Genomic DNA, 139,005 nt, shown 5'->3' with positions numbered 1-139,005 from the left:
ATAGCAGGCTGGCCTTAAACTTGCTATGTAGCTGGGAATGACCTTGAGCTTCTGATTCTCCTGCCTCTACCTTCCAAGTGCTAGGGTTACAAATATGTACCACCATACATACCCAGTTTATGGAAAGCTAGGTCTCCTACATGTTAGGAAAGTACCCACTAAGCTACATATATCTCCTGCCCAGGCTATACATACTTTCTTGAAGTTAAGAATTCTCTTTATTAGAAGATGCTTAGGATGTGAAACTGTTGGTATATAAAGCAGACATTAGGGCCCATAGCCAAAGCAAGGACACAAATGCAAATCAATAGGAAAAGAAACCCAGGATTCAGAAAAGAAGCTCTTCTGATGGTCTAATGAGCATATGGAAAGGTAGCTGACTTGTCAGTTGTCAGGGAAGTCAAAAGATAAGCTGAACCCCAGTACAGTCACAAGTCTAGACAACTTTAAAAGCAAAGGCAGTGGCAGTGGGATGTTGAGATCACTGGCTCTGACCTCCACTCCTGCTGTGGCACCTGGACCCAATAAATGCTTGGTTTTGTTTTGTTAAAAAGAAAAACAAAGACTGTGGGATGACAGCAAAGATGCAGAGCAGCTGGGATACGTGAGAATGTGGACTGATACCCTGATGCCTCCGGAACCCCAGTTACCAGCAGTTCTGCTCATAGTAGCCACAAACTGGACCGCACACATGTCCACCAACAAGACCGGGACGAGACATGGGAGGATGCAGGAAACATGCATGTGTGCATACATACTTACACAGCTTAAGTATCCAGAGTTTCTTCTCCTGTATTGTGACTTTGCATTCTTCCTGTTTTAAAGTTAAAAGTTCCAGGATAGGTATTTTGAGCTTGTTTGGAGGGTGGGGGTCGGGTCAGAATTTTTTTTCTATTACAGATGAAACAGGGTCAAAGATGTTAGATGACTTGCCAAGTCGCAGAGCTTAGTCTGTGGTGGAATACAGACACAAACTGTCCTAAACAGGTTGATTTACATCTCCTTGCTGGACTGGCAAAAGCATGAGAGATCTTGGGTTTCCACCACCCTAGGGAATGAGAATCTCTAACTCCCAGTGGTCTCAGCACAGTCGTTCAAAACCTTACTCCTCTCACATTACAGGTGCAGGCAAGGGCGAGTAAATGGAGACCTTTAGGTCTCCCATGTGTGCTAGGTTCAAACTCAGGGCCTCAGAAGTGCTAGCTAGGGGAGTGCTCTGCCACTGAACCTCCACATCCACCCTCTGTGTGCAAAAGTCATCTCTCCTCTGGGAAGCCCTGGATCCCTGTCTGTCTCTAGCGCTTGTCTCTCTCTGCTTTGCTTAAATTGCCCCGGCATCACCAACTTAGGTGAACTAGGTGGTATGCATTAAATGAAACTACCCCAGTGGGTCAAAAAAAAAATGTTAAGAACAAGTCATCCCGTATTTAAATGTTCCCACCACCAGAATGTCAGCCCTGGGAGGGTGCAGGTGCTGTGCTTTCCTGTTGCACAGCACTGCCTGGCATATAGTACTGTCATCGATTAATCAGTAAGAAGTTGAGGAAACGTGATCCTTTTCCCCTAGCTCTCAAGTCCACACCCAGGACCAAGGAGGGGCGCCTTCCCCGCGGAGGCTAGGCAGGGTGGGGCTCACCGCTCCCCACTTGCCGGCCTCGCCCCTCTTGTGCGCGTTAATGAGATTAGCAATTAAAAGGCGGGCGGGCGAGTGACTGCCAGAGACCAGGCCCTAAAGAGGAGCGAGCAAGCGCGGGACATGGAGAAGGAACGGCCTCAGTGGGGCAATCCGCTGCAGTTCGTGTTTGCCTGTATCTCCTATGCTGTGGGTTTGGGCAACGTGTGGCGCTTCCCCTATCTGTGCCAGATGTACGGCGGAGGTGAGTGTGGACCCGCGGGGCACGGAGGGTGACAGGACGCTGAGTGGCAGTGGCGCTCGGTCCTGCGAGCCTCAGCTCGAGGTGGCATTCTGTCCCTAGCAACACAGCTCAGCAAAGTGTTTGGTCCTGTGCCCTCCAAGGGCGGGTGGTCCCTAAGACTGAGAATGCCGCGGCACGGGGACTTTCGCCCGAAGAAACTGACCCTCGCGGTCCTGAGTCCGAACTGTGGTCCCGTGGAAGGATAGGTGCGTCACCCCTCCACAGAGGTGTAAAAATGAGGAGTAAATTGTTTAACAGGAACTTGCCAATCAACTTGCAGATCCGAAATTTAAGTTCCCCGACCGCAAGTTGAAAGATAACATCAAAAATGATCCTGAGCAATTTCTTTTACTTTGTTTCTTAATTTAAAAAAAAAAAAAAAAAAAAAAAAAAAAAAAAAAAAAAAAAAGGTGATCGGTTTGTAGATGTGAAGACTTAGTCTGGGCTTGGAATCAGGAGGGAAAGCAAATAATTCCATGCCTGGAGAATTTGTTTCTTGGTTGTGCTGTTTTCTTTTTATAAGTGTTTCCTCTGACCTAGTAGGGGAGAAACTCGGGTGAGGGGTAGGACAAACATTTCACTTGGCCCTGGCTTAGCAGGAAAAAGCGAGAACTCTGGGACTCGTACCTTCCGAAGTCCAAGTACCATTCTGGGTCAGTATGGCATGAAGGAAGTTAGTCTCAGCATAAAAACCTCCCTCTTCAATTCTATCTTCTGAAACCTCATCTAAAGGAAAAAGCGACATACAGAGGTAGAAAATAACATGGCCACCATCTTTTAATAAGATCAAAATGTTAAAAACTTTCTAAGCCCTTCGGGAAAAACAAATGGTTTTATAAGAAATGGAACATCCACACAATGGTGCCCTTGGCTACCACAAAGGTAAAGTTTTAATAAAAACTTTATTATTAAGATAAAACTATTAAGGTTTTATCATATGATAAGTAGAGGGAGGTGAAGTAAGATTCAAAACTGTTTAACATTTGTAAGTAATTGTGCTTAAAACCATGCAGAGAAAAGAGAAGGAAAAATATTTTTAAACTGTCATCAATAGTTCTGAGTGGTTCTTGTTTACCTAACAGCATGTTTGTATATATTCGGGAGGAGAGATCTAAAAGTGTGTGTGTGTGTGTCTGTGTGTGTGTGTGTGTGTGTGTGTGTAGAAACAGAGCTAATCAGCACATTATTTCTCGATATCAGGACAGTGGAAAAAATACTAAATTAGTGTATTACAAAATTTAACCTGTTTAAGAAAATCTAACCTCCCCCCCCCCCCGTCACTCTAGCTATAGCAAAATCAATTCAACAAAAGGTTAATCTATAGATTTTTTTTTAAGAGGCATTTTTAATTCTTAACTTATTTTAATGTGAAGTGTTCAAGTGTGCCATATGTAGAGGGCATACGCTGTCACCTGCTTCTAATGCTTCGTAACTAGCTTTAGAAAGAATTACTTGTCAGAGGCAGATTTTCCACACCTTTGTGTGCTAGTACATCGCCTCAATACCTTTATCCTGTGACCATAGCTCCCAACTACCAGGCCAGGTGAACCTCACTGTCACATGACAGCTTAATCCCTTGTTTATAATGCACAACCACCTGAGCAGCCTCAGGTGGCACAGTCAGGCTGAATATGTACGAGGAGACCTTCAAGATAACTGGTAGAAGAAACCAAAGGAAATCTTGGGCTTGGTACAGTTGTTTAGCTGGACAGACAGGACCTGAGGGTAGAATAAATGAGAGGGGGACTTGCAGTTAGATGGATAGCAAATGTGCCCAAAACAAAAACCAAACTGTTTCTCCTGGCACAGTAGACATGTGACCATCTCTTAGTTGGCATTTCCACTTATTTCTATGCCGTTCATCGATAGCCCAGTTCCTAAGCTCTTTCCTGCCTCAACTACCCTTAGGTTAGATCTCCACCTACCCACTAGGTAGCTCCTTCCCTCCTGTGCCAACTTGGAGAACTTCCACGCTCCCCTCCCCTGCTGGTCTTTCTGACTCTCCTTACCTGTGAAGTCAAGTGAGCACTTGGTCACAAACACTGGGAGCTTCAGAATTTTTCTCTCTGAAGAAAAATTGAGTGTAAGGATCTGCACTCAGGAAGCAGATACAAGATCCTTAGAGCAAACTGGGTAGGGTAGCCCGGCTCATCTACAAACTCTAAGTTCAATTAAGAGGCCTTACTTACTCTGGTAAATAAAATGGAGACTGAAGAAGTAAGACATCCACTATCAACTTCAGACTTCCACTAATGTGTGTGTGTGTGTGTGTGTAGGCAGGCACACACACACAGTCAACAATGAGGGATGCTGGTAGCACCTCTGCCCACTCTGGATCCATAGTTGTCAATTGACAACAAGTTATTAATATCACCCCAAGCCCAGGTGATCTGAACTCATTCTTAGCTTCCACTGAGCTACAAGAGAAAAACTGTAGATTCCCTGAGCAGTGGTTCTTGACCTGTGGGTTGAAACCCCTTTAACAAGCCTTTATCTCCAAACATATTTATATTATGATTCATAACAGTAGCAGAATTAGAGTTATGAAGTAGCAATGAGAATAATTTTATGGTTGGGGGTCTCCACAACAAGAGAAAATGCAGGAAGGTTGAGAACCTCTGCCCTAGAGTCTGGAGGATACAGATGGAATCAAGTACGTCAACAAGGAGCTTGTTGATAAACTGCCAAAATACCTCACAGAATCAAACAGATTAGGATCCTTTCTGAGGGGCTCTGTTGTGACAAAGTAGGTCAGTTCTGAAGATTATGTCCCAGGGGTCACCCTTCCCTGAACAGTTCCCACCCCCCAAACCCTGCACCAAAGACAAAACACAAAACCAAAATGGATGGTAAGGAATTTTACAAAAATCCCCTTTTCAAAAAAAAAGTCAGCAGACCAAAGTCTAAGGTGTTAATTCCTTCTGGGATGCAAATGTGCTGAGTATCAATGTGAGAAAACATACATCTACCAGAAGCTTATATAAATGTGTGTGTGTGTATGTGTGTGTGTGAGTGTATGTGTGTGTGTGTGTGTGTGTGTGTGTGTGTATTTATACCATCCTGGTATAAACATTCCCACGGTAGCTGGCTCCAGAAGGCCACTCCCCTCCCCCTGGGTGCAAGCCTGGAAAGAGACGAGGACTCCTAGCTGCTCTGGGAGGGCCTGTATACCAGTGTATACCATGTCTCAAACCCGCATCCAGCCTGGGCATGGTGCATTACCAAAGTTTCCAGTGATGGACGGGGAATTACCCTATAGTGTTCACTTAGGGTGTGTGCATGCATATTCAGGCTGTGTCTTGTGCTGTTTCTACAGTTCAGTGGAACAAGACCAAAGTGTCAGAGGCATTAAGCCTCTAGTTTATATAATTTCCAAACTGAGCTTCCAGGTGCTAAGCCCTAAGCTGTGGTCTGGGCCTGAGAGGATCCTCGACTGCTCTTCTCCAGTGTCTCCAGCATCAGTCCTGGTGAGAAGCTACTGCACTGGGCTTCTGGCATGTCAGCCAATCACGCTGTAGAGCATTTTCTACAGATGTTCAAGTCAGTCTTCACAGCACTACTAGGGTTGGTCCTGTTTGTTACAGATGGAAAACATGCCTAGAGGAGCATAGGTAACCTCAGGAGGAGTAATGACACCTGTTTCAAAATGGGACTCTTTCTATAGGACTCTGTGGCTTCTGTATAAAGGCAAGACTTCCTCTTGTGGAACTCAGTCAGAGCTTCAGATAGACATTGGAGGGAGTCTAGCCAAGAGTTTGGGTATCTTCTGGGTTCTCCTTTAAGGGTTCCATATCCCCTTTGTTCATATACCCAGCCTCTTCCCTTTTCTGCTCTTCTCTGAGTACACACCACATTGTCTATTCACCTCCTCATTCTCTCCTGGAAACCTCCCTCTCCCCAAATCAAAAGTTCCCATGCAGCCCTCCTAGGCACCTAGGCTAGGCCGCCCCTCCTCTGTGGTGATAGGTCTCACCTCTGGTGGATAAATGAAAAGGTTGGAGTCTATGTGTTCACTTTCATGATTGAAGCACTAGTAACTATAAAAAGTACACATGCACATGTTCCCAGTGTCCTGCCTGAAGAGGTCTTTATTGGTCTAGATTTGACCCTAGAGAGTTTTCAAACTTCTCTGTGTGGTTCTTTGCAGCTTTTAATCACTAATGTATATTTTGTTCTAAGCAGTGAGGGTCATTCCATAAACATTTATTGAGTATCAGCCACAAGGTAGGACTTACATTATGGGGGAGCTAGCACAGATGAAGGCTACACAGGATCGAATGTATAAGCATCCCATGCACAGAGCAGGTGGAGCCGTTTACTGAAAAGACTGATATCTATGGGAGAGTCTAGGAAGCCTGTAACAATGACATTAAGTACATCAGATAGTTAAGGGTGAAATACTCCAAGCAGAGTAAACTGAAAAAGGCACAGAGAGCACACATTTTAGGGGAATGACCAGAAACTGTGGGTGACTGTGATACATGAAGCAGAGATGAAGGCAGGTGAGAGGAGGTGAAGTAGTAGCCAGTGTGTCCTCAAGAGCCCTGGGTCACAAGCTGAAGATCTTTACCTCTTATTCTTTCGGGCAAGGCCAGAGCTAATCGAGAGAGAGAGGTGTGGTCATCACTATGAAACCCAGCAGAATGGTGGCCAGGGGTATACTAGGTAGTGGGGGAAAGGAGGGTGCTACTGGGAGCTATGGAGAAAGGACTTGAAGAGAAAGTCTGGGTGCTTTAGATCCAGGTGGTCAAGGAGAATAAGGAGGATTTCAGTTTTCCTCACCAATGCTTTTGATTCCACCCCAGTGGGAACTTCTAGAATAAAGTGAGAGGGGTGAATAGAGGAAGGAGGCATAGGATGGGGTCCTGCACTGAGCGGAACAGTGGATCACAGAAAGCTGCAGGGTCATCTAGGACCTGCTTCTTAGATGAAGAAAGGGCATGACTCAAGAAGGAAGTAAGCTTAATGGACACTTGCACACTTGCTCTGATTTTTGTAGAGGACAAAGTTATGGAAATTGGGGAACCACATTTTATATGTCATTTGATGCTTTGCTTTTAAAAATGGCCTATCCTAAGGGGCCAACAAAATGGCTCAGTGAATAAAGGCTCATGTTTCTAAACATGATGACTTGAGTTCAGTTTTTGGAACCACATGAAAGAGAGAACCAGCTCCTGAACATTGTCCTCTGACCTTTGCATTTGACCTCTATACTCATGCTTTGGCATATATGAGTACACTCCATCTCCTTCCCACCCTCCCGCCCCACCCCACCTCTCTCTTCCCCCCCCCCCCCCGCCATCTCTCACAACACTAGCTAGGCAGGATGAATAAACAGCACTCAGCTGAGGTAGAGAAAATTTGAGTTCAAGACCAATCTATGATATGTAGAGATCCTGTCTCAGAGGGAAAAAAAATAGGAGGAGGAAGAAGGAACCAAATAATAAAGGGAGGGGGGACTATCGTAATAATTTTCAAAGCCATGTTATATTTTTTTTAAAAAAATAGCTCAAAAGCACTATAGGCCCAATAGCTCTGGAGCACTTCATTTAAAGAGGCAACAACACATTTAACCATTTTCCAGTTGCAGAACCTAATTGCTTTAAAGTTTGAAAGTTTTATTATTGAGTAAATAATCTTTTAGTGGAAGAAAAGTGGATCTGTTTATAATCATTATCAGACTATTTTGCTATTATTTTAAATGTTTTATGCTATCTTCCTGTTTGTTGCATTTTGATCTCTTATAAAATATATTTGTTTTCTCTCTCAAATGATTACAAGTTTTTAATTCAAATTTTACTCTATTAATAATTAATTCAAATTTTGGAAGAAAGCTCTATCTCCTCCATCAGTATATCAAAAAGGAAATGTTCTCTTTGATATCATTAAGGGAGTTGAAATTTTTAACACATTGGTATTCCATTTTATGTTGTTATAACTGACTAACACCAAGTGAGTAATTTGTAAAAGAATAGCTGTGTGTTTAGCTTAGAATTGAACTCTGGTCCTCTGCAAGAGCAGCAAGTGCTCGTAACCACAGAGTCATATCTCTGACCCATCTACCTTATTTTTTGAGACGAGCTTACTGAACCTGGAGCTCACCAAGTCTGTGAGACTTGCTGGCCAGCAAGCCCCAAGGATTCCACGTGTCCCCAGTGCGGGGATGGAAGGCGCTGGAAGGCACGCTCAGCCTTCTGTGGGTGTTGGGCATCAACACTCAGATCTTCATTTCTAGGACAAGTGTTTTATTGGCTGAATGATCTCCTCGCCCTCTCGTTGTCCTTTTTATTCAGTCCAGAACACTAGCCCACACTTAAGGTAGATATTCCCCTTTTAAATTTTGGATTTCTCTAGAAACATCCTCACTGACACGTGCAGAGGTGTGCTCTTACAATGATTCTAAATCTAGTCAAGTTAACACTGGAGATTAACCGGCTTAACCAGTGTGGTGGGGCAGCGTGCTGTATTGTAACATGACAACCTTCTGTGTTCTAAACAAAGCAGCTCTGCCTAGAAAAACCTGCTTTTATTTCAAAGCCACTCCATCTATATTCCATTAATTCATTACTGTCAGCCCCATGACCCAATCATCTCTCATAGTCCCACATATCAGAACTTGAGCTTCCAACGTGTGGCATACTTGAGCAACACATTCAAGCCACAGTGTACTTTTGCTTCTTGCTTCTTTCCTTACTCCATTCTACTTAGCACACTTTAAAAACGTAATCTGGGACTTCATATATATATATATATATATATATATATATATATATATATATATATCAATGATTTTACTATTAATATCATGTTTCTGAGGCTGGAGAGATAGCTCAGCAGTTAAGAGCACTGACTGTTCTTCTGTAAGTCCTGAGTTCAATTCCCAGCAACCACATAATAGCTCACAGCCATGTATAATGGAAATCTTCTGATGTGCATGAAGAAATGTCCTCTTCTGACGTGCATGAAGACAGCTACAGTATACTCATAAAAATCTTTAAAAACATGTTTCCCTATTCATGAATTCCTTTTCTTTTATATTATTTTTCCAATGAAATCAGCATTATTATTATTTTTATTACTATTATTATTGTCTCTCTTTTGAGGCAGTTTTTTGTGTAGCCCTAGCTGTCCTGGAACTCACTTTGTAGACCAGGCTGGCCTTGAATTTGAAGAACTTCTCCTGCCTCTGCCTCCTAAAAGCTGGGATTAATGGCATTTGCCACTACTGCCAGGCCAATCATATTGTTTTTAGACGTCAGTGTTTTACTTATTTATTTATTACTGATTACTTATTTTAGAACATGATTCCACAATTGAGGTTTTTCTTCAGATCCCATGCTGTGTCAACAAGTGATCCTTTCAGGAACAGAAAATAAAGGACTCAAAGTCTGAGACTATCTTTCCTTTAAGAACTATTGATGGGTTTGTAATCTCTTTTGCTCAAAATTTGTTTTTCTATTGTTTTCAGATGTTTGATTCTGTGAAGGAGAATCCTGCAGCTATTTTTATGAATTCTTAGCTATCCTAGGCACTTAAAATATCAGAAATAAATGTGATGTTCTGTAATCTCCGTCCCACTATCAGTAATTGTCTTAGAAATGTTATTTATGCACATGTTTCAGCTGTTGTGTGTGTAATGTTCTCTTTCCCTAAGTTCTAGGCAGAGTAAGGGCTCAAGCTTGTTGGCCATACCTTGTCTGTTCTTACAATGTCTATCTCTTGACTTCTTTTCTATGAGTTTCTTAATTATTTTGACTGTACTCTTCTTATTGTTCCCACTGGGCTTTAAATCCAACCACCATACTTTTTATCTCTTTTATTTTATTTTATTTTTGAAACAGGGTTTCTCTGTATAGCCCTGGACATCTTAGAGCTCACTCTGTAGAACAGGCTGGCCTTGAACTCACAGAGAACCATCAGCCTCTGCTTTCTGAATGCTGGAGCTGAAGGCATTTGCCACCCTTAGTCGGCTACTGTTTTATCTTTATGAAACATGTTTTCTTCTGTACTGTTCTTTATCATTGCCTGATAATACCCAATAAACATAAATCCTGTCTGTTTTCTTATCTTTCTCATAGCAAGTCTATTTCAGAGGATGACATTTGTTCTAACACATGCTGACTTTTGTGTTGATGTACAGTGTTTTATCATAAGTTCCAAAGGTCCCTCTGACTGCCTATCTTCATGGATAGACTTTTTGTGTCTGATCCAGTGCACACACAGGTAAAGTTAAAGGAGGTTAAAATAGTTCTGTGTGGATTTTTAGGCTGTTTATTTTGTTTGTATAGAGATCAGAGGTCACCTTTTGAGACTCAGTTCTCTCTTTCCACCATGTGTGTCTGAGAACTCAAACTCAGGCTTGGTTGCAAGGACTTTCAACTACTAAGCCATCTTACTGGCCCCTATAAATTTTTTAGATGCTCTGTCATTAGCAATATGAGTAACTTTCAAGACATTCCCACTATTTTCCTCCAGTAATATCTTTATTATACGCCCTTCTAAATAGAGCCTTTATCACCAATAATCTATTGAAGACCTGACCCTTGACAGACCCTTTGATAAGAGCTAAAGGACAGTGGTGATCCAGAGAGAGTCTACCTCTTTGTCCTCAGTGGGTGGCTTAGAAGTCTGGGAATAATATAATGACAGTTGCCTTAAGAGAAGGCACTGTGAGACTGAAGATGAAGACCCAAATTTAGTATTTGAAGAGGTGATCGGGGAAAACATGATATGTGTGAAGGGTCCAGTAAGACCTGAAAGATACTAACCTGTAGTCACCAGGTACTCCCTAGGCTCTAGCTTCTTGGTTTCATACAGACCTAAGTAAGGGGCAAAAGTTTCCTCAATAGTAAGGAGACAGGTAGCAAGAGAGAATGGTACCTACTGCATTTCACGTAACTCATTGCTTTAAAAGTAAGTGTTGCAGAGTAGGAAGTAAAGGGAAAAACCTCTAAGGAAACCAGATGTACAGAAAATGGAGATGGGAGACAGAGGTGAAAGTATTCAGGGCTCTGAGTCAGGGAGCAATGACCACAGAGGGAAAGAGGTCCTCAGAGACCAAGGAGGGAGCATAGATTGTATCTCAAGTGTAAGAAGCAAGAAAAGAGGGTTTAACCAGGAAAGAGATTGAGGAATAAAGTACTAGAGTCTTTGACAAAACCATGGAGACACCTGTAAGCTGGGAGCCAAAAGACCAGTGTGGAGATATAGTGCTGCACAATCCAATACTGGTAAATATCTATTGGCAGTTTCCAGGGAAGTAAGAAATGAGAATCATGTCAACCCCTCCAAGCTATCCTGTTAGCTAACACAGAAGTACAGGTGGCAGGGATGCTGAGGAGATATGCTCATATGTGCTCCAGGTATCTGTTGTGCATGACAAGTTGCTTGGAAACTAGAGACTATAGGAGAGGCAGAGGGATTATAAAATATAACTAATGCACCAACCACTGTTTTATGTAAGAATTATTGGTTTGTGTTAAATGACCACACAAAAGAATGTGTACTAGCTAACTGTTCGCAATGAAATTCTCCAAGTCTATATTAATATACAGTGCATTTCTCTCATCCCATTGTTGTATGAATGTGCACTTTGCTAGTGAGTTCTAGTTTTTTAATATCTCCTGATGAGGCCATTTGCCACTTAACAGATACCATTCTGCTAACGTGTTAGAAACTTGATTCCCACTCAGTAGTGTTTAGAGGTAGGATATTTCAACGTGATTGGGTTATTACGGTTCTGGCCTGCAGAACAGATTGCAGTACTCACAGAAGTGAAGTTTGTTGTAAAATTTGAGTTCATATCTCACTGTTGCCCCCGCTGCACTTGTTTTCACTAAGAAAGTATTTGCTCAGAGCCCAGCACTGTGCTCTGCTCTGGTGCTTCTTCTAGAGCTAAGAGCCAGTGTCATTTCCATTCTTGATAAAAGACCCAATCTCATGTATTCTGACATGGAACTGAGTACACTACAGTGTGTTGTTTAGTGGAATGTCTGTCAGATTTGAGATTCCTCTGTAAATGCCTCATATAACACTTTCTCAGGGAGGGGGGATTTTATATATTCTCTCCAAGTCTGAAGTTGGTCTTTTGTTATTTTAAGTGTTGTTTAAGGGGGTGTGGAATGTAATGTAGTTAAATTTAACATCATTGCCTTCTAGACATTGTGCGGTTCCTTTTGCATTTACAACATCTTTGCCTCACCTGAAGTTTTAAAGATTTCTCCTATTCTTTAAATTTAAGCTCTAGATAATAAACACAGGTCTGTGATCCATTTTTGTATTTTTGTATAAAATTTGTAATATGGATTCTACTTCATTTATCTGTACCTGAATTTTCAATTGTTTTAATGTCTTTATCAAAAAAATTACAGAGCTCATTTGCCTGAAATGTGTTGTTGGGAGAGAGATGGAAACGATTGCTGGACAGTGTGAAAAGAGCCCTTATTCCTGGGAACTTGGCATCAGGCCTTGGATTTCCATCTGACCCCAAACAGTAGTTAAATAAGTCCTGTCACAGAGACAAGCTGACCATGGGACTCACTAGGCCTGCTGTGGTTACTGTTTGACATTCTGGGGGAAAAATGAGATTAGTTTATAACCTCTGAGACTTGGACTATTACTCCATAAAGTTTGTGGGAACATAGCCTTTACTAAAATGGACAAATAGATTGATGGGTAGACAGGTCAAAGGATATAAGGAAAAAAAGGAGATGGATGGATGCATAAATGGATGGGTGGATGGACAGACAGATGGAGAAATAAATGGATGATGGATAAATGAACCAATGGGCAGGTGAATGGATGGACCGATGTGCAACGGAAGATATTATAGAAGGATGGGTGTGTGGAAGGAGGAAGACACATGGGCAGATGAATGGAGGTTCAGTGGAAAGGTCTGAGGGAAGATGGAGTAGAGAGAGGACTGGATGGGGAAAGTCAGGTGATAGCATTGCACAGAGGTGGGGGCAGGGTAAAGCCCATCTGTCCACACTGACCTTGATGCTCCTGTCCACAGGGAGTTTCCTGGTCCCCTACATCATCATGCTCATTGTGGAGGGGATGCCACTCTTGTACCTGGAACTGGCCGTGGGGCAGCGCATGCGACAGGGCAGCATTGGTGCCTGGAGGACCATCAGCCCCTACCTCAGTGGTGTCGGTATGTGGGGTATTTTTCAGTTCCCGACAGATTCGTGTTCCTGGCATCACAGGTGTGCAGGTTGCTGTCCATGAGCAGGACCTGTGCCTGGGTGGACTGACGGCTCAGAGAGGGCTGGCATGGAACTTGGGCAGAGAGGGCCCTGGACTCTGACCCTCAAATAGGGAAACTCCCACCTGAGGGCATCTCCTCTCTGGACCTCAGCTTGAGCTTCTGTGAATGTTTGGACAAAGCTTCCTGACATAGAGACATTCATTCACTCCCAGCCACCAACCATCTGGGAATGTAAACAACTGTCCCCTGCTTAATGTGTGCCTGGTACTGATGTGGCATGCAAATGTGTGAGCCCATTTCATCTTCATCACACCATGTAGGGGCTTTGAGGCCCCATAAGCGATGCGTGTGTACTGAGGCCAAGGCACCTAAGTGTGCCAGGTATGCATCCTTCCAGAATGATCTTCAGTACCCTGACACCTCCAGGATGTGTCTCTCCTGCTTTGTAAAAGTCTAGGAACCAGGACCATCAACAGCCGTACACATTCTGTGAGACTTTATGCCCCAGAAAGGGCAGCCGTCAGGAAGGCTAATGGTTCAGGAATGGAGAGAGGTCAATTTGATATGACCTGGTGCAGCTTTCAAGAAAGCATGCCATGGACATTAGGAGTCATCTTCAAACTGCCTCCTCATTGTGAAGAGCTATGAAGACCAGCACAGAGTGTGCTGAGATAGTAAAGTTTGTTCTATGTTTGCAAAGCAATGGAGGCTGTCTGGCTTCTTGGACACTAACCTCCACCTTCTGGCCAGAACTCCCAGTGGGGTGGATAGAGCTGCTTTTGATATTGGTATAGTTCAGCAAACCCAAGGTCAACAACTCTGTCCAGGTTACATATGGGATGGCAAAGACTAGGGATGATACATACTCCTGAGAGCCAGTGTGAGTCTACTTTATAGTAACCTGACAGCAAACTCTCCCTTTGTTCACAGTGCCTCTGTGGGACTCTCATAGGTTAGACCAGGCTGGAGAGCAGGGCGTGTCCTATCCACATCTCACGCCACATGAATGGGCTGGGTGCAGTGACTCAACCTCCAAATGGAGCAGCTATCATATTAGGCATGTGGGTGGCATTTCATAGCTCTATTAGGTTGCTTTTGACAAGCTCTGAGCTTCAGTTTATTCTTTGAAACAAGGACAACGTTGTTGTGAGTACTAAAGGCACACAAAGTACTGAGCCTAGGACCTGACACATGTTAAAAAACTGTCACTAGTCTTTCATCTCAGATGACCAGAGGTTAGGGGGAATAACCCCAGGTTAGGTGTGATATCAGGTCTAATGAAACCTGAAGGAAAAGTGATCCTCTCTTGGGATATCACCAGAGTTCTGTCATTCAAGTGCTACTGGGAAGTCACAGACATCTGATCTTTGGCTTGGCCCTCTGCTTGCTCACAGGTGTTGCCAGTGTGGTGGTGTCCTTTTTCCTCTCCATGTACTACAATGTCATCAATGCCTGGGGCTTCTGGTACCTCTTCCACTCCTTCCAGGTGAGCTCTGTCCAGAGCAGAATGAACAGGGCAGAGATTCAGGGCCAGGAGAGGGTGGGGGAAGTCACACAGCTGGAGCTAAGTGGGGACATGAGAACCTGGATCCACTACTTGTCACAATGTAAGGACATGCTATGCAGCTGTGTGTATGCACACAGTTCTCCAGAGCAGCTCCACAGCTTTCACTGGAATATCTGCAGGAAGTGTCCTGAAAACCTTACAAACCATCTCAGACTCAGGAGAGAATCTGTGGCAAGGACTTATGGGGATGACGCCACCATTCCAGTGAGTCTGAAATGGTTACTCATCCCCCTGTCCTGTCCCCACCTCATCCCTCACTGCCTTCTTCCTTTCTTCCTTCCTTTATTGTTCTTGTTTTGTTTTGTTTCGTTTTTGTATCTTGCTTCTGGGTTGTTGTTTTGGTTTTTTTTTTTTTTTTTTTTTTTTTTTTTTTTTTTTTTTTTTTTGAGATGGGGTTTCCTCTGTGGAGCACTGGCTGTCCTGGAACTTGCTCTGTAGACCAGGCTAGCCTTGAACTCACAGAGATCTGCCTGCCTCTGCTTCCCAAGTGCTGCAATTAAAGGTGTGTACCGCCACTGCCTGACCTGTATTTTCAATGACAAACATTTTAAACAGTGCATTATCCAAATTCTTATCACTGAATCTCTGGAACAGCTAGGAATTGTGGGAAATAACTAGAAGACCAACAGCTCCACACTGAAAACTGACCTTTCCACTCCACCATTCACGTTCTGTTCTCCCCATCATCAACCTTCTTGCTCTCAGAGACTCTAATTCCACTGCCCCCACTCTTCTTCTAGCATCTGCCTCCATCTCAGCCTTTTCCCAGATGGAAAAAGAAGAGAAGGATCTAGAAAATACCACTTTACTATCTATATGCATTCCATACATCACAGGTTGGTGGACTTCCCCTTATCCACACCCCAATGAACTCTCTTCCAAGGGCACAGAATAATGACACAGCAGATCTTCACTTAGAGTTGCTATGTGCCAGGCATATCCTCGGTACACATAAATCTACTCTCTCATGCCCATCACAGCCGAGAGGTTTTGTCCAGTCCTATAAGCTCCTAGGTACTTTATAGGACTTGGCTTCATGGGAGGGAGATTCTTTTCAGCAAGTGCCTCCAGCCATGCAGATGTAGGGACACTATCTTTCCCTGATGCAGATAAGGGAAGAGAACTGTGAGTTTCTCAGGTGTTCCACTGAATTGGTTCTCACATAACCTAGAGCTTCTTCCTGAAGCACGTACATTTAAAACCTGATATTCAGCTCATCTCAAATCAAAGATCTCAGAGATCTTGGGTACAGCCAAGGTATCCTCAGATTTGCAGCCAAATATGTGAAACAGAATGTGTTAGAGTGTCCTCAGCAGGGCACTGAGAATGGACCACATGTTCTGTGTGCTTGGCAAGGCAACCAAGCTTTAACGTGATTTGGCTGCTGGTTCTCACCAGTGTCTCCTTCCTGTGACCTCTTCATCCAAATGAACTCACCATTCTAAGAGTCTCGTCCAAGTTCAATTTTTTTGCTTCTTTTAAAAATGTATCTTCTTTTCTGTGTATGGATGCTTTGTCTGTCTGTGTGTATGTGTACCACATGCATGTCTGGAGCCTGCAGAGGCCAGAAGAGGGTGTTAAATCCCCTGGGACTGAAGGTACAGATGGTTGTGAGATATCATGTAGGTGCTGAGACTCTAACCTGGGTCCTCTGGAAGAGCAGCCAGTACTCTTAACTAGTGAGTCACCTCTCCAGCCTACAGCTGGTTTTAAACAGGGTCAAAAGGTAGCCACAAGGAGCCTGAATGTCTAGACCAGGAAACCTTTGCTCCACCAGACTAGCACATATATACAAAGCAAAGTATAAAGCTTGCTATCAAAGCCATTTCCTAGCATCCTACCCAGACCTTGACTTTCCCCTTACCTCTCTGTTGGTTCTCACTTCATTCCAAAGGATCCCCTGCCATGGTCTGTCTGCCCACTGAATAGTAACCACACAGGCTACGATGAGGAGTGTGAGAAGGCTTCGCCGACACAGTACTTCTGGTACAGGAAGACACTCAACATCTCGCCATCCATCCAGGACAATGGAGGAGTGCAGTGGGAGCCAGCGCTGTGCCTCACCCTGGCCTGGCTGATGGTATATCTCTGCATCCTGAGAGGCACCGCATCTACTGGCAAGGTGGTCTGGGCATTTCTATGTGCTGGCTCTGAGTGGGTGGATGAATAGCAGTGGTCAGTGCTGGGGGTTGTCTCTTGCATCCAGAAGTAGAGGCTTACTGGATCAGAAAGCACATTCTTCCACTAGACAACAGAAGTAGTTGAAGTTGTAACACTGAATCTGAAGTGAGAGGCCCCAGACAGCTTTCAAATTCAGCTATGCCAGGGCATTTTGTGGAGATCTTTAAACATCTGACAATTCAGTCCCCCACCCCCACCCTGCCTCAAATGCCAAAACTATTATCATAGGGAGAGACTTCAGCATAGGCAGTTTCCATTGAGTTTATTGTGTGGTTGGATGAGAGGTCCCATCTCAAAGTGTCTCCTTATGTAGGCCAGGCAGGCCTGAAATTACTATATAGCCCAAAAGTCTTCATTTATAGTAAATCCCCTGCCTCAGCCTTCTAAGTGTTGGGCAGACCAGGAATGTACCACAATGCCTGGCTTAGGCCTTTTATCTGCCTAAGACCTCTCTTCCTGTTGGATGTCCAGGTTTCCATTCCACCTAAGGCTAACACGTCTGCTGTGTTTCCATCTCCTCTACCTGTCTCAAGCTGGACTGGATGCTCTGCATTTCAGCTACCCTATAAAGCCAATCCATAGTAGGACACATGCCTGTGCTGCCTTATTCTCACAGTAGCCCTTCAGATGATACCCCCAAAAGAGACAGGTCAAGTGATATCCCAAGGTCACAGCCAGGGACAGCAGAATCAAGACAGAGCCCAGATTTACTCCAAGGATTTTCCTATCATATTGGTGATGCCCTATGACTGTTCCCTTCATGTCTTTTCTGACTTAGTAACTTCCAATTTTCCTCTTCTGAGAAACCCACAAGTCCCTAGTACTCACTCCTCACCACATTAGCTGCCTTCTTCAACGCTGGCCTGTACTTCATGACTCATCAAACTTAGAACAACCTATGCCATTCAGATATTGCATGGCAGCACTGGTGTTGCACCTGATATGACATTGTACATTGGTTACTAAGTCCGCTGGTGGCCAGCTTCTTAAAGCACTTGCCCCACAGCTGAGCTTGAGAATCAAGGATTCCAGGTGCTCTTTCCCAACTGAGCTCAGCCTTTGCAGTAACTGCTCTGTCTCAACCTAGACCAAGTACTATCCAAAAAATCTAAGGATGATGTCTGTATCCTTAAAGGTAAAAGCAGACCTTTCCTGTCCAGGCCTCTTATAATTGTGAGATTCAGCAGTCCTTGGACATGATGTCATCAGTCTTCACCATTTATTTCCTCTGCCTATGCTGTGACCCTCGGCCTGACAGAAATGCCCTGCCAGCCCCATGTATAGGGAGGGCACTGGGCTTCTTAAAGATGCTGCCTTTTCCTTCTCCATTAAAATATCCCTTATTCTCCTCTGAATTTTTAGTTATCGGTCAGAAGTTATTTCTCTTGATAGGTTAGGCTGGATCACATGTCCAGCCATCCTTCCCACCAGGGAGCAAAGGGAGCCATTTTAGTGAGGACTCCAGAAAGTCTCTAAGAAATGTGGTCCATTGGGTTGGGGAGGAGAATTCCAAGCTTTCCATGAGTGTCCTCTAAGTGCTCAGTAGTGTGGACCTGGGCCAGGCCTCCCCATGCCTGAGTTTGTGTCACACGAGGCCAGAGGACCCTTATCATTTGCATCTCTATCTGGTTTGATTATTAAGTACTTTGGTATGTTTACTAGTCCCCTAAATGTATAAGAAGCCATGATAAACATACATTCTGCTTGGAATCCCTCTGACAATCTTAGAAATTCTTGAAATATGGTGCCATGCCAAGGAGGATGGGAAACTGAGCATAATTCAAGCACATCGAGGCATGGGTCACCAGCTGTGTTGATAGGTTCAGTCTAAAAGAACAAAATTTCCCATTCAGGCAAGTCAGACATGTCTGAAAGCTTTCTTTGAGGCCTTTTAAAAGTCAACGTGACTCCAAGTCTGAGATGACCCTGCCAAAGCAACCAAGCATGCATTCTTAGATTATGATACGTGTCAGTAAGGAGAGAAGATTGGCTTAAGAAGTATCTTATAAAGATGCCACAACATCCCATCCGTACTATATATTGCATTATTGTGGGGACTTTGTTCCAATCTCTGCTTTCCACCTATGGGGACGACTGGCCAGGTCTCTCTCAGGTCCTATTCTGGAAAGCTAGCTTTGCTCCAAGCCACTGAATTAATTTCCCTTTTAGGGGCAACATAGAGTTTGTAAGTGACTGGTCTTCCTGCTTTTCTTAGGACTCCAGAAAGCTCACAGCCAAATTTGGCTCAAATACTGTGCAGAGAGACTCACATATGTTGTGCAGCCTCCTTCAACCCCCTTTTTAGAGACAGAGAGGCTGAAGGAATGTGGAAAGAAGAGCCTGGGTACCTGTTGCCTCTAGTCCACTGAAGGAGTCAGTTCATGGTGGTAACAGATGTGGTCAATCATGTCCCACACTTCCTTTCTCCTGACCACACTCAGAACCTGTATTCTAACCAGGATCATGTTACCTGGAGCTGTTATGCTACATCAGCTGTGGATACAGCCTAACCACGAAAAATAAGGTGTTTGTGAGGACGGTTGTCTGCCCTGCCATTCCCAATGCTCCAGCAGTTTGAATCTGTTTCTAAATGCTCACAGGTGGTCTACTTCACTGCATCGATGCCGTACTGTGTTCTGATTATCTACTTGGTCCGTGGCCTTACACTCCATGGAGCCACCAATGGCCTAATGTACATGTTCACACCCAAGGTAGGAGCTGCAGGGAGGGAAATTTTTCCTTCCTGGGATTCCTGGGAAAAAAGAGAAAGTGGGAAAGATCAGTAATCAGCAGGGCCTGTGTGAGTCCATGGCTGGGCCAAAGGCTATGGATATCCTGTGTGCCCAGACTTCCTCCTCAGCTACACGTTCTGGAAAGTAAATCCTCTGTCCTTCTCCTCCTGCTACCCTCACTGCCTGTGCCTTCATTCAGGTCTCACCCATAACACTGTACAAACTCTCCACTGAGCTAGGGACCAACTATCACTCCATTCATATCCCTTATCTGTTCCCATATTTTCTTAGACGCTTTTTCTCTAGGTTGCTGTGATCCCACTTTAACTCTAGTGAGAATTCATGAGTTGGAGTGCTATTGCATTTGGAGTAGGGCACATTCTTTGTTTAACGAATCTTATGGCAGGAAACAGATGGTTGTGGCAGCTTTCAAAATAAACACCCTTGTTCCATATGCCTTAAGTGTCAGTGCTGGAGTCACCTCAGACTGTACTCCACATCCAGGTTACATCACCTACATTTCTGTGCATGGACAAGTGCAGTGCCTGGCTGGTGAAACAGAGATTCCATGCCTTTTGCACTATTAGGCCATATAGTACTTAATCATATTCTCCATGGGCAGGGTCTCATAGTGCATATAACAGGAAGATTGTTGAGTAAGTAGTTTACCTGCCAGAGAATACACTGGAGACAGTTGGGACAGACTGGACCCTAGCCCCAGGCCATCTTGACTGCCTGTGTGTTAAAAATAATTTCTTCTCCATCTCTGAGCCTCCCTCTTCTGCGAGGGAGAGTTTGGGAATAGAGCCCAGGATTCCTCAGCCCTATCCCTACTGGCCTTCTAGATGGAACAGCTAGCCAACCCCAAGGCCTGGATCAATGCAGCCACGCAGATCTTCTTCTCACTGGGCTTGGGTTTTGGCAGCCTGATCGCTTTTGCCAGCTACAATGAACCCTCCAACAACTGCCAGAAGCATGCTGTCATTGTGTCCATCATCAACAGCTCCACCTCCATATTTGCCAGCATTGTCACCTTCTCCATCTATGGCTTCAAGGCCACCTTCAACTATGAAAACTGCTTAAACAAGTGAGTCTAAGCTGTGCCTCAGAACTGCGGGCCTCAAGTGGGAAGGCAAGGATCTAAAGCTCTGAGCTGAAAGGGTGACCGGGAAGGGCTAGGTTTCCAAAGGTCAGGGGGTAGACAAAAGACACCAACCACTGTTGGGGGCGACAATGTGAGACGAGGTTCTCCCTTTTCAGTTACCAATGGCTGCCTTCTACCAGCACCAGAAACTGTGGGACCATAAAGGGAATAGGCAGTTTAAGGTGGTCATTGCACTGAGCAGAAAAGAATATTCAGCAAACAGTACTGGTGTCTTCAGTCCCATTTTCCATCTCAGGTGTTACCAAGATCTCTCTGGCCAAGTCTCTGAGTCTACACAGTTTACTGTCTGTGGCTTCCCTCAAACAGAGGACCATCTTTCAGATGTTAAGATATTCAGTAGAGTGGTTACTGACCATAAGTAGCTATCTCTACAGTAAACTGAAATTAGTGGTACGCAGTATACATGAAAATAATTTAATTTGCACAGTGATATGAAATTAAGTTTAATAATTCTAATACATGTGTAGTAATGTATGCCTTTAAGGCAGAGACAAGTGGATCTTTGAGTGTTAAACCAGCCTGGTCAACATAACAAGTTCCAGGTCAGCAAAGTCTGCATTGTGAGACCCTGTCTGAAAATAAATATATTTAAGTCATTATAACTTTATTTCTAAACAGTTCCTCAATGGTATAAGCACATCAAGTGCTGTAACTACCAATGGTTACTAATCTGGTTGTGGAGCATAGAACACTTCCATAGTCCCACCCAATTCTACCAGATACCTCTTATCCAGATGTTAAACAGCCCTGTGGGGAGGTAGTTTCTGTCCTTATCTCTGCTCAGATATGAGACTTCCACACCGGCATTCAGAGTTGCTCTTCCTATCAGAGTGTCACTGGAGGCCCCCTTCTCACTGGGCAGGAGGAATGAGTGTTACCTGTGGGGCAGTCCTGTACCCACATTCCTCTCAGGTTTTGGAGCCAGTGGCCTCTTAGTCATGGAGGTCACAATGGTGGTCTGCTCTGCAGGGTGATTCTGCTGCTGACGAATTCTTTTGACCTTGAAGATGGCTTTCTGACCACTAGCAACCTGGAGGAGGTGAAGGACTACCTGGCTTCTACTTACCCAAACAAGTACAGTGAAGTGTTCCCACACATTAGAAACTGCAGCTTGGAATCAGAGCTGGACACGGTAAGAGCCTGGGAAGGGTGGGAACTGCCCCTCTCTACACAGTTCATAAGGACCTGCAAGAGCCTCCACACAGTTCATGAAGACAGGAACCAGGATTGTTTCCCTGACTCAGTGAGAGCAGAGACCGGACTCCTCGTGCTTTCCCAGGTGCTACTTGGGATTGTTCTTGTTGGACAGCTCTCCTGGAATCTGTGTTTTTTCCTCCTTTCCTTCATCTCTTTTGAAGTTCCAAAAACTCAAAAAAGGCAGAGGGGATAAGGTAACACACTGTCTTAGTTGGAGTTACTATAATGAAACACCATGACCAAAGCAACTTGGGAGGAGAGGTTTGATTGGCTTATACTTCCCTATTGCTGTTCATCTTCAAAGCAGGCCAGTACAGGAATTGAAACAGGGTAGAAACCTAGAAGCAGAAGCTGATGCGGAGGCCATGGAGGGTGCTGATTGGTATTTCGGTGCTGACTGGCTTGCTCATCATGGCTTGCTCAGCCTGCTTTTTTATTGAGCCCAAGATCACTAGTCAAGGGATGGCAGTACCCACAATTACTGAGCCCTATCCCAGCAATTGCTGATTACGAAAATGTCCTACAGCTAGATCTCATAGGGGCATTTTCTCAACTGAGATTTTCTCCTTTCAGATGACTCTAGCTTGTGTCAAGATGATGTAAAACTCTCCAGCACACAAGCATAAATATTTCCATTTCTCAATGAACACTGCAGAGCTTTTGCCATTTAATATGTAGCTATAATGACAAGATTTCATTCTTTTTGTGGTTAAATAGTATTCCTCTATGGATATATACCACATGTTCTCTGTGTGTTTACTCTTCCATGGTTATTTCATATCCTGGACTTTGTAGAAAGGAATGTTGCAATAAGATGCACTACATGGCTACCCTTCCAGAGTACCCTGGTTCAATTCCAGCATCCACCTGGTAGCTCACAACTGTCTATACCTCTAGTTACAGGGAATCTGACACCCTCACACAGACATACATGTGAGCAAAATGCCAGTGCACATAAAAATAAAAAGAAATTAGCAAACAAAATTTTAAACAATGAGAATACGGCTGTCTTCTTGACACATTCTTTTTTCATTTCCTCTGGAATAATATGCAATAATATCTAATTAATTTAGATTTTAATGTGTTTTTTAATGGCGTTTCCTTGAAGGTTACTAATACTGCACTTTTTTGTTCAGACATTTACTGACCATCTGTGTTGGTTTCAAATTTTTTAGATTTATTCATTTTAATTGATATGTATGAGCATTTTACTTGCATGCATGTATGTATTTGTACTACTGTGTGTGACTGGTACTTGAAAAGGTAAGGAGAGCAACAGATCCCCTGAAAATGGAGTTACCAATGGTTGTGAGCTGCCATGTGGTTGCTGAGAACCAAACCAGGTCCTGGAATAACCAGGTGCTGTTAACTGTTGAGCCGTTATCTCTGCAGCCCTTCTTAAAGAAACATCTATGTGTGGAATTTATTTGCTATTTTTTTAAGCTGGACTCTTTGCTATTAAGTTGTTTGAGCTAAGGAAATGAGAGATATTGACAATAAAATATGAAATGCTAATGAAAGAAGCTGAAGATGATAAGGAGGAAAAAATACTCTATCCTTATGGAGTAGAAGATGTCTCAGCTAATTTTCTGTGAAGAGACACTATGACCAAGGCAACTTCTTAAAGAAATCGTTTAATAGACAGCTTGCTTACAGTTTCTAAAGTGAGTCCCTGGCCATAATGGTAGGGAAGTATGGCAGCAAACAGGCAGGCAAGGGTGTGCTGGAGCAGTAGCTGAGAGTTTACATCTGATCCTCAAGCAGGAGGCAGAGGGAGGGAGACAGAGATGGTGATGGACATAGAGATGGGGAGAGAGACAGAGAGAGAGAGAGAGAGACAGAGAGTGGGGAGGGAGGGAGGGAGGGAGGGAGGGAGGGAGAGAGGATAGGAGAGGAGCAAGCATGGGCTTCTGAAACCTCAAAGCCTACTCCTCTTCACTTACTGCCTTATAACAAGACCACACTTCCTACTCCTAAAACAGTTCTATCAGCTGTGGACCAAGCATTCAAATGTATGAGGCTATGGGGAGAATTCTCATTCAAAACACCAAAGAAAAGGGGATAATCATTATTTAAGTGTCTATACTATCCAAAGCACTTTGCAGATTCAATGTAGTCCTTACCAATAATCTTCATAGAAACAGAAAAAAGTATCCTAAAATCTACATAAAACTATAGGAAGCCCAAAATAGCCAGAGCAACTCTGAGTAAAAAAGGACAAGACTGAAGGCATAATAATACCTGGTTTTAAGACAGTCTACAAAACTGTCTGGTATTGGCATGACAAAGACAAACAAAAAGAACATAATAGAAAACCCAGAACATCACGTATTTGTGACTTGTGTGATTTCTGTCAAAGATGTCAAGAGAAGACACTGAAGAAAGGATGGTCTTCTCTGTAATGGGTGCTAGATCCTTATCTCTCATACTGTGCAAAAGTCGGATGGCTCAGTCATAAGAGCACTGACTGCTCTTCCAGAGATCCTGAGTTCAATTCCCAGCAACCACATGGTGGTTCACAACCATCTGTGATGGGATCTGGTGCCCTCTACTGGTGTGTCTGAAGACAGTGACAGTGCACTCATATACATAAAATAATCTTAAAAAAAAAACAAAAGACCATGAAAAGACTACGAGGAAACGAGGGACAAGGGAAACACTTGAAGACACTGGTTTGTGTAAGAATGTTATGGGATAAGACCCCAAAGTACTAGCACCAGAAGCAAAAACAAGGCGGATTATATTGAAGACAGCACTTTCTATATAACAAGAAAATCATGAATAGCTTGAAGAAAATATTTGGAAACACACACACACACACACACACACACAGAGAGAGAGGGAGAGGGAGGGAGAGGGAGAGGGAGAGGGAGAGGGAGAGAGAGAGAGAGAGAGAGAGAGAGAGAGAGAGAGAGAGAGAGAGAGAGAGGAAGAGGAGGAGGAGGAGGAGGAAAGACTTAAGTAATACTGTTAGCAGTTGCAGATGGCTGTAAGTATTCCAGGAAGATAATGTCTCCCATTCCATACAAATACAAATATATGTGTGTGTGTGTGTGTGTGTGTGTGTGTGTGTGTGTGTGTGTGTGTATGAAAAAAACAGCTTTTGTTCATTCCCTGCTAATAGCAGGTGAGCATTTTTCTAAATTTCACTCTAAAAGCATAAATCTTGTTTACACATTTATCTGTGATGCTGATTTGTTAGTTCATGAATTTACTTTTATAGTGTGGGGATCAAACCCAGGATCTTGCATCTGCTAAGCTATCTGTATTATTCCCCTTGTTGGCTGGAAAGTTTCACTGGAGAGAAAATTCCTGTAGGGAATATTTATTAAAATTGTATTGATTTTATACTGCAATTTGGGAAGAATGTCTTTTGAATTGTGTGGTGAAGTTTTCTTGTTTTTCGTTTTTGTTTTGGAGCTTGTTTTTTATTTACTTTTAACTCTGACAGTAATAGTATTTTTATAGTTAACATACAAAAACAGATTTCATTTTGACATTTCAATACATATATATCATTGCTTCTTACTGCTGTTCACCCCCTCTCTTCTTCCTCCTCCTCTTCTCTTTGTTCCTCCTCTTGTGTAGAATGGGAGGATAAAGTATATGTTGGAGGTGTGAGAAATAATAACGGAAATACTATGAAATGAAGAAAGAAAAATCACAAAACCCTGTGAAGCAAGATGAAGACTCAAACAAAACCAACAGTAAAACACAGAAGTAATACTTAAAAGTACATATGAAATAATGTAGAGTAGAAAATAGTATGTCAGGGGTGACTAATAGCCATCACCATTCCCTCCGAAGACCCAGGTTCAGTTCCCAGCACCTAAATGGCAGCCCATAAGCATCCATAACTCCAGTTCCTGGAGATCTGAACTTCATGGTCCCAGGCACACACATGGCACACATACACTCACACGTGGAGAAACACACTGATAGACATTTTAAAAAATGTCATCAGCAAGTGTATCTTTCCTCGGGGATGAGTGTGATTTCTACCAAGCCCTGGAGTGTAGTTTGTAGCTGACTCTGCAGGGGAGATAGGTGTGGGGAGGCTGTTACTCAGAACAGGTTAGACTGGATTATGGTCTGGATCAGTTTCTCAGCTCAAGAGGTTGACACAGTGCGTCCTAGGCCCTGGGGAGCTGGGAGAGGATGCCAGCTGATTTTCTGCCCACAGTCCAGTTCCGCCTCTGAATCTGAGTCCGCTTCAGTTCAGTCCTTGTGTTCTTTGTAGTTGTCAGGGTCATTGCTTGCCAAATGGATGGAGGAGATGGGATCTCTAGCATTTAAAGATTGGATGTGAATCTTCTGTTCTGGCAGAGGGCTGTCTTTGAGGAATGGCTCCATTTATTGTCCCAGCTGAGAGAAGGCTCAGCTAAAGCAAACAAATCTCCAAAGTTTTTTGTTTGTTTGAGGTTTGTTGATTCAGTTCTGTTCCCATTACTTTCTCTTCCATTTGTGGCCCCAGAGCAAGCCTTCCCATTCTTCTCATTCTTCTGGTCAGTCCTCTGAGTTCCAGTATGTCATTTCTTTTGTAAGTCTAACATTCAGTATTTTTAGATTTTTTTTTCCTCTCTGTTGTTGACTGTGGCCTTTTCTTCAGATCAGCTCATGGGATACAGAAGAGTGCTGTCTCTGTTCCCCCATCTTCAGTTATTTGGATTGGGTTTTGATTTAGTAGCACTTTCTCTTACATATTCCTGTCAGCTAATTTTCCTCATGAATGAATGTCTTGGTATATCTTCTGTTACATTCCTTTTGTTAATAGTGTTTTTCTCCTATTCCCTTCATTGTTTATGTTGGCTGCAAAAGAAACATAAAAATTCTGTATGTTAATCTTGTACCTAAAAACCTTGATAATTTCCCAATCAATTCACACATCTACAGACTGCTTCTGTTTTCTTTATAAACTCCTATTACTTGCAGGTACAATTTTGCACATTTCTTTTTAATATTTGTATCTTAGCCCTTTTAATTGTTATTTCACTATTATTGTTGTTTTTAATAGAGTTTCAAGCACAATTATTTTCCTGTACTTTGAGCACAATAAAATTCAGTTAAATAAACACTTTGATCAGTTCTTAGATTTAATATAAAGACTTTGACTGCTTCTAGAGAATACCTTCAGGATAGGGGTAGAGTTTCAGTGACACTGGTTTATCAGTAAGGTTGGGGAGTAATTGGTTTGGTTGGTTTGTTTCCTGGGTATACCATTCTAAATCAGTTCATGGAGAGACACAACACTTTCTTCCTATTGCTTGTTGTTCTAGTTAGGATTAAAATTGCTTTAATAAAACATCATAAGCCAAAGCAAGTAGAGGTGGAAAGGGGTTAATTTGGCTTAAACTTCCATATTGCTGTTCATCGTTGAAGGAAGTCAAACAAGGTAGAAGCTAGAAGCAGAAGCTGATACATAAGCCATGTGCTGCTTACTGGCTAGTTCTTCATGGTTTGCTGAGCCTAGTTTGTTATAGAACACAGAACCATCAGGCCAGGAATGGCTCCACCCATAATGGGTTACTACCCACCTATTGATAATTTAAAAAATGCCCCACAGCTGGATGTTATGGAGGCATTTTCTCAACTGAGGTTCCCTCCTTGCAGATAACTCTAGCTTGTTTCAAGTTGACATAAAACTAGCCAGATAGTTGTTCAGCCCAGCTCCCTGCCTACAGAGCCTATAGCCTGACCCTCCCATCTGCATAGGTCATACACCAACCAATGCCAGGGACCAGCCCTGGTGTGGGGTTTCTTCTTTCTTGTCAGTTCTTCTTGAGGCAGCAGAAGGGGAAGAGCGTTGGTGGAGGGTAAGACTTGGTCTTATGAGATATTTAGGGTTGCTGTATAATAAAAGTTTACTAAGTCTAAGTTACTGTGCTACTGTAGCTGAGCTGCCTTCTATGATCTTCTGAGGCCAGAGACTGCAGTCTCTGGCACTTAGCACCTCTTCCTAAAACAGCAAGAGATTAAGTAAATAGACTGTACTATCTCAACTGACACTGCTGGGCTCTAACTTTTAGTCTACTAGTAGGAGTTACAGGAAGAGAAAAGGACACTTAAAGAAGTGATTATAATGTTTATTACTAAGCAGTAAAAGTGTCCTATGAAAGCTATCTAAAGTGGAAAAATTCTAAGTGGGGAAAGGAAAAAGAGGTTCCTAAAGGAAAAAGTTCTTCTAAGGGAAAAAAATGGATGGAGTGGAGTGGAATGGAATAGAAATAGGAAATGGAAAGGGACACTGAATAGGATAAAATTGCCTCCTTTTCTTTGTCCTCAGTACTTATACATCTTTCAGAACACATGATCACATGTTACAAATTTCATCACAAGTTCATACAAAAAAACAAATCAAATTGAAATAGAAGTTTACAACAGAGAATGTTTACATGCATATCCATTAGGAGTGATTATCTGTCTAAACATCCATCACCTTTCTCAGCTCCACAGGTTTAAACTAAAGGTTTAAAACCATAACTAAGTTATTAGTGAAGTTCTGTATAGATAAACCTAGTCAATATTTTATTCTCTGTCCTAGCAACTATAATAAATAATTGGTTCCCTTTCTGTGACCTTTGGTTAATTGTTTTACAACCCCTTGGAATATGCTCTGAGTAGGAGAAAGTCTGGTTACTCTCTAAGAGTAATTAACTGGTGTCACTTGGGAGACTCTCATTGCAGTTTTGGCTATCAGAAATGACTTAATGGCAGTCTCACTATAAAAGAGCTTTAATAATCAGTTGTAAGTTTAGGAATTCTTATAGGATTGTCATTAAAATGTCATTTATATGTCTATATAGCATTACTACAAGACCATACACCTTCATAGATCTGCTCTAAAGGGGTGTGCTATTACTTAATGATTGTTATATATGTATAATAATAACAGGAAGAGCATATTAATAGCAGGGATCTTTCCTAAAATGAATCCCTTACAGCCTTGCTGAATAAGGGTGAACCAGTCGCAGACTATATAATAATCCAAGGCGGCCATCTCAGGATGATCACCTGCTGGTTATTAGCTTGTTCCGTTATGGCTCCCGACACACCAAGACCCTCAAACCCAGGCTTCCAAGATCCATAACTCATTTGAACACCTGTGATGCCCATTCCGAGCTTTGGCACTCTGTTGCCCCTTTTGGTTCTAGTGCTTAATTTTTCCTCACTTATGTTTGAGTTCAGCTCTGTGTCCAAGAATAATACAATTACTAATTTTTTAGACTGACTTTCCTGATCCTTCCATTCTCTCTCTATTATTTTGTTTCCTTTCCAAAATATTCTCTACTGTTTGAAATACGTACTTTTATGTCTTCTTCCTGAAATGTTTAACTTAACACAGCTTAATGTTAATATCTTCCCTTTCAAACAATGCAAGAATTTTTAGAACACTTTCTCTTTTCTTTCCTATTTTTGCTTTTTTTAAAGACGGAGGAATGATATTAAAATCTTGCACATCCTGCCCTTGTCTGCTGAGTGCTGGGATTAAAGATATATACATGGTTTCTCTCTCCTGTTTTAAATATGATTGCTATACTGTTCAGTCCTTTTAAACTCACAGCTTCCAAACACTGAACACTTCAGGTGTACAGGCCCTAGGTTAGTTCCTAGCCACAGGGGTGAATGGAGACAACACACAAAGGGACACACTCACATACACCATTTCATTTGTTCAACACTCTTCCTTGAATTCCATCTATCTTTGGAAGAGAGGAGTTAGCCTTAAAATACCTTATTGAAGGGCAGAAGAAATGGCACTGTAGTTGGAAATGTTTGGTGTTCAAGTAGACCGGAGTTTAGTTCCCAACACTCATATTGTCGAATAGTTTAAAGGTACCTTGTAACTTCAGCTCCAGAGAATCTGATGTTTTCTTCTGGCCCTGTGGGTACCAGCAAACACATATCACACACACACACACACACACACACACACACACACACACACACACACACACAAACAAATTAATTAGTTAATTAATTAAATCTTCTTTAAAAATACTGACCCATTTGGCAGATTTAAGAATGGTAAACTTTAGGCTGGAGAGATGGCTCACTGACTGCTCTTCCAGAAGTCCTGTGTTCAAATCCCAGCAACCACATGATGGCTCACAATCATCTGTAATGAGATCTGATGCCCTCTTCTGGTCTGTCTGACAGCTACAGTGTACTTATATATAATAAATAAATCTTTAGGGGAAAAAAAAGAATGGTAAACTTTATTAGATTTTGCTTCCATATTAACACATTTATTTGGCCTCATTTCTTTTTCTGTCTTTCTGTCTGCATTTTTATCTGTTTGTTGTTTGTTTGTTTGTTTGTTTGTTTTGAAACAGGTTTCTCTGTGTAGCTCTGGCTGTCCTGGAACTCATTCTGTAGGCCAAGCTGGCCTCTAACTCAGAGATTTACCTCCCTCTGCCTCCTGAGTGCTGGCATTAAAGATGTGCACCACCACTGACCAACAGACCTATTATTATCATGGTATTATAATTACAACTATTATTATTATTTTATGTGTATTTTGTCTACATGTATGTACATGGACCATGTGCATACCCAGTGCCCATGGAGGTCAGAAGAGGGTGTCAGATTCCTGGAACTAGAATTACAAACATTTGTAAGCCATCATGTCGGTACAGAAAATTGAACTTAGGTCCTTTGGAAGAGCAGCTAATGCTTCTAACCAACAAGCCACCTCTCTAGACCATAGCCCTGTTTCTTAAAGAACGATTCCCCAGAGTAGAGTCTTTCGGGTTAACAGTTATTTTTTCTTAACACTTTAATATTTGATTTATAATTTTGGTTTAAACTGTTGATGCGTGTGGTGGTTTAAATATGTTTGGTTCAGGAACTGGAACTATTAGGAGGTATGACCTTGCTGGAGGAATTATGTCACTGTATGGGTAGGCTTTGGGAAACCTTCCTTCTAGCTGCCTGGAATCCAGTCTTCTGTTTGTCTTTGGAACAAGACAGAACTCTCAGCTCCTCCAGCGCCATGCCTGCCTGGATGCTGCCATGCTTCCTGCCATGATGATAATGGACTGAACCTCTGAAATTAAGCTAGTGCCAATTAAATGTCCTTGATAAGATTTGCCTTGGTCATAGTGTCTCTTTACAGCAATGGAAACTCTAAGAAAATTATAAATTTTTCTTTTATTATTTTAAATCAATTACTTGTGTATACGTGTGTATGCTTATGTATGTGTGCATGAATGCATATGTGTTATTACTTGTATGTGTGTGATTTCATGTGTGCTTGTGTATGCATGCATGTCTGTGATTACATGTGTGTGTGTGTGTGTGTGTGTGTGTGCACGCATGTATGTGCATGTTCGCCGCAGCATTTGTGGGGAGACAAAAGGACCCTTTTGTGGAGTCTCCTTCTGTCTTTACATGGGTTCCAGATACTAAGTATGAGTCACCAGGCCAGCACTACAAGTACCTGTACTGGCTGAACTGTCTTGTCTGCCTTTTATTTTTGTAAGTGAATGTTCTTTCTCTGACTTCACTAAATATGTCTCTTGATTTTGGCATTTTTGGTGAATTTAGTGCAGATGCGCATTACTAGGCCTGGGCTTAAGGTTGAACCTGCAGGATTTATGAATCCATGTTTCTTCTCAGTTTTGCCAAGTTCACATGTGTTATTTAACTGTTGCCTCTATTTCCGTTTTTTCTCCTTGAAGATTTTCATTTAGATCTATGTTAATATTTTCTTTCCTATTCCAAAAGTCTCATAACTTTGCTAATGCATGTTCTAATCTCCATATCACTGTTTTATTTGTATGATTGGTTGGTTGGCTGGTTTTCTCTCTGCTTCATTCTAGGTTGTTAAAAGGTAACCTATGGTGGTTTAATATGACTGCCACCCATAAGTTCATATGTTTAAATAAAATGCTTGGTCCCCAGTTGGTGGAACTACATGGGAAGGATTAAAAGTTGTGGCCTTGATTGAAGAGATGTGTCATTGGGGCTGGGTTTTGAGATTTCAAAAGCCAGGGCCATTCCCAATTAGCCTTCACTGTTCTCTACTTGAGATATTGGATGTAAGGTCTTAGCTGCTGCTTCAGCACTAGGCCTGCTGCCTGCTATCTGCTGCCATGCCCTACCCCCATGATGATCATAGACTCTAACCCTCTGCATCCATGAGCCCCAAATTAAACACTTTCTTTTTATAAGTTGCCTTGGTCATGGTGTTTTGTTATGACAACAGAGAAGTAAGTAAAACAAAAGTTGGTACTAAGAAGTAGGCTGTTGCTGTGACAGACCTAATCATGCTGGTTTTGGAAGAAAATGGAAGAAATTGAAACATTGGATTAGGAAGCTGTTGAATACTGTAAGCCAGTAAATGAACCATTCTTATAGGAGCTTGGAGGACAGTAGTGCTGAGCTCAATGTGAATTATAGATGCTCCGTTCAAGAAGTTTCACCAGAGAGAAACAATATTACCAACAGTGTTAGACCGCTTGATATTTTGGCAGAGAATGTTGATGTTTTCAGCCCTTATTCTAAAAAATCTTCCTGGAATTAAGTTGAAACTTTTTTGGCAGAGGAGATTTAAAGACACCTAATATTAACTCTGTTGCATGGCTATTAGTAATCATTCTTACGTAGGGCTACAATGAAAAAATAACAAGCAGGGCAAAAATAAATCCAGAGGAGGAGAAAGAGCGCCATGAAACTTAATGTCTGTACTAAAAGAGATAAGGAGAGAGCTGAGAGCTGAGGTAAAATGGAATAAAGGGAGGGTTGCCCTCAGAGCAAGACTCCACCCACAGCTAATCTTTCTATTTAGAAAATGCCTAGGAAATTTTCCGCTGCTAAAAAGCTGCAACAGGGGAAAATGTTATGCAAATGTAATTCAAAAAGGGTAACAGGTTCCAACTCAAGTGGCTGAACTTGGCAGCATTGGCCAGGTAGTTCTGGCTTTAGAGTCCTGGGGGATACAGGAGTAAAGGAATTGTGGAATCTTCCTCTGCAGTTTAAGAAAAGCCTCTGAGGCCAGGTGTATGGCAGGGGAGTCCCAGAGAAGCCATACATGAAGTTGTGAACATGAAGCCTGGATTGTGTTGGAGACCCCAAGATGTTGGAGATGCCAGAATCCTGTGGGATACCTGCCAAGGAGAGCTGCAATAGAGAGTGGGAGCAAACCAAGAAAGAGAGGTTCATGTTGCAGTCAGCAAACTGGAAGGGAGGAGCCATCTGAGCCTTTCGACTGATATAGAGCTACAGGATTTGGAGTTTGCCCTGCTGGGTTTTGTCTTGCTTTGGTCCAGTAATTTTTTCACCCTGTTCCCATTCCTTCCTTTTGGAATGGTAATGTATATTCTGTGTCAATGTATATTGAAAGTATGTAATTTACTTTTACAAGGAGTTACAATTAAGAAATCATCTTGAGTCTCAGAAGAGAGTTTGGACTTTAAAATAGTGTTCAGACCATGAAAGACTATGGGGAGTTTTAGAATCAGACTGAAGGCATTTCACATTGTGATATGGCCACAATCCTATAACAACTAAGTAGTTGGCTGTGGTTGGTGGTTTGAATAAAAATGCTCCCCACCCCCTGTAAGCTCATATATTTGACCTCTTGGTCCCCAGTTGGTAGAACACTATGGGAAAAATTAAGAGGTGTAGCCTCATTGGAGGAGGTATATGTGGGAGTGGGGCTTTGAGGTAGATCCTTCTGCCTCTTGTAAAAAGAGATATAAGCTCTCAGCGACCACTCCAACACTATGGTTGCCTGCCTGCTACCATACTCCCTCCATGATGGTCATGAACTCTAATCATCTACAAAATGAGCCCCAAATTAAACACTTTCTTTTATGTTGTTTAGGTCATGCATTTTGGCACAATAACTGAAAAGTAAGATAGAATCTAAAGGCGAGTCATTTTTACAGATCTTATTTGGCTTGATTCTGTAATTAGAAAGATACTAGGCAAAAAAGTTTGAGATATTCTACCCATTCATGTACAGGCTATACATGTAGCAAAAAGAAAGAATGAAGGAAGGAAGAAAGAAAAAGAAAGGAAATGATATAGAAGATGGAAGTGGGTGGGCTGGAAAGATGGCTCAGCAGTTAAGAGCATTGGATGCTCTTGCAGAGGACCCAGGTTCAATTCCCAGCACTATGCAGCAGTTCACATCTGTCTGCAAAACACCAATGCACATAAAGAAAAAGTGTAAGTGAAGCATAGAGATGGCTCAGTTGGTTAAAACTTATATTTGCCTTATTTGATCCTTGTTTTAAGCAGTTGGCTGCATATGGTTTGCCAAAGCTGGGCTGTTGTGTTTGTCTGAGATTCAGCAGCTTGTTATAAAGATTAAAGTCCATAACACATCAACTTAGGTTACAGTTCACTATGTAGAAAGACATCATTAGTCCAAGCTTAGTGTGTCTTTAGATCAAACTATATTATACTGAAGAGAATTTACCCTGAGATATACCTCCTTGTTTACAAATAGTCTCTTTAGACACATCTAATCTGGTATTAACTTTATAGTAATCCTTTAAACCAATAGTTATGTTTATTATTGAGGACACTATCTTTTCAAAGCTAATTATTTATTCTAATTGTTGTTTATCACATGGTGCTTCAGTGGTAACCATAGGCATAGAAGATAAGACCACCCCCAGCAGGGAGTATTTTAACACTGACATTGTTTAGAATTGATGGCTTCTGGTGATAATAGTGAAATCATTGCTTTCTAATAAATCAATATTCATTTTAAGTTTTCCACAAGTGTTAACATATTCTTGTCTGTTCCTAAAGCTAACTATTCCCAATATGTTTATGCCATTGAGTTTACCTATATTTTTCTATAGTCAATACAGAATTTTTGTGGCTGTAATCAAATATCTGACAAGAAGAAACTAACAGGGGTGAGGGGTTATTCTGCTTCTTGGAGTGAGAGGGTTCAGTCTATCATGGTAGAGAAGGTTGCAGAGTTCATGACCATGGCTACATGAAGCCAAGACTCTTAAACATAGATGAACCAGGAAGCAAAGAACAGAAGGCTATAAAACCTCAATAATAATATATTTATATTATATATCATATCAATAAAAATGATGTCAAACTTACCCAATAACGTACTTTCTCCAGTGACAGTACAACCCCTAAATGATACAAACATCTCAACCAGGGGTAGTGGTGCACACCTTTTAGCCCAGCGCTTGGGAGGCAGAGGCAAGAGGATCTCTGTGAGTTTGAAGCCAGCCTGGTATACAAAGCTCGTTTCAGAATTACCAAAATGGGTTACACACAGAAATCCTATCTAGAAGAAAAAAAAGACAAAAAGTTAGATACATCTGCAAAAGTACAACAGTTGGAGACATACCGATTAAAAACATTCAGACTTTGACATTCCACCATTCCCCCCCCCCTTGACTCAGGTGTGTAACCAGTGTCTTTTAATTACTCCCAGGCTGTCCAGGGCACAGGCCTGGCCTTCATCGTCTACACGGAGGCCATTAAAAACATGGAAGTGTCCCAGCTCTGGTCAGTGCTCTACTTCTTCATGCTGCTGATGCTGGGTATAGGAAGCATGCTTGGAAACACAGCGGCGATCCTCACCCCTCTGACTGACAGCAAGGTCATCTCCAGCTACCTGCCCAAGGAGGCCATTTCAGGTCAGGACACAATGCTGAGGAGGCAGGGCATGGGTGGGCAGGAAATGCAAGACAATCAGTAGAGGGGTTTCCTCAAGAGCCTTGTGCTTCTAAGCCAGCTCCAGAAGTAGGCTCTAGGAATCTGTGTTCCTGGACTGTGTCCTACTCAGCCCTGGGAGATGAAATAGGAACTCACCACAGCTCAGGGAAGTGAAGTGGTCAGTCAGCCCACCTTTGGGAAAAGGCTAACTCCAGCTTGCACTCAGGTCTCCAGGCTTTGAGAGCCTGTATCTGTTCTTGTTTTAATGGAAGGATAACAGTCATCAACTGCCCATTTCCTAAGGTGAGTGTATGACCTGTTCCCAGACCAGGAGGAGCTCCTTCCACATACTCTCAAGGCAATAAGCCCCCAGTCAGACCACCCTGTTCTGACTCCTAAATGCTTGTGTTTGCCTCTGCTCTTGAAAACCATTAAAAAAGATACTGTAGACCTGGTGTCGACACTCAAAACCTGTTCATGAACTGCACTGTTCAATTGTTAACCCCTGATCCTGTCTGATACATCATTGTAAGAGCACATATCACTTCTTCATGCATTTTGACTGTGAGGTTTTGAGTAAAGGAACTAGCCTTTCCCATGATGGCTACCCATTAACCTCCCTATCATGATACCCAACCACGGTCAAGAGGACTCTCTGGCCTGACCCCTCTGCCTCTGATGATTCTGTAACTTCATCTCCAAGATGGGTAAAACAAGGCTCCATCCAATCTTCATGTTCTGACCACTCACTGAAAGCTACACCCTCTTGACTCAGAACCTCCTGCCACCTGGCATCCTTCCTGAGACCGGGTCTCTGCAGCCTTGTTGTATATACACTGCCCCCATCCCTTTTTCCATGAGTTGACATCCCTGCAGAGCAGGTCCTATACCTCATGTGGGTGAACCTACCCTTTAAAGTACACCTAGGGACCTGTGGGATGAGAGTAGGAAGACTCACAGAGATGAGCAGTGATCTTGTCTTCCAGGTCTGGTGTGCCTCATCAACTGTGCTGTTGGTATGGTGTTCACCATGGAGGCTGGGAACTACTGGTTTGACATATTCAATGACTATGCAGCCACACTGTCTCTGCTGCTCATTGTGCTGGTGGAGACCATAGCTGTGTGCTATGTGTATGGGCTGAAGAGGTAAGGAGACCCAGATATGGGGTAGCTAGCTGCAGGGCCACACTCATAAGAAAATCATTCTTTCTCAGCAGGCATACCCACTGTGGATACCAGACCTGTCAGTTTGCTCTTTGCCCTCAGATCTCAATCTCTTGCTTTGTCTCTTTGCCAGCAACTAATAGCTTTTTTTCTGTTGCCTGTTTTTCATTTTGTACCATGACATGTTTCCCTGTTGACCCTGATGGACTCATCATGGCTTTCTGGGTAGGGAGGGAACTCTGCCTCCACGATTAGATTCTTTGATCTTCCCCACCATCAAAACTTTACAAGAACCCTGATCTGAGTCCACTTAGAAAACTCAGCCTCAGCTGGGCATGGTGGTGCACACCTTTAATTTCAACACCGGTAAATCTGTGAGTTCAAGGCCAGCCTGGTCTATAGTGAGTTTCAGGATGACCAGGATACACAGCAAAATGTTGTCTCAAAAAAAGAAAAGAAATTAAAAAGAAGAGAGCATGGATGTGATCAGATTTCTACCTTGGTGCCTCAGTAAGCACTTGGTGTTTTGGCTTGCCAGGTGATGGAATACAGAATCTTGTGCATTACCACATCACCTGGGGAGGTCTTGTGAAAACACTGCCAGCAATAGGTTCCAGGTGAGGTCCAAGAATATAGATGCTCCTTGGAGTTCTGAGGACTAGATCCTGAAACCTACTAGTGTAAAATTTTATTTTCCTTTTTTTTTTTTTTCCATAAAGCAGCAACAATGAGGAACCATGGGGCTTCAAGTCAGCAGCCCTGCTGAGTGAGCCCAGAAGAGGATTAGGGGGCATACTACTGTGTAGTGTTTGAATGTGATCTGGGTCAAAGACCCATGCAGTGTCATCCTTTCTTCTTCCTTAGATTTTTATGATGATCTAAATTGTTTGGGGCTTGGATAAAACCAGCCATAACACTCTAAAGAGCTGGCTATTCATTGAGAAGCATTCCCCATAATCTACTGAAGATCCAGGGACCCATGCCATGCTGAAGCAGCTTCAGTGACCAACTGTTTCAGTAGATAAGTTAGATAAAATCAGATTGGTGGCTTTATCCTAGGACTCAGAGTCTTAAAAATGCGTTGGAAACTGAAGAGGGATTACCATTTGTCACATTCCCAAACCACCTTGGGAATCCTTTCTATGTTCTTCATCAGCTTACGACAAGTTGAAGCCCTTAAAAGACTGTGTGACTGGATTTCCCAATATGAAGACATATAAAAATGATCACCCAGAAATTTTTAGGGAGACAGAGACTAGTCATGGAGTAGTCTTTCACAGTAGAAGAAGGTTAAAAAGAAGTACAAACTTCAGCCTCCGGGGGGGGGGGTGACATGACTAAAGAGGGGACACAGTTATATCCCAGGATGTGGTGGGAAATTACAGGAAGGAGGGAGAAACAGGAGCCTTAGCTGTGATGAGATAATGCCAGGAGGAGCCTTCATGCAGGAGATGTTGCCATCTAGTGGTCTCTAGTAACAGTCCTCACTCAGCTGCACCCAGCTCCCCTACCTCTCTCCATTCAGAACTAATAGGGGAGAAGCAAGAGGCATACAGCATTTTCTGAACTTTGTTTGGGTGTTCTCATTGCACATTCAAGCTGGGAAGCTACAGTCCAGTTCAGTCAGCAGCAGAATGGAGCAGTCAGAGCTTCGCACAACTGTACGTTGACACAGTAGAGCAGAGAGGTACAAGGAGGCAGGTGGCTGTGGCTGCAGCTGCTGTCAGTGGCATCTTATCTGACGCCAAGTCACCCAGCCTTTGAAAGCCCTCATCAAATTCCCTAACCTCTATCCTGAGAAATAGAGGTTGCTTAGGTCCTTAAGTGTTGAAATGCTTTTAAACTTACACATGTGCATATTGCAACCTATGGGACTGGCCCATTAAATCCATGGTAAATGAAAACTTCAGTGATGTTTCAAGTCTAGGCAAGAGGCTAAGTAAGGCAAAGAAGAAAGCCAGAATATGGCCAAGATGGGAATGCAGAGGCTGGTCTTTGGGCTTCAGTCTAGAAGCTTTGCTCTTGCTCCACTCTACCTGCTATTCCATGCCAAGGATAGGCTCCAAGCAAAAAGTGACCATTCTGAGACCATCTTAAGGATCAGAAGAGAATACTTGGAGCCATCACTAATGGACAGAGAGAGTGGGCAGAGAGGCAATGTCACCCTAGCCCTGTGGAATGAGAGGACTGACATGCCCTGCCAACATTCACCCTGGCTCCATCTTCTCTAGAAATTACCCTCAGGTCGATACCAGAAGTCTTCCTCTGAAGGCCAACACCAGGGAGATGCCAACGCCAAGGAATGACCCCTTCCTTCTTGGTCATTTTCCCCTCAGGCAGCCTCAGCCTTTTCCCCCTTTCCTCAAAACCTCTCCCAGAAAAGGAAAGGGTAAAACAGGTTCACACACAAATATCATTGGTAACCAGGATAGCATGTTCCTAAGTGCAGAGGGTATGGAAACTGGGGCTCCTCCCTCCAAACACTCTCGCTGTGGTCCAAACAGATTTGAAAGTGACCTGCAGACCATGACTGGCCGCACCCTCAGCTGGTACTGGAAGATCATGTGGGCGTTTGTGAGTCCATTGCTCATCGTCGGCCTCTTTATCTTCTACCTGAGTGACTACATCCTCACGGGAACACTGCAGTACCAAGCCTGGGATGCTACTCAGGTATGTGATGCACCTGCAGGACTGAGGAACAGGGCAGAGCCAACAGTGTCACTTGAGAACACAGCCCTTCAGTTCCTGACACAAGGAGCCACTGCTGTGCCGTGGGGAGGTTACAGGTGACAGATAGCATGGGAGCTTCAGCAAGATATTGCAGATGCTCAATCTAGTACAGCAGAAGTGGGCTCTGAGTTTTTATCCATGATGTGTGGAGACATAACAGCCACCTCCACAGCATCCCGGTGGAACTTTCCCTAAAAGTGTAGGTCCTCTGGTGTACCACATAGACAAGTTCATACAGAGCACTTCTACCATCACAGAAAGTTCTAATCTGTGCTAAAGGTTACCTTACATTTAGGGCTTTCGAGTAAGGTACTAGATAGACTGTTTCTATGGCATTCATCTGGGAGAACTTCACACACAGCTCACATTAGCTTGAAAAGGTCAGAATTATCTATCTCTATGGCATATAGAGAAAATGGGCATGGTTTCTCTGAAGGCTGGCTGTAAATTTCAGAGTCATGGATCACAGGCCTCTTCTCACTGTTGAGCATCTTTCCCTCCATAAAAGGTGTGGATGAGCATTTTTCTTAGATTTGATAGGAGGGACCTTCCTCTGATGCTGTCTCTTCTCCCAGGGGCAGCTGGTGACCAAGGATTACCCCCCACATGCATTAGCTGTCATCGGTTTGCTGGTGGCTTCATCTACCATGTGCATCCCTCTGGTGGCCCTGGGGACTTTCATCAGGAATTGCCTCAGGAGAGGAGGCTCTGCCCCAGTGGCCTAAGAATGGACCTCCCAGAGACCGAAGTCAGCCACTCTGTTTCACAGTTACTACCTGCTGGTTGGAACTTCTTGGCTGGAGTGCTGGTCTGGGGCCTCCTGGGTCTGTAAAGAAAATGAAGGAGCTTAGCAGCATCAGCAGATGACCACCCTGCAGAGGGGACCACATCCCTTAGGAGGGGCCCTCCATCCTCTAACACCGGAAGATCAGACCTTGTAGCCTCTTTGTCATCAAAGGTTAAGGCCAGTATTGAAGAATTTTGTTTTCTTGATTCCAGAAAGTTCTAGAATTTAAGGTAAATTATCATTAGAAACTTGACTGTAAGTCTAAGGAGCCAAAAAAGCAATTATATTTTTGCTTAAGAGAAAACAAATACTAGACGGTAATTGCTTTTCAACCAGAGTCAGAGGTTTTGAAGCATATAAGATGTCATATTAGATTTAATCCAATTATTTTCTTTAATGTCACAATGCATATTTAATTTTTCTGTTCCCTGACTACTTTATAAATGCTACCAGAATATAATGGCAATATATAGAAGACTTTTTCTGGGGTTCCAATGGAAGTCAACTTTCTATGAATCTAAGGTTCCTTACAATGAGCCAGAACCAACCGTTCTACAACTCTAGACTCTACAAGGGATCTGAACAGACACTGCCATCCCTAGGGTGTCAGTGTCAGATGTATCCATAAGGATACAATTAACTCTAACTCTGCTATAAATATCACTTGGAACCACCTTCATTCACTTCTGCATAATAATGTTTTATAAAATGTATATAAGTCACAGAAAAGTGTGTATCTGAAAATACTCCATATTTATGGCTGTTATTGATGCACCATGTGAATGTATTTTTTTCTTTTTTATCATAATAAAGTGAATCAAGGTTATCTAAACCAAGAGTTCTTCCGGTACTAACAATCTTTCCTCTGGAATGGAAGGATTTCACTAGATCTGTCTCTGCAGACACCTTTGAAAATATTTAGGCATCCCTGGAACATCACCAAGAGGTGCCTTTTGTTTTTCTCTTTGACCAATAGCAAACGTAGGCACAAGAAAGGCCGATTGTGGGGCTGAAGAGAAATTTTTCTGGCTAAATCTTTGCTACATTTGAACAGGACCAACCTTTGGTTTCTAGCATCCATTCTGGGAAGCCTACAAACTCCAAAAATTCCAGTTCTAGGGGATTTATTTACCATTTCCTGTTGTCCTTGTCTCTTCTTGCATGTGCCTGTATAGACAGGCACACACAAAACACATACACATAAATTAATAATAATAAATATGAGTCAAAAAGGTGAAATATTTCCCAAAGCAAATCTTTTAATATAGACCTGTAACTTACTTTAAAAATAGATTTTTCACTGTCTTAGCTGCCTTCCCATCAACACCTCCATCAGAATGACCACTGTCTGTAAAACATAAGACAAGGAAGGCATTTATTTACAGAGATGTTTACTCCCGTTTCTCATCAGGCTGTTTTTAGGTTTGAAGAGTGGGCCCACCTCTTGTCAAGCACAGCAGAGTCTATTCCTGAATCCTCAGGTATCGGTCCCCTCCTCTCAGGCATAGTCACTGTTTCTGCACTTGTCATGCCTTCCTAGGGTCAGTCACAGTGAAGGTCAATATCATGTACCCTCATGAAAAGGGGAAGGCTGTCCAATGTTATTACTCCATTACTATTTCAGCATGCCCAACATGCCTGCCATTCTGAGCACCTGGGAGCATGGAAAGTTCCAGCATTCCTCAGAAATCCCAAGAGTGGGACCGGCCCTTGCATACTTTGTAAATTTCTCAGGTGAATCCAATATGCAGTCAAATCTGGAAGAGAGGACAGAGCCTATTTAAAAAGAGAGAAAAGAACATGCTGCATTTAGAAATACTTACATTCAGCACTTGTAAAATTTTAAATATACCATTGAACCTTCCTAGTTATGAAGGGAAGTCATTTCTGTGGAACAGTTTTACTTATGGAAACAGATGAAGTCACATTATCATGAAATACAGATGTTCCTCTTCTGTCCCTCTACAGACAGTGGAACCTGGGAGCAAGGAACCTAAAAATGAGGCAGACCAAAGTGTAAAGCAACAGCCAACTTTATTCAGAGTATCAGACAATTTATACTCCAAGGGTTAAGAAGGGTCACATGAGTAAAGTTCTCGAGATGTCAAGCTGCATACAATCACAAAGACAAGCTGCATGTGGCAAAAACATGTTTTTCTACAGAGTCATGTAAACAAATAATAACCAGTTGCCATGAATAATTTGAAGTAAAATCATTCTTATCAGCTACACCTGGGAGGGTCATAAAAGCACATTCCAAGAACTATTCCAAGTTTCGAAGAAACTGAGGTCACAAGACTCTTCTCTTGTTTTCACTGAGTTTTCTCCCAAACATTCAGAATTCTTAACTGGACTCCATTCTTGGGCTATTCGCACTCACTCCTCCACCCACACTGGGGATACATACTGCTACACCCACTATAAGCTGAAGAGCACCCTGAGTTGAAACTGCATCTGTTTCACCTGCCTCCCTGACCATTGGTCAGGACAGCAGCTCACAGTCAAATGATCAGCAAAGGCCATGTGGACACCAGGATTCTCCTCACATCCAGAGAGTTGGCTGCTTCAGATGGCTTCCTCGCAAAGCATTGAAACTCAACCTGTAGCTTCTACAGATTTGATTTTGCTTTTACACCATTGTAAAGAAGTTACAAATTCAAACCTGATCCAGGTGTGTCAGGGAGCTGGCTACAACACAAATGAAAAAGCTGTACTTTGGTTTCTATGGATCTTGTGTAGAATAAGATATTTCTCAATAATTCTCTTGAGATGGTACTAAGTCATATTAAAGACAAATTCTTTGCTGGTTCTAAAAACCATACCATAATATCTATATTGGAGACAGTGGACAGAGTAATTTAGAAAATTAAAGAAAATATAAAATTTTAAAAGAGCCACATGAGCTGAATGTGTCCCTGAATTCTCACTATTTGGGACACTGAGGCAAAAAGACAATAGTTCTATGAATTCCAGGACTAGGCTATACCTGTTTGAAAAAAAAACAAACAAACAACAAAACCCTAAAAAAATAGAAAGATAATTATATAATGTTGAGGTCAATAATTATTTTTTTAAAAAGAGTATCCATACAATATACAGTCTCACTGTCATGTTGAACTTCACCAAATGAACTATATCTTACTAAGGCCACAGAAAAAATCTCAAAATAACTGTAATTAGAAGTCAGTATGTGGTAATATATACCTGTAACCCTACTTCTTTGAGAGGCGGAAGCAGGAAGACTGAAGACCCACCCCAGGCAAGTAACTTACAAACCTCCATCCCAAAAAGGAGGCTGGAGCAATGGCTCAGCAGTAAAAAGCTCTGGCTGACCTTGCAGAGAACCAGGGCTCAATTTTCAGCAGCCAAATGGTGATTTACAACAATCCATAATCCAGTTCAAAATATGTATGTATGCACATGTGTGTATATATTCATGGATATATGAAATATAGCTGTAGGTAACCTATACACAAGTAAGAAGGCAAAACACACACAAAATGAAAATAACATTTTTTAAAAGAAAACTGCCAAACCAACAATATCCAAAAAAAAAAAAAAATTCCTCAAGGATTTGCAAACAGAGCTAAGGAGTTTGGACTGTCTCATATGGGGAAACTAGACTAAAGTTTGATGATTAATTAACAGTGCACTCACTGAGCAAATGATTGAAAATTACATAACCTTTCTAGCTGTGCACTAAGACTATAAGAACAAGACTCTAGAAACCGGGCCACAGCTACACCCACTTTCCTTCATCCAGTATTCAAGAGACACAGTGTGATGTCTTTGTATCCGTTTCTGGTGGGCACAGGGACATTCCCAGCACAGGCTGTCAACCATTAGCCAGGGCGACTTCCTGGGAACACTCAGGTGGGGTTAAGATGAACTGAATCATCTGTGCTGGGAATATGGACATCCCAGAGAACTGAGCTCCAACCCCTTAGGTGATTGTTAAATACAGTTACTACTGTGGCCTGACTGATGTGTAAATTAGAAATCAGAGACTGCTCACCTCACCCTTGCTACCCTTTACCTGTCAGTTATGTTCTGGAAGCTAGCTCTGTCACTGTGTGTGCAAGGTGGAAACCCAACATATTGGTGTCCCCCTGTACCTCATGGATTTAATTGGTAGCTCAGGATGTGTCGTAGTGAGAGGGTTTGTACTATAGAGATTGACAAGTGCATAGATCAGTACTTTCTGCAGTTTGTAGCTAAGCATTTTCCAGTTTATCACCAGCCTCCAGCAGGTACTATCATCTTTTCGAGAATGCTTGGCAAACACCCTTAAGAGTGATTCAAGGAGCCCTGCAATGCTGTAGTTTAAGAGACAAGGGACACAGAAAGGAATGTGGCCAAAGGTCAGTGGGAGTGTGGAAACTGGCCACCTGTGAGGTTGAGGCAAAGGGGAAGGCACTGGTCAGGCAGGGAACCCACAAGAGGGACTTGTAGGGCTGAAATCTGATTCCAGAGACCTGGAAAGAAATATTAGAAAATATAGGGGTTTGGGGGGCAGGGCAGGAGAGACACAGGTGTAACCCATTCTACACTGAGAGTTATCTCAGAAGATGGAATCACCTTCAGCACATGTGGTCTGCCTGCCAAAGGATGAGGAGCTACAGCCCTGGGGAGGCTCTGGAGGCCCTGCTAAGCACCCAGGAAGACCAAGGACAACAGAGTGTTCCCAAACTGGGGTTGTGGAGAAGGTGCGGCCAAAGTGGGGCAACCCCCTGCAGTTTTTACTCACCTGTGTCTCCTATGCTGTGGGCCTGGGCAATGTCTGGCGCTTCCCCTACCTGTGCCAGATGTACGGTGGAGGTGAGTGCAATGGGAAGGTGCAGCATGTCTGCCTAACCAAGTGCTTCACATCTAAGACTTTCACCTCCCTGGAATCTGGATGGACGTCACCTCCAAAGAGCTGAGCCGCCGTCCCGCACAGAAGGAAGGTTTGGCCTTTGTATCCGTGGACAGTGCGTTTGCTCTGCTGTCTAAAGCATCTTTAGCTAAGTGGAAGTTACAAAGGTTTCTCTATCCCTCCTCTAGCTCTTTACCCTCTGGGTGGTGCATATGAAGCTCTGGTCTACTTGCTTTCTTCCTTTTCTGTGTAGGAAATGTCATATGAACTAAACAAGGCTGGTTAGATGCAGTTTGATTGTTTCCCTGACAAAAGGAAGAAAACTCAAATCCTGTACCAAGGTGGGAGCGTGGGCACCTTTACCTGTGCAAGACAATCATTTCCATCACTTCCTCCAACCTCTATAATGCAATTCAAGCAGCCTTGTTTAGTTGGTATCACACCCTTCCAAATGAAGGAACCCTCTCCAACCACAACTAGCATGGTAAGAAACCTAGATAGCTTCCACCTCCACTAGGAATAAGGAGGTGAGGGTCCTTGGGCTCTGACAGTGCAGGGTCATTTGATATTTGATGGAAGTGTGGAAGAAAGTGTCAAGAACACTTACTTAGCTAAGGGCTGTGAGTGGAGCTACTGAAATCTTGCTTTAAACATGTCTGAGGTCCTGACTTCCAATCCAAGCTCAGTAATGGTAAATACATGGAGGTAAAAGAAACTTAAAAGTTTTCCCAGTCCTGAGTCTCTAGCACTAAGATTACTAGACCTGGGAAGCTCATGAGAATAGTCAGCAGCCTAGAGCCAGGTGCTAATTTAGCTGCTACCATTGACAGCTGTGGGCAAAGAATGGTCAACCTGCTTGGGATGGAGATGAGGGTTTCACTGGGAATTAAAGCTGCTCTTTTTGCCTGGAATCTTCAATTTTCTCAATTCATAGAGTATCCTTTCCCTCCTTGCTCCCTGATTTTGTTTCTGCCCCCCAGTACCATGGGTGCCCCCACTTTTGCTTTCACTTTCCAGATGCTGTGACATAAACAGGAAGAAGTATTCCATATTCTATTATGGCTGCATGTAAATTATCTTTCCCGAGTGCTTAGGGTGTTTGCTTAAAGATTATTTATTTGTATGCAAAAAAATGGGCCAAAGAGAATATTTACTTCAGGTTATTTTGAATGTCAGATCTTATAAGATTGGGAATTAATTCATCAGGGTCACAAGATATTAGTGAATCAATTGTAAGAGCAAATAATATGCCAGGCGTGGTGCACACCTTTAGTTCCAGCACACAGGGACTACCTCTACCTCAGGAGGCAGAAGCAGGTAGATAATCTTGAATTTGAGGCCAGTCTGGTCTACAAATAGAGTTCCAGGACAGCCAGGGGTACTCAGAGAAACTGTTTCAGAAAGACAACAAAAATGAAAACAAACAAAAACCAAGGAGACAGACAGAGGGAAAGAAAGACAAATGTTCTGTCTGTGGAAACAAAACTGCAGGGTTGTCTTGCAGATGGCAGTCAGCAAGGGCTCCCCTAGACTGTGTCCTTACCCCTTTGGATTCTTTTGTTCCAGTGGTCTAAAATAATGAACACCTGATAAGATTTTTTAAAAGCCTCTAATGGGAAATATCAGATATATAAACCAGAACAGAAGAAAGTCTCCATGGCTTTGGGCAGATACTGCTGTGTTTCAGAGCTACATTGACTGGTGCTTTTGTTGCATTAGGTTAAAGAAGCTGCTTAGGGACCCCCACATTTCCTAGTGTGAAGTTTGAAATGAACCTCTTTTGGGATTCCCTAGAATGAGACTCATGGAGGCATTGTTGATGCAAAAGCAAGAGGAATTTTATTGTTCGAACATGTTATGGTCATTCCACTTCAACCAGGAGACAACCCTGAGTAGATTGTATTCATTTCAAACAGTTGGGGCAGAATTCAAACAACGGTAGCTAGGAAGGTACCAATGTACTATTGGTAAAGTGAAGCAACATTCAAACCAACTCAATGTACCATAATTGGGGCTTTCCAAGGGGTGTGGGTCAGTTAGGAGTTACAGGTGGCTTTGTTTGACCGTTTGGCTTGTAGCTGTTTCAGGAACTAAACTAGGTCTAGTCTTCCTGTAAGGGAGGGGTACTTGTGCTCAGAGGTTTGTGATGGAATTTTCCCACTGGCCTTAGATTGACCCCAACTCTGGCTTTTTATTCCCCCCTTTTCTTGTAGCATAGCTTCATTCTTGAAGTTTGTAGTCCCTTAACTTCTACTCTTGATTGCCTGCTCCTAGCTGCATATATTGTCTAAAAATCACCAGCTGTACTGTATTAATGCACTCTCTAGTGAAAGTAAAATGCAAGGTCCAAAGGTTAGCAGCAAAAGTAAAATAATCAAGGGCCCAGCCAGGGTCCCTTCATATTAAGGTGGATAAAAGATACACAGTACATATAGTTAGCAAAGACAATAGACTCATGACTCAACTGAGTCGACTTTAACTTGAGGGGGTTGGTTCCTTTTGAACCCTGTATTTTGGTATAACTGGAGCCAGGTAGTCTTCTTTGGTGGAGAAGCAGGTCTGGCGTGAGTGTAGTGGACCCAGGTGGTGATTCTATCCACTTTGATGGTGGTTGGTGTGGTCAACAGGATGATGAAATGTTCTTTTCACCTGGGTTTAGACACACCTTGGTGAAATCTCTTCATATAGACCAGTCTCCTTGACTTGTGTGGTTCTGGAACTGGGCCTGCTTCATAGAGGGCACGTAATTTAGGCCAAACATTTTAATAAGCCTATTGGGTAGCCCTGATCCTAAATATTAAATTATTATCTTTCAGTTCTTTAATAGCTGCCAATTGTAGGTTGGATACAATGGTGTCTGGAATACCATATTTATCTATCTAATATAGGGCAAAGGGAAGAAGCTAAGGCTAATTTCATTAAAAATTCTATTTAGAGTTCTATTTATCCTCTCTACCTGTCCTGATCTCTGGGGACAATATGTACAATAGAGTTTCCAATTAGTCCCCAAGATCTTAGCAAATCCCTGTTGTACCTTGGACATAAATATAAATATAACTATAAATCTATACCTAAATAAAATATCTTCTAGTAATTTCTTGGCCATTATCTTTGCTGTTTCAGCCTTGGTTAGGAATGCCTCTGTCTATCAGTCTATCCAGAGAAAACGTCAATAAGTACCAGTAGATAATTTGAGCCATATCTTTATTGCTTGATCTCTAAAAAAAACTAATTCTCCCAGTAAGCACCCAGTCTCTTACCTCACAGTCAGGAATTTGGATGTTTGGGGCTCCTGGGAGTGTTGGTCTGCTCAAAAGCTTTAACGTTTGTCATTATAGTCTCAAGTTCTATATATCATTGAAGGTCATCTTAGGTTGTTTACTCTCATATGAGCGACTCTGTGGATCTGAGAACAGTTCTTGTTAAAGAGGTGGGTAATTAGCTCACCTCCAGTCCATCGTCATTAGCCCGTTTAATTTCTTCTTCTGCATATATCAGTTGCTCTAGGTGGTTCAGTTAGGACAGTAGTCAATCTAGAGATGGCTGTTTCCTTTAAGGCTACGTCTTTAGCAGCCTTGTCAGTCAGGCTGTTATCTAGCCTGGTTCCTTTTTGGTGCCCTGTAGAATTTTATCTTCATTTTTTACAGTTTTCCTTCTGCTGTTAGGAGCCCTTGTTCCTGGTAAATGGCTCCATGCACATGAGCAGTTGTGCACATCTGGCTGTCCCTGCAGATGTTAACAGACAGTCCTTTTCCCATGATGAGGGCCTGTGTTAATGTTAACTTGGTCCTTTGAGTCAGAGTGCCTGTAGGAAGAGACTGAGTCCAGATTACCTCCATTTCTGTTGTCATCACTGCCCCTGTTCTCCTCTGACCCTCGTGGATGAAGCTGCTTCTGTCTGTAAACCAGGTCCACGCTGTCTCTGAGAGGAGAGTCCCTCAAGTCATGTCAGGTATTGTGTACCTGGGGCTGAACCTCATCATATTGATGGAGTGAACAGTCCCAGTCAGGGTCAGGTGGTAGAGTCACAGGGTTCAGGGAAATATGGCTGGAAATATCTCAGCCAGGGTTAATTAGTTGGCATTACTGAGCCAACAGTTAGAATTGCATGGGGGGGTTGGGGGGAAAGTCATGATCAAATTCTGTCCCAAAGTTAACTTATCTGCATCTTTATCCAGCAGCGCAGTGGCAACAGTAACACACAGGCAAGGCGGCCGTCCTGCTGCCTCTGGGTCCAGTTTCTTTGATAAATAAGACTTCAGCCATTTCCATGGTCTTACAAGTTTGGATTGAGACCCCTTTAGTTACTCTTTTTCCATCAGCTTATTGTAGCTTGGAATTTTTCTCCTGGGTCCCAGGCTTTGTTGGCTAGAAGGGCTCTAATTTTTTCCTGTCTTAATCTGCACTCTACCTGCAACTTTCATTAGATCTTTTTAAATGATTTTTCTCCTAATCTTTCTTAAATCTGTAACTTTTTCCTAATATCTGGCATTAACTAATTGATGAAAGCCAGGGCTACTGTACTAGAATTCTGTTTTCTCAGGGTCTATAGGTGTATAGCCTTACATGTATAGTCTTCATGTCCTGTTCAAGGAAATTTGCTTTTATTAATTTCTTGTCTAATATCATTTAAACCTTGGCCAAATTATTGTTGAGACCTGCTTAAAGAGCCTGGTGGTAAATCTGGAGATGCTCCCTACCTTTTTACCATGTTGAAGCACCAATATGGGTGGGTTCCCTGTGGGGCCAGGAGTCAGTTTCTTGGCTTCTGTCTATTGTAAAGAGAACCTATAAGAGCTTTTTGGATGGGTGGGATAGGTGTTATCCTTCTGTCTAAACTCCACCCCATAATTACCAGGCAACAGCCAGGTATGCCTGACACTATAAGAGGGGCTTGCTCCTCCTCGTTTTCTTATTTTTCTTTCTTTTTTTTTTTTAATTATTTTCCTAATTCCCTTCCCCCATGCCCTGAATAAACGTTATTCTACATTATACCACAATGTGGCTGGTTTCTCAGGGGTGGGATGCCTTGACACAAGCCTACTAGAGGCGCTCACTCTTTCTATATTTTATTATATCTTTATAGAACAAATTTCATTTAACAACTCAAAGGCTATATTTGTTTAGACAGGGAGCAAGCACTTCTCTTGGCAAGAAGGATAGCCATTTATGGAACAAAATAAGTGACCAGGAGCCAGTTACAAGCTCTGTAGAGAGCTACAACTGCCCGCATAGGGCCTCTCCTGTTCAGTTTGTCCAGGTGTGGGGTCCAGCTCTCTGGAACCACATCTCCCAACTAAGGGAAAGCCTTGTTATTGCCACAGGAAGCTCAAGCCTTAGACCTTCTAGGATCCCTAGATATCAGGGGGTGGGGGGAGGAGGATAAGCCAGTGTGAGCTGTAAAACCTGGAGCCAGTCCTGAGGAAAAAAAGGAAGTCACCAAGTAATTGCTGGGAATTGAACTCAGGTCCTCTGGAAGAGCAGTCAGTGCTCATAACCATTGAGCCACCTCTCCAGCATTAAAGCTGATGCTGTCAACAAGGATGGAGCTGGCTGCTGGGATGTAGTCAGCTTTTATTGTTCCTGTTGACAAAAGTTTTAGCAGGGGGAAGGAGGGAAAACTTAAACATTTTGTCCTCTACTGCTGACACCCTGGGGAGATGAAAGGTCTCCCTTGGGTAGCCATTTAACATTAAAAGCAGGCTACACCAAGTTTCATTAAGTGGTCCTTAGTCCTAACTTCTTTAAAATGAGTTAGAATAAGATTAAGGTGAGAAATTTGTCTGACCCATGTCCAATAATTTCATCAGGCCAAGTCCAAATCCAAAAAGAGACACAAAGGAGACACAGACAATCCATTCCTGCCATGAACAGAATAACTCAGACAATCTGCCCCTGCCATAGACAGAATAATCACAGACAAATTGCCCCTTCTACAGGCAGAATACACAGACTAATCTATTCCTGCCATAGATAGAATTACTCAGACCTAGTGAGTGATGGCTCAAGACAGAACCAATATCCTGTTACTGTGGCTCTCCGAGCCTTCCCTACACTTGCAATCACAAAAGAAACCGAAAGCAAAACACACAACCTCAGTACCTGCTTGAGCTACTTCTCCAATCTACCATCCCCCTGTAGGTGCCCCACAAAAGGTGAGCTTCCCGGCCAATGCACAGAATGTGACGTTTGAAGTGGACCTCTTCCAGGACCTCTTGAATGAGACTCACAGAAGTGGTGACCAATACAAAAGCAAGAAGAATTTTATTGTTCCGATGTGTTGAGGCCATCCCACTTCAACAGGGAGATGGTCCTAAGCAAATTCTAGCAGGGGATTATATTCATTTCAAACAATTGGAGAAGAATTCAAACAATTGAGGCAAAAGTCAAACAATGGTAACTAGGAAGGGTACTATGTACTATTGGTGGAGCAAACCTTCAAACCAATTCAGTGTACCAAAATTGGGGCTTTCCGGGGGGATCAGTTGGAAGTCACAAGTTGCTTTGTTTAGCAGTTTGGCTTTTAGCTAGCTGTTCCAGGAACTAAACTAGCTCTATTCCTCCTAGAAGGGAGGAATCCTTGTGCTTAGAGGTTTGTGGTGGAATTTTCCCACTAGCCTTAGATTGACCCCCAACTCTGGCTCTCTCATTAGAGCTTCATAATTTCTTCCAGGTGTTGCCAATAACAGAAGATTCTTCAGGAACATTCCCAGAAGCAACAGAAGGGTGTGTTAGGTGTAATAGAAACCATTCACTGTTGGAGAGTCAGGAGAACAAGAAGGGGTTATGCTCTGGGGCTCTGAAGGCTAACTACAGTATTCTGAGCTTATAAAGGGATTCTCCCTCTAGGTTCTTGATTCCCATGGTTAACAAGAACTGTAATGTATAGTTCTCTTTTTCCAACCTGGGATACCATCTTCTTAGTCTGTCCTAGTTGCTATGGTTGGGGAATCTTCAGAGGTTGAAAGATATGTTACCCAGTGGCCAAGAATGGACCTTTCATATGTCCAACAATTGTGCTGTGAACACTTTTTTTGAAACAAGGTTTCTTTTTATAGACTTGGTGTTCTGAAACTAGGTCTGAAGGTTAAACTGGCCTTGAACCCACAGATCTGCCCCTTTTCATCTTGCTGATCCTTGGGACCATAATCACCTTTCCTCCCTCTTAGAAACCCCATTCTCCATCAGGGATGGCTTTGGGCCTCTCCCCATCTAGGATCCACCTTCTCTGTAACTTTCTGTGTAAAAAGGTGCTACTTGTTATAGCCTCAAATCCTTAACCTCATGGCTATGTAGCTAAATGTACTAGAGAATAGGATGGATACAAACAGCCAGATCCTGTTGAAAAATGGACAGGATTGTTGGTAAATAGCAATGGCCTGAACACATGCCTAATACATGTTTGAAATGTTGCTGGCCAGAATGAAAGGACCCATAAACCTGTTTCCATTGGATGACACTAGTCTCAGGATAAAGTCACAATCACAACATTTGCAAACTGGGAATTGTCTCTGCAAAAGTATTCTCATCTGGGAACCAGGCCAGGCTAATAATGGGCTGACAATTCTAATTATTTTTCTAATATTTATACAAATGACTAATGTTAAAGAATTTCTGAATTGGTAGGTATATATGTCCCAAAAAGAAATAAAGCCTAAATACTGGACTTCTTAAAAGATACTCATGATGAATTTTTGGTCCCAGGTGCTTTCTGTTAGACTCTTGGCTGTTTATAACTGTATAAGATTATCTATTAAATTTATCTCGAGATCCAAGATGGCGGCCAGCAGGAGGCTGATGAAGGAGCTTGAAGAGATCCGCAAATGTGGAATGAAAAACTTCCGTAACATCCAGGTTGATGAAGCTAATTTACTGACTTGGCAAGGGCTGATTGTTCCTGACAGCCCTCCATATGATAAGGGAGCCTTCAGAATTGAAATCAACTTTCCAGCAGAGTATCCATTCAAACCACCCAAGACCACATTTAAATAAAAGATCTACCACCCTAACATCGATGAGAAGGGGCAGGTCTGTCTGCCAGTAATTAGTGCTGAAAACTGGAAGCCAGCCCCCAAGACTGACCAAGTAACCCAGTCCCTCATAGCACTGGTGAACGACCCCAGCCTGAGCACCCACTCTGGGCTGACCTAGCTGAAGAATACGCTAAGGACTGTAAAAAATTCTGTAAGAATGCTGAAGAGTTTACAAAGAAACATGGAGAAAAACGACCTATGGACCTAAATCTGCCATGAGTGATTCCAGCAAGTTTGAGTAGAGACCCCGAGCAGTGCATTCAGACACCCCACAAAGCAGGACTCTGTGGAAATTGACACGTGCCACCAACTGGTGTCCGTTTGTGGCAGTTACTAACTTTCTACAGTTTTCTTAATCAAAAGTGGTCTAGGTAACTTGTAAAGAAGGATTAAAAAATTCAGATGTTCTAGTTCAAAAAAAAAAATTTATCTCTGTTTAACTTTAAATGAATGAGGCTTAAGCTATGATACTTATCAGGCTCAGTGTAATTACTGTGGGGGTGGTAGAAGGGAATGGTTACCCTGAATCTAAATCTATAATTGCCAGTCTGGCTACTGGCTCAGCTCAACTGTGCTTCCTAAATAATTGCTGTTTGAAGCCCTCTGGGTGACTTCTGTGCCAGCAGCCTGATGTCCTGGGTGGCATGTCACTCTGGCATATACTCTTGGTCCATCATGATTCCTAGAGACCTCCTGTTCTCCCATCTTCTCATCTGTGTTCTTCCTCTCCTCTCTCCTCCTCATGATACCTACCTGAAACCTGCAGCCCCATAACTCAAAATCCCATCTCTCTTTATTTCCCCTGCCAAATGGCTGTCACATCTTTACTTTAACCAAATAGCTTCAAATTGGGGAACAAGGTATACATAGCACCACTTGGTATACTTGAGGATAGATGATGAGAAGGATGGTAGAGGGATGGGTGTGTGGAAGGAGGAAGACACATGGGCAGAAGAATGGAGGTTCAGTGAAAAGGTCTGAGGGAAGATGGATGGGTGGATGGACAGACAGATGGAGAAATAAATGGATGATGGATAAATGAACCAATGGGCAGGTAAATGGATGGACTGATGTGTAACGGGAGATATTATAGAAGGATGGGTGTGTGGAAGGAGGAAGACACATGGGCAGATGAATGGAGGTTCGGTGGAAAGGTCTGAGGGAAGATGGATGGAGTAGAGAGAGGACTGGATGGGGAAAGTCAGGTGATAGCATTGCACAGAGGTGGGGGCAGGGTAAAGCCCATCTGTCCACACTGACCTTGATGCTCCTGTCCACAGGGAGTTTCCTGGTCCCCTACATCATCATGCTCATTGTGGAGGGGATGCCACTCTTGTACCTGGAACTGGCCGTGGGACAGCGCATGCGACAGGGCAGCATTGGTGCCTGGAGGACCATCAGCCCCTACCTCAGTGGTGTCGGTATGTGGGGTATTTTTCAGTTCCCAACAGATTCGTGTTCCTGGCATCACAGGTGTGCAGGTTGCTGTCCATGAGCAGGACCTGTGCCTGGGTGGACTAACAGCTCAGAGAGGGCTGGCATGGAACTTGGGCAGAGAGGGCCCTGGACTCTGACCCCAAAATACAACCTCTTAGGGAAATCCCACCTCAGAGCATCTTCTCTCTGGACCTTTGTTGTAGTAACCTCTCCAAACCAAAATAAGCTCATGCAAAGAAAACACAATTTAATTTATATGAATACAAGCTGCCCAAAAAGATTGGGCAGATCTACCACTACATTCTTCTATGCCCCAGCTATGAGATCCCTTATAACTTGCAGTTTCTCCAGGCCATGTGCTTTAGCTCCATCTTCCTTCCACCTCCTCTTCCTCCATGTTCCCCTTTTCCCTCTCCTCTTTTTTTTTCTTTCTCTCTCATCCTAATTCTTCAGCTCTACCTCCCCTTTCCCTGCCCAATCACAGGCTATAGCCTTTATTTTACAAGTTAAAATGGGGAGAAGGTTCTGATGATGTCACCTGAGTAGTGAGTGATTCACTCCTTGCCCTAGGTGACCCCTATTGGGGAAGCATAATTAGCATCAAAAAACAAACACATTGGGCAACCCATACTTTCCCCTTTTTGTCCAGGTAAAAGGCTCTTTTCCCTTAGATATAAATTGAGTACCACTACTACCATTCTACAATTTATAAAGTATACGATACACTTAACACCCAGTCCATCAATTAAAGCACTCTGCCATCTATCCTAACTTAAAAGTTTTATAATTCTATACCTGATTTATGTCCTGGATTAGGATTGTATATCATCTGAAAACCATCTTCTTAAATCTTTATCATCTTTCTGAATGCTAAACAGCTTGGGTTTCAACCAGTCTTCAACTCCATCGGAAATCCAAGGATGACTAATATTACCTGAAAATATGAGAAGATAAAATATAGCTTCCAAAACTTAGCCAATTTATAGGGACCTCTGATCACCTGGAAAGTCCTTCATTCCTCAAAATGGATGAGCATCAGTCTTCAGCCTTCTGGCCCAGGATCATCTGACAGACCTTTGTAATGTAGACTTTTGAAGGGCTGATTACCCTGTCTTGGCAGAAATTATCAGTTGACTGCAGTAAATTAAAAAAAAAAATTAGACCAGTTCCTGTGCATTACCACTCCATATGCCCCTGGCTCTCACTGATCCAGTTGGTCATTCCCATGCTAGTATCTGCTCTGTCAGGTCACAGGAATTTGCACTGCTTTATCACAGTGTCTCCACACTGGCCCCCAGAGTACTCTCTGACTCAGGTAGTTCTCAAGCCATTCCAGCATAAAACCTTGCCATGCTGATTTCACTCACAATTCCCTTGGAAAGTTGTTACCACCCCAGGCACAGACATCCCAAGTTCATGGCAGCTTGGTGCATCCCACCACTGTACCTTCTCTTTATCTTAATTAAGTTGCCACATGAAAGAACACGCCACACAATAACCTCTGATCCAATGGATAAGATAAAACTTTCCAATCTAGACAGCACAAAATTCTGTACACACCCATCCCTTAAAATATTCACAACAACCTGTATTTACGTACAGAGAAGAATCATAACATCCGCCTCCATGTTGCTCCCCATTCTCCCTTCTCTCTTCAGCTCCTCCCTCTCTAAAATTTTGTTCCCACCCATCCTTCTTTCTCATTCAGTGAAAGGCCTCGTTTTATCCTATACCTACTTTCCTGCATAAACATATCATTTTCAGTAGACTATTTCTCATAGTTTATCCTTTTTCTGGACATTATTTTTTCTGTAGATGAATTGAGGCAATTCTTGCCTAGTTGCTGTCTCACCACAACTACAGTGATGATCAAATTCTTCTTAGATTCCAAGAAAGTGGTACGGTCAGGAGAAGACAGTCTCTAGTTAAATGATCTTTAATAAAGAAATATCCATAAACATCATATTCTGTGGACTTCTGATGCCTCTGAAGATTGTCTATATATTCAAAGCATTTCTGAACTGTTAAGCCTTGACTACTCTTGGCCATTTCTAATTGAATTATCTTTAAAACGCTCTTTTAATTAACTCAGAACCATGAGTTTGCTATCTGGCCCTTAACTCAAATTACTTAATCATCTAAAAATAGTTTTTAATACCAGTTATAGGACTGGGTCTAAGCCTTGTATTCTTCAATGTGTTGTATAGACAAAATGCCTATATGAGAGTAACAATATTAATCCCAATTTTATATCAATAAGAAATTCATACCAATGGAAACCTGAAATTTGTATCAAATAAATTCTGTACCAATGTTAGAGATTATAAATTTACCTTTGTATCAATTACAAAGATTCTATCAATGTAAGATATAGCTATGGAATCATTTTTAAGAGTAAATTTGCTAGCCTATCCCCATTTGTCTATTTTTATAACTTCTATGATATTACTATATTGCCCCTTTCTTTTCCTTCCCCTTCCCTTTTACCCAAGAAGGAATGATAAAGAAGAGGAAAGGAAAGGTAGAACTCCCCGAGTTTAAACTCCCTAGTTCCCTTCCTGTCCAAAGCTGCATTTCTAAAGTATTTCTTAAATGACAAATCTATAATTCATAAAATAACTAGAATCATCCACCCCAACATAAGGAACTGGGACAAACATTTTCTTTTGTCTGCTTCCTGAATTGGGACAAAGAATTCCCTTCTGGGGTCCCAAAGGAAATAGAAAAATTGACTTTGTCACAGGAGAGCTAGCTGGCATCATTGGCCTACCAGTCACTATGTGCTATGTAAGTTCACTGCTTAGCTGACATCTTGACTATGACGTCTGAAAGGTTGATGCACAAGCTAGTTGCTCTGAAAAATTCTGGAAGCCAGTCTTTAAAAGAATCAGCTTTGATGTGGTTGAGGTAGAATCAAACACAGAGCTGGAATGGAAGGTTCCAGAATCTATCTCAGCATTCTTTTGTCTAGCATCTCTTCCAGCTCCCGTATCCAACCTTCATTCTCTGCTTTCATTTGCTTATTTTGACCTAGGAAACCCTGAACCTTTAGTTCTAGTGTTTCCTCTAGGCCATGTTGCCAAGTCATAAGTTTATCTCTCTACTGCTCAGTCTTATCTATGAACTTCTGAAATTTCTGTTCTAGATACTCTTATTCTTAAGGGTGTGGGTTTGAACCTCACGTTGGGTGCCAATGTTTTGTAGTAACCTCTCCAACCCAAATAAGCCCATGCAAAGAGATAACAACTCAAATAATATGAATATAAGCTGTATACCTAGAATGGTTAGATCTACCACTATACTACTCTATTCCCTAGCCATGAGTTCCCTTATAACTTGTAGTTTCTCCAGACCACATGCTTTAACTCCATCTTCCTTCTACCTCCTCTTACTGGGTCTTCTCCCTTTTGTCTCTCTCTTCCCCCAACTTTTTAGCTCTACCTTTCCTTCCCCTGCCTAATCACCTGCCCTAGCCTTTATTTTACAAGTTAAAAATGGAGAGAAGCTTCCAATGAAGTCACTTGAATACATGATTCCCCTCTTGTAGAAGCATAATTAACATCAAAATACAAACAGCACCAGGGAAACGCACAGACCTCAGCTTGAGATTCTGTGAATGGTTGGAAAAAGCTTCCTGACACAATGACATTTATTCGGTCCCAGCCACTTACCCTCTGGGAATGTAAAACACTGCCCTCTGCTCAAAGTGTGCCTGGTGCTGACATGGAATGCAAGTGTGAGTGCGTTTCATCTTCACCACACTCTATAAGGGCTTTGGGGCACCATAAATGTTGCCAGAGTTTGGAAGCCAAGGCACTCATTCATTCCAGGTGGCTTTGTTTCCCACCATACTTTTTCAGAGTGACCTCCATTTGCTGTATTCAGATGCCTCCAAGAAGATGATTGGCCTCTCCTATAAAAAGCCCAGGAAGAAGGATCCTCACCGTGGCATAGAAAAGATAGCAGCTGAGTCCCTAGGGGCACTGACACCCACTTGCTGGCCATATTTACCCTCAGTGGTGGTGATACTGATGTATTTCCGCCAAGACCAATGTTATAACTTAAAAATGGTCCAGTGTACATGTGGGGTGGCAAGAGCTGAGAACAGTGCTCCTAGATGCCAATGTGAGACCACTCCAGGGCAGCACTCCCTCTCTACAGAGCTACCCTAGTCTTTTCACAAGCCTGACCTAAGGCAATGGGTCTGGTTCCCTCTACACCTCATGCCTCTTCTACACTCCATCTCTCCTGATAAAAGGGATGTGTTGGCCCCAGTGACTCAGCCTCATCTAAAGGGAATAATTATGACAGCAGGCAATAGATACCACTCTTCTGAAGCTTATATTCTAGTTCTGCTGGGTGGTCTTTGTCTGTTTTCTATTATATGGCAACACTATTATGAAATGGCCACATAATGCTCATAAGAGGAACTACTTAATAGAATTAGAAGATTTGGCATTGTTGAGAAAAGTATGTTATTGGGGCTGTGCTTTGGGGTTTCAAAGCCCAAGACACTTCTGTCATCTTTCTCTTTCTGATGTCTTTGAATACAGGTGTAGATCTTGTCTACCATTTCTGCCTGTGTGCCACCACATTTCCTGCCATGATGATAATGAACTAAACCTCTGAAACTGTACATAGACCCCAATTAAATGCTTTATTTATAAGAGTTTCTACAGTCATGGTGTGTCTCCACAGCAATAGAACATTGACTAAAACACACATCAAGCACAAGAGCCCAGGACCTAACACTTAGATGTCAAAAATCGTAAGAAGTTGGGGGATTGCCTTGGAAATAAGTCATAGCTATGAGGTCATGTTTTTAAAAACCAAGAGGGGAAGTATTCCTGCACTGAGTGGTTCCATCATGTGTATCCTACAGGTGCTTTCAGGTTGGGCTACTCATACCTGGTTCTCAGCACAGACTTCTTATTCCTTTCAGGCATTGCTAGCTTGGTGGTCTCCATTTTGGTCTCTGTGTACTACAATGTCATCAACACCTGGGCTGTCTGGTACCTCTTCCACTCCTTCCAGGTGAGCAGAGGCCTGGCCACACCAGAACAATAAGGGAGAGGGGATGCAGGCTTCTGGAGGAATGGAACAATTTGTGGATGATAACTTAAAGGGAGCCTGGGGAAAGGCATATTTCCATTCATCCACTGTACTTCTGATTCTGATGTTTCTCACTGATAGGAGAGAAACTTCTCTAAAAAAAATAAAGAAGATAAATACAGTTGATTGCTGTTTGTGGAAACATGCAGGTCAGAGTTGGCCCCACATCTACTAGATAGCCTGCTGGGAGCCAGGAGCTCAGTGGTATGACTTATCCTAGAGGATAGATCTAGATTCCTGATGTTCTATAGAGTAGCCTTGGCCCATTAGAAAACGCCACTGGGTCATGTGAAATGTAGTCTTGAAGCCAAGAGATTTCTCAGGACTGCTTCTATTATTGGCATCTCTTTGTCCTTTAAATCCGAACTCACAGAATCAAAATCTTGTCAACAAGGCATTTATCTTAAAGCAGGCATACACCCGTAATTCTGATCATATATTTTTCTTTCCCTCAGTCCCCTTCAGCACATCTGAGCAGTTGGCCTGGGGTTATGATCACTGACTGAAATCAATCAAGTTAATTTAATTTTAGGTGCCAAAGAACCCTATTCAAACAACTGAAAGAAGAAGAGGGATGTACTGCCAAGCTCTGGGTCTAACTGCTAAGCCCATGTCCTGTTACTTGGTGCTCAAAAATAAGTCACTGGTGCCAGGATCTCTGGCTAAAAGGCCTCAATAGTTTCAAGGCACTGAAACTTACCTCTCTTGTTCCAACGACCATAGGATGAAATACCTGATTATACTCTTAAGGATGTCCTACTAAGGGGCTGGCTTGTGGATATTGAAAGTGAACTGTGACTCTCACCAAACCAGGTGACTGTTGATTTCTCTGGCTTGTTCTAAGTTAAGGGAAGGGAGAAGAATCCAAGAGTCTTATGTTTTGTTTAATCAAAAAAAAAAAAAAAAACTGTTCTGTCTGCATGTACATCTGTGTAGTACATTTAAGCAATGCCTATGATGGTAAGGAAAAGGCATCAAATCTCCTGGAACTGGAGTTACAAATGGTTGTGAGTGCCTTGTGGTTGCTGGGAATTGAACCTAGGCTATCCAAAAGAGCATCCAATGTTCTTAACTACTGATCCATCTCTCCAGCTCCATCATAAAAATGTTCTGACCATCCTACCAATGCTGCAAAAGCTTGGAGTTTAAGCTCACTATTTGGCTCTTAAAGTGATGCTAGCTCAGAGTTTTCTTATTTTACATGGTCTAGTCATTGTTAAGATACTATTAACAGAGTCTTTTAGACCCATAAGAGAATTCAGTAGTTTTCAAAAAGCACTTGCAAAATTGCAATAAGTAGCACCCTTATTAGATAGCTTCACTAGAACAAAATAAGCTAGACTCTAACTTGTACAGAGAAAGGGTTTGTTAATTTACAACTCGACTTCTAATAAAAAATGAAGTTTAGCAGAACATCATGGCCTAAAAACATATAGAAGCAAATAGGCACAATGAAATGAGAATAGAAAGTAAGACACAGGATTCCTTAGCTCCTTCATACCCCAGTGAATTCTAGTTTGGACCCACTGCCTAAAGAGCCACAGAATGTCCCCATCCAGGGAACACAGCTTCTGGGTGTGGATCTTTGGGAAATGTTCAACATCCAAATAAAACAAGTCATCTTCTGCTATTCATACCCCCTGATAACCCAATTCCATGTCAGCCTCAAGACTACAATCATTTGTAATTAGGGGAATAGCCTCCTTTTCCAGATCCTCTGCCAAGACTATATCCCATCACCCAACTAAATGCTTGGCTTTCCCCTTACCTCTCTGTTGGTTCTCACTTCATTCTAAAGGATCCCCTGCCATGGTCTGTCTGCCCACTGAATAGTAACCACACAGGCTACGATGAGGAGTGTGAGAAGGCTTCACCGACACAGTACTTCTGGTACAGGAAGACACTCAACATCTCGCCATCCATCCAGGACAATGGAGGAGTGCAGTGGGAGCCAGCGCTGTGCCTCACCCTGGCCTGGCTTATTGTCTATCTCTGCATCCTGCGGGGCACTGAGTCAACTGGCAAGGTAGGCTGGGAGCATAATGGTGCTGTACCTGAGTGACAATGGAAAGATGGGTGCCATGGTATTCACAGAGAGCCATGGAGAGGACAGCATCTGTCCTCGTTAGCCCTAACTGTCAGCTTGACACAAGCCCAGTGTCACCTAAAAAGGTAGTCACAGTTGAGAGGTTTCCTAGATCAGATTGGCCTATGGACATGTCTTTAGGGGATTTAATTATTATTTCATGTTTATCTTGAATCAAGTTTATTCACTTGATTAATTTATCAATTTTTAAACAGGCTGATATCTAAAGTCTCTGATTTATATTACATTCTGTTAATAAGCCAATGATAGCTTTATTAATTGATGTAAGAGGTCCCATCCCACTGTGGGTACCACTATTCCTTGGGTAGGTGGTTGTACTCTATATAAGAAAGCGAGTTAATCATGAGCCTATGAACAAACCAGCAAACAGTATTTCTTATTGACTTCTGTTTCAAATTCCTTCTTGAGTTCCTGCCCTGACTTCCTTCAGTGATGCACAGTAGCCTTAGAGTGTCAGCCAGATCAACCCTCTCCTCCCCTAAGTTGCTTTTGTTTAAAGTGTTTTTTTATAGCACAGAAAGGAAACTAGAACAGTGCCATAGTAAACTATGGTATTCACAGGGAGCTATGGAGAAATGGATGCCATACTGGACTAAGGGGTTATTCACAGAGCTGAGGGGAAATTTTTAAAGGCAAATATGGGGAGGATTATGTGCAACATTTTAAGACCAAAGTCCTTGAGCACAAGGACTTACAGCAAGGGACACCTTAATCACAGACTGAACATAGTTGCTAGGCAGGCCTACATGACAGGTTTCTGAGTTCTTTTTGTTTCTGTTGTCTTTTGTGATGATGACCATCAAGCAGTCATACATAAGAACCCTTCTTCATAGCCTCCTGGATTTATTTCCTAGTGAGATAAGCAAGTGCTTGGCTCTATTTTCAAGTAGCTGTGCTGTTCTCTAATACAGTTTTAGGCTCCATTAAAAAAACCCTCACTTGTATGAGTTTTTAACAGGATTTATGTTATTAATTTTACATATTTTAAATTAAATATTCTGTAAAATTTTGTCCTCATTTCAGTAATGTATTTTCATAATGTCAGGTGGACATTTTGCCTACTGTTGCATAGAGATTTCCTCCCAATTGAGGCTGACTATGCTCCTGGATTCCCACAGGTGGTCTATTTCACTGCATCAATGCCTTACTTTGTTCTTATCATCTACCTGGTCCGGGGCCTTACACTCCATGGAGCCACCAATGGCCTGGCATACATGTTCACACCCAAGGTATGGAAAGAAGTCCTAACGGTGCTGCTACTCATTTTGGTCTCTTTTGGTATAAAAATCATGGTAGGAGGAAGAAGAGATATAATCAAGGAGGATGGTATCAACCCAAGGCAGGGCCAAGGGCTTTGAATGCTTTATGGGGCTGAACCACCTCCTCTGACAAGACATTCTGAACCCTACACAATGTAGAACATGGAATTTCCATTTCCCTCTGTTCCTTCTGACATTTTCACTGCCCCATTGACTGTTCCTCCCTTGTGCCTATTCTGTTCCAGGTCTCACCCAAAGTCCTGTCTAGATGCTTCACTAAGCTGATGGTCACAGATGGCACTACAGTCATGTCCCTTCTCAGACCCCATGCTTCTTTAGACCCTTTCCCTCCAGGATGTAACGATGCCTTCCTTAACTTTCTATTTCCAGGATAGTGCCCATCAATGGAAATGGGTCATATTATTTACTTAGCAAATTTTGTGCCTGGTGACAAATTTCTGTAGCAATCCTTCCTGTACTCCCTTAGGGTGACAACTCTCAGGTCTAGTGCATCTTAAACCTTTAGCTCTTAGCTTTGTGGTTTTGTAGGATTTATTTAGAAGCAGAGGCAATTTGTAGTCTTCAATACTTTTAGCCCTGGTTGTCTTTGAGACATATTCTCCATACTCTTGGAATTCTTTAGCTTCTCTGTCACTGCTGTAGATGGCCATGGTGGTGGCAGTAGTGTCATCATTCTTTGTCCTTCTGACTCTGCTGTCACTGCCACAATTACTTCTTCCTGTTCTCCCTCCATCCCACTCTAATAATGATGGTGAAGCTGATGTAGTATGACCTTTGCTGGAACAACTGGACAAATGCTGTTTACTGTAGATATGGCACCACCAACATACCAAAAAACCAATTCTGTTCAAAGCTAACTTTGTGAACCAATGCATGTATTAAGGCTACTGACAGGAGCATAGGTGACTCACAGAAAACCCCACCCTAGCATAGGCAATGACTCATGAAAGTTACATTCCCTGAGCATTCTATAGAACCCATGTCTTCTCTCCAACAGTTATTTCCACTCTAATAACCTTTGGGAGTGGCAGTGTGAATCTGTTAAATTTTAGGGGCCACTCGAGAAGTTGTCAGTTTCATTTACCTCCTTCACCCTACAGAGCCACCCTGTAGGGGAAAATGTTTCAATTGGGAAGAAATAGGTATACAATAATTGTTGCAGTAAATATTATAAAATGAGCCACCAACCCTTGTTATCACTAGCATCATAGAACCACATGGCATTTAGGGGTATTTTCTTCTTAATCAGCAAGATGTCTCCACCTGACTTGATAATTTCTTAATTTCTATCCAGTCTGTTGTCAGCTACTCTCTGGTCCCAACAGTGGCCACAGCTCCCTGCTGCAGACTCTTTACATTCCCAGCAACCCAGTAAAATAAAAATTCTAGAGGCTTGTAATTCATTAATCAGATTTATATAAATAAATTCCCATTCCACAAAATGTCCACACAATAAACTCAGAGGCAGTTGATATTGGTATAAACTGCCCATCTAGAAAAAACAAATTGTCCTATAATAATCCATTCCTTATAAGATATTTATAGCTACCTCTGGCTATTAAAAGCCACATGAAGATGGATCATCATCTTCCTCCTCCATCTTGGCTTCTTCTCTTATTCTCCTCTCTTCTCCACCTTTCCAAAACTCTGTTCCTACCTATCTTTTTCACTGCCCAATTACAGGCCTTGCCTTATCTTGTGCCTGCCCTCACCTGTATATCAACCACAAACAATAGACAAGAAAACTTCACACAAAAAAAGACTTTTATGAGGTCTAATGTTACCTGAGAGTAACACAGCTAACTCAAATGCTGGGCCAAGTACCTACTTATGCAGCCAGAGAAAGAGTGTGTTTGCATCAGTAAAGATGGTTATTGTACAATTAAAGTACTGTTTGCACCAAGAACTGAATGCCTCTGATGACAAATGAGTTTATTTCTTAATTAACTTTTATTTTATGTACATTGATGCTTTGCCTGCATGTGTGTCTGTATGAGAATATTGGATCCTCTGGAACTGGAGTTACAGATATTATATCTTGTGCAATATTTTGCAGACTGCCAGCAGTTTAAATAATTACTCCGAGAATCTAATATAGTTTAAAGCTTGGGCCTTTTGCCAAACTATCTTCCAGCTACTGTTTAAACTCAACCTAACTATTCTAGCCTGCAACCCACCACATGGCTAGCTCTTTACCTCCCACACTACTCTAGTCCATGCCTGTTCCCCTTTGTGTCTGCTTTCCAGTTTCCTGCTTCAGCTTGCCTCCAAGCATCACTCTCTGCCCAGAAGTTCCACCCTCATACTTCCTGCCTCATCTATTGGCCACCAGATCTTTATTACAACAAATCAACAGCAAGACAATACTTGATATGTCTCTAAGATGCCATTAGGCAGGCAAAGAAGGATAAACATTTATAAAAGTAAAGCCTGTGAGGGCTATAAAATGACAATACTAAAATCCTGCCAGCACTTAGCTCTCTGCCAGAACAGCAATCAACAAATGAAAATACAGAAATACACTTTACACAATGTGAATTGAGGTTACACCAGTAGTTATGAACTGCCATGTGGGTTCTTGGAATTTAACCCAGGTCCTCTGAAAAAGTAACCAATGCTCCTAACTGCTAAGCCATCTCTCCAGCATCAAGAAGCCTTCTTGAACAGTAAGGTGTTTTCCCTCTGACATAGATGAATGGTTGTTTAGAAAACAGCCAGGGTTGTGATGGAAAACTGTCTTCTGGAAACTGTTTGAGACAGTCAAGGGTTAAACAGTGTCTTCTGGATTAGCATTGTGCTTCGGCTGCAAGTGGTTTTGAAATGCAGCTTCCTCAGAATGTACACAGCATCTGGGCTATCATAAGGGCAATCTGTCTGGGTCTTTTGGCTGATAATATCTATTAAAGAGAATAAGGCATTCTGGGAAATGTCTAGTATCTTTCAAATACAGGATTACTTTACCTAAGATTTAGTGATGTGGTTCAACCAAGAAATTTAATGGACATAGGCAAGGTTTGGACAGGTGCAGAAGATAGAGAGGTTGGGAGGCAATGTCTTTCCCAGCTCTGAACCTATTTGTCCTAGGAAAAGGAGTTGTAAATTGTGGCCCAGTATTCCTCAGTACTGTTCCTCTTGGACTTCCAGATTGAGAAGCTAGTGAACCCCAAGGCCTGGATTGATGCAGCCACACAGATCTTCTTCTCACTGGGCTTAGGGTGTGGTGGCCTGATCGCTTTTGCCAGCTACAATGAACCCTCCAATGACTGCCAGAAGCATGCCTTCATTGTGTCTGTCATCAATAGCACTACCGCCATATTTTCCAGCATTGTCACCTTCTCCATCTATGGCTTCAAGGCCACCTTCAACTATGAAAACTGCTTAAACAAGTGAGTCTAAGCTGTGCCTCAGAACTGCAGGCCTCAAGTGGGAAGGCAAAGATCCAAAGCTCTGAGCTGAAAGGGTGACCGGGAAGGGCTAGGTTTCCAAAGGTCAGGGGGTAGACAAAAGACACCAACCACTGTTGGGGGCGACAATGTGAGATGAGGTTCTCCTTTTTCAGTTACCAATGGCTGCCTTCTATCAGCACCAGCAACTGTGGGACCATAAAGGGAATAGGCAGTTTAAGGTGGTCATTGTACTGAGCAGAAAAGAATATTCAGCAAACAATACTGGTGTCTTCGGTCCCATTTTCCATCTCAAGTGTTACCAAGATCTCTCTGGCCAAGTCTGAGTCTACACAGTTTACTTTCTGTGGCTTCCCTCAGAGTACCATCTTTTAGATGCCAGATGTCCAGTAGGGTGGACACTGAACATAAGTATCTATCTCTACAGTAAAATAAAATTAATTGAAGTCAATGTACATTCAAATTACTTGAATATTGATATGAATTTAACTTTAATCGGTTACTCGGTGGCATTAACCATATTAATTGTGATTTTACATTTGTAACACTCCAGCCAATTTCATCAGACATTACTAGGCCTCATTGTTGGTTCAGAGTTCCTATTCTCCATCTCTGCTTAGACCTTAAGCTTCTATACAGGCATCCAGAGTTGTCTTCCTTTCAAGGGATCATTAATCCAGAATCCCTCTCCTCAATGAGATTCTCAGAGGGTTAGGGCCTCTTAGTCATGGAGGTCACAATGGTGGTCTGCTCTGCAGGGTGATTCTGCTGCTGACAAATTCTTTTGACCTTGAAGATGGCTTTCTGACCACTAGCAACCTGGAGGAGGTGAAGGACTACCTGGCTTCTACTTACCCAAACAAGTACAGTGAAGTGTTCCCACACATTAGAAACTGCAGCTTGGAATCAGAGCTGGACACGGTAAGAGCCTGGGAAGGGTGGGAACTGCCCCTCTCTACACAGTTCATAAGGACCTGCAAGAGCCTCCACACAGTCCCTGAAGACAGGAACCAGGATTGTTTCCCTGACTCAGTGATAGCAGAGACCGGACTCCTCCTGCTTTCCCAGGTGCTACTTGGGATCATTCTTGTTGGAAAGCTGTGTTTTTTCCTCCTTTCCTTCATCTCTTTTGAAGTTTCAAAAACTCAGAAAAGGCAGAGGAGGTAAGGTCACACACACACACACCATATCTCAAAGACTGCAACTTTTGTCATTTGTGTGTGTGTGTGTGTGTGTGTAGATATATGAATGAATCACTCTCATTTAGTTGCACTTGTAGGCAGGAGGGGTTAATATGAGGCTATGCTGGAAGGTAAGCAACATTTTAAAGAAAGAGTTTTAGGTGGAAGACAAAGTCTCCTATATTCCCTGCCTAACACTTCCCTATTCAAACATAGGCAGAAACCTGGGTTCTTACAACCATATACATGCTAACTGCCATCTATTTTAACAGTGGTTCTGGAAGGTAGTTTTCTCAGTCAGCAGTTTAATTTTGAGAAGATTCCTAAATGTGGGTGGAATCTTATTTATTTTATGTGATATCTTGCTTTTCTCAGATAAATATATCCACCCCTCTTACTAAGAGACATTTTTTAAAAGATTTGTCATCCTAATCACTCTTGCCATAGAATTTTCTCTGTTACACTAAGGAGATTTGGTTTGTTACTTAGTTTTATTTTAAATTTAGCATCACTTTCACAAGTTTCATCAATTGAGGCAAAATTTCTTAAGGGATTCCTAAGAGATTTTAATTAGAACTGTGTTAATTCTGTAATGTAATGAACAGGAGGCTTAGCTTCACATGATTTGTAGCTTTTGCTTCAAGACCTTTCTCATTTCCTTAGATGTGAGCAGGAAGGTAGGTACGTGTAGCTGGTCTAATGCAAGTTACACTTAATTATGCTGAGGGTCATCATACAAGGTCATACTCAAATTTCCTAACTATGGTCCTAAGTCTATCTCCCCAAGGCAGCTCACCTGTGCATCTTAGCCACAGGTATGGGTCCAGTTTTCAGTCTCCAGTTGGAGGATTAGGATCCTGGGGGAAACTGTCTATCTGAACAAAACAGACCACTGCATTGTTCCTGGTCTCTGCTTTTATAGTGTCAGTGGGTGTGGTGGAGTCTTATTTGAGTGTCTGGCTATTGTGAGTGGTGTCACTAGGTTCTAGTTATCAGGTGCAGCCTTGGGTGTAACAGGATTCTAAGCTATTGTTATATTTCTAAAAGGGAGGTGTTTTTTTAAACCATGCTCTTTGCATTAGGCCTTTCATATTCACCTAAATTTTTCTATGAATATTAGATTGTCTAATTATTTTCTATCTCTTTGAAATCATGTCTTTCCTCCTATTTCTGACATTTATTTTTATTGTAAAAGAAAGATAAAATTCTTATATGAATCTGGTTAGAAGTCTTAAGGAATTCTTATGAATTCCCATATCTGCTATGATCCTAGTTAATTTTCTTTTTCTGTGAAGAGACAACATGACCAAGCAATTAAAACTGAGGTTTATTCAGGATCACAGTTCTACAGAGTTAGAGCCCATAATTATAAGGGCAAGGATCATGGCAGCAGGCAGGCAGGAGGCAGGCAGGCAGGCAGGCAGGCAGGCAGGCAGCAGGCAGGCAGACAACAGGCAGGTAGGCAGGCAGCAGGCAGGCAGGCAGGAGGCAGGCAGCAGGCAGGCAGGCAGGAGGCAGGCAGGCAGCAGGCAGGCAGGCAGCAGGCAGGCAGGCAGCAGGCAGGCACACATGAGGCACAGAAGCTGCTTACACTTTGATTCACAGGCACAAGGTGAAGAGAGAACTAAACTGGGGTTTTAAAAGCTCAAAGCCTGCCCCTCCCATGACACACCTTCTCAATGAAGCTACACATCTTAATTCTTCACAAATAATTTTACCAACTAGGGACCTGTGCGATTGTGAAAGGCACCCTGGTTCCTGGTTGAGGTGAACCCCGGTGACCTTGAAAGGACAGTAGGTGTCACCTGACTCCTGGGAAACTAAGCCCCTGTCACTAGCTATAGCCTTCCATAGATTTGTGGCCATCAGTCACATAAGAGCAATGCCCCAAGCCCTCCACAGGTAGAGGACATGACCACAGGTCACATAGGCTCAAGACATCTCCATTTTAATGAGGTACCTAAAAGCCTAAAGTTTAGCCAATGAACATGCCTTCCCAGACACTCCTCCCTGCAAAAGGTATTTAATCTCAGGCCCACCCTGAGAACTGGGATATGGTTCTTCTACTCATCCACTTTCCACCATCATGATAAGTGAAGAAAACATTACACAAACCAGAGGGGTAGCATAACTAAGCTAGAGAAATAAAGAGGTGTGAAGGTCGGGGTTGGGAAGACAAGGGATTACTGAATCAATTAAAAATTTTGTGGGTTGTACAGTTTGAGAGGATATTAACATTGGTTTTAAACAACATTTAATTAGTCTAGCTAGACATCATGTTTTCCTTACTATCATGTAACTTTCCCCAAGTTCAGCAGCTGTTTGGCTTTGGCATGAAAGTTCATCTGTAGCTAGAAGGTCCCAAGTCTGTCCTCTGTGGGTCTCAGCATGTCTCCGAAGTGTTTGTCGGATGAGGTGCCTGGAGGAAGGCAGCTTTGTTGTCCCATGCAGATATGAGGAGATGTTGTTCAGTCTCTGCTGGATCTGTTAAAGCAACACTGCAGATAAACCTGTAGGGTGATCACAACAGAGAAGAAGCCCAACAAGAAGATGCCTGAATAGGGTTGATAGCTTGTGTTAAGCCTGTAAAGGTTTGTTAGGGAAAAAAAGCATTTAAACAAAGCCTGAAAAGTTTTAGGTTTCGGGTGTGTTTTTCTATTGTCTTTAGCCTGCTAGGTGGGGTGTGGGAGGGCTGCACTACCATGCTGAGGCTGTGTGCTCTAGCAGACAGGTCCCCTTGCTTTCCCTGCTTGTTTTTTCTTGTCTGGTATGTCCTAAATGTAGAGAGTAAGGAGAAGAAAGGCCAACTTGGAAGGAAAGCTCAGAGTCTTGATAGCACAGTCATCACCACGGTCAGAGGGAGTGAGGGCAGCACCTAAGTAGCTGCGTTTCTAGTGCCATGAGTAGCAGCCTGCTGGCCAGTGCTAGAAAGCTGTGGCAGGAAATCTCAGGGCACCTGGGGTTGGGCTCAATCTGACCAGCAAGGGAAACAGACCTCAGGGCAGCAGTCATCGGAAAGGCAGCTCCATTAGCTGTGTAGGAGTTCTTGGTGTGGGCCTTGGGGAGGGGCAGAAAGTGGAGGTTAGTTGCCATGGTAGTAGAGCAAATTACATGTAACATACGATTTGTAGAATGTAACTAAGAGCGAGGGAGAGGGAGTGGGAGAGAGAGTGCACAAGCGCGCGGAGAGGAAGACCTAGCTTTTTGAACTAGGTCAGGGGTTACTCAGTCTTTGAGTTCCAGTGTGGGTCTCTGTGGGTCACCAGCAAGGGGTATGCTTTAGCTGGGTTTGCCCCACATTGGGCGTCAGTTGTAGGGTTAGGGGTCCAGTGCGTCTATTCCACCACAGGGCATGGCCACTTGGGGAGGCAGCGTGCAGGGCGCTGACTGCACTTACCTCACGCATTGCTGGGTGGGTGTCAGGCTGTAAGGAATCTGTAAGAAACCACTCCAGGGGTGGAGTGGGGAGCACAGGCTGAGGTGGAACAGCCAGAGCTGGCTCTGGGGTCCCTGGGCCTGTGATGAAACCCAACCATCTGGTTCTCAGGCATTCAGGTGTTTCTGAATGGCACAGAAGAACTAAGAATGGAGTTGACGCCCACAGGCTGGATCTAACCGGGGCCAAAGGGGAATAGAAGCCCCCCCCCACCTCCCGCCCAGCTGGTCCCGCAGGGAGTTTTTGGCCTTAAGGCTTGATGCGGCTTGGTGGCGGCCATAGCTGGGAGCACAGAGATCTTTTTCAGATTGGACAGTGGTGCTGTAGGTGAAGCCCTTCTCCATGGCTCCCCACAGTTGATCCCGATAACAAAAGACAGTTGATGGTTTTAAGACCTTTACTGTCACGGCGGAGGTTGGATGAGTAAAACTGTACTCTATTTTTCAGGGTGGGCCTGAGACTAAATACCTTTTGCAGGGAGGAGTGTCTGGGAAGGTATGTTCACTGGCTAAGCTTATAGGCCTTGAGGTACCTCAGTAAAATGGAGATCTGTCTTGAGCCTGTGGTCATGTCCTCTACATGTGGAGGGCTTGGGGCTTTGTGACTGATGGCCACAAAGCTATGGTGGGCTATAACTAGTGACAGGGGCTTAGTTTCCCAGGACTCAGGTGACATCTACTGTCCCTTCAGGGTCACCGGGGTTTATTGCCTTAGCTTTAAAGCCTCTCCTCCCATTGATGCCAGGGTGCCTTTCATGGTCCCACATTGACCAAAGATTCATGTATGTGAGCCTATGAGGGTCATTTAAATTATTTCTGTATTCCATTTTCTGTCCTTCCATTATGTTAAGAAATAGAGTAACTGTACCAAAGGCATGTTCTGCTTAAGTGCATGGGGCCCAAGCAACCATGGACTGAACCCTTCAAATCTACTCACAATGATGAGAAAAACAGCTAACACAGAAGTCTCCATAAAAATGCAAGTAGCAAAACATATTCATAACGGTATCGTTCAAATGAGAACAGCCCTCATAGGCTCACATACTTCAATTCTTAGCTCTGTTAAAAACTTTTGGCTCAAGTTGTAAGCTCTCAACTACTGCGCCAGCGCCTGCCTGCTGAAATGCTCCATGATGGTCATAAACCCTGACCCTCTGGAATGCTGAGCCCCAAATCACTTTTTTTTAAGTAAAAGATTTATTATTTTTTAGTGACTTAAAGAAACACAAGTATACAATGGTGCAAGTCATATTTATTCTGCGTAAAGACATGATTGCCATCCACTGCAACTGAGAGCCTCAAAGTAAAACACTTTATAAGTTGCCTTGGTCACGGTACCTTTTCATGATAATAGAAAAGTAACTAAACATCATTTCTCAAAGTTTTTGAGCTTCATCACTGTAATTTATTTGTGCACTTGGACCTCTAACTTTTTCCCATAAGACTACTTAACTTTATTTCTTGATTTTTTTTCTTTGACCCACCCATTTACCTTGTTTAATCTCCATGACTTTCTTTCTTACTATAGATATCTTTGCTGTAAATTTAAAGCTTTATTGCATAATGGTCAGATGATATATACAGTTAGTTCAATCTACAATTTGGTAAGATTTGTGTTACAGGATGTGTTCTATTTTAGAGAAGCTTCTGTGTACTAATGAGTAGAATATATATTCTTTGGTGTTTGGATGGAATATTCTGTAGAAATGTTAACATCATTTGATGTATTTTAACATTTAATTTTGACGTTCCTTTGCTTCCTCTGTCCAAATGACCTATTTATTGCAGAAAGTGGGTTACTGAGATCACCTCTTAGTGGTTTGCTGTTAATCTGTGTTTTTAGTATAGTTTTTATAAAATTCATTCACCAGGATTTGATGCATTTATGTTTGGGATAATAATGTCTTCTTGGTTAATGTTTTCTTAATTAGAATAAAGTGTACTTCTTTGTCTCCTGAGCAGTACTAGTTTGAAGTCTATTTTGTCAGCAGTCAGCTATTAATGAAGTCTATTAGCAACACTTGCTTGTCTCCTGATCCCATTTGATTGGCATGCCTCTCCCTGCCTCTTTTATTATTACTTCATTTTGAGAAGGGTGTCATAGCGCAGGCTGGTCTTGTACTGATGCTCCTGCTTCCACCATTCAAGTGGTGGGAATACAGGTGTCCACTAACATGATGAGATATATTTTTCTTTTAAATGTTTATGCCTCGTTTCCTTTTCTTTATTGTACTGAGAGTCCAACAACAATGGAGGTGGAAATGACAGTGAGACTATTTGTCTCATTTTTATATCTAAATACATTCTAAGATTTTTCTAGAGAATACTCTTTAAGAGGAGGGGCTAGGAAAGGCCTGTGGCTTTGGTTGCCAAAACGAACACAATGTACCTTTATTTACATAATACAGGCCTAAGTGATATTGCGTTTTCTGATCTTTAGGATGATGATTCTTAAAATTTTGGAAAACTCAAATCTGCTATCTCTTAAGCATTGATTTTTACTTTTTAACATCACACCATAAATTTTTAATACAATTCTATAAGCCTCTTATCTTTATTATTTTGATCCATCTTTTCAGTTTAGTTGTATTCTATTTGTGGTGTCATTGGTTTATTTTCCTTAATTTGTCTTAAATGCAATGGGATATATGCATTTCCCAATTCACTATTTCTCTCCTCAACAGCATTAAATCTGTAGTTAACTCTCAATTAAATTTCAGCAATTTGACACTGGAATGTATAACAATATTTTTTCCTTCAATGATGTTCATTTCTATTTATGACTAATTTTCATTTCTTTAAACACACTAGAAATAGCTTTTGTAATAATGCCTATAGAAAGGAAATTTAAAGACTATGCTAGAGGACTATTTTACCAATGACCCTTTTTAGAAAGACTGGTTCATATGATGTAGGAGATAGCTCTTTGAAGGCAGTAAGGGAAGGGGGCTCATACTTGCCATATATGTTGAAGTGAGAACAGAGGGTGGGGTTAAAGTAAAGATTAAGGGTTAAGACAGCAAATTCTGGAACTAAGATGATTAGGAGATAACTGAGGTGTTCAGATAAAAGGGGGCAGGGACCTGTGTCAGAGGCAGCAGGTAAGCTGCCCTCTCCAACGTCCTCAAGAACACTCAGAATCACTAATTTGACCGGGTAAATCCTAACTGGGTGTAAAATGTACTCCCCCTCTCTCAAAAACTCTGTAACAAGAACACTAAAAATGACACATTTACCAACCATTAATAGATTTTATTACTTTAAAGTTGTATTCATCCTCTTAACACAATTGGTATGCCAGACTGGTTTCTGGTCAAAGTTTGCTTCCAGGATTAGTTGATCCTTGGCACCTTGTAGCTGGCCACACAATGAACCCGTTTCCTTTACTTCAGCCCAGGTCCTGACGCTGAACACATTTGTTAAGAAGACTATAAGGTAATAACTGCTATTATTTTGCCACTCGCAGGCTGTCCAGGGCACAGGCCTGGCCTTCATCGTCTACACAGAGGCCATTAAAAACATGGAAGTGTCCCAGCTCTGGTCAGTGCTCTACTTCTTCATGCTGCTGACACTGGGTATGGGAAGCATGGTAGGGACAGGAACAGCCATCCTCACGCCTCTGACTGACAGCAAGGTCATCTCCAGCTACCTGCCCAAGGAGGCCATTTCAGGTCAGGACACAATGCTGAGGAGGCAGGGCATGGGTGGGCAGGAAATGCAAGACAATCAGTAGAGGGGTTTCCTCAAGAGCCTTGTGCTTCTAAGTCAGCTCCAGAAGTAGGCTCTAGGAATCTGTGTTCCTGGACTGTGTCCTACTCAGCCCTGGGAGATAAAATAGGAACTCACCACAGCTCAGGGAAGTGAAGTGGTCAGTCAGCCCACCTTTGGGAAAAGGCTAACTCCAGCTTGCACTCAGGTCTCCAGGCTTTGAGAGCCTGTATCTGTTCTTGTTTTAATGGAAGGATAACAGTCATCAACTGCCCATTTCCTAAGGTGAGTGTATGACCTGTTCCCAGACCAGGAGGAGCTCCTTCCACATACTCTCAAGGCAATAAGCCCCCAGTCAGACCACCCTGTTCTGACGCCTAAATGCTTGTTTGCCTCTGCTCTTGAAAACCATTAAAAAAGATACTGTAGACCTGGTGTCGACACTCAAAACCTGTTCATGAACTGCACTGTTCAATTGTTAACCCCTGATCCTGTCTGATACATCATTGTAAGAGTACATATCACTTCTTCATGCATTTTGACTGTGAGGTTTTGAGTAAAGGAACTAGCCTTTCCCATGATGGCTACCCATTAACCTCCCTATCATGATACCCAACCACGATCAAGAGGACTCTGTGGCCTGACCCCTCTGCCTCTGATGATTCTGTAACTTCATCTCCAAGATGGGTAAAACAAGGCTCCATCCAATCTTCATGTTCTGACCACTCACTAAAAGCTACACCCTCTTGACTCAGAACCTCCTGCCACCTGGCATCCTTCCTAAGACTGGGTCTCTGCAGCCCAGTTGTATACACTGCCCCCATCCCTTTTTCCATGAGTTGACATCCCTGCAGAGCAGGTCCTATACCTCATGTGGGTGAACCTACCCTTTAAAGTACACCTAGGGACCTGTGGGATGAGAGTAGGGAAACTCACAGAGATGAGCAGTGATCTTGTCTTCCAGGTCTGGTGTGCCTCATCAACTGTGCTGTTGGTATGGTGTTCACCATGGAGGCTGGGAACTACTGGTTTGACATATTCAATGACTATGCAGCCACACTGTCTCTGCTGCTCATTGTGCTGGTGGAGACCATAGCTGTGTGCTATGTGTATGGGCTGAAGAGGTAAGAAGACCCAGATATGGGGTAGCTAGCTGCAGGGCCACACTCATAAGAAAACTATCCTTCTGCAATAGACATGAACCTTCTAGCTGCCCCTTTGCCCTCAGATCTTATTCATCTCTTGCTTCCTCAGTTTGCCTGCATCCAACAGCCACTTTTCATTTGCTGTTTTCCACTTTTTATCATGGCATGCTTTGTGCTCAGGAACTCAGCCTCCAGGCTTAGATACTCTGATCACCCACCAGAATTAGGATTTCTAAGAGCCTTGTCTAACACTGGGATGTTTTCAGTCTTCCAAGTGATGGAATATGCATCTGGGGCCAAAACTGTCATGTAAAGCTTTCAAAATGGTGGCCAGTGAAATGAGGATTGCAGGACCTCCTTCATTAGGTATCTGGCTAAAGTCTGGAAGAACACGTAATAATTGATATTGCTAGCATTTTCCTTGGTGTTCCAGGGACCACATGCTGGGAATCAGTAGTCTAGAACCTTGTTCTTTTTGTCATCCTGTGAGGGGAAGAAAGCGCCCCTTCAGAACCTCCTCTCTACTGTTCCACACTACCAGTTCTTACAATGCCAATGCCAGACTCTTCCAAAACCATCTCAAGGAACTGTAGAGAATACTTGGAGCCATCACGATTGGATAGACTGGGTGGTTGGGCAGAGAGGCAATGTATGTCACCCTAGCTATTTGGACTGAGAGAACTAGCATGCTCCTTTGCCATACACCCTGGCCCCATCTTTGCTAGCAATTTCCCTCAGATGCAGGAGCCTTCCTCTGAAGGCCAACATACTGGGGAGATGACCCCCTCTTTCTTAGTCGTTCTTCCCTCAGGCAGCCTGAGCCTTTCCCCCTTTTCCTCAAAAAGGATCAAAACAAATTCACACTAAATATCATCGGTAACCAGGATAGCATGTTCCTAAGTGCAGAGGGTATGGAAACTGGAGTCCCTCCCTCCAAACTCTCTCGCTGTGGTCCAAACAGATTTGAAAGTGACCTGCAGACCATGACTGGCCGCACCCTCAGCTGGTACTGGAAGATCATGTGGGCGTTTGTGAGTCCATTGCTCATCGTCGGCCTCTTTATCTTCTACCTGAGTGACTACATCCTCACGGGAACACTGCAGTACCAAGCCTGGGATGCTACTCAGGTATGTGATGCACCTACAGGACTGAGGAACAGGGCAGAGCCAACAGTGTCACTTGAGAACACAGCCCTTCAGTTCCTGACACAAGGAGCCACTGCTGTGCCGTGGGGAGGTTACAGGTGACAAATAGCATGGGAGCTTCAGCAAGATATTGCAGATGCTCAATCTAGTACAGCAGAGGTGGGCTCTGAGTTTAACCACGATGTGTGGAGACATAAGTTATCTCCAGTTTCCCAGGGTAACTTCCTGTATAGGGTGAGGACACCCCTGTGTTAGTACTGGTTCTTCCTGCCTAAGAGCTTTGCATGTGGAGTTAGTGTTCTCTAATGGGTAAAGAGAAACGGTGAGATTTCTGTGCTTGGTTGCTGTAAAATCAAGTGCAGAGGGTAGGGTGTGCGCGACTTGCAGGCCCATGTTATTCATTATCACACTGACCAGAATCCTGACATAAAATGTGGGTCATCACTTCAGAGGGGTCAGATGGCTTGGGTGGAGTATCATGCCAGCAAGAATGTGAAGCCTCCAAAGACCAGCCCCCATTTACCTGCTTCCCCAGATAGATCCTACTTCCTAAAGTTTCCAGAACCTTCCAAAGTAGAAGCTGCCAGCTAAAGAACAAAGCACCAGTCTGGAGGGAAGCATTTCATATTCAAACCTAAATACTAACTCACCATGTCTCTTCCTGTTTTGGAAAGAGGCTGGAGTCGTCTTAGACTAGTGAAGGTTTCTCCCTTTTATTTGCAGGGCCATGTGGTGATTAAGGATTACCCTACATATGCACTCGCTGTCATTGGGCTTCTGGTAGCCTCCTCTACCATGTGCATCCCTCTGGTAGCCCTGGGGACTTTTGTCACAGGCCACTTCAAGAGCAGAGAAGAGATTCCCATGGCCTGACTGGTGGAAGTCCCACAGAGCATCTGTCAGTCGCTCAGTTTCAAAGCTGCTCCCTACACATTCAGCAGTGGACGTTCTACAGCTGCTTTTTACAGCCACAAGTATTTTCTGCTTCCTGACATCTGCAAAGAAAATTCTCTGACCATAAATACTTAGGCTTTTTACTCGTTTTTGTTTTCAAGACAAGGTTTCTGTGTAGCCCTGGAACTCACTCTGTAGATCAGTTATCTACCTGTGTCCCGAGTGCTGGGAAAATAAAGGTGTGTGCCACAACCTCCTAGCAGCATTTACTTTCTCTTCCATAATGTATACCTTTGTTGTTGCTAGAATTTATGTATTCAGCTCATAATAGATATAATTTGATCTCTAGCTCTCACTTATATAATACCACTGCAGCCATATGCTAGATTACAAATTTACCTCTAACATTGCGTGTGTGTATGTGTACACATACACACACACACACCCTAGGTTGGTCTGGACATATGCATTTGGAGGCTAGGCTAAAATCTGTGATCTTCTAGCCACCTCATACTAGCATAATGTGTCATGTGCCACCAGGCCAGGCATATATACCTTTTAGAACAGTAATTATCCTTTTGTTTGAACCATTCCTTTGCAGAAGGTGGGTACATAGGGAGAGAACAGCCAATGCCAGCCTGGGTTCAAACACACAATCCTCTTACTTCACCTCTCCAGTGCTTGAATTGTCCAAAGTGAGCACTACAGGAAAATCACATGATGCTTGGTGAATAGAGACTGCCTTGACTCAGAAAACCTTGATGCACCAAGTCACTTTTCAAACCTTTCAAAGTCCTACAGTTCAGAGAACACTTTTAACCAGTTTTTCTGACAGTTGTCACAAATTCCTGATTTTAAAAAATAATGTGTAAGAAGACTCAGCCACATCTTGAACCTCACATATGCACTATGCTAAGAAGAGCCAGAGCAAAGACAACACACAGGGACAGAAAAGGCTCTAAACACCCACAAGCAGGGAAACTTGACTCCCTCCCCTGCTGGTTTGAATGTCAACAGTCTCTGTAAGCAGCTAAGCTTGAAGACATCCCAGACTTCCCCATTGGTAGGAGACCTCCCTCCTGGCTTCAGTAACTTCTAGTTTGGTCATGTTACCCGCTTTGAACAAGAGGCTGTCATTTCTGAGCAAAGGCTTTGCTTCTTTCTGTCAGGACACCTGAGAATGTCTGAAGAGAAGTTAGCTTCATTGTGACAGCCAAAGTATAACTAGGGAACAGAGCTACAGCCAGCGCTGAGGAGAAATAAATCTTTGACTGTGGATAGAATGAGACCTGAAAGTGACGACTGTCAAAATCTGTCCTTGGAACTGAGCACAGAAGCTGCTAGGAAAGCAATAAGATCACTCACTTTATCTGAACAGGAGGACCAGCTACAAACCAGTAACAAATCACTCTCTTCCAAAACAAAACTTCAACAAATGCATAAGGAAATAAGCAAAAGACCACAACAGGCTCCAAACAAAGCCTCCAATTAAAACCAAAACTATGGTGAGATGTTCAGAGAAATGCCAGAACGAGATGCTATTTCAATACTGCACCAACAAAAAGTGTGCTGTGACAGTGTCCCAGCATGCACAATGATTTAAGAGACATGGTATGAATAAAGGGACATCAGCAAAAATTTATAAAATCAAAAAACAACAAAAAGGTGAGTGAAAACAGCCAGGCATACTAGGAAGGCATATAATCCCAGCACTTAGAGGTCTGGAAACAATCTGGGCTGCACTGTGAAACACTCTTTTGGTCTCTGTAGGTACCAGGCATACATGTAGAGCACACACATACATGCAGGCAACACACAAAACTCTTGGGAGGGAGCTAATCTCACCATGGAAAATCAAGGTCAGCAACACATGGCAAACCAAACCTTTGTCCAGTCACCCTCCTTCCCTTCTGAGCTTACCTGCCGCAAAGTATCAAATCAGCTCACCTTTGTCCTGGTGAAGTTCCATATCCTCCCTGGTGCTCTCTCTCTACTGGCCACAAGAGATATATTTCCTATACCTCCCAAAAGGTCCCTACCTCCTGGTACTGATGCTTTTACATATCCTTTCCCCTTAAATGAGCTATAGCCACTGACTTCTAGTACAAAGGATACAAAGTGATGCAGACTCAACATTGCTGGCTGTGACAAAATTATTGTCTGAAGAGAATGGATGGCTTTCAGCCCGGAGTCAGCATGGACGGTCAACCCAACAAGTTGGGAGGAACTGAACCTTGCCATTAGTGACAGTCATCTTGTAAAGGGATTCTGCCTGCTTCCAGTAGAATCTAAACTGTGCCTGTAGAATGCTCTGAATCAGAGAAACAGACAGTACAAGCAAACACAGGCAGCCTCAAGCTGCTCCCTGTGGAACCAACTTGTTACAGTGAGAGGGAGGTTAACTAACAGGGTGAGGCCACTCAGAGTTGGTCTACTCTCACAGTGAACAAACAATGCATTCAAATTACCTACCACATTTTGCTGAAGCTCCTCCACTAGGAACCCAGAGAAATGAAATAAGGAAATTAATCTTTAAAGCACACACACATACAAATAAATATGAAAACACTGTACTTATGCACAAAGCACATGCACACATATGTAGGTATATAAACATATGTACATCCTGTGCATGAAACTTGAATACTATGATCAAGGAATTTCATCCCACTTCGAACATAGGCAAGGGCTTCCTGCCACAAGCTGTTTACTCAGTGTGTCACTCAGGCTCACGGACACCATTCCATGTTTTCTATGAAAACAGTTGAGACAATCTCGTGTAGCATCAGCTGGCTTCAAACTCACTATGGAGCTGAGGATGACCTTCAGTTGATTTTCCTCCGGCTGAGATTACAGGTGTGGGGGTGATGCCTAGGGCTCTGTGCACACTAGGTAAGTGTTCTGACAACAGTGCTACATCCTCAGCCTGAGATACTTCCCACTCCACACAGTTTTCCTACTCATCGGCTGCAATCTATCACGTATCCACCCGTACTTCCTTATCACCCTCAACATACATCACTTTGGAACAAATTATAATTTGAAAGTACAGATACTTTTATGGATATTAAATATCACTAAATGTTGTTCTAGCCTTACCCATAAAAACACAGCTATAAAAACTGTCTAAGGTGATTACTGGAAAACAGTTTAGATCTTGTTTACTTTTATAGTTACTAATATTTCTAGAATGATCAAACATTAAGATTTAAAAAATACCCATGATAAAAACAGAGAAACAATACTAGCAGTGGTTAGAAAAGAATATGGCATTTTATTTTTGCATACGGATGTACAGTACAGGAGTTAAACGATCACTGCAGGACTCTCAAACACTGATCACTTGCAGCCTAACCCTCCGACACTAGTCCTGTCAAAGCAGCCACACTAATGGTTCAGATTTGGTGTTTGCTACAGATGTCGACTTGAAATGCTTCCTGTAAAATGCCCAGTAACTTTTGAATGATATATTACAGTAGACATGGCTGGGCTTCAATGCTCCATCATTGGAACAAACTATGTGTATTTACATGTCAGAACAGGTGGCTCTATTTACTTACCCTATTGTGAGTTTTAATGACTGATTTTAAGCTACAAGATTTTCCCAGAGTTTCTAAAAGCAAATACTCTTGTTTATAAAAGATAATGTTGAAAAAGGTAATGTTAAAGGCGCTTTTAGAAATATTTAAGGATAACATAAAGTACTATTAGAAAAAAACTCTACATATTTTAAAGCAAAACACTGATGTACCATAGCAGTGTTTAACTGACTTGTTCTAAGATAGTGCAATGATATTTATATACTGATCTAATATCTAAACCTCATAATTACAATTTTAATATATAACCTGTCTCACAACTATGCACAGCTTCAAGCGTAGTTTTCTGTCTGTTGGTCCTTGATTTGGAGAACTATGGCTGCCTGGAAGCACTAAATTTCAGACACTTATTGACAGCCAACATAAACCTTGACAGGGTGATAAAGCCAGAGTGCCATGCATGGAAAAGCAATTGCTACCCCAAGTGTGAATCAAATCCAACACGAGACCTTCTGAGGTCTGCATGTCTCAATGAGTAACCAATAATGACAATTAAAAAATCCTAAAAGAGATGAGAAGCAGCAACTGGACAATCTAGTGTATTTTCCACAATGGAGCAGTTCTTAAAAGGAGGCGACTTTAGAACTTTAGCATAAGAGACAGACTTTACATTCTTTGATTTCATTTATATCTTTTTAAAAAGATAAATATATCTGAACTTTTCATGACATTTAAGCTGCTAGGGCACCACAGCAGCTCAATCTGGCTGAAGCCATGAGGCAGCTACTAAAAATTTCAAATGACTCTAGATCCCATTCTCCTCTTCCTTTCTGTGAAATTACAACTTAGCAAACTACTTGACCTTTAAGAGACATTCTATAAGCATAGCAGAATTAGCATTATTAAAGTCTTAAGAAAAGCCCAAAGATACATGGAAAATATGCTTGCCAACAGTGCCAACATTGCTTTACAATGGCAATAATGAAACAGAGCTAGAAAAATAATTTTGTTTTAAATAATGAAAGAAGTTAAAATTTTTAAAATATATTACTTATCTGTGAACTTCTGACTTGACAGTGAATAGATTTCTTGCTGAATTTAAGCTACATTTTAATTATACTATAGCTTCAAATTATAAATATAACCATCCCAACAGTAATGAGATCATCAAAGCAGTAATATCAGATCAATTCTAAGACATCACCCAGCCCAAACCATAAGAGGTACTTTGGATAAAGGCTTTAAGAAGACCTTGGGCTCACGTGGAAAGCAGGTCAGTAAAGACTCCAGTTCTGCATCATGGAGTCTTCCAAGCCGAGCCGCTTTCCACACACACAAATTCAGTCTATCTTTTCTTTCTGGACCAGTCTGGGAGCATCAACAAAATCTTTACCATTGTAAAGAATAATAAAAAATGTTCCAATGCTTGCAACTCCCCAGAAGAGGACATATGCCAGTGTCTCTGTCCAAGTATCACCTGTTGACATTAAAAGCAGAGATGATGCATCAATCGTTGATACCAGATCTACTGGTCAGTTGCATAGCACAATTTCACACTCAAGTTTATCTGCATGTTCACAAGAAAAATACAACATCTAAAGTTTTAAACCAGGGGGTCTCAATTCTGCAAGGCTTGATAAACTATCAGCAGTGGACCCTAAGAATATGTTGCCTCCGTGACAAGTTCCCAGCAATACTGATGTATTTACAGACGTCATGTTGTGAGAACTGGACTACTCTTTCAAACAACCACACAAATGATAATTATCATTGAGATTAAATGCTTTACTAGCACAAGAACCTAACAGTTTAATCACAGTTCTATAATTGATGCACTATTATTAAATACCTATACAAAACACACTTTACAGAATGTACATTTTTAAACTCAACTATATAAATCATAAAAATTGCAACAGTTTTTAACACAACTATGCAGCACCCATGAAGCAAAGACCTATTTGTTTTTCTCTTTGAAGAGCTAAGCCTTGGCTCACTTCTCTCCTCTATCTGCTGGCCTCAAGTGTGAAGAAGCAAATGCAGAGTCAAATGGCCAATAAGGTCATTCAAGGGAAGGAAGCCATACCACATCAGAGGTTATGATGCATCTATGTTCCCTCTTGAAAACCTTAGCCACCCCTATCCGCATGCATTATCTGATAGGACACTACCCACAGCATTCAGTATTATTTTTACTCAAAATTATCCCCAAATTTGCAACATTATGAAGGGTGAACTTATTTCTAGCAGGCAGAATGACAATTTTCATCTTGCCTAAGTATGTTCTCTACAATTATTATATATTATTTTGGTAACAAGAAAAAAAAATTATAAAAACCTTAGGCTAAAAAACAGGGCCAGTCAGATGGCTTAGTAGCTAAAGGTACTTGTTTTGCAAGCCTAGTAACCTGAGTTTGACCCCTGTATGTAAAAATCGGGAGAACTAATCCCACAAAGTTGTCATCTGACCCCTATCTGCATGTGCACCCCTCAAGTGACAACAGTAATTGAAGGTACTGGGGAAGATAAGGGAGAAGAAGAACCACTAATGCACTTCATTTGAAAGTGCCACGATACCAAATAGCCTGTGTGTTAATTTAAAATAAAAAAGAAAGAAAATGAAATTCTAAACAAAGAATCACCACTACCACTAATGACAATGACAAGAATGGAGAACTAGTAGAAATCAAAGATGCGCCTTAGTGCACAGTGATGTCTAGCACTACACACACACATACAAAATAAAATCTGATTATCAAACTACTTACTAAACTTAATAGGTAAACATCTAGTGCAGAGTATACTCAAGACTCAAATGTATTATCTCCAACACTCAGGATGCTGAGGTTTTTTTTTTTTTTTTTAGTTTAAGGCCAGCTTGATCTACAGAGAGAATTCCAAGCCAGACAGAGATAAACAAGACCCCCAAATCAAAAAAAAAAAAAGAAAAGAAACAAAAGAGTCCACTTACCAGCCATAAGCAAACAGATAATGCACATTGAAAAGGCAACAACCATGATGATAGGCAACTGAAAAATATAATTGAAAGACACCACTGTGAGGAATAATCAGTGGTTATAAAACCACAGGTCCACTTAGCCTAGAAAAGCTCAAAACTTCTTTTGCAGGCTCATACACACAATGTTTTTTGTGGGGGAAGGGAGGTCTGTTTTAAACCAAACACCACTATTTATGGCTTCAATCAGTGACAAAAGTCTTCATACTGATAAAGGTATGAGATCTAAAGAAGAAAGGACACGTCTGCTCCAAACCTGGCCAAATACTATACAGAACAACAGACCTCTCTGCCATCCAGACACTTTGCCCTAGAGAAGCTGCAGAGTCTTGTGAATAAAGGAGCAAAGAGAAGCAAAGTTTCCCAGACACACTTTGCCTTTCATTTACAAATTTATCTAGCAATTCCCTAATCACAAGAGGACTGAAGTTCTCCTGAGAAAAGAACTGTGTTCGTTCACAAAAAGAATGTATGGTAGAGTTATGAAAGAAAGCAGATACTCAAAGTTATTTTTCCTATACTCTAGTCTTTTCTTCAGGAGAGAAAAATAAGTATATATTACACTTATAACAGCATGCAATATTTTCAACAGAGGTGTTTTTTTTTTTTATATACCTGCAGATATAATACTTCCAATCCTAAAAATCACAGAAAGTTTCTTACCGCCAGGAATTTCCAGTCCCTTGGAACACTTAAAGGACTGTGAGATTCTAGTTCATCCACTGAATAGTTTCCGAGAAATAAGTCTATGGAATCCTAGAAAATAAAGAACAAAATTGTGAACTTTCCAAACTTAATTTGACTTCATTGAGCAATAATGAAAAGAGATAACTATTCAATGACAAATAAACAAACAGAACCCATTAAATATAAACGTACTTGTCTAAATCCATCAGAAAAGTTGTTCTTGTAATACCGTAATAATGAGTTGAAGCCATCCATTAAAAGTCCCAACTGAGTTCTTTTTCCAGTTCTGGTTAAAAAAAGATCCAGTTTTAAATTATATATAAGCATACTAAATTATCAGTTTTATGACCCATGACTTATAGAAATACATGAGCAGCAAAGATATTAAAAATTATCCCGGAAAATATAGACATGTACAAGTCACTAGCAAGAAATATATATAGTTGTCTCTTTGTATCTATAAAGAACCCTATTACACACTATAGATGTTCAAGTCCCTCATATACAAAGGCATAATGTTTTCAACACACCCTATTCACGCCTTCTTATCATTTCTGTTACTTATGATGTCTGATGCAATGCAAGTATGAAGCAAATAGATACAGTCCTGTATTACGGAGGAAACAATGATACAGGAAAAAATTTGCACATGCTCAGTACAGACACAAATACTTTATGAATACTTTGGCTAGTGGTTGGCTGAATTCATTGATACAATCCATGGATAAGAAGGTCAATTGTATTTGTTCTCTAAAATATCACCAAAGACACAAGAAAGTGAAATAGTTTTAGCTATACAAAAACAAGAACTATGAAGAAAAGTACAGCCCATATTGGGAGGTATAAAACAGCACAGAACTAGGAACCACATTTGCTCCCAAGGAATCTCTACAGTGTTTCAGTAAAGACCCAAAGGTACTGAGAACAAATGACAGGACCAGGTAGGAACATGGGAGCTTTGCAGAGGTGCAGCTCATAGGCTGTGTCCCAAACCTGTGCAATCAGACTGGCCACTGAGGTGCAAAGTGATCAGACTGCCCCAAGGAGGCTAGAAACTCACCAGTGCCCAAGCTTTGTTTTCAGCGATCCTGACATGACAGCTCTAGTGAGGCCCAGGTGTTTTGTTTATAAAACTGTTTCCTGAAAGCTGACCACAGAACCACAAAACTCCAAAATGCACTGGGACTACAGGCCACTGATGTGGAACACAAGTAAAAAGTGTGGCTTACCTTGTAAAGTCAGTCTTCAAGGCACCGGTTCCTGCATACTGTTTGGCACAAGCATTAGCATTATCGGCCCAGGCTTTGGGAAAAACAAACAAAAACAGCTGATACTGATTAAGGTGTCAACTAAAATTTTAATACAAGATATTAATTTCAAAATTTGAACAAATTTGGTCCTAAGATAGTACCTACCATTTTTGTAAATCTTCTCAAATTCATCTTGTTCTTCAAGCTTTTGTCCCACATGCAAAACTCCTAGTCTCTAGAATAAGAATCACATCCATATTTATGAGAGTTTAGCAGACCTGATTTAGGAAGGAAAGGTTGTATTCTCCAAATCCTATCATGGGGGGTTCTTTCCCTGTTAGTGCAAAGCACAGGTGTGCTTCAGCTTGCTAGAGCTCTTGTCAACCACAAAAGACTGTGGGAAGCCCCAGAACAACAGGGATAATGGTGCTCGGGGAGAAGGAAAAGTAAAAGCTGCTATGAGACTGACGTCTTAACTCCCTCCTTCCCTTCCATTCCATCTAACCTCCTCAGCTCTTACACCCCAGGCTTCCATATTCAGGTCGCAGAAGTCTTTCCACCCCAAGGACCTCTAAGAATCTGATGAGTACTACATATCAATCCTCCCCCAAACTGCACCCACACATGAGCTTATAAGATGTGCACACACACACACCCTTTAATAAAATTTCAAGGGTTGCTGAGTCCCTAAATCCCCTTCTCTATGGACTCTTTGGGGTCTACCAACCACATATTGAGAAGCCATGTCCTCAATTTTATTTCATCAGCCCTTTGAACCACCTCAGATAACACTGTCTTGATCAGTGTGAGGCACAATGCCCTCAGGAGCATTTGGCTGAGCAAAAACTGCCCCAATAGAGTTCCCACGATAGCTGATGAGACTGCCTCAAAGACTTCTGTCCACAGATGCTCTGACGTTCATTACATTCCGCCAAATTGTGTCTACCATGTGAACTAAATTACAGAACTAATTCAGGAGGCTGTTTAATCTGCCATGGGACCAAACCATTCCTAACCCTTTTCAATTGAAAATGATGGCTGGAGTATCTTCACTAGACTGATATGACAGCACAAACCAGGGACTGCTCATCACTCCTTTGGCACAGTTACTTTATGACTCAAGAAAAATACATTCTAAAGCAGAAAACAAAATTTCATGAGTATTAGAAAATTGTTATATTCTGGGTTTTTTTTTTTTGTCTTTTAAATACTTACAAATTTTTATCTAGACATTTGAAACATACTTTGTTCCTCACAACAAATGCCAATGTAACTTAGAAATCTAGGCTCGCCATTCACATGTATACACACACACACACACACACACACACACACACACGTATATATAAATGAATAGGAATGTATATATATAAAGACACTGTTTGCATTTACTTTTTCTCCTTAGCACAGTCTTAATAATAAAGCAATTATGTAAGAAACTTTAAACTAAGAAGCTAAAGCTCCTTCCTTCTCTCTGCACCTGACAATGGCTATAACTAGCTGCTTCAGGTTCCTGATGCATTGATACCCTCATGCCATATAACAATTTCCTCCAAGGTAAAGCATTCCATATTGCAAGGAAGTTTCTTATGACTAAGGAAATATAAGCATGTCACTGGAACTGACCAGAACACTAGGTGTAACTGACTGTTCCTCCCCAACTTAAATAAATGGCAAGGACTGCTGAGACACCCTTAAAACCACAAGATGGCTGGAAGAGACTCTTAGCCTTTCAAGCTGCCTGCAAATCAGGTAGTATCAGCCCCCAGGTTTGCGGTATCATGACCCATCGTCTGGTGTTAGGGTGGGCTTTCAGTTACCACTGTGTTTGAGTGATTTCTGCTCCCGTAAGGATCCTGTAACCGCAATAAACGCAGATTCACTAAGTTGGACTTCAGTGGTTACCCTTACTTTGTTCTGTTGTGGATTCCTATCTGGAATGAATACACATTTTGTTCATGTCTCCCCAGGGATACATTCATGAGATATTTTACAGGGATGGACTACAACCTGGAACTGTGAACTAGAATAAACCTCTGCTCCCTAAATTGATTTTGTCAGCTTACTTAGTCAAAGTGATTGGAAAGACAACTAAAACCCAAAGGAAAGTATTCAAGTTAATAATAGTATAACTAGATACATTCTCTATAGTATTACTTAAAGCCTCCAAATACAGTAATACAAATGGCTTAATAAATTATAGTTCAATATATACTATTAAACCTATGATTACATAAATACTAAAGGAAAATGGTACAGTAAAAACTACAAATATGTTCTGATGGTAGTTATGGATAACTTGTACACCAACAATGGCAAGGTACAAATAAAAATGTCAGGTTAGGGTGCAGGCAATGTGAGTGCTTTTTGCTGCTGCTTTTCAAAAGTAAAGGTTCTTTACTTTTTAAACTACATTCTTTTCAATAAAGCCATAGTCACCTGCAGCTGAGCCTGAAGGGAGCGTCGAGCTAATAAACTCTGTATCACGTTCGTTCTGTCTAGACAATCCATGCAGTTGCTTCGGAAAACTCCTTCCTGGTTTGTCACCACCTTGCCGGCAGAGTCTACTAAGAAATAACTGAAACACATTTGTGTGAGCACTCCTATGCCACAGTGCACTAAACACATTTGTGTGAGCACTCCTATACCAATGTACACTAAACAAACACATCAATGACATTGCTCTTAGTACACAGGTTTCACAGGACGACCTTCATAAAACCATCAGTCACAAGGTCAGATGGAGTACACAGTCAAGCATTTTTTTCTACACAAAATGGGAATATAAATAGTTGAGGTAATAAACCCTTTTCCAAAACAGCTTTTAAAGAAGTCATCACACACAGAGCTGAGAGAACAGTGAAGGAAACCATTGCTATGAAAACCAACCATATTTCCTAAGATCCCTTTAACATGATATTTCACCATGTTCCAACATAGAAATCCCTATTAGAGCTGAGTTACAAATAAAAATTCTTAGCCCTAACAATCAACAGAGTCAGAACCTTCAGAAGCAAAGGTTGGAAAAAGCACTTAAAATGTTTTTCCCCTCTTTTAAAATGGATGACTATGCAAACAGAGAAAATAGGAAAATTACATTTTTTAAAATCCAATTTTCCTCTACCCTGATCACTCAAATATGTATATGGTAGCCAACATGGTGACAAGCTCCTGTGATGTTTTTATTTTCTAACAAGATCCTCAGATAACACTATGAACTTAAAAAAAATTGACAACATGCAGTTGGTTAAGAGCATGGACCTTGGCAACCAACAATGTGTCGCCAGCCTTAGCACCCTGACCCATTTCCCAGATTATAACTTTAAACAGCAGGTTCTTAAGCTGCTCTAAGGTCTGAGTGAGAGACTAGCAATTTCTGTATGGCTCAGTTTGAAAACTAGAAAGTAAAATTATTCCCCCAAATCCAATGGTTTCATCAAATCTAAACTGAAATCATCATCTTAGGAAGAAGGGCATTGAAAAAGGTACTAGACAGCCACTTTTGTCTTTGCTATATAAGTGAAGCTGGCTCCAGCTAGGGAGCACTCATGCACGTGTGAGTGTGAACTCACACAAGGTCACTAGCATATATACAGGTAATTTATAACCTTACTGCACAGAAAAGCCTACTATTATTAGTACTTCACAGCCCTTTAAGGGTGTCCATCAGGCCCCGAGATCATGTGGCTAATTAGGAATGATCTGAGACACAGTGGGAACCGAGAAGACAGATTCCATCTACTACCAAAAAAGCCACTGGAAAAAATACTATCTCGACAGGTCTCCCAAATCCCTCTAGTAAATGTTCCAGCCAGTCTGAGGAGCACAGTGAGCAACAGAGACAGAGGCCTGGAGTCAATCCCCCTCTGATACGCTTTTTTTGGTGGCGTTTTACTTTTTAAAACAACTGTTACAGAATATTTGATCACACTGTGAAACCCAAGATTGTATACTAGAAAAACCTGTCTCCAGTTGTGGTGTGGCTCAGCCCTACTACAGACTTTTAATCCATGAGTTTTTTGGTTATAGTAAACAAGATTAATATAGTCAATCACAGGCCAAGAGATGGAGCAAGCAACCAGTTGAGAGGGAGTGAGCTTAGGGAAATACCATGAGGTTGGATAGAGAGATGCACAGAAAGTAAAAAGGAAGGGCATTTAGTTTGAAGGGCTTTTAAGAGCATGTGGAGAAAAAGAATGAGCTTTTTCCTTCTGGCATGTCAGTTGAGTAGAAAGATCAGCTAAGTGCTTTCTTTCTCTGTCTCTCTCAGCTAGCTGGCTTTCACCACAGAGTCTGCCTCTGAAGTCTTTATTTGGTAAACTGAATGTTTGGGATTGTGTTTTTTAAAAACAACAAACAAGGTATCTGTTTGCCCTGGCTGTCCTGGAACTCCCAATATAGAAAAAGCCAGAGATCATAGGAGATCATCCTACGTCTGCCTCCAAGTGCTGGGATTAAAGGTGTGCACCATTGCACTCAGCCCTATTCTTGCATGACAGCAATTACTGAGGAACCCAGGGAGCCATCCCCTCTATCAAGAAAGCCAAGCCCAGCCAGTCTCTTCTCTAATAGCCAACCACAGTACAAGTCTATCTATCACCCTTCACTAGCTGTGCTCATGACAATGTCACAGGAAAAAAATTAAACTACAGTTGATGGCTATGTATATTAACATATTTTAAAAACCAAACAAATGCTCAGAGAGATCATTGAAATTTCAAAGTACATTTGGTGTACTGTGTACAAAAAGGACATGTGGAGTGCCAGGCTAGAACTCACAGAGGTAAAGCAAGATGATATAACGGCATATAAATTGTTTTAGCCTGAAAATAAGCAAGATTGATATATGTACAGGGAACAATAAACCATTACACTAAAACATGCAGTAAACATTCAAAAAGCACCACAGTGATGTTTGAATCTTTTGTTCCACTAATCCTACATGGAAGAGTTTTTTCCCCTAGGTAAAATTTTAACACAGTGAAAAGATAAACACATATTCATCCAAACTGAACCCCTTGCAGCTCTCTTTCAGAGATATGGAAAGGACCCAGACACTCTGTAATGAGAAGCATCCACTTACAGCTGTGCTGTGACCTAACAGGCTGCAGAGAAGACACAAAAACTGTCACCACAAAGGCTCCTAACAGAATGGTGTGACAAAATGACAGACCACTAAAAACAAAATAGTAAGTAATAAACCAACTGCGATTATGTAAAAATTTGGAAAATATTATGGATAGTCCTAACATTCGCTCATTTGTAAGAATTTAGAGTTATTCTTCAATCAACAACACTCTTCTAATACAAAAAAATTAAAATATCAGCATATATATAAGCACTGACAACCCAGTGAAACAGCCTCACAATCCACTAAATTACATATAATTAATAAGACTGGCTTATATACAACTCTCTCTTTCCCTTACTGCTCTAAAGAAGTAATATGGCTTACCTTAATTCATCCTGCATTTCTGCTACTTGATCCAATAGAATACTCAGTCTATCCCATCTCATATTTTTACACTCCTTATGGAAGTCAAAGGCAACATATCTAACCAAAAAAAAACAAAAACAAAAACAAACCCATACTCAGAAACTGATGAGACCATTTAATTTTCTTCTATTAATAACACCCCATAAGGTGATTTTTCTATATCAGAACATGCATAATGCTTAGGAATATAGAACCTTCTTCATATTGGGCTTACCACCACCACCACCACCACCACCACAACACACACACACACACACACACACACACACACACACACACACACACACCATGCTCAAATCGATGGTGGAGGACATATTAATAAATTATAAAATAAAATTTATTTTTATGTTATTCTAGAGACCTGCAAATGATAGTAGAGAAACACAGCAAATGTGAGGGAAGCAGACAAATTGTGAAGTACTGAGGTATATATTTCAAGAGGGTATACAATCTACTGAATAACATTTATTGTCTATCCCTGCATGCAAACAATGTGATTTCTTTCTTACCATTTCCAGGTCAGTATGCTCAAAGTATTGAAACTCAGCTCAGTCCATAGAGGACTGGTTATCTGTTGTGTACTAGGAGTTGTAAGAAGTGCGGGGAAGCAAGACAATCCATCTGGTGTTAGCTACTGCCCAACTCAACCACCCCCAACTCTCAAAATATCACTTTCCTTTACCAACATCTATACATACATATGTAGGTGCAAAGAAAATTTTGTCAACCTTTACAATTACCTAATATTTAAGAAGTACAACTCTAAAGCTAGGTTATATCTAAATGTGATGGTGTCCTACCATTGGTCACCTCCCTTGAGAAGGGGGAAAATCATTAGCCAAGCCATGACAGTCAATGTAGAGACTGGCTACATGAAGTAAGGCATACACCTCATACTCCTGCTCAGGGATCACTTCGAGCAGGAGGCCTGGAAGGACTGTGCTCCCATCTGAAGAGTGAAATGCAGACAAAGCATCCACTGCTGTGCCCTTGCTCTACCCACAGTATAAGATTCTAGCATGTAAGAGACTCCACCACCTCAACAGTTCTTAAGAGAGACTCATAACCCCCAAATATTAGCACAAAAATACATGTGGGCTAATGGCAGGAAGCAAGAAAGGGATCCTAAAAAACCTTAATAAAAGTAGCACTGAGAGTAAGTTATTTTAGTGCTGTGATTAGAATTATCAACTGTAGCCTTGGTTTCAACAGACCATCACAGGGTATCTAAAACCACTGCCTTGTGACTTATCAAACAGGTGAAGATACTGCTTCAAGATAAGGGTACCACACAAGCTAAACTGACCCAACTGATGAACTGGTAAAGACCACATCAAAAGTTCTCAGTTTCACATTAAAAACTGAAATTCATAAGACTGAAGAGATGATGCAACAGTTAAGAGCACTGGCTGCTCTTCTAGAAAACCCAGGTTTGATTACCAACACCCACATGGCAGTTCACAACCCTCTGTTGACTTTTCTTCCAGAGCATTCAGTACTCCTGGCTTCAGTGGGCACTGCATGCATGTAATACAGATATACATGCATGCATGTAATGCAGATATGCATATAGGCAAAATACTCATACACATAAAAGTTTAAAAATCTTTTAAAAACAAAAACTCATATTCATGACCTAATATGCCATTGCTCTGCAAAGCCTTGGTGAGATTTTAACCAGGGACCAAACATAAAATTACTCTGTGAAATAAATTGTATCAGAGAAAATTTCAAACCAACCAAAAGGAAAATTATGCTTTTATCTGGTACTAGAAATATGCAAAAGCTGAGGGCTAGAGCGATGGCTCAGTCGTCACAAGCACTTGCTGGTCCTCCAAATGACTCGTGTTCAGTAACCAGCATCCGTATTGGCTTGTTTACATCTGCCTCCATGGGCACTCCACATGCACACACACACATTCTTTTAAATGCAAGTTAAAATTTAACAGTATACTCTTATATTCATAGACATGAGTACACATGTGCCTTGGAAGATCTACAATAGACACCCATGAGATACCTGATCATCCCACTTCCCAAGGATGACACCATGTTTGCAAACGTTTGCTCAAGTGGTTTCTCAGATCCCTTGTGGTTTACCTGTAGAAAATTTAAAACAGCGTGACTTTCTACTTAGATAGTGATGCCAGGAAAATAAAAAGGACACTCTCAGCTTTCATTTTGGCACAGAAACACCAGAAAGAGGAGGAAGTTATCTGAACCAACTCTGTAGAACCTATGGAAACGCAATCAAAGTTTACAGCAACCAGTAAAAAGTCTATCAAGAAAAGGCCACCTTCCAACCACAGAACTCTGTCCTTTCTCCTCCATTACACATGGTGATGAGTTTTGTGGGAAATACTTGCAATCTTGTTTGTAGCTCCCTTTGTTAAACCAAGAGAAGCAGACCAGAACCAATGTCCACAAAACTGCACATACCCGAAGAACTAAATAATCTGTGTTGTATAACTGAATGAAGGTAAAAAATTATTGGACTAGTTGAAAAAGCTACAACTGCACTATTAGCCAATGGATACCTGGGACAAGAGATTCATTCTGGACAGAGGAATAAATCCCAGCAAACAAAGTGGTGCTCTTTAAAAATGTTCACAAGCAGCAGTGTCTATGAAAGACGTCAGAAAGCAACTTCCCTACTCAGACAAGAACCATGTCCAGAAAAACCTAATACTGCAGACACCACTGCCTGCTGCTCTTTAGCCTTGAAACATGTCTGGCTAGTGGGCAAATAAATGGCTGTCTCAGGGCAGAGTCAATTTGCAAAGAAAACATGTTATTTTGTTCTTTTGTCTTTTCTCAATTCCTAACATCCAATTAAATCTGTAAAAACAGTAGTTGAACATACTAAAAAGAGTCTTCAGTGAGCATATATGATGAGGAAAATCTTTGCAAAAGAGTCTGGAAAAGATCACACAATCAAATAGATTACTATGATCCTTAAAAATAATATTAAAAAAAATCTAACAAACCAACTGCAACCAGCTCTGGAAAAAAACCTGACCCCAGACTTACCATATTATAATAAGCCAGGATAAAATTTTTAAGGAAAATAGTCATACAAAGAAACAGAAAAAAAAAAAAGGTTTATCCAATACACCAGAATTTAAGAGATAAAACAAACAGTGGTAAATGGGAATTCATTACTGCAAATGCATATATTAAAAGCAAACACTATCTGGGTGCAGTACAGCATGCTTCTAATTCTAGCACTCAGGACAGAGGCAGGCAGATTTCTCTGAGTTCAATTCCCAGCACCCACATAGTGGCTCTCAACCATCTATACAGTTCTGGAGGATCTGATGTTAGTGTCTAGCTTCTGTGGGTACCAGGCACACACAGGTGACAAACTCATAAGAATGAAAATAAAAAGAAATGTTTAAAAATACAGGAAAGAAGAAAAAGAAAGCTTCAAATCAGCAACCTAATTTTACACATAAAGGAGCTAGAAAAACAAAGTAAATCCAAAGGTAGCAGAAGAAAAGGAATGATACAGATTAGAGCAGAAATAAATAAAACAAGCAGAAAACGAACAGAGGAGACAACTGAACAAACACTGGCTCCTAGAAAGATCAATAACACAACAACAAACTCAGACACAATGAACAAGAAAAAAAAGGGAAGATTCAAAGCCAGTAATGATAAAGAGGATACTGCTAATAACTTTTAGAAAAATAAAATAAAAAGATTATAAAAGAGAATATTATAGGCACTCATGCCAAAAATGTGCAACTTAGATTTAAACAAAATTTTAAAGACAAAAAAAAAAAAAAATCAATTTACTGAAACTGAACCTTAAAGAAACAGAGAACTGGAATAGAAAGTTGGATTTGGGGTCTGTTGTAACTCAGACTCTGCTGCCTGCCTCTGGATCCCTTTTTCCTTGCAGCCTTCTCTGGCCTCAGTAAAAGAGGATGCCCTTGGTCCTAATGTGACTCACTGTGCCAGGGCAGGTTGGTACAGGGTGTTTGTGTGAGGGTCAGGGGGATGCTCCCCTTCTCTAAGGAGAGCAAGGTATGATGGAAAGGGGTGGGAAGGTGAGACTAGGAGGAGAGGAGGGGCTGCAATCAGGATATAAAGTAAACAAATTAATTAATTAATGGAAAAAAGTTGGATTTAGTGGCTCACACATGTAATTCTAGCACTTGGGAAGTTGGGTCAGAAGGAATGCTAAGAGGTCAAGGGCAGCTTGGGCTAAAACTGAAAACTTGCCCCAACCTCCCCAACCTCCCCTGTCCACAAAAGGAAAATCTAAACCAGTAAGTAGGAAGGAGACTGAATCAGGGTTAAAGAAAAGCCCCAGACCAGATTGGCTTCACTAATCAATTTAACTAATCAAATTTAAGGATTTAATAAGAATTAGTACCACTTTTTCTTAAATTTCATTATGCTCTTTAATTCATTCATAATAACCAAAAGGCAGAAAGAAAGCAAATGTCTGTTAATTCGTGAATAAATAATAATGTCTTATATGCCCGCAATAAGAAATAATTCAGTCTTTAAAATACAATTCTGATAAACATGGATGAATCTTTAAAATGTTATACCAAAGGAAAGAAGTAAAACACAGAGGACAAATACTGTATGATTCTATATATCTGAGAAACATAAACATAGACAAATTCAGAAGGATTGGAGAGTAAAGTAAAAAGGAATCACTAGGAGCTAGGGAAAGATGATAAAAGACTATTTACTGGGATCAAACTTTCTGTTTGGTATGGTAATAAGTTAGAGAAGAACTAATTTAAAATTTTTCTGTGAATTAAAAAGTTTTTATTTTGTTGCCCACCCCCAAAACATTCAAACTTACCAGATTAATTATTACTTGCTTTCCATATATAATTACTTGTGAATCAAAATGCCTTTGAAAACCATCCATCTAGAAGACAGAAAAGGTATACAGTTTATTAAACTATAGTATATGATTATTTACCTTTTTAAAAGAAACAACACCTCCTAACCATCCGATTTCTATACTCAAAGAGAATGTCAGGATGAGGACTATACTTTCTGGATGTTGGAATCACCACAGGTAAGTAACTGGCTGTTACAGCATTGTTTGAGTTCTGAAGACAACTTCTGACAGACAGACTCCCTTCTACAGTCTTCAGTGAAATCTGTCATGCTGCTCAGTGAGACTTCCTTCTCGTACTTGTAACATGTTCCTGAGGCAGTCTGTCCTACAGCCCAGAAGGGCCTTGAAGATGTTGAATTCTGACTTGTGGTGAACAAACATATGTTCTAAAAGCAACTTAAGTTCTATTCTAAAAAAACAAAAATCCAGGAAGATACATACGTGATTTGCTACTTTGTTGATCTGTGGGTGTGGTTTGTACTTTAGATTTGGTCTTTGTGACCAGAAAATAGGTATTGATCCTCGAGTCTGAAAGAAAAAAAAGAAATGTGAAAAGAAAGCTACACAAAGTAGTTTTCTCAACCTAATTATTGAAAGCAGAACACATATTAACAGCTTTGCAAAGAAAAACAACAATCTAGCAGCTACAGGACAGCACAGAGACCCTCCATAAATACATACATACATATGTACATACATACATACATACATACATACATACATACATACATACAAGCAGTTCTTGTTTTATAAAAATATGTTTAAAAAGCACTTTCCCTTCCTAGAGTTACACACATGGCTCTTGTATAACAGAAAGTTCTGTGCACTCCTTAGGTCTAAAACAAGTATTTACCTACCAGTAAAAATTAACAAGTTATATGTATGCTATATACTTTGGCAATATAAAAAAATAGAAAATTGTTTTACTCGTTCTCAAAGGAATGTATTTATAAAAATTTGATTTGTTTAGCCACTGACACTCTGGAGTAGAAAATACTACACAAATACACCAGAAGCAACAGGTGAGCAGGACTGAGTAAGGCAGGCAAAGCCTTACTGTCAGCTTGTCCCCTCATCATCACCCTAGTTAGATCTAAAGGTTTGGACTGGTGAACTGCTAAACTTTCATAAACTTGACACTTTCTCCTCCGTAAGACTGTGCCAGATTAATAGCCAACCCTTTTATTAGCTGAACTTTTCCACATTGTATATTAAGTAAGTACTTAAGAAAGAAGGAAGGGCTAGAGAGATGGCTCAGCAGATTAGAACACTGACTGCTCTTCCAGAGGTCCTGAGTTCAATTCCCAGCAACCACATGGTGGTTCACAATCATCTGTAATGGTATCAGATGCCCTCTTCTGGTATGTCTGAAAACAGCTACAGTGTGCTCATATACAAAATAAATAAATCTGAGAAGGGGGGGTTAAAAAGAGAGATGTTACTCCTATTTAAAAAAGGAAGGAAGGAAGGAAGGAAGGAAGGAAGGAAGGAAGGAAGGAAGGAAGGAAGACTGGCCTGGCAGTTAACACAGGCAATCCTAGCTTTGGGGATGTGGAGGCAGAAGGATCAGGAATTCAAGGTCATATAACCAATTAAATAGTAAGTTTAAGATCAACCAGTACTACATGAGACCCTGTTTCAAAAACCTGAAGAGGAAGAGAAAAAAGAAAAAAGAAAGGGAAATAAGAAACATGACAGAAAATGAAGATCAAGTAGAAAAGGCCAACTGGATGACCATCAGACACACACACTTGCCTGTACAAATGAAGCCCTGTTCCCACTGTAGTGCACAATCTGTTCTGTCTCCACAAAGTTAGCAGCATGGCCTTCAGAATCAATTCCTAATATTTGGTACAAAACAAACAAGCATATGGTCATTAACTCAAGATATCTTAAGGATTATCAACTAAGTTCACATTAAGGAACTTAATTATAAGATTATAGATTATAATTATAAGATTAAAGTTCAAACAAATGGTTAGTACATTATCAGAAAACTAAAAGCAATTCAAATAGGCTTAAAGAGTAGTCAAGATTTATTTATATAAACATAAACCTTGTTGATATTTTTCTTACTATAAATATCCTCAAAACCACTTCTTTTTGAAGAAAAGAAAGTCAAGTATGCTTACAAATCCTATTTTGGAAAGTTAAAACTATCATTTTTGTGATTATTCTTTATTATAACGTAACACTAGTACTTAGTTGTAATACAGAATACCTCTAGAAGATATTTAAATATCAAATAAAAATTGTTATGATCCTAAACATCCATGACCATGAACATGTCCACAAAACTTAGTTTGAAAAGCAATTTAATGTAATTACAGAGACTCTTCACTGCTTAGGCATTTCTGATATCTGAAGTATTTCCTTACTTGAGTGTTTACACAATTTATGTTGCTAAGCAAAAGCAATTTTCAAGGGAGTCCTGACCTAGATTTCCAAATTACCAGGAGGAAATCAATAGATTTTAACTCCCCAATATTTAAATCCTTTTCTCTGACATATTCCTCAAGGACAGCATTTTGAGTTATCACTATCAGTATCTCTGTAGCTATGCATTAGAAGATGAGCACACTGGCAATGGTGTCACTTCTCAATGCTACATTACTTTCAGAAGCACAAGGTTACATTTGTTTTTCTGTGGTGTTTTAGTGAGAAGTGCTCCCCATAGGCTATTAGGGAGTGGCACTACTGGAGAGGGATTACGTATGGCCTTGTTGGAGTAGGTATGGACTTAGAAAAAGTGTGTCACTTGAGGATAGAAGAAGAGGAGCTCTGGGGTTTAAAAGCCCAAGACAGTCCCAGAGTCTCTCTCTTTCTGCTGCCTGTCAGTTTGAATGTAGAACTCACTTCTCCAGTACCACATCTGACTGCGTGCCACATGGCTAACATTTGAAACTGTACGCAAGCCCCAATTAAATGTTTTCTTTTTATAAGAGTTGCTGTGGTCATGCTCTTCACAGCAATAGAACACTGACTAAAACACCTTCCATAATTCTCATTACAGTACAAGCACCTTGTTATCAATTATTTTAAAAAGAGAAAGAAGTAGAAGAGAGGAAAGAAGAAGATATTATAAAAAAAAACTTCCCAAGTATATTAATTTTTTAAAAGAAACCAAGATGTAGGAAGACATATATAAAATACAACCCTGTCTATATAAAAGGAAGAAAACCTACCTGTACTAATATAAAAGTTATAGAGTTATACAAGTAAGAAACTAATATCTGATTATCTAACAGAGGAGTAAGAACCCAGCGGAAGGCTGGGCAGTAGTGGTGCGTGTCTTTAACCCACCACTCAGGAGTCACAGATAGGTAGAGCTCTCTGAGTCTGAGAACAACCTTGTCTACAAATCGAGTTCCAGGACAGTCAAAGCTACACACAGAAACCCTGTCTTGAAAGAAAGAAAAAAAAAAAAACAATAAAAATAAAAAAACAAAACAAAAACAAGAAAAACCAAAGAACCAAGCAGATTAAATGGAAATTTTCTATCAGTTTAAAAATAAAATTCATATTTAAAATATGTGTTCAATGCTTAACAATTCATAAAAATGTAGTTAAGGAGATACTAACTCTAATTTGGATGAGACCACTCTTAGCGGCTTTTTAATGGTACTATAGTAAGATTAATAAGATATTGTCTATATAACATTCTGGGCTCAAAATTACAGTTATTTGATGAATTATTCTGATACAGTGTGGTTGAAAGCAAAATAAATGCTGGGGAACCTTTATAATCACAGTAACTCTAATACCCATCATAGTAGCTTGGTTTGAGCAAATTAGCCTATTTTTAGTGCAGAGCCTACAGAATACTCAAAATGTAAAAAAAATAAAATTTACAAACTGGCATCATGACGTAAAATGGCTATCTTTATACATGCAGTGAAACCAAGAATAGTAAGAGAAATGCTGTCTGGTATGAGTGCATATTACCGAATATCAGCACACTTCCAGACACACAATAAACATGTTCTTAAACAGTTAATGGCTCACAAACCATGTTAACATTTGCAAAGTAATTATAGTAGCCAGAGAAAAGCACAGAAAACCAACTAATTACACGAGAGAGGACATTTGCAGGGGCATCAAATAACACAAGATTTAAAAGGTCATGGGCAAGTCATTTAGGACAAGCATTAAACAATAGCAGATATGGCCCAATCGTGCTGACATGAGATGAGACTTACCTCTCACATAATAGCGCACACCAGCTCTGAAACAACTCCTTCGGGAGATGAGAATCCAATCAAAATATTTTCCATTAATAGAACATGAGTGCATGGTAATAACTTATCTATATTAAGAAAAATGTAGCATAGAAATATCTGCAGAACCAATAAAAATCTCTTTAATAGGAATGGATTGTCTTTGGGAGGAAAAGAAGAGACAGTATGCAAGTCTTTCCGGTTCTTCATGATTGTTTGCAAACCCTGAGAATCATTTCCAACCATGAAATCTGTCAGGTCAGTGCCACATTGACATGTGGACAGGTATTCTAAAACGTCTCTAGTGTTTTCTATTTCATTTCTCCTCTCCCCGACATCTTCAACTATTTTCTAAAAGTATAAAACTAAGTATCAATGCTATAACTAAAGCCCTATTCTGAATGAAAACCAGGAATCTGAAAGAAATTAATCTACAAATAAGAAACGGAAAATAGAACAGGAGTTAAGAGCCCAGCCCTGCGTTCGAGCCTTTGCACTGCAAAAAGTAAAACTTTAAAAATTAAATAAAGGAAAAAAAACAAGCTACTGTAGTTAAAGAAAAATGTACAACATATCATATGTGCTTTCTAGCATGAAGACCTGGGTCTGGTCCCAGCATGACATAACCCAGATGTAATGATGCACTTATGTGATCTCAGCACATGAGGCACAGGTTCAAAATCACACTCAGAAGCAGAGTTCAACATCAGCCTGTGATTTCTCCAAACCTTTCCTTCAATACTAGTCACTAAGTTATACAATTAAAACTGATTAAAATGGTGGCTTTTAAGTCAAATCCATTTGATCAAAACAAAACCTTTGTACACAAATGCATCCCTGAGGCACGCTTAGCTCTCGTCATAAAGGTCTCTGCTGTGTCTGCACACAGCCTGCAGAAGCTCTCTAATCTGCCCTTTCACTTCATTCACTGTGGGTCATTCTTAGATGAACCTCACCTTTATCCTGAGGCCTACAGTGCATAGCTCTAGCATTTTCTCACTATGCTGATGGTACATTTCTATGGCACATTCTCTTCCTCTGGGGTGACGTTCTATACATTTCTATGGTACACTCTCTTCCTCTGGGGTGACATTCTATACATTTCTATGGCACACTCTCTTTCTCTGGGGTAATGTTCTATACATTTCTATGGTACACTCTCTTTCTCTGGGGTGACATTCTATACATTTCTATGGTACATTCTCTTCCTCTGGGGTGACATTCTATACATTTCTATGGCACACTCTCTTTCTCTGGGGTAATGTTCTATACATTTCTATGGCACACTCTCTTCCTCTGGGGTGACGTTCTATACATTTCTATCTACCTTTAATAATCCCATCTCATTTCATGGACTGAAATGCCATCTTCGGGCTGATGAGATGGCTCAGCAGATGAAGGAAAAATGGAAGGAAGGAAGGCAGGAAAGCAGGCAGGCCATCTACCCTGACTACCTACAAAGGATCTATAAGGCTGGAAAGATGACTCAAATGAATTAAGGTACTTGCTACCAAGCTAAACAACCTGAGCTCCACACTGGATCCACATAGTGGAAACAACAAACCAGGTACCTAAAGTTGTCCTTTGAACTCAATACATACATCATTATGAATATGCACTCCCATACACATATTCAATAAAAAACAAAAAGAAAGTATGTCTCTAGTGTGAACTTTTCCTCACTTCCGATCTATTAATCTGGATCCTCCCTCACGTCTTCATTTGCCCATCTACAGAAATGCTGAGCTTAACAAACAAATGATCCTCTTCTCTTTCCCTACTTCAGACTCCCCCATCTCAATAGGTGGCTTCCTTCCACTTAACATGCTAAGAACCTCACAGTTACACTAATATCTTTCATATTCCATATATAATTAGCAAAACTCAGATTTCATTATGCCAATCCTCTACAAAACCTCTACTCACATGTGAGGTAAAAGTTACAATCCTTCAATGGTCTACAGAGCCCTACATAATCTGAATTAAGTTCTTCATAAACACATCTCTCCCTGTCGACAGAACACACCACTCAGATGTACTTGTTAATCTCTCTGTAAATATGAAACCTAGTGAAAGTCTATTTTAAGCTTTAAACTCAACACTAAATAAGTGATTTATAGAGCAGTCTAGAAAGCAAGCCTATGATTTCTTTTTGATTATTATTTATTTGTTCATTCACAATCTCATTTTAAAAAACAAAGCAAAGGAGAAACAACTGGCCCAAATCTTTGAAAAACTACTTAAAACACATCTGTTCTTATTTCATTCTTAGGAGAACTTTTAAAAACTGGGTGGAGGAGATCCAAGATGGCAGCCAGCAGGAGGCTGATGAAGGAGCTTGAAGAGATCCGCAAATGTGGAATGAAAAACTTCCGTAACATCCAGGTTGATGAAGCTAATTTATTGACTTGGCAAGGGCTGATTGTTCCTGACAGCCCTCCATATGATAAGGGAGCCTTCAGAATTGAAATCAACTTTCCAGCAGAGTATCCATTCAAACCACCCAAGACCACATTTAAATAAAAGATCTACCACCCTAACATCGATGAGAAGGGGCAGGTCTGTCTGCCAGTAATTAGTGCTGAAAACTGGAAGCCAGCCCCCAAGACTGACCAAGTAACCCAGTCCCTCATAGCACTGGTGAATGACCCCCAGCCTGAGCACCCACTCTGGGCTGACCTAGCTGAAGAATACGCTAAGGACTGTAAAAAATTCTGTAAGAATGCTGAAGAGTTTACAAAGAAACATGGAGAAAAACGACCTATGGACCTAAATCTGCCATGAGTGATTCCAGCAAGTTTGAGTAGAGACCCCGAGCAGTGCATTCAGACACCCCACAAAGCAGGACTCTGTGGAAATTGACACGTGCCACCAACTGGTGTCCGTTTGTGGCAGTTACTAACTTTCTACAGTTTTCTTAATCAAAAGTGGTCTAGGTAACTTGTAAAGAAGGATTAAAAAATTCAGATGTTCTAAAAAAAAAAAAAAACTGGGTGGAGGGGAAGGTAGATGTAAGGCTGAAGATGTAGAATATACTTGTCCAGCATGCAGAAGGCTTGTGATCCTAGCACTTGAGAGGTAGAAACATAAGGACTGTAAGTTCAAAGTCACACTTGGCTACATAGGGAGTTTGGGGCCAGTTTAGAATACATGAGACCTATATAAGAGAAGGGAGGGAAGTGGGGAGGGGAGATGGGGAAGGGGAGAGAAGGGGAGATAGAGAGGAGGAGGGGAGATAGGGAGGAGGAGGGGAGATGGGGAAGGGGAAAAGAGGGAAGATAGGGAGGAGGAGGGGAGATGGGGAAGGGGAAAGGAGGGAAGATAGAGAGGAGGAGGGGAGATGGGGAAGGGGAAAGGAGGGAAGATAGAGAGGAGGAGGAGGGGAGATAAGGAGGAGGAGGGGAGATGAGGAAGGGGTAAGGAGGGGAGATGAGGAGGAGAGGAGATGAGGAAGGGGTGAGGAGGGGAGATAGGAGGAGGGGAGATAGGGAGGAGGAGGGGAGATGGGGAAGGAAAAGTGAGGAAGTGGAGAGAAGGAAAGGGAAGGAAGATACACAAGGGAAGGTGAAAGAAAGGGAGGGAAGATAGGGAAGAGAAGGGGATTGAGTGGGGGTAAGAGGTGGGGAAAGAGGGAGTATCTACAAAGTGAGTTCCAAGACAGCTAGGTCTTCTACACAGAGAAACCCTGTCTTGAAAGCCCAAAAAATAGATACAGAGACAGACAGACAGACAGACAAAAATTTTATGATAGCATAACAAACAAACCTGACTGTTAGGTCAATAAACATCATCACTGCACTTGAAACAAAGATGCTAATTCATACTCGGTCCTGAGTGTGCCCCTCATTCACTGTGTGTTCCTAATCTATTATGACATCTCTGATTAGAATGTGTTCTTAAAATGCATCCACAATTAGGTAACATTTGTTTTGCATTACACTTTGATTTTCCCCAAGCAATGTTCTTTATATTCTACTTTCATATTTTTATCATTCTTTAAATGATAATTTAACTTTTCTTCTTTCCAGTTGGTAATGACTGTAGTTCTTAATCTGATTTCCTTTAACACTAAAGAAAGGCATCACTGAAATAGTTTCACTCTTGTATAATTCACTGCTACAAGGTAAATAAAAGAACAAGATGCAGTATACATCTTTCTTTTAAAGCCATCAGCCCCTAATTCTTGAGCAAAAAATGGTGACTTGCTCTGTAGAGGACAAAAATCTAAAAAGGGAAGGAGGTATTTATGTCTGTGCTAAGTTTTACATTTGTACAGTAACAGCAATGTCTAATAATACTGAAATATTCATCCCACATCACATTTGAGACTCTGTATCTGCCATGAAATTTAAACGTTTTTAACATTTAAACATGTAAAGTAAAATTTACACAAAGACTGTAGAAACTAAGGTGCAAACTTTAAAGATAAGGATACAGCCATGCAACACTGGAAGAGCAAACCGATGGACCTAAAGGGAAAGTAAACAATGTGAATTTGAGGACAGCTGAAATACAGGGCTAATTCCAGGACAGCCAAGTCTACTTAAAGAAACTGTGTCTCGAAAAATGAACCAAACAAACAATTTAGCATACCTTAAGTAATAACCTAGCAGCACCATATAAGACAGATTTACACACAGGCAATCATACACAAACAGCCATGCAGTGAGAATACATGTAGCTTCTAATGTTAAGGAAATGTCTGTAATGTTTCAGGTAAGAATGCAGTGTAATCACTTGGGTTTAAATGGTCACAGATAAACACAATAAAACTACATGAAGCTTCTAAAGTCTTTGCCGATAGCTCTTCTACTTCTAGCAAACACCAACCAAGCTAATGATTTCCAATCCCAACTACTGAAGGGTGAGGGCATAGCACAGGGCTGAAAACAAACCATTTCTACAAATCTAATGTAGATCTGTATATGCTCACACCTCTCTTGTGTAACACAGGATGAAGGTAGTGAGTTAGGGGGGTTTCCACCTGGCCTGAGTCTGTGACTAGAAGCTGTGTTTGGCTGACTGATGAGAACTGCAGGTCTCTGGAGTTCTCAGGAGAGACTGGAATGTTGCAGGTCCAGAAGCTAGTTACCTCATCTTAGGCTAGTCCTGGCCTCTGGAATAGCCATTCCTTGTCCAAATCTGTGTCAGAACTGACATTTTCTGATCAATATATTTTTTTTAATGGAATCTATTAACTTAGCAGATCATGAGCTTCCATTAACCCAAAAGCTCCAATAGCATCTTGTGCCTACAGAAAAGCTTCTTGCCATTTTGCTGTAACTCCCTCTTTGATGTACCCAGCAACTTATTTTAAGTTTACCTTGATTAATGACTTCTACTGTACTGTGAAACTATAAAAACTTCATAAAACTGCTTCCACATTGAAACATGGAATTTGGAATAATCTAAATCTGTGTTTTCAGGCCATGTTCTAGCTGTCTTAAAGAAAACAATAGTTTTTCATTTAAGGTCCATTCATAAGTATATGTTTTGTACCTTAAGTATCCCTAAAAACTTACGTTTTAAAAGCTTAAAAACTGGCCAGACAAGCTCTTTGAATTTAGAAGGTACAGCCTCGTGGAAAGGAAGGACAGTTATAAGTCTAGCCTTTATATAGGCACTGGAACCCTAGCCTACTCCCCTTTGCTGACTGGTTACCATCAAATGAGAAATTTGCTCCACCAATATGCTCCCTGGCATGTTCTCTCAACTAATGGTCCCACAAGCAAAGGAGTCACCAGACAATAAACTGAATGCTCTGGAAACCCTGAGCCTAAACACGTCTCAGACACCTTGTTACAATAGAAGATTAGACTTCTACACAGACTGTAAGAGAGTGCAAGCATGGTCAAGCGTCTGTGTTATAGTTAATTTAGTATTATTTACCCACTCCCTAGTGAGTGTCAGTCATTTTATAGCACACATTCAAATATGTATTAGGACAAGGAAGCAGAGTGGAATTGGAGTACATTACCTCTGGCTGAGCAGACAGTTCTCTGAGCAGATGCCCGTTCCATACAAACCGCGGATCTGCCTGAGAGAAGTTTTGAAACTTAATGAAATATCCCCAGCAACAAACGTGTTCTAAGATAGAAAATTATACCCATCAATGCCTCCACCTGGTGGCTAATATGATTTTCCCTGAGCTGTCCTGACAGAACACATCTCACTTCAAACCTGTTCCTCCTCTCCCCATTCCTATCTGCATTGTAACACAGAAACTCTGGGTATCCTCTCCTACCTTTCTAGGTAATCACTGGCCAAGAGCTAAATCTCTTTCAGAGTCTCTAGAGTGCTACAGAGGGCAGAGCTGGAGAAGTGACGCTAGCCCTTTGGAGGAGCCCAGAAGATCATGTGTGGATCTGAAACACTGGAACAAGAAGCTGTAAAGTTAAAGTTGCCTTGGAGGCCCGAAGATGTTAAAGATGCCAAAGCCATGGGAAACCTGCTGAGGAAAGCTACGAACAGGGAGTGGAACCAGAGAATGAAGTTTGTTGCTGCTGATTGCCAGATCTGCCAACAACAGTCAACAAGAATGAAACGATTTGGAGATCTGAAGAACACTTTGACATCAGACATGGAGATGCAGAGTCAGGAGTTCACCCAGCTAGATTCTGGTCTTCTTTGGTCCTGTATTTTCTCACTATGATATTTTGGAATGGTAATGTATATCCTGTAGTGTTTGAGGTGTGTGATATGCTTTTTGATTTTGACTTTATAGAAGATTACGACTAAGTAACTGAATGAATCTCAGAAGAGACTTTGACTTTTGGACTTTTAACATTGTTGGGACTTACTATAGACTATGGGAACTTTTGAAATTTTGTATTGTATTTTGCATAATGCATAATGTTTAGATTGACACCCCCCCCCCCACCATAGACTCAAGTGTTTGAATAAGCCTATGGGGGCCAGGGAGTGGAATGTGGTGCTTTGAATATGCTTGGCCCAGGGAGTGGCACTATTAGGAGGTGTGGTCTTGTTGGAGGAAGTGTGTCAATGTGGTGGGCTCTGAGACTCTCCTCCTAGCCACACAGGACACAATCTTCTGGTTCTCTTTGGAATGAGACGTAGAACTCTCATCTCATCCACTGCCATGCCTGCCTGGATGTTGGCATGCTTCCCACTTTAACGATAATGGACTGAACCTCTGAATGTGTAAGCTAGTCCCAATTAAATGTTGTCTTTTATAAGAGTGCCTTGGTCGTGGTGTCTCTTCACAGCAATAGACACCCTAACTAAGAGTCTGCACTCATTTCTCTTGTCTCCACTATTGCCACCCAAGGGCAACACTTGACCCGATATAGCAACTGTATAGCTACTTAGCCTCCATCTTGCCTACTCCTGTCTGTCCTCCTTCGAGGTAAAGGAATTTTTTTTACATGTCCTTTCTGCTATCTGCTCAGTTAGTTCTTCAGTGACAACCACCTCAGAGCCAAACTTTGCTTGGTCTCCCTGGAAATCAGGCAGCTGCTACTTAAAGGTCTGACTTCCCCTCTGGCAGCCTAACAGCCTATCACAAATATCCAAGTACCCAGGTTTACTCAGCTTAACAAATGGACTAAGTAGAAAGCACTTTGTTGAGCCACATTCCATAGGGAATGACCTATGGGATGATGACTGGCGAAGTAGCATGTCTTTCAGTGTGTTCACAGTTACCTTGTGTTATCCACTCTCAACCATTATCATTGCATAGCGACAAGTCAGTGAAATGTAAATGACGACTTGCTGTTTCCAGAAAGTTGAGTTATTTGGAACACAGCTGGATAAAAGCACAGTGCTACAGCAAAATTACTATTGAATTATAAGTGGGAGCAGCAGCAAGTAAAAAAGCAATAGAATTCTATCACATGACTTTATAAGTACCAAAGTCTTTAAGAAGCTGAAATAAACACCTTTAAGGATAAAATAAGTTAGAAAAATATAATCAAGGAACCAAAACAAAGACAAGTCCTTAATTCTATGAAAAAATACTGACCATTCAATGTAAAATTTTTATTGTCTGAAGATAAAAGTTTCAATTATCAGTTTTATAGCTCTCTACAAGTGGCATTTTTATTTAGCTGTAAAAAAAAAATCCCTAGCTGGGTATAGTAGCACACACCTTTAACTCTAATACTCGGGAAGCAGAGGCAGGTGGATGGATCTCTGTGAGTTTGAGACCAGCCTGGACTAGTAGTTGAGTTCCAGGGTAGCCAGAGCTACATAATGAAACCATGTCCAAAAGAAAAAAATAATAATAAAAAAAAAATCCCCTTTCTGTCACAGAAGAAATAGATTCCAGCTCCTACAACTTAAGTACTATTTTACTCCCTTGCCAAAAGCTCCCTTCTCCCATTTATCATCTAACTGTTAAGCCTCAGCTCCAAAGTAGCCTTCCTTGGTAGAGCTGTCTCTGGAACTACCAAGCAGAATCAGATTTGTTCCTACAGGTTCCCACTATATTCTGACCCTTGTCTCCAGTGCAGTCACCTCTGCTTGTGAGGGCTTGTACTATTTATTACCTCTCTAAGTATACTGAAGGCTCTTCCTATAGCACAAGGGCTTCAGTTTTTCATTTTGGGTCCCCACTAAGTAGTACATGCCTGGCATACAACAAGCACAGGAGAGACAGGAGAGTTTGATAGACATGTAAGGAAGACAGCAATTGGTTTTAAAAAGCATCAGTCTCTTCTGTTTAAAAGCCCAGTATCTTGATTATTTCACTTATATCTAACTTAACATATAATTTTACTTGATTACAATATAAATCTTAACTTTAAACAGCTAAAATACTAAGTCAGAGAAATTTATCATTTTCACTAGTCAAAATGGTCCATGACTGGCAACGTTATACAGATAGAAACCTTTATAATTCTGTATGTCCCTAAATATGTCCATGATTTGTTAATTAAAGAAAAACATAAAGGCAGGACTAGGGGCAAAGCTTAGTGGTAGAATGCTTCATAGCATGTATGATGTCCTGGGTTTAAGCTCCAGCACCTCAGATATAAAACAATAACAGATAAATAAAACCAAGACAGTAAAAAGCCATGTCCCTAAATAGCAGAAACTCAGTTGAGGACGTTTAAAGCCTAATAAAGTGAACTCATTTTAGCAAAACCTTTGGCACAAGCTTTGAAATCCCATTAATGATGAGGTAAGGACTCAAATGTCAAGGCCTTCTACACAGTGACTTCAAGGCCAACCCAGGGGTGAGATCCTGATGTAAGAGAGTAAGAGAAGAACAAGATCAAGAATGAGCACACCTCTAGACCTCCATAACTTCATAAATCAATAAACTGCTATCTCTTCTACTTAAAAACATCACAGTTGACAGGCCAGCCATTACCTATTAAAACACTGATTTTATTTTTCTAAGCTTAATTATGTTGCTAATAGTGCTGAACTAAGAGCAATGACATCACAAATGTACATAACACAATTCTAACTTGAAGACTGCACACCCAAGTTTACATTTAATAGCCTAGTGATGTTTATGAAAAATTATAAACTGGGGTTGGAATGTAGTTCGGTGGTAAAGTGCTTGTCTAGTATGTCAAAGCCCTGGGTTCAATCTCCAACACTGTATTATGCACAAAACATGCACACACACACTTGGAAAGGCTTCATCTAATCACCTATGTGACTAGATTTGAGTATTTGCCTCAATTTATCTCAATTTTGGCTGTGTGTATACACACAGAGCAGGGTCCTTGGTGAGGCCAACGATAAGACATTTGAAACACAGTATGTTTTCAAAGTCACAATAAGATTCTAATGCTTGCCTAGCACATATGAAGCCCTGAGTTTATCTCCAGGACTGGAGCATAGGTGTTAGGAAAAACATATGTAAATATTATAGTGAAAGAGACATGCCCCTTTTTAAAAGCAACTGAAAGTAAATGAAATACCTGAAGAACCAGCTTACCCTTTCTAACAGACTCATTTCTTGGAACTCTGGACTCGTGTTAGAAAGCCGCTGCAAAGTATGGGTCAGGTCATATGTTGTTGAAAAGTAAAATCCATCCATGCTCAAGACATGGGTTAGCATTGCTAGGAAAGTCTTATTATCTTGTAACTGTGAACAAGAAAAGGGAGATTAATACAGGCCTCAGTTGAAAAGAAAATCTATCAGCATAAGAAGACAGTAAAATTAAAAACAGCCCCATTAAATATCCCTGAAATAAGCAAACAGCCAGAGATGGATACTCTACAAATCCTGCAGGTTATTAAACACTCTAGGTTCAGGGACAGCTTCCTCCCTTTGGTATCACTATTTAAAGCAGAAGAGTTACTTTAAGAAAACACCATCACCTTTACAGCACAGATGTCAGTGTGCTGCACTTCTTAGGATCTCTCTGCCCTTCACTGCCCTGCAAGGTTTACCTCATCATCCTCATTAGCAGTGAAACACACACCAAGAGATTAGCATTGGCCTCACTTTCACTGGTTTGGGTTGGGTAGGAAATAAAACAATCATTTTTCATTAAAACAAAGATTAGAAAGCCTAGTAAAAGAAGTATTACCTGTATTTTGGAGTAATAATTTTAGATGGGTTTCCTAGTTAAAAACAATACTGACTTTTAAAAAAGAAAAGTTGTTTAAAAAATAAACTGTCAAGGTTTGCTAATGTTTAGTAGCCATGAAATAATTAACATACAAATTTACATATTACAAATGTAAAAATGTAGTACAAATACTACATATTTGAGCAGACTAGCAAAAGCAAAAAATTCATAGTAAACATCACAAAATTTATGGTTTGACAACATAGTAATCACAAAGAAATTGTACAAGAAAATGTTCCTAAGTAGTTCTGATGAATACAGCTGCTTTTATTTATACAACGCATATGTATATGTGCACATGTGCTGGTTTGTATGACTCTGCATCGAGGTCAGCTATGGAAGCCAGAGAATAATAACCTTGGGTGTTATTAGGACAAGATCTATCTTTTCTATAATTTTTATTTATGTGTACGGATGTTTTATCTACATATATAGAGGCAAAAATACGTGTGTGTGTCTGTGTGTGTGTGTACCATTGTGAGCCTAGTGGCAGAAGAGGGCATCAGATCCCCTGAAACTGAAGTTATGGATAGTTGTAAGCTACCCTGTGGGTTTTATGAACCGAATCCCTGTCATCTGCAAGAGCAACAAGTGCTCTCAACCACTAAGACATCTCTCCAGGCCCCACCATCTCTCTTTATTGAGGCGAAATTTCTTAGAGCCTTGGAACTCACCAATTAGCTGAGGCTGTTTGGTCAGTAAGGCCTAGGAATTTATCTGTGTCTGTCTTCTATCATCACTGGATTGCACGAGTAACCAGGTTTGGAATTTTATCAGAGTTCTGGGAATCAAACTCAGGCCCTGATGGTGGCAAATACTGAACTCTTAAGCTTCATTTTTATTTGTTTAAAGTATTATTTCTCATGGAGAATAAATATACTAATATATCAGAAAAAAAGGAAATTCTAAAGTATAAAAAGTGTATCTTACAGTTTTATTTGGTAAGACAGTGCTATGATTTGGCATTTTTACAGGTAAGGCCTATGTTTTGGAAACCCAAGTCTTGTAGAAACAAACACAGTATGCTTCCTCCCTGAGGGTAAGATGGGTGCTGGGTGTTGTGTTATATGCTGCCTTTGCTCCTATGTAAGTAACCCTAATTTCTTAAATCATTATTTATTTATTTACTGTAGCTGTCTTCAGACACACCAGAAGAGGTCATCAGATCCCATTACAGATGGTTGTGAGCCACCATGTGGTCACTGGGAATTGAACTCAGGACCTCTGAAAAAGCAGTCAGTGCTCTTAACCACTGAGCCATCTCTTTAGCACCATAAGTAACCCTAATTAAATACACTGATTCACACACACACAAAAAAAAAAAAAACAAAATCTTTTAAAAAAAAATTAACCTTGGTAGCCAGGAACAGTGGTACATGACTTAATCCTAGTACCCAGAGAGCAGAGGCAGGTGACCTGAGTTCCATGCTTGCCGTGACTACCCAGTAAAGCACTCATTACCTCACCAGAAAAAACAAACAACAAAACAAGCAAACAAAGAAAACTCAAGTATAAAACATGTTTAAATGTGTCTGCTTTAATCCAGGCACTCCAGGTAGAATCTCTGTCTGCTTGGGGCCAGCCTGGTCTACACTGTGAGTTCTAGGACACCCAGGGTTACATAGGATGGATGGAAAGGGCATTTTTAAAGAACAAACATAGTAAATTACTTTGAAAACAAGCATCCTGAAGAGGTGTAACTTTGTAACCCCAATAATCACTTCTAGAAAGTTTCAAAACCTCAATAGTGGGCTTGGTAGATTATTGGTTGGTGGGTTCAATGCTTGCCATGCAAGCGTGAGGACCTGAGTTCAGATCCGTAAGGCCCACCTAACCCTGGCACAGTGCCACCATCCATAATCCCAGCGTTCCCACGGTACGCTGGAACGTGAAAATAGGAAAATACCCGAAAGTTCATGGACCAGTGATTGTGGAGACAAACCAGAGACCTCAAACAAAGGTGAGGACCAACACCTAACATTGTCCTCTGACCCCTACGTGTGGACCATGGCACATACCTGCCAGTCTATATACTCACACAAGCACATATACATACAAAGATTTAAAAGTAAAACAGGGCAATACAATTTGTGAAAGTATCATACAAGATTCAAGCAAAATACCTTTGGAAAATAAGTATTGTCAATCTTTGTTTTGTAACAGTGTAAAAATTTACAATGATATATATGTATATTTTGGGGAGTGGGGGTCAAGACAGGGTTTCTCTGTGTAGCCCTGACTGTCCTCAAACTCACTTTGTAGATCAAGGTGGCCTCAAACTCAGAGATCCTCCTGCCTCCGCTTCCCAAGTGCTAAGATTAAAGGCATGAACCACCACACCATGTTATATTAATAACATAAATTATTTTATATAAGCCACTAGAAAATTGATTGTTCTATAGCCTTTAAGAGTTTATGAAAATATTAAAAATGTTCTTGGGGATAAAGAGATGGCTCAGTAGTTAAGAGCAACAGCTGCCCTTCTAGACAACTGAGATTCAGTTCTCATCTCAGCACCTACAGCTGTGACTATTTTTAAGGAACTCAATGCCCTTTTCTGACCTCTATAGGCGAAAATTGTCTGACCAACACCTAAAATTGTCCTCTGACCCCTACGTGTGGACCAGGCACATATGCAGTGCACATACATACATGCAGGCAAAACATTCATACACACACACACACACCCAAAAAACAACAAACATAAGCCAGTTGGTGGTGGCACACACCTTTACTTCCAGAACTGGGAAGGCAAAAGCAGGCAGATCTTTGAGTTGGAGGTTAGACTGGTCTACAGAGTGATTTCCAAGACATCCAGGTGTACAAAGAAAAACCCAGTCTCAAAAACCAAAGGGAGAAAAGATGTTCCTATTGCTGTTGAGGCTGCTCCCCTTAACATAACTGTAGCCATTTTGTATTCAGATTCCATTTTGCTCATAAAAGTAAGTTCAGGTTCTCAGACTCTGCTGAGAACTATCCTTAGCTAACACTGAAAAATTCTCCTTAAAGGTCATAGCACTCTGTATGACTTATGCTCTGAAACTCCCTGTTCACACCCGTCCACCATCCCTCTTACCTCACTTAATATTTTGTTTAGTCAGCCAAAAATGTAGTACTCTCTCCACCCTTACCTTCTGAACTTCTGAACTTGGTTTTTCCTATAAAAAGCCTGCCCTACAACCATACTAGCACCACAATTAGGTTCACAAGTCCTTTGTTGTGGACCTAATCAATCAGTCTTGGGGTATGGGTTCAATAACCTATTCTTGCTTAACTGAAATCAGTGTGTATATGGTCTGTGTGGCAATCCCTGAAACCCAACAATTACAATAAGTGAATAGTGGAAGGAATGCTAGCATCGTATTTAATGAACCAATGTACTTCCATCTCTGACACAGAGCCCCGTTATACAGCCCAGCTGGGCCTGAACTCTGGCTCCTCCCGTCTCAGTCTCAAAGTGCTGGAATTACAGTAGTAGGTACTGCTAGGTTCAGTTTATAACTATCAGAAACATAAAAACTAAAAACATTTCACTTCAAAAACATTTATCAAGAGACCTGAGCAGTACCTGCCCACTGCTGTCACATTATTTATGACTGAGAATTATGTGCTGACATTGGTAAACTTCACAAACTTTTCTAAGTCTAAAAGCGTTTTTGGCATTTTATCCTTTACACTCTGAATGCCATATAATAATTTATCAGTCTCTTTAACAAAAAGTGTGTTGCCGTTATCACTTGCTCCTCCTTTCTGTCAAAGCCGCTCCACTGTGAGCATAGCTGGGTAACAACACCTCTGGCTCTGCTCTCAGTCTCTAGACTGGTGACTGCTACGTTGCCCTAGTCAAGCTACTCCACAGCTCCATCGTGTCCAACTTCAAATCACTTCCAGAGTTATCAGTTTTGTTTGCACTTCCATGTTTGCTAAGTCACTTCTTCAATTAATATGCCATGGTCACTAATATTACTGTGTTGTTAGGGGTATAGTGTTAACTAAACCAAGTAGCTGAAATTTGTGGACAAAGGAAATGAACAAAGAAGAGTATGTGAAAATACATGCACATGTTCTACACACACACAGACACACACACATGTCCTATGTGATTAACAGTGAAGAAAACTTTTTTTCTGGAAGAAAAAAAGAAATAAAAACAAATTTCAAAAGTATCTAATACTTTATTTTTTTATAGTGAATACTCAGCTAAGGCCGAGTATTAAGTTCTTATATTTTTACTTATTTTTGGTTTTTCAAGATAGGGGTTTCACTGTGTAGCCCTGGCTGTCCTGGAATTTGCTCTGTGACCAGGCTGGCCTCCAACTCAGAGATCTGCCTGCCTCTGCCTCCAAGTGCTGAGATTAAAAGTATGCATCATTACCACCCACCAAGTATGAAGTTCTTGGGCATTTTATTTGTCCTTTTTAATCTGTAAGAACTTTGTAATTTAAATTTTTTATTACTTAAAAGTAAAACCAAAAAATATATAATTTTTTAAAATTGTTTTTTGTAATGATTTTTCTAAAAAAATATGCATTGATGTTTTACCTACACGTGTATCTGTGTAAGGTGTTAGATCCCTTGGACTTGAACAGTTGTAAGATAGCATGTGGATGCTGAGAACTGAACCCAGAGTCCTTTGGAAGAAGGACTCAGTATTCTTAACCACTAAGTCATCTCTCTAGTCCCTTAAAGAATATTTTTGTGGATAGGTAAAATTGTAGTAGAACAACTTCATTTAAAATTGTTTAATGACTAAGTTTATAAGAAACCCATCTACATTTTACAACACCCTACTGCATGGCATTTTTGAGCTCTGCGGTTAGTAACTACTGAAGTCTTACCTGAATATCAGTTAAGTGCAACATTGTCTTCTTATAAGAAAGAACATCAAAATCTGTGGCTTTCCAGATTGCATGATTAAAAAATTCACCTACTTTTATCTTTTTGGTAATGACAACAAGATAATTGCCTGAATAAAAGAAAAGAAAAGGCCAAATGTTTAAAAAGGAATATAAAACGGGGCTGGAGATTAAGGTCAATTGGTAGAGCCTGTGGGAGACCCTGGGTTTGAGTCCTAGCATATCATAAAAACAACAAACAGAAAACACATAGTAATAGCCCTTATATGTAAACTTTAAAGCCTGGAAAAAGGAGACTGCATTGAGCTCCTCCAATAAAAGTCCCATTTTTAAAGCATTCTTAAATTTTATGAATAGAAAGAGTAATATACATTTAGAAGAAACATCTTACTAAAAGGACAATATTTTTCTCAAGAAGGTAAAAACAAACCTTTGGAGAGTAGAGAAAAAGTATCTTTCCTCCCCTTTCACTCTCAGGCACACAGGGCTCTGCTTGTCATTACTTCCCAAGCTTGTACCTTGGACCAGAACTCACAAGATTTGAGCAGTGCAGGGCAGTCAGCATCATGACAGCCCATGCACAATACACTAATCTTTACCCTGATCATTAAACATGGTTCCCTTACCCTTCCTTGTGTGAGACAGAAAACAGAAGCTGCAGTCTTGCACATGATAGGTAAACACTACCACCAACCTATAATCCCAGCTCTCATATTAATTTTATGACCTTTGGGCTCCATGTTCTACCTCCAACTGCCTTGCCCAGAGGTCTTACTATATCTAAATCTTTCCTAAAAGCTGTCATACTGTGCTACATTGTCTGATTACTTGTATACTTCCATCACTAGATTGTGAACTACAAAAAGAAAAGGAACATTTGAAATCTTTTGTAACTCAGCACCTAACATTGTGACTGAAATCTAAAAAGAGAAACTTTTTCAAAGTTCAGAAAAATGAAATTTAAATGGAAATGATCCCAGCATTTGGGAGGCAGACGCAGGATAGTGAGTTGGAAGCCAGCCTTGAATATAGAGTGAGTTCAAACCCAGATGCAGCTATAGATTAAGATCATGTCTCAAACAACTACCTTCTTAATAATGCATACCACATATTACAGTGTAGCATACACTGTTGTGTCAGTATAGGGTTGAAGAATTATCATACTCTGATAAATCAATGCATTAAAGTTTTTAAATGGGACAGGCATGGTGGTGCATGCTCTTACTCCCAGCACGTGGGAGGCAGAGACTGAAAGAGCTCTGTGAGTTCCAGATCAGCATGATCTATACAGCAGCTTCCAGGACAGCCAGGACCACACAGAGAAACACTGTCTCAAGCACACACACTAACATTAAATGTTCTCAGAATTTATAAAAATTTATGAGCTTTCAACTGCGGAATAAAATCAAACATGAAACCTTTCGTTTAAAAAGAATACTTCAGGGTGGTAAATTTAACTGTCTAGAGAATATTATTTTTTTAGAAACCAATGACAAATACTTAACCTAGAGATTTATCTAAAGAATGACAGGAATACTTTCATTATCGAATGTTATTCATTTAATTACTTTCTTTGCTCATCATGGCTTATTTTCTCTTACCTGCCACCAGATGGATTGTGCCCATTATCCCAAATATTGGCCTTGTGACAGCAGAAGGGGGAACATCTTTTTTGACTAAAAAAGAATAGAAAAGCTCACCAACAAAATAGAAACCTAGTTTAAGTAACTTCAAGTAAATCGATTTAAATAATACTTCAGTCTACTAAAATGGAGCTACCATCTCTACCTACAAGTAAAGCCATTGCTAGTCCAAAATTAACTGAGAATACACTTTACTAGAACACTTACAAAGCAGTAGCTCACATCACTAGTGAGTAAAGGAGTAAGAGTGTTGAGTGGTATAATGTATCTCTGGAAGTGTATTAATTATAGTAAAATTAATTAGCTACCTTCAAGAGAAACTATCAAGCAAGAGACAGACAAAATATGTTAATTATCAATCTAAAACAGAGCTCTAATGACATTTATCAAAGAAAAACTAAGATGCTTATAGAAATAACCAGTTACCCACACATATGGTAAGTTTAGTTAATTTTTTTACACCTTATTAATATACTGAAAATATTTTTATATTTTACTTTACCTATTGAAACATTATTACTAAATACATACTTTGGCTACTCAAATCTTTTGAGATAGGGTCTCTATTTGAGTAATATTTTTGTACACAGTGTAAAGACTATCCTTGTATTATTTATATGCTGATTTCTGAACTGGCAGAGATTTGATTAAAGGCCAGATTTTGGAATTGTTAAGCATCTCCTGCCTTGGCATTTTGTAAACAATGGTCTCCTTCTGATTGGTTAAATAAAGAGCTGAACAGCCAATAGCTGGGCAGGAAAGGATAAGGCAGGACTTCCATGCCCAAAGAAGTGAAAGTGTTTCAAATGGTGAGATGGGACCCTGGGAGTCACCATCAGGACATGGATAAAGGAGGAGAGGCTAGGCTAGGACTAAGATGAAAGGTAATGGGCCACGTGCCTGGTCAGTAGACGGTAGTGCTAGAAGGTTATTGATAAAAGTCTCCAAGTCATTGTTCAGAACAGGTCTCAATAGATAACCCTGGCTGGCCTAGAACTTGTTATGTAGAATAGGATGACCTTGAATGTACAGAGATCTACTTGCCTTGCCTCACAAGTACTAGGATTAAGAGTGGACCTTAAATCAGGCAGTAGTGGTACACACCTTTAATCCTAGCACTCCAAGAGGAAAAAGAGGATCTTTGGGAGTTCAAGGCCAGCCTAGTCTATAGAACAACCTCCAAAACAGCCAGGTCTATACAGAAAAGCCCTGTCTCAAACAACAATAACAACACCAACAAAAGAAAGAAAAGAGCACCTTCAAAGATTTTCTTTAAAATAAATAAAAAACATAGGGCTGGAGAGGTGGCTCAGCAGTTAAAGAATACTGACTGTTCTTCCAGAGGTCCTGAGTTCAATTCTCAGCAACCACATGGTGGCTCACAACCATCTGTAAAGAGATCCAATGCCCTCTTCTGGTGTGTCTCAAGACAGCTACAGTGTACTCATATAAATAAAACAAATATATCATTAAAAAAAAAGAAAAATGCAACTGTCTGGAAGTGAACTGGAAATGTTAAATCAATAAAATATAACATCCTAATATGAGTATCCTGGTACTAGACCAATGAAATATGAAATTCTAATATGCTATGACTTAGTGTTTAATAAATGAAATAAGAGATTCTAATATACTATTACCTGCACACTGTCATCAAAACTAGCATTAATTTCTTCAGAACTCAGATTGTTCCATAAATACAACTGGGGAAAAATATTTTTCACACCCAAGGAAAGCAAAAAATAAAATTAGATTAAAAAATAAGCACTGCTTGCAATACTTACAAGTTTTAACCAGTGATTCGTTTTATTTTTCACATTAAAAGTACCCTCATAGTTATGAAACTTCTCAAAACAAAAGCAAAAGTAGCTGTGAAAGCTCCTGACACTTAAAGCAAGAACATCTTCATACTCATTCAAATGTTAGTTAGCTTTAGAGATGAGTTTAGATACTGAAATCAAACCTATCATAATACAGATAAAGAAACAGGAATAATTCTGGCCTAGACATGGTAACACACACCTACAATAGCACTGGGAGGTAGATGCAGGAGGATCCAGAGTTCTGGGTCAGCCTAAGCTACATTAATGAATTCTAGGACAGCCTGAACTGTACAACAAAACCCTTTCTCAAAAAACACCTCCCCCTAAAATAAACTGAGGCAGCAGGAACTAAGCTTTGTAACTAGACACTCGGAGAGCCTCATAAGGATGCACCAATGATGTCAGTCCTAAAGGTTTCTGGAATGCTCTGAAACTAGCTAGACATACCTGCAAGGGTGACTTCTGTGGACACTCGGTCAATGATGAGTACATCATCTGCTCCATCATCACAAGCTTCCACATAAAACTTTTCAGGTGTAATATGCCTAAAATGAATTGGTAGACATAAATAAGTCAAATAAAATCAAGACTAAGTTATTACAACAGGCTTTTGGTGCTGCATAATTTCCTACTTCTAAATAAGTGGCACTGCTAAATTCATTATCCTTATGAATTTACTCAGTGCTTATTACACTGTAAATAGGATGTTACAGAAGGGGTTAGGGGAAAAGAAGAAAGGCTTAGGGATATAGTTCAACAGACAAATACTCGCCTTGTCTCTGCAAAGCCCTGCCAAACAACTCAGCACAGCTAAGGACTAATTCAGAAAATATGAAGAGTTAGTAAACAGGAGGCGAAGGGTGGCAAACAGTGCAGATGAAGCAGACCTTAACTGGAGAAGTGAGGCTGCTGCCACTGCAGGCAGAGCTCAAGAGTCCTCGCAGGCCATACACACACCCGAAAGCCCCGCTAATCTTTACTGCTGACTTAGCAGACTTTGAAGTTGTGTGTGTGACAGCAATCTAGGGTCTTACCCATCTCTTCCCACTTAGCTTTTCTGCTCCCGTGATTCTGCCTCATTTTACTCAAATCCACACCGCCATCACTGGCATCATTTCCTACTTACCTAGAATGTTATCTGGTATTACAGAAATGTGTCCTGTAGCAGAATTTTTACACTTACTATTTGACTGAGTTTTCTGAGAAACAGCCAATCATTGACTACTCAGATATAGCTAACATTCATTTATCAGCTAATAGTAACTAAACTGTAATATCAGAATAAATGAATAGACTATATTCCTTCATTTTAAGGAGATGTTAACAATGAAAATTAATATCAAGCAAAATATTATACAACAAAAAAGGCAAATCTGTTTCAAATTACAATATTCAGTAGTTCACTTCCTTTTACTGTTCAATATATTCCATTAACAGACACAGCACCATTTCTTCATCCCTTGTTGACAAGTATTTGAGTTGGTTTTTTGGCTTCAGAGTTGTATTAGTAAAGAAGGTGCCATGAACTTTTGGTCCTAGGTATGTATTATAATGCTAAATTCTGTATCCTAGGTCTAGAAGCCTTAGTCAATTGCCAGCTTTTGTTGTGCAAACCTTGCTCCTTAATTTAAAACTATTGGTTGAATAAAGAAGTCTACAGCCTGTAGCTAGGCAGAATAGTTCAGTTCCTAGGTATGAGGTCTGAGGTAGAGACCAAGGAAGGAGGAAAGATGCAGAAGGAGAAGTCGATATGGGGTAGGCGGATTGTGAGCACATGACCATGAGGGCCAGCCTGCTGGAGTTGGAGCAGCCAGCCCAGGCAGAACATGACAAGTGCTATCTGAGGGTTACTGACAGGGAAGCAGACAAACAGCACAGAGGACTGATGTCCACCCAGCTCTAGTGCCTTAAGGCTTATTCTAAGTATAAAGGTTTCGTGTCTTTGATTTGGGAACTAAATGATCTAAGGTGGAGTAGAAACCCACAAATAATATTTACCACAACAAACAAACATTCAGTGAATGGACTCCTATCTCCTGTGTAACTAACTACCTAGAGTACCATGGGCATGTTCTACCAGGACAGAACATGTGTTTAACTTGTGCAGAGGGAGAAAAATGGGAGATTGTGTGCACAAAAAATTTTTGTGGGGTAGAGGATGAATTCTGTATCTTAACACCAGCACTGATGACAGTGTAAAAATCTCCATGTTTACCAAACTGTATATTTTAAATATGCACCATTGGCTTATGTGAACTAAATGCCAATATTCAATAAATATTTATAATAAAAAGAAATATAATAAGGAAAAGTAAATACTGAAGCAAACAAAACTAAGGACTTTCTATTTCATCATAGGAAAGTGTCTGAGTTTCTGTTTCTATTGCTTTGATAACATAATCAGGACCAAAAACAACTTGAAGAAAGAATTTATTTTATCTTACAACTTGCAGTCCATTGTCCAGGGAAGTCAAAGCAGGAACTCAAACAGGGCAGGAACCTAGAGATGGATGCTGATCCAGAGAATATGCAGGAGTCTTCTTTACTAGCCTGCCCAGCCTAGTTTCTTATAGCATTCAGGACCACCAACCCAGACAGAGGTGGCATCACATACAATGGGATGGGCCTTCCCACATCATTACTTATTAAGAAAATGCACTACAGACTTGATGACAGGCCAAACTCAGGGAAGCATTTTCTTAATTGAAAGCCCCTCTCCCCAAGTCACTCTAGCTTGTGCCAAATTAACATACAACTAGCCACCACACATAGTTACCTTTATCTAGGTCCAAGTCATTTCAAACAATGGGTTTCCAGAGCCAGGGCAAGGTGGCAGATGCCTGTGATTCTAAGACATGGAGGTCGAGGCAAGAATATCATTGCATTCAAGCCCAGCTTAACCACACAGCAAGAGCCTGCTCACAGCTCTCAACTTTAGCCCCCATCTGCAGAAAGTATTTTATGTGTACATAAGCTGTATTCCAGTGTAACATTTACTGAGTAATGTTCATTTAAAAATTATGTGCTAAGCATTACACCAACACAGGGACTCAACAACAGGTAATACAATATATAGTACAAAAAAAATTAGTAAACCGAAAAATAGACTTCTTTTTAAGTTTTTTTCAGAAAAAAAAAGTGTTCTTTCTACAGTGATGACATTTTAAACATGTCATTTAGAGTCCATTCATGCCATGAGTCTTTCATGCTTTTAAACACATGTGCTGTGGGACAAACATCTCACTGCATTCTCCAAGGCACAAGCAAACTTAGAACTTGAAAAAGCAATGTGAAATGCTTTTATGTGTGGCCAGTGCTATCCATGAACATCTTGTCTCTCACTGAGTATCCTATGACACTCCACGAAGTTCTTAAATAAGGTTTACATCAACTATCAAAGATGCTCTTCTCACCTGACTTTTAAATAAGCAGTAAGAAGATATGGCTCATTGCCTATGCGGCTTTATTATGAAGAAAACCAACAATTAATTATTTTATTCCAGCCCAGTATTGGCAAAGCAACTATCCACAATCAGTCGGTCAAAGCAGGCTTACAGCCTTTATTTACATGAGAAATCAAAACTTATAAAAATTGATCAATGGCGTCTTTGCTGGCTAGTTTTATACAACTTGACATAATTTAGAGTCTGAAAAGAGGGAACTTCAATTGAGAAAATGCCTCCAAAAGATCTGGCTGTAAGGCATTTTTTTAATTAGTGATTGATATGGGAGGAATCCAGTCCGTTGTGAGTGGTGCCATCTCTGGGGTGGTGGTCCTGATTCTAGAAGAAAGCAAGCTGAGCAAGCCATGGGGGAACAAGCCAGTAAGCAGCACTCGACATGGCTTCTGCATCAGCTCCTGCCTTCCAGTTCCAGCCCTGTTTGAGCTCCTGTCCTGACTTTCTCCAATGATAGATTATGATCTGGAAGTATAAGCCAAATAAACCCTTTCCTTCCCAACTTGGTTTTTGGTCCTAATGATTTAACACAGCTCTGCATGGCCCCTGCATCACCTCTTGCCCTCAGGCTCCTATCCTGCTTGAGTTCCTGCTCTCACTGCTTTTAAAGTTCAACTGCTATATGGAACTATGAATGAAATAAGCCCCGCCCCCCAAACTGCTTTTGGTTAGTGTCATCACAGCAATAACCTAAGACAGCATCTAATCAAAATACTTCAACAATGTCGAAGAACATTAGAAGTAGTCATCCTGAAAAGGCATGGAGATGAGCAACAACACAAAACACAGAGGTTCTTATCTTCACTATGCTAGTTACTAGCTTCACAGTGCTGGCCTAGTTATGAATATATACTCAGTGCCGGGCTTCTCCAAAAAGTCCCTGGATCACAGACTTACTTTCTAGTGGGAAGCAAACACCACACAGGAAAGTAAATTGATGATATAGGATACCAATCTTGTTTAAGGATTAAATGAAACATTTAAAAGCTGTTAGGCACAAAGAACAGCCATCTGCGTTCTTAATTAAGCCTGGGGATGACAATGCTCACATCTACCCCAGAACAGAGTCACAGGAGCATTTTGTGGGTAATAAAAGCTGACACATAGGAATGGTACTTTTGCTTTGAGAAAATATGCTATTCAGGCCAAGCAGATCTTGAATTTGTGATCCTCCTGCAGCTAGGAGCCTTTTATCCTTACTATACCTTTTAAAAATCTCATGTGTAGTTAGTTACACCTGTGCCACAGCATTCACGTGTAGATGTACTAGCTGGTTTTGTGTCAACTTGACACAAGCTGGAGTTATCACAGAGAAAAGAGCCTCCCTTGAGGAAATGCCTCCATGAGATCCATCTGTAAGGCATTTTCTCAACTAGTGATAAAGGGGGAGTGCCCAGCCCATTGTGGGTGGTGCCATCCCTGGGCTGATAGACCTGGGTTCTATAAGAAAGCAGGCTGAGCAAGCCAGGGGAAGCAAGCCAGGAAGTAGCATCCCTCCATGGCCTCTGCATCAGCTCCTGCTTCCTGACCTGCTTGAGTTCCAGTCCTGACTTCCTTTGGTGATGAACAGCAGTGTGCGAGTATAAGCTGAACAAACCCTTTCCTCCTCAACTTGCTTCTTGGTCATGATGTTTGTGTGCAGGAATAGAAACCCTGACTAAGACAGTAGGTAAAGAGGCTAACCTCAAACGTCAGTCCTTGTTCCCATCTTGTTTAGAACAGGGTTTCCTGTTGTTGCCGATCAACATGCCAGTTCGCTGGTCTGGAGGTTATGTCTGCCTCCCATTTATAGAAGGAGCATTGGGATTACACACATATACTAACTACTCTGCTCAGCTTTTCATGGGCTCTTGGGATCCGAACCCAAGTCCTCACTCTAGTACAGCAAACACTTTACCCACTGAGCCAATCTAAGCCCCAAAGTAACATCCTTTAACACAAGAGGGAAAACTACACATTTTCATTATACAACTCCCCAACATAAGACCAAAAACGTTATTCAACTAATGTTTTAAAGAAATACTAAATAGAAGACTCTGATTGTTTTTGACAAAAAAATACCTTCACAATTAAATTTTGATAGAGTAACACTAGAATCGAGTTATATTCAATTCAAATACACCATCTGCACATGTAAGATATAAGAACAGTAACAGGCTACATAGCTAAGCTTTAATTTATATAACCACAATTGTTTTAAAATGATTATTTGTATAATTACTCTGATATTGATATTTCTACAAGAAAAAAAATACCTACACCTGATATTTTAACCCTAGAGCTAAAAAAAAAAAAAAAAAAAAAATCTGTTTTAGTCTCATTAACAATAAGCTTAATATTGAAAGGCCCAAATATTGTATTCCAACTTATCTGGATAGAACTTTATACCAATATGAACATTCTTCCTGTAACCAAGAAAAGACGTTGGGGAAAAGGAGGTGATCTGGCTTTCTAATTGCCAGCCATAGTAAGCCTCTCACTTGCTGTTCTGTCTTGACCAAGAATCAAAAACCAAACCAACCAACCAATAACAAAAATAAAACAAACAAAAACCTGTTATGCAGTTAATCAGCCATCAGAAAAACCCTTATGGCAGCACTGACCATTTTGAAAACTCCCTGGACATTTTAGGGAAGCTGCATGAGGCCTACAACTGCTTGCTCTGGCCACCAAGAGTGCAATCCCAGACAAGTTGGTTTCAAGCAACTTGCAGGGGACTTTCCTGTACCACTGTCATTCAGAGAGGAGGAGACACTTCTTTAATTACTAGAAGAGAGATACAGTTGTCATCTATGTAAAGTAGACAGTGGCAGGACAGATGTGAACAGAGGCCACTTATATAAAGATCTGCTGTAGTTGGCAAAAATGCTCCTTCTTGGGCTCACTTGTGAGATAAGAAAGAAATACCCCACCTGCCATGATGCCTCTTACAGTTACCAACATTATGCTCTCCAAGTCTCCAAGTGCATTTTCTTGTCATTAGTAATACAATGATTATTCAATATATAATCTCAGAGATCAAATGACAGATTAAGGCAGAGTTACAAGGGCCTAAAAGCCTTCTGTTGTTCTGAATTCTCAGAGAGATGGTGTGACAATCTAAGCACAGATACTGCCCTACCACTACTATACTAATGTCACTAAAAATGTTCTCTTATTTCTTATTTATAAACAAAACATGTTTAGGGTTTTGACCACAATATTTACCTGGTTTAAATCAAGTAAGGTTGGGCCTGATGTGGTGGTACATGCCTTTAATCCCAACACTCAGAAGGCAGAGGCAGGAAGATCTCTGAGTTTGAGACCAGCCTGATCTACACAGTGAGTTCCAGACTACCCAGGCTACAGAGTGAGACCCTGCCTCAAAATAAAAAAATAAAAGAATATTGAAAACTTGCACCAATTTCTATGAAAGAAAGCCTGGATGTAACAAAAACTAAAGGATGGGCAGTAGTCTGCTCCACTGTGCAAGAGGTTGGAAGTCTCAGAGCCATAACTGCTTATTGGTGTTGGACTTTTAATCAGGCGGAATGTACCAATAAAAGTTTGCTTAATTAAAAATGCTATTCTAGGCTTGGGCTGAAAACAATGACGTCAGCTGACTAAGGTTTCTAAAGGCAGGAACTATGACTTAGAATCCTACTGGACACAGAAGCAGTGTCATTTTCTTTGCTGTCTTCCTTCCTACCACTCATTAACTGGCCTTAACCCTGATCTGAAATATAGTTGCCTTACGTAGTAAATTTTTGTCCTATAAGTTTTTAATGTTCCCTAGACTTCATTTCAAAAGCTGATGAGATTCTTTAAAACTCAAGTACTTCATTGTTGACTACATATTCTGTGATGCAGTTTTTGCTGATGTGCATGGTGTTACTGCTGATTTCCTTTAAATCTTCACCAGTGGCCACTGTAGACAAAGACACTGACTTGTCTGCCTCAGTTGTTCTCATGGGAGAAGAAAGTGAAAGTTGAATCCTTTTGGAGGGGGAGGATGGTGGTGAATGTTTAGTCAGCAAACATTTGCATTATTTTATGAGATCCTAACTGGATGTTTTTATTGGCTTGTGACAGAGTAAGCTATTTTAAATACTTTATCCTAGCCCAGAAAATATTACTAGTAACATAACAATGAACATGTAATATATTCAGAAATCAAACTGTGAATTAAGGTAGACTTTTAGGTCATTTAGGACAAAGCTAAAGAGAGGGCTTCATATCTCAGACACGTCTATCTTTTTATCCTTTTTTCTTTCCTCTTCCCTTTCCTTACCTATCTCCTCCCTTAGTATCAGCTTTGATGAGAAACTTTTTGTATCTCAAGATAGCTAGCTGGTCACAAGACTATAAATGTAACTTATGGAGATTTTTTTGTAATAATTAAAAAACAAAAGCAAAAAACAAAACCACCTTGATAGCAAAGTCCAAGTAGAAATGTTGTAATGTCCAAATTTTTCATCATCAAAAATTGCTCTTTATGGCTCTTGTTAAATTCAAAGAAAAAAGTGGTATCACAGTCTAAGCATAAAGGTCATAATCATTTCCTACCATTGTGATTTTCTAGAGTCTGAAAATACAACTTTACATCCTGTGCATCATACACATCCTATTTCAGGCCCCAACTTACCTCTTCAAATATTGTCAAATCACAATGAGGCTGTAGACAGTGTTTCTTTACTATCTAACCTGCTGCCCCTGCAGTATACTAAGTTGCACTTTCTGTTATGTTACATGGTTTAAAAGGAAAATGTGCAAAATTAGCCTACTTTATATGTATTACTACCAGCCAATTTCTCACCCATTAAAATGGTCATTGCCAAGAAGAGAAAGACAGAAAAAGAGTAAGCGTTAGCAAAGAGGTCCTTAGTGCACAGGTTCATCAGAAGCCCAATAAAACCCCCAACCCAGCAAGTGTCTATAGGAAGTTAATTCTTTTCAATTCTGTATTTTTCAAAACTTCCTCAACCTATCTATTCCCTTATGTACCTCAAAACCCACTAACAACCAGACTCCTCCAAACCAGATCATAACTCTTTGGTTGGTTTTGCTTGCTTTTTTTTTTTTTTTTTTTTTTTTTTTTTTTTCTTTCAAGACAGGGTTTCTCTGTATAGCCCTAGCTGTCCCGGAATTCATGCTATAGACCAGGCTGGCCTCAAACTCAAGAGATCTGCCTGGCTTTGCCCCCCCCCCCCCGCCCCCAAGTGCTGGGATTAAAGGCATTAATTGGCTCAGATCCTAATTTTTCAAACCCACTGTGTAGTCACTGTAGTAACCCTAACATCTGTGAGAGAGGCAGAAGAGTTCAAGTCATGCTCAAGTTCAAGGCCAACCTGGCTCTAGGAGACCCTCTCTCAAATAGAACTCTTTATTAGGAACTTCCATCTAACTAATGCCCCCTGAACACAAATCCCTATTGTCTGTGCCTTATTTCATGAAGAAAACCTTCCCTCCATGCAAAGCTGTGTGAATAAGCTGAGAGTTCACTGTGCAAGACGAACTGGACATATGTTCAGTACAGTCTGGGATAGCCTCATATTTCTCCTAACTGGAGAGCTATCAGAACGAGTGTTTAAGGAAAGCAAATTCCTGAGGAAACGATATTTTTCTTTTTCCCTAAAGTTATAGACACGTCTTTTAAAAAGATTTTTGTTTTAGTATTATTTTTATAATTATTATTCAAATATAAGTGTATGTGTGAGTGAAGGTGCCTGGGGGGGGGGTAAATGAGTGAATAATGAGTGAATAAATGAATGGATGTGCCTACAGAGTCCAAAAGGCAGCTTTGGATCCCTTGGAACTGGAGGTAAAGGCAGTTGTGTGCTGCCCAATGTGGGAAATGGGAAATGAACTCAGGTCCTCTGCAAAAGCAGCAAGTGCTCTTAAGCACTGAGCTATCTCTCCAGCTCAGAGAAGAGGGGTTTTCTTTTTTTGTGTTGTTGTTTCAGAAGTAAACTAGTACCTAATAAACATGTGACTGAGAATAACTATGAATCCAGCCTGATACCTGATACACAGTCAAACTTACCCAGCACATTTTTGGTAGGTTTTTTTGTTTTGTTTTGTTTTTTGTGCAACTTGACAGCATGCTTTTTAAATGTGAACTTTGTATACAGTAAAGACATTTTACAATGTCAAAAAGCTAGACACACCTAAAAGTATTCTTTGCCTTACATTTTGTTTTGGCTGACATTGAAGGAGGAAATGGGTGGTGTATTTTTCCAATAATGCATTTTTTTATTTTTATTTTTTGTAATTTTAGATTAATTGTGTCTAACATTATTCATGCTTTTGCAAGTAGCCTAAAAAAGCTAGGCATACCGACCAATATCTATAATCCTAGTACTTGAAAACACTGAGGCAGGAGAGTCATGAATCCCAGGCCAGCATGGGTAGTAGTGCTGTCTTTTAAAACAACAAAACAAGCTAAATTTGTTTTCTATATGAAAAACCCATGTGTCAACAATTTTCTCTTACACATGGCTGTCCACAGACTAAGGAGAAAGCAACCTGATAAGAGAAGAAAGGTCATTTGAATAATGCAGGGTAATGGAAAAATCCCTAGACTCCTGGGCAACCGTGTTTCAAGGTTGACTCTGCAATGCTTAATGTGTGACTTATATGACCAGGACACCACGTGACACTCTTCAATGAGGGCGTACTATAGATCAACCTATGACTTTACAGAAGCACTAACATAATGAATATGAAGCACATAAGCACTAGCTGCTTCAACAGAACACATGCCAAACTATCCCAGACTCTGTTCTTGGACAGTTCTATATTGAAAATTTCATTTACTCTAGAGAATTAGGGAATAGATGCTTGTCAAAGGTTCATGCTAAGTATTAAAAAAGTTTAGAGAGGAATAAACACTAAGCTATTGATCACATTTTAGGTACATTCAAGCACCACTATATCTCTGATTCAAACAGGACTCTGGACTGGTCGTTCTAGCTTTCACTACTCTCGTCTAATAGAGAGTAAACAGAATTTGTAAATTGTATGAATATTTGGTGCCCAAGCAGTGTGACAATAAAGCCTCTCTTTTTGGCTTCAAAAACCTTAAGGGAATCAATGAAGGAAAACAAGATTCTCAGAGAAGGTATCTGAGGTACCTGAGTACTTTATCTGCAAACCTTATGAAGTATAAACACTCATTTTCAAAATAAAACAATTCTTCACCGAGGCTGAATAGCCTGCTCAGGACACAAAGCTAGTAGAAAGTTTTAGAAGTCAATCCATGTCTGTTCTGACTAAACTACCCAAGACCTCTCTTCTTTTCCAGATGTGACCAGCATGTGGACAGGAGAGAAAGTCCTCTGGCAGAAAGATAATTGCAAACCCAAGACTGAAGTTAAAAGAGGAGTAGCAACCGTACTGGCTTACAGACAGTAAAGTTACAAAACTATAAAGAACATAGAATTCAGGTGGCTTGAGCCTGTAGCCAATAGAGCAGATGTGGAATTGTAACAGGAACTGGAGGATGGGCCTCTAGAAGGTGAGACTTTAACAAAGCAGAGATGACCTAAAGAAAGTGTGCGACAGAGTGAAGGAGTTACCATTTCATACCCAAGCATGTCCACATCTACAACAAAGTAACTTTCTTTTCTTTCTTTGAGACAGGGTTTTTCTGTGTAGCCCTGGCTGTCCTGAAACTCACTGGAGACCAGGCTGGCCTCCAACTCAGAAACCCTGTGCCTTCTGGGTGCTGAGATTAAAGGAAGACATCACCATCACCCTGCAAAGTAACTGCTCATAGTGGCTCTTTTAAGACATTTTTAAAAGTCCCATTATTCTTACATAGGTTAACTAATTCCACCTACAATTGCCTCTAAAACAAAATATTCTTTGCCCATGGGTTATATTCAAAAGTTTAAATTGGACAGCTAAAAAAAGGGGGTGAAAACAGATTCCAACTCAGACTCCTTGCTAAAGAAAAACTTGCAATCAAGTTCTACCTTCACATTTATAGAAACATCCACGCCCTAAAGGCTGATGGGAACGTCCATACTGATAGTTTCCACTTCAACACAAAACCATCATTCCCATTTCTGGAGGATAAATTTCCCTTCTCTTCTATGTACACATAAAATGGTGCCTGCCAGTATTGAGGTCTGGACTGTTGAGACTTAGTGCCTGGGCAGCTCAAAAATAATCTTCCTAATTCTCTAGCTATCCATCTGAATTATTCTTTGATGCAGGGAAACTCAACAATCTCCTGTAACCCAAAGCTGAGTAAGGCAAAATTCCAAATTACTTACACACACCTGAGACCTAGTGTAAGATCATGTTCGGCCCTTCAACAACTATCAGGTGTACAGTAACCTAATTTGCCAGTAAAATACCATGTGACTTTGGCCCGACAAAGACCAATGCACTTTGCTTCAACTGTCACCAATAAGTTCAATGCTCACTTTACAAAAGAAAACTAATTAAAAGAAATGTGGAGGAGAAGCGTAAAGCTGGGGTTTTCCAAGAGAAAAAGTAGCAAGTAGAAGAGGCACAAAGGGTGAACTGGGGAAAAAAAAAAAAAAACAAAACAAAACAAAAACACACGAGCAAAGTGTTGGGCAGATGGCCTCCCTCCAAATTCTGTACTCCTAACTTTACACTTTTAGCTATTCATTAGAAGCACCCAAACTACATTTGGTTTCCTGCGAATGACTTGGAATGCCTCTGTCTACGTAACAGGATATTTTAACTTGGCTTTTCAAGTTATATTTGCTTCTGCTACTAAAGGCATTCCCAGACTATGGTCAGTGGTAAATTATTAAAGCAGTTAGGGAGAAGTTATTCATAAACAAGAGCGCAGGTGCTGAGGGTAAGTAACAACGAGAGAAATTATCCCCCAGCCCTTTAACCCAGGACGAGTCAAGGAGCTTATAAATTCTTATTTTCTGCAACACAACCAGAGGCTGGGTCTCAAAATCTCAAATACCTGGCTTTGCTAAAAGTCAACAATGCTACGCCAAAACTAGAGGCGAGCCTGTAGCTGTCAACACAGTCTGCTGAAACAAGCACAGTAAATTCGACCGGCCCTTCGGACGTCTGACTAAATTATTGCTGCGCCCTACGAAGGACCCGTCATTGCGACTCCCAGGCCCAGGTTTGCTCAGCCAGCGGGCGCTAGAGCACTCCCGGAGGTCCAGTCAGAAAGGCCTCTCGCAGAGGCCACCCAGGGAAAGTTGGCTGCAGCCTCTCCTGGTGCTGCGGGCTCCGGCTCGGTTCACCGCGCCAGGCCCAGCGCTGGGCGAGGTTGCGGGACGCCGGCCTACGCAGCAGCCAGACCGGGCTGAAAAAGCCCAGCCCGCGAGCCCGGCCAGCGGGCCGCACACACCCGGGCCTCAGCGCCCGCTCGCCCCTCAGTCCTTCCCGTCAGCGGCCGCAGCCAGCAGGACTCACAGCTTTAGATGCTCGTAGGCTGCGGCCGACATCGTGCACCCTCCTCCTCTTCGCTCCACCCGCAGCGTACCCCGAAGCTACCACGGCTCTGGTGCGACCGCTCCCCAGGTGCGGTGGCCAAGGAGCCTCGGCCTGGTCCCACCCCTGCCGGGTCCGCCTCTCGGCCGAGCACGGAAGCCGGCGGCGGACAAACCAGTGAGCCAGCCGAGACCTGCGAGCCACGCCTCCGATGCACGGATTGGAGCAGACCAAAGAACGCCGTGACGTCGCCTCTGGGGATTGGTATAGCGCGTTGCGGAGAAAGGCGGAGTCCCGTTAGCTTTGCGCTGAGTTGCGACATTCAGCAAACCGACGAGACTGAGTTAGAAGCAGGAAGCGTATTGAAGCTGTGTAATTGGAGATCAGTCATTGTAGAAGAACTAACCTCAGCACTGGGCCAGTGGCGCAATGGATAACGCGTCTGACTACGGATCAGAAGATTCTAGGTTCGACTCCTGGCTGGCTCGATATGTGCAGACTACTTTTTCTTCCCGCTGCGTATTTTGAGTTGAATGTTGTTGCAAGACCCGCTTGAAAAGGATCACAGCTGAAAATGTCAAGGTCACTTACATTTAAATGTCGCTTTGCGAAAAACAATACCTTCTTATCCGTATTTGAAACTCGGGGTTAATCTAAAACGGTTTGCAAATATTCTAGCGCCCCTGTTCTTAAAACTGCGCAGGAGCCTGTAAGCCGGCAACACTTAGAAAAACACTCTCATTGAGAATGGAGGTTTGAAATCAGGGATATGCGTGGCCAGTGTCTTCCCACTCGATAACGGAATAATCTCACTGAAGCAGGTAGAGCAGGCGGCACTGACAGAAGAGAGTAGCTTCTGCTCTGCAAGACAGGGCCCGAGCTGCTGCGGACCCGGGAACGCTACTTGCAGCCGTGGCTCGCTCCGCTTGCAAAGCCAACCTAGCCTCCACTGCACAAGGAAACCTTAAAGATTCGGGGATTTCGCAGTAAGAGGCCCAGTAAAACGTATAGTGCATGACTATACGTTTTACGTAAGACTTGAGATAGCCAGAAACAGATGTGACAGGGGGGGGGGAGCTCATCCTATTCTAATATCACTCGATTATTAACTTGTCCTAGGTAACATACCCCACTCCCCAAGAGCTTATTAAAACGGTATCAAATACAGAAAATTATTGGGGGCAGAATCAGAGCAGGAGCCAAGGGGTGTGGCTCACTCTTGCAGTCCTGACTGCTGGATATAGAACAGGCCAGATGCCAGCTTTTGCTTTCCAGAGTGCTGGAATTTAAGATACAAGACACCATACCAGGCTTCTGCACTTCTGAGGTTTTAGTTTGCTTTTCATGAAGTTATATTGGGTTGTTTTCCCTAGACCAGGCTTCCCTGTGTAGCTCTGATTGTCATGGAACTCTCTCTGTAGACGAGCTGGCCTCCAACTCAAGGATCCCTGTCTCTGCCTCTGAGTACAGGGGATAAAAGCATGCACCACCACTACCCGGCTGACAGTATTTTTATTTGCTCTTTAACTTTTTTGTCTGATATTTAAGGACATTAATCTGAGTTGTTGCCTGTTTTAACATTTAAAAAGTAAGGGTTTAGTTTTTGGTTTTGAAGGGAGGGTGTGGTGGTGTGTGTGTGTGTGTGTGTGTGTGTGTGTGTGTGTGTGTGTGTGTGACGGCCGGGGCAGGGGGAGAGACTGGCTGAGGCTGACTTATATAAGACACTGGGCCTTCTGCATGGTACTGGTACAGAGATAGGCACATGGATCAATGGAATAGAACAGAAGATCCAGAAATGAGTCCTCACATATATGGTCACTTGATTTTTGACAAAGGAGCTGTAAACATTAAATGGGAAAAGGACAGCCTCTTCAACAAATGGTGTTGGTCCAACTGGCACTCAGCACGCAGAAGAATAAAAATAAACCCTTTCTTATCTCCTTGTACAAAGCTCAAGTTCAAGTGGATCAAAGATCTCCACATTAAACCAGGCACACTGAAACTATTAGAAGAGAAAGTAGGGAAAACCTTAGAACACACAGGCACAGGAGAAATTTTCCTGAACAGAACTCCAGTGGCTCATGCTCTAAGGTCAAATATTGACAAATAGGACTTAATGAGATTGCAAAGTTTCTGTAAGGCTAAGGACACCATCAAGAAAACAAAACGGCAGCCAACAGATTGGGAAAAGATCTTTACCAACCCCACATCTGATAGAGGCCTAATATCCAAGGTATACAAAGAACTCAAGAAGTTAGACACCAGAGAATCAAACAACCCTATTAAAAAATGGGGGACAGAGCGAAACGAAAAGTTCTCAATTGAGGAATATCGAATGGCTGAGAAGCATCTAAGGAAGTGCTCAACATCATTAGCCATCAGGGAAATGCAAATCAAAACAACCCTGAGATTCCACCTCACACCAGTCAGAATGGCTAAGATCAAAAATTCAGATGACAGAAGATGCTAGTGAGGATTCAGAGAAAGAGGAACACTTCACTGTTGGTGAGGTTGTAAACTGGTACAACCACTCTGGAAATCAGTCTGGCAATTCCTCAGAAAATTGGACATAGTACTACCTGAAGACCCAATTATTCCACTTCTGGGCATATACCCCAGAGATACTCCAACATACAACAAAGACACATGCACCACAATGTTTATAGCAGCCCTATTTATAATAGCCAGAAGCTGGAAAGAACCCAGATGTCCTTCAGTAGATGAATGGATACAAAATTGTGGTATATTTACACAATGGAGTACTACTCAGCTATCAGAAACAATGACTTTATGAAATTCTTAAGAAAATGGATGCATCTAGATAATATCATCCTGAGTGAGGTACCTCAGTCACAAAAGAACAGACATAATATGCAGTCACTGATAATTGGATACTAACCCCAGAAAGCTCTGAACACCCCAGAAACAACTCACAGACTATATAAAGTTCAAGAAAAACAAAGGCCAAAAAAAAATCATTATGTTTAATCTTTACACACCAAGAAAACTTTGACTATTTCCAGGTTACATCTTGTTTTACATGTACTTAATGCTCATTGTAACTAGTAAGATTTTAATGCATACTATCAAACCTTTAAAAAAATCAAGTACTGACAAAAATATATTCATATACTTTTATGCAAAAATGCTTTTAAAATCTGTACATTTATCTCTGTTTTTTAAAATAAAGTTGTTCAATCAAAAAAAACAAAGACACTGGGCCTTTACTTGGTTATGGAAAAAGGACTTGGAACTCTGATTCAAGCTCACAAGGTGTTGAGATTATAAGCAAGCACCAACAACCACACCTGGGTTAGAAAGTGTTCTTGGTTTAAGATGTTCTATTTGGGTGGATAAGTAGACATTTTAAAGGTCCATTTCACAGGCATTTAGATGTTTGGTACGTATTTTCAAATTGCTCTGTGGAAAAGTTAAAACAATGTACCCTCTGTCACCAACATGTTTCTACACGTGCTAATCAACATTAGACATTTATGTATACATATAAATTAGATATCTAAGTCTGATGTGGTAGCATATACCTAAAATTCTAGAATTAGAGACAGAGAGGCATTTATCTGGGGACCCCATCTATAAATAAAATAAATAAGGCATCACATACAAATATAAATAGTTTCATTGTAGTTTTTAATAAGTGAAAAGTATCACTTCCTTTTTACTTTTATTACTTGACTTATTGATTATTTTCTCTTGATGTAATCTTTTTTCTCACAAACTTGACCTTTAAAAGGATTTTATTTTTTATTGTGTGTCTGTGTGTGTGCTCAAACACACATGCACTTGAGTGCAGATGCTCCACAAGGCTAGAAGTATGAAATCCCCTTGGAACTGGGTACAGCCACCCAACAAAGCAGGTGCTTATGACAGAACTCGGGTCCTCTGCAAGAGCATAGTAACTCTTTGGTTGTTACACATTAGTCTTTCCTCCAGTGTATTCTTTACCCTTTCCTTATAATAGTTTAATTTTCATTCTTACATATTCACATTTACTATTAGTATGTAGGTGTTTCTTTTTTATTTGTGCTGGAGTTGGTTTTTTTTTACCTTAATCTGCTTATATTTTATCTTGTTGATCATCCTGATGTAATTATCAATTCTTAAAACTCATCAAACTGATCAGTAACTTCCTGCTTATAACCATTTTATTTAGTCAAATTTAATCAACCCATACGACTTAATAAGGTGAATTCGGTTATCCCATTGTAGACCGAGTTTGCTACTTTGTAGGTACTTCTCTCTTCCATCCTTCTCCACTCCTTTTCTTCCACCCTTTCAACCCCCTAACACTAGATCGGAGGAAAAAAGGATAAAGGGGAAAGGGATTAGACTACTTCCTGCTGACTAGTGGTGTTGAGCTCCTTGGGGCAAGTTTGATATTTGCCATCAGGATATCTAATGTCTTCGAAGTGGAAACTTAAAGGTTCCTTGGAGAGTCAGTGTGTTAGATGGTGTTTTGTTGGGACAAACATGTAAAAATGGTTTGTTATTGTTTGTTGTTGTTTGTTTGTTTAAATAAACACAGGTGAAAAACTAAGGCAGGCTCAAGAAAGTGTTTCACTAAATCAGACACAGGAGAGAGGCTGTTGTGTTAAAGCAAACATGTGGAAGGACGTGTAATGAAAGATTCTTTGTTAACAACACACATGTATTGGTTGGTCTTATATTGTGTAGCTGAGCTTCATTTGCCAGGACTCTGTGGACTGACTGGATGCACATGCTGAGGCAAGACCCTTGCTGAGGAAAGGCACATGGGGAACACACAATGTTTGGGGGTATAAACAGGACTCAACAGAGTGGCAAAGACAGCTTGGCTTTGCTGGCACAGCCAGCTGTGTGACAATTGTGTAATAACAGCTGTGTAACAACTGTGGGTCTCGTGTCTTTGCTGATCTTTGCTTCTTTGAGAGAGGCACAGCTGAGAACTTCTCTTGGTGTTTTTGTTGGTCTCTCCTGTTGACTCTGAAGCCTGGATGTCCCTGTTAGGTTGTATCACCGTTGTTGTTAACCTGACTCTATCGAACCAGACCACTGGTGTATCTATAAATTGTTTGTGAGTGAACTGAGTTGTTATCGTCTGTTAACCTGTGAACTGAACAGGTTTTCAGACAACACAGACAGGAGTTGTACTAAGGAACCTTTCTAAATAGGTCCACTTTTTTATATCTTTTTTTCTACTACCTCTGGTGGGTGGTGGTCTATAGGGAGGTTAAAACCATCATTAAAAATAATATTTTAAGAAATTAAGGTTATTTTCCCCTTCTTGTTTCTTCTTTGCACGTGACTAGCTAACAAACCACAAATAACAGCCAACAACACCATACAACCCTTAAATGGCAACCTACACCACCTCTTGGGGCAATAGCATTTATATACATACCCATAATTCCAAACACCACAGAACTGCAGAAACTGCAAAGTCATGCTTCTGCTAGAGCAGAGGGCACATAGTCACCTGATGTGAAGCAACCCTGCATCCCCACAGCTGGGACTATAACAAAAGCATATACATCCTCAGGCGAGAAGAGGGCATCAGATCCCCTTATAGATGGTTGTGAGGCACCATGTAGCTGCTGGGAATTGAACTCAGGACCTCTGGAAGAGCATCCTGTGCTCTTAACTGCTGAGCCGTCTCTCCAGCCCCAGCTCTTTTTAATAAAATGGTATTGAATTGTAGCCTGCTTCATAAGGTTTTAGTAAAAGAATACTCCCAGTCACTGGCCTGCAGAGGGCTCCTTAGGTTCTCTAAACAGGTAAAAAAGTTTGGCCTTTCTACATCAATTAACTAAGGCCTCTGTGAACAACCAATAAGACAGAAAGATGGAGAGAAATCCAGACAGAATTAAGCATTATTGTGTGTGTGTTTGTGCATGTACACATATGTACAGATGTAAGTAAAGGTCAAAGGTCAGGTGATTTTCTCAGTTTCTGTCTACCTTGTTTACAAGTGTGCACCACCATTCCTATCATTTTTATATGAATTCTGGGGATCAGACTCAGGTCTTCATCTTATATCAAAGCTCTTTACCACCTGAACCACCTCGGTTCTCAAACAAGTATGTTCGGAATAAGAAATCCTTAAAGGTGAGTAAATACAAATTTGCACCTTTAGCCAAATTTCCTTGTAGTGCAT

General features: G+C 41.1%; 3 protein-coding genes and 2 pseudogenes across 5 annotated transcripts; 4 read left to right on the top strand and 1 right to left on the bottom strand.

Annotated features, from left to right (window-relative positions):
* Nucleotides 1-1,756: 1,756 nt before the first annotated feature.
* LOC308434304 (sodium- and chloride-dependent transporter XTRP3A) lies at nt 1,757-40,230 on the top strand (the record flags this gene model as incomplete). Its single annotated transcript, XM_080934546.1, has 11 exons — nt 1,757-1,877; nt 12,931-13,071; nt 14,520-14,611; nt 16,587-16,814; nt 19,474-19,584; nt 20,451-20,692; nt 21,740-21,902; nt 35,388-35,592; nt 36,598-36,757; nt 39,280-39,445; nt 40,081-40,230. The coding sequence occupies 11 exons, from the start codon at nt 1,757-1,759 to the stop codon at nt 40,228-40,230; spliced, it is 1,779 nt and encodes a 592-aa protein (XP_080790672.1).
* Nucleotides 40,231-44,860: 4,630 nt separating this feature from the next.
* SLC6A20 (solute carrier family 6 member 20) lies at nt 44,861-78,007 on the top strand (the record flags this gene model as incomplete). Its single annotated transcript, XM_080934705.1, has 11 exons — nt 44,861-45,110; nt 54,461-54,601; nt 59,560-59,651; nt 61,528-61,755; nt 62,955-63,065; nt 66,261-66,502; nt 67,279-67,441; nt 74,603-74,807; nt 75,809-75,968; nt 76,951-77,116; nt 77,858-78,007. 11 exons carry the CDS (start codon nt 44,861-44,863, stop codon nt 78,005-78,007), a joined length of 1,908 nt encoding a protein of 635 aa, XP_080790831.1.
* LOC308434158 (ubiquitin-conjugating enzyme E2 L3-like) lies at nt 52,924-53,399 on the top strand (annotated as a pseudogene). The gene has a single exon. The product of its transcript is annotated as a ubiquitin-conjugating enzyme E2 L3-like (transcript).
* Nucleotides 78,008-81,282: 3,275 nt separating the features above from the next.
* SACM1L (SAC1 like phosphatidylinositide phosphatase) lies at nt 81,283-132,975 on the bottom strand. Its single transcript, XM_080933918.1, has 20 exons — nt 132,837-132,975; nt 120,427-120,524; nt 118,115-118,189; nt 116,496-116,623; nt 111,018-111,167; nt 107,082-107,141; nt 105,540-105,573; nt 101,087-101,188; nt 98,643-98,728; nt 97,329-97,415; nt 96,843-96,911; nt 94,038-94,117; nt 91,976-92,074; nt 88,960-89,098; nt 86,686-86,755; nt 86,500-86,572; nt 85,463-85,556; nt 85,247-85,339; nt 84,539-84,596; nt 81,283-83,044 (listed from the first exon to the last, which is right to left on the bottom strand). Exons 1-20 carry the CDS (start codon nt 132,866-132,868, stop codon nt 82,908-82,910), a joined length of 1,764 nt encoding a protein of 587 aa, XP_080790044.1. The 5' UTR covers nt 132,869-132,975; the 3' UTR covers nt 81,283-82,907.
* Nucleotides 103,412-103,888, top strand: LOC308434156 (ubiquitin-conjugating enzyme E2 L3-like; annotated as a pseudogene). The gene has a single exon. The product of its transcript is annotated as a ubiquitin-conjugating enzyme E2 L3-like (transcript).
* Nucleotides 132,976-139,005: the final 6,030 nt, after the last annotated feature.

This window comes from Micromys minutus (genome assembly GCF_963924665.1).
Source record: "Micromys minutus genome assembly, chromosome: 21".
NCBI lineage: Eukaryota > Metazoa > Chordata > Mammalia > Rodentia > Muridae > Micromys > Micromys minutus.
The sequence above is the reverse complement of the archived record's forward strand: the minus strand, read 5'-3'. Positions and strand labels throughout refer to the sequence as shown.

Bases quoted from the DNA above. Each gene is read 5' to 3' on its own strand.
- SACM1L (XM_080933918.1), bottom strand. From the start codon at position 132,868: ATGTCGGCCGCAGCCTACGAGCATCTAAAGCT. The intron at 85,340-85,462 runs GTACGTTTATAT...TTTATTTTCTAG, and splicing joins TTTCTGATGGATTTAGACAA to GATTCCATAGACTTATTTCT. The intron at 84,597-85,246 runs GTAAGAAACTTT...TATATTTTTCAG, and splicing joins GGGACTGGAAATTCCTGGCG to TTGCCTATCATCATGGTTGT.